This window comes from Colossoma macropomum, unplaced genomic scaffold (genome assembly GCF_904425465.1).
Source record: "Colossoma macropomum unplaced genomic scaffold, Colossoma_macropomum, whole genome shotgun sequence".
Classification (NCBI taxonomy): Eukaryota; Metazoa; Chordata; class Actinopteri; order Characiformes; family Serrasalmidae; genus Colossoma; species Colossoma macropomum.
Window position 1 is genome coordinate 45,114,906 of NW_023494785.1, and position 113,210 is coordinate 45,228,115.

Here is a 113,210-nt window from a genome sequence, read left to right on the forward strand (position 1 = left end):
ATATATATATATATATATATATATATAATGTTGCTGTCGTACATAATAATTTTATTTCTTTTATTATGAAATTTAAACGGCATGTTTATGCCAGTTGCCTCTTTTACGATTATGTAAAAGAACTTAAAACAGTAAAAATGATAAAAGTTTAAAAATACATTCAAAAAGACAGCAATGAGAAATATATATATATATGTGTGTGTGTGTGTGTGTGTGTGTGTGTGTGTGTGTGTGTGTGTATCATAAAGTTTTTGAAGTACAGTTATATTTGAAAACGAGTTACATCCTCTATAGAGAACAATATCTGATTTTCTATAAATGTAATAAGTTGTGTATACACAACTTATACTATTTGCTGAACTGAACTGAAATAATAATAATAACATGACAGATCAATGTTATACAAAGCTCATCTGTTATACAATTCTATATATTTTCTTTATTCATGATTTTTCTGTAAATGTTTCTATAAACATTGCACTTTGGCCCCACAAGACAAAATGTTTGACCCTTTTCTCTCTTTATTTGATTCCATAACTGAGATAACATTTTTTAATTAAGATACAATAAATTTGCAACAGATGCACAGAAAATTGTGCACTATCTTGTGATTTCAGTCTGAACATATTATTCTTATGTATCGTCTCACTGGTAGTTATTTGCATATGAGTTATTTGATTTGTAATGACCCATAACAATGTCATCTCTCCACAGAACTAATCTGAGAAATAGCCCTTGTTAAATGTGTTAAAAGAGCTAAATGTGTTAATGCTTTGCTAGACTTAGTAAAAAGTAAAAAATTCCAGCTTTACAATAAATCAATGTATAAATTCTAGATATGCAATTTTTTCTCCAAGTTTTTGTCCTAAAAGTAGCCAATGTACCTTAAAAAACAGAGCTCACAAAATGTTAAATAGCAACAAAAAATATTCAATTCAGGTAATTTTAAAAATTAATTCTAACTTTTAAGACTTTCTTTTTTTCAGGTGAAACATGACTGTTGCATGTATGCCTTACAATTCTGAGTTCACAAAAACATTCATATAACGTTAAGAAAACAATGATCTGTTCGGATAATAAGTTTCAATTCATTTTAAATTTTAAAATTTACTTTTAGTAAAAAACATTTTGACTTAAAAAAGTAGCCTGTATGCCTCAGAATTTTGAGTTCATAAACTGTTCAAATAGCAGCCTAACAGTCCTAATCTGTAACAACAGTTTACAAAAACGATTTCATTCTAAATTTCAAGAATTTTATAGAATTTTAGAACTTTTTAGAACTTTTAGAATTTTAGGTGTTTTAAAATGTGTTTTACAGTAGCTTTAGGACAGAGTTGCAGAATTTATCTGAGTTCAGTTCTGAGCCTCAATTCTACATTTGTGAGTTAGAATTTTACTTTATAACACACTTTATAATATCTGGACTTTTTAACAGCAAACTTTTACAAAGCTGCATCTTTTTTATTAATATATCAATTTAATTGATTAATTCATCACAGCCAGTCGATCCATAAGTGACTGTGTTCCGACTGCATTTCCAAACCGGAGAACCGAGTTAAAGGAAAGTGTTCTGTGTGTATCGAGTACAAACGTAGCTGTTAGCCGTTGTTTCCTGTGGGAGTCGGCGGCGTCTGTGCGGTAATAACAGGGTGAGAAGCTGCAATAAAACCCACAGAGGCTCATTCTGCTTACAGGGGACAGTGGGAGGGGGCTGGGGGGTGTTTGGGGGGCTTAAGGATGTTCACAAGTGGTTGTGGTTGTTAACAGTAACTGCTCAGACAGCAGGTAATTGTCTTTGGGGGCTTTATCTGACCCCCCCACCCTGCCCCCACAACTCCGGGAGCGATCAGGAGGTTCCTGCTTTAATGGACAGCAAGGTGTTAAGACCTCCCCCCATTGTCAGCCAGAGAGATCACAGGCAGAATTACCCCCACTGACCCTCCTGAAACCCACCAACCCCCCCCCCATCAAATATCACAATAACCCCCCAACCCAAACCCCCATTCCTCTTTCTCTGAGCCAAAACACTGAATACAGTATTGTGAGGAAAGTGGAGACCCCCAACCCCACCGATTATTAATCATTATCAGAATATCAGCCCTTAAAATAATGATATCTCTATTTTTTTGTCTTTATTAGGCTTATTTCACATGACATCATACAACCTTGTATAAAACATTATTATAGATGTATTCAGCTTGAAATTCATTATTTAGTTATTATATTAATCTTAACACTTATTGCTCAGTTATCAATCTTAAAATGTATTTATCAGTTGTTCTCAAAATGTATTATTCTGTTAATACATCATACGATTTAAAATTCAGTTAATATCTTAAAATTTATTTTTCAGTGACTAATCTTAAAATTTAATATTGTTATTAATCTTAAAATGTGTTATTCTGTTATTCATTTTCATTCCTGTTATTCAGTTATTAAACTTAACATTTATTGTCCAGTTATTAATCTTAAAATGTATTTTTCAGTTGTTGTTCTCAAAATTTAATTTTTTGTTCTTAATCTTAAGATTTAAAGTTCAGTTACTATCTTAAAATGTATTATTCGCTTACTAATGTTAAAACATGTTATTCAGTTACTCATTTTAATTCCAGTTATTCAGTTATTAAATTTAAATTTTAGTATGTAGTAATTAACTTTTAAATATGTTACTTAATTCTTAATTTGTTATTCAGTTACTGATCTTAAGATTAATTATTCTGTTATTTATTTCAGTTATTCATGTTAACATTTATTATTTAGTAAAAACTACTGCTGCACGGTTTATCAATTTTTCAATAATTATTGCAATATTGGCTTTTGTGAAACTGATATCATACTGCAATATGCAAATGAGCTTTTTAAGAAATTACAAAAAATGTCATCTTTGGATGCTCTAGATTCTGATTTCTGACAGTTTCTTCTTGTTTTGGTCAAATAATAACGCTGGCCTGAACTGCCGCTGGCTGAATAACGAGCTGCTTTTTTAATGACATCACAAAAGCAATCAATCAGTTTTTTCACTTTACCCTCCTAACCTGTATGTAGTGGAGCACTGTACGTCGAGCTTCGACACAATGTTTCTTAGTGCATGCCCTTTAATTGTGCCATGATATGGGCTCTTTAAACCTTATATATATCCTTATATTACATATAACCTTATATTATATATATATATATATATATATATATATATATATATATATAAAATGGAAGCATGTAGCAATATATATATCAGTTAATTTAGCTACATACTTCCATTATATATATAAAATATATATAATGGAAGTATGTAGCAATATAACTAAAATACTGACATCCTGTTCATATCGGGCAGAGTTTTCCTTTCAGTGAAGGGTGTCCATTCAAAATGCTGTCCGGGAGAACGAGCTTTTAAGGCGATTTTAAGGGTCAGTCTGACTTTCACACAAACCACTCCTCCGTTCTCTATTGTCCCCTCAGGGTGTTTATGGGCAGAGCTACAGGATGTTTGACCCTCAGCGCATCAAAGGATTCCCCCCAGCAGATAAATGCAGAGTAAACTCTGACCTTTTGACCCCCGCCAGGCCTGACGCGTCCCAACAGGAGGAGAGAGAGACGTTTCGGAGGGAGACAGTGGGTTCAGGACTCCAGTGCATCATCTGGACGAAGATCTCAGAAGCACTTCGACTCCAGTCCTGTAACTTATTAATAACTCAACATGACTTAATAACGATAACTCAGCTTCTTCTTCACCAGCATCTTATTTCAATTTCCATTCCACCTTAAATGGTATGCAATATATGTTTAGATCTATTTCTCATATATAGTTATCTTTTAGTATATTTTATTATTTATCTTACTATGAGGCTGAAGTTCATTCCATCTTACAAACCCATTTCCGAAAAAGTTGGGATGCTGTGCAGAAAGTAAATAAAAACAAAATGCAATGATGTGCAAATCATTTAAACCATATATATTCTATTGAAAATAGTACAAAGACAATATTTCAAATGTTGAAAGTGAGAAATTCTATTGTTTACTGAAAAATATATGCCAATAAAATGTTCCAAAAAAGTTGGGATGGGGCAAAAAAAAGGCTGGTAAAGTTGTGTAATGTAAAAAAACACCTGGTGGTTAATTTGCAACAGGTCAGTAACATGATTGGGTATAAAGAGCATCTCAGAGAGGCGGAGTCTTTCAGAAGTAGAGATGAGGAGGGGTTCACCACTCAAAGAACTTCTGCTTTTCATCATCTATGATACATAATAACATTAAAAGACTCAGAGAATCTGGAGAAATCTCTGTATGTAAGGGACAAAAACCAGTATTAGCTGGCTGTGATCTTTGGGCCCTCAGGCAGCACTGCATTAAAAACAGACATGATTCTGTAGTGGAAATCACTGCATGGGCTCAGAAACACTTCTGAAAAACACTGTCTGTGAACACAGTTCATCACTGCATCCATAAATGCAAGTTAAAACTCTAAAACGCAAAGAAGAAACCATAAATAAACAGGATCCAGAAATGCTGCCACCTTCTCTGGGCCTGAGCTCATTTAAAATGGACTGAGGTGAAGTGGAAAAGTGTCCTGTGGATGAATCAACATTTGAAATTCTTTTTGGAAATCATAGACACTGTGTCCTCCGGGCTAAAGACCACTCAGCTTGTTATCAGTGCACAGTTCAAAAGCCAGTATTCATGATGGTATAGGGGGCATTAATGATCTGTGAAGGCACCATTAAGGCTGAATTATATATACACATTTTGGCAACATATGCTGCCATCCAGGCGACGTCTTTTTCAGGGAAGGCCTTATTTCAGTAAGACAATGTTAAACCACATTCTGCATGTATTACAGCAGCATTGCCCCGTATTGAAAGAGTCCAAGTGCTAAACTGACCTGCCTGCAGTCCAGACCTGTCACCACTGATAACATTTGGCACATTATGAAATGAAAAATACAACAAAGGAGACCCTGAACTGTTGAGCAGCTGAAATCCTATGTTAAGAAAAAATGGGAAAACATTTCTCTTTCTAAACTACAGCAGTGTCTCCTCAGTTCACAAACACTTACAGAGTGTTGTTAAAGAAGAGGTGATGAAGCACAGTGGTAAACAGGCCCCCGTCCCAACTTTTTGTAACGTGTTGTCGGCATCAAATTCAAAATGTGCATATATTTTTCAAAAAACAACAAAATTTCTCAGTTTCAACATTTGATATGTCATCTTTGTACAATTTTCAATGAAATATAGGGTTTAAATGATTTGCATATCATTGAATTTTGTTTTTATTTACATTTTGCACAGCGTGCCAACTTTTTTGGAAATGGGTTTGTGTGTGTGTATATATATATATATACACACACATATATACTTTCACCTTTAATGGTGGAGCAGTTACATTCCAGTTCCTTTGTCGAATGGTAAGCACTGTAAATTAAAAACATAATCTACAATATAATAATAAATAACCTTATGTGATAAACAGGCCAATTTTAAAGTGGAACGGAACACTTGAATAAGAAGCTGGCCAAGGGTAAACCTTTTAACTTAAAAATGTAATATATATACACATCATAATTATAGACAACCATAACTGTAATTATACTATAATTTAACAACAGTATTAATGCAATCATTTTTGTTGTATGGAAGAAATTCGAGCCCCCCACTCCCAAAGTTTCCCCACTGAAGTATTGTTTTAATATCAAGGCCTTTAAGGTGAATTGGTACAGGCTCAGTTGTGACAGTCACAGTGTGAAACGCTGAACGTTTCCATCATTACTCACACATTTACAAGAATTAATGGGACAATGTTCTACAAATAACCTGCATTTATCTTGTATTTATTTATTTACTAATTTTCATTCCTTTGTTTCTTTCTTTAAAAAAAATTCACTTGATTGATAAATATTTTGGGTTGATATAACGCAGTCCAGCATTAAAGGGCCCATATTCTACTCTTTCCCCCATTTTTCAAGAATTTTATTCACATTTCTGTGGTTTCACATCACAAAAAGAGTCATACATCATTTCTACATGACCATTCGAATTAAACAAGGAAACAGGCTGTTTTTGTCACTGTAAGACTAATTTATGCAAATGAGCTCTGTTCTGATTGGCTGCGCTATGTGTCGTTTAAAAAGCAGTCTGGGCTGGAACACTCCTTATAACTTCAGCGTGAATGGGCAGGGATAATCAGCTGAAGCCTCAACATGTGGATATGTGTGAATGTGTTGGGTCTTGTGACATCACAAACATAAATAACGAATTAATGCAAATATTTATGTTTTTTTTTTCATTTTTGTTTATTTTATATAAGTGCACTGTATGGACTGGGGAGTCAACACTATGCGCTGAACTTTTTTGCTTTATACACTATATCAAACATGAGGAAAATGAAGTTTTCAATGGTACTGGCCCTTTAAATATGCAGTTTATTGGGTTACATTTATAAAAATGCTCCGAAAAGACAACAGGCACAGAAAAGAGGCCGAATGTATTTAATGTACAAACTCACCCGCTTAGACGCTTAGAGCTCAGACACGTACTGAAATATAAACGAACCAGAAAACAGCGACAGTGGAAGATCCTCCTGTAAAAAAGCCCCCCAGCTGCTGAAAAGACTGACTGAACCACAGGACGAATAAGATTAGGACAGATCTCCCAACACATCGTTTGTTAACCGGCTTCTGCAACACGCACATCACAACAGCCTGCAATATGCAAATGAGCCCTTTAATAACCCTCAAAATGTTACGTTGTGTCCTCAGATGCTCCACTGATGAGTCGAGTGATTCAGATCACTGAACACAGTTAATGATTTGGTCAAAATAATGAAGGCCATCTTTAAAGGGCCCATATCCTACATTTTTTGTGTATCTTATTTTTTCCCCACTTATAACATTATTATAACAAAATTATGTTATGCACCAAAAACAACCCTAACAATCAATTCCATAACATCTAGCCTCTCTTTACAACTTAGAATCAAACAAGCTGAGTTTGTCACCGTCCCTTTAAGACTGATATATGCAAATGAGCTCTGTTCTGATTGGCCGCCTTACAGTTAAAAGCAGCCCAGGGTGAAACGCTCCCTATAACTTCAGCACGAATGGGCGTGGTTAAGCTGCCATAGGCTGAATAGGCTTTTATAAAGGATATATGTAAATGCTGGTTGGTGTGACATCACAAAGACGGACTGTTTTTCATATCTGGACTGCGTATGTGGACGGTTCATTTTGAAACGATGAAAAACAGCAAAATATAGCAATAAAATTATTATTACATCCAACGGCATCCATTTCAGCCGTGTTCGAGCGCACACTATGGTGCAAACACAAAATCACTCATTCCCTCTGTCCAGCAGGGTCCACTACCATCCATTAGAAGGGGAACTCCACCGATTTTGCAAAATTTCTGAATAAATGGTTAGGATGTAACAGAGTCAGAACTGTTCACAGTGGTGGTGATAGGAACCAGACGTCCACCTCTAAAAGCTCCCTCACAGAAAGTTCCTACATGAAATGGTTATGAATTCACTGCCTGATGACTGAGACACTGTTTTATGATAGTTTGGAGAACTTAAACTCCATTCATGGTGGAGGGATACATGCAGGGCGCTGTGAGGCAAAATAGTCCCCAAAGAAAACTTATTATTTCAGATTTTCCACTATTTTCCATCATCAACATTCCATATAAACTCAGAAGACTCGTGTAGGTTCACTGGTGGTTCTGGATAGTAAATAAAATGTCTATATTTGTGTTGTAGTCATGGCGACCCCTGGACCCACTGAATCATTTTACGCTAAACCACTCAATTATGAAGAAATTCTTGAAAAATGGGTGGAATTCCCCTTTGAAAAGAACTGTATGGCTTTTTTCATCAACGGTACTGTAAATGACCCAAAAAGCGTGCGTGTGCAATCAAACAGAAACAGCATTCTCAAGCATTTTGAACACCAGCGTTGGACCCACAGTGCAGGAAAAGCGGTTCCTCGGCTCCGTCTTCAGATTAGGCAGGAAGTTGCTGCAGTTGTAGCTCAGTGGGGCTGCATTCCCATGTGTTCCGCAGACACCACTCGCACAACATGCTTCAAAGCACTCAGTGCTTCAAGGAGAGAAGGAAAAAAAACATTCCCGTGCAGACACGGTCAGCATTCTGCCCCGCGCCAAAACACACATTCATATGGGCCGCTTTAAACGCTGAACAGCAGCTGAACGGCACGCCGCAAACACGCTCTGCTCTAACGAAGGCGCAGTCGGAGGCACTTAGCAGGATTAAAGGGATACTTCAGAGCTTTTCAACCTGGTCTGTATCTGCTGCACGTGTGGCACTCGGCCGATTAGCACAGACGAGGACTTCGGCACGTTTCCCTGAACTTGGAAAAGAGCAGAAAACCTGTTCTTTGGAACACACTTACAATGGAAGTCAAAGGGCAGATGCTTCAGCATCAGCATCAGCATCAGCATCAGCATCTACCCATTGAGTCCTATTATAACTGGGCTCCTATTATCAGTGGAACTTTTGAGAAACTTTTACATTGTAATCGGGATGAAACTAGGGAGCCCTGCTGGTGACATCCTGTATAAATAAAAATAATGCACGGCCACGGCATATTAACGCGTGGGAACAAGATCCTAATGCGTGGCTAAGACTTAGTAAGGCATAGGAACGAGATAATTAAGTCGTGGCCACGTCTTAGTGAGGCATGGGAACGAGATCATGCTTTATTAAGCCTAATTATCTCATTCCCACGCCTTACTAAGTTGTGGCCACACAATAGGATTTCATTCCCACGCCTTACTAAGTCGTGGCCACAACTTATCTCTTTCCCACAACTTACTAAGTCATGGCTACGCATTAGGATCTTGTTCCCATGCATTACTAAGTTGTGGTCATGACTTAATTATCTCATTCCCACACCTTACTAAGTCGTGGGCATGCATTAGGATTTCATTCCCATGCCTTACTAAGTCGTGGCCACAACTCATCTCTTTTGCACACCTTACTAAGTTGTGGCCATGACTTAATTATGTTGTTCCCAAGCCTTACTAAGTCGTGGCCACATATTATTTATATTTTTACAGATAATTAAGTCGTTGCTACGACTTATTAAGGCAATGGAACGAGATGATACTTTATCAAGCTGTGGCCACAACTTAATTATCTCGTTCCCACACCTTACTAAGTCATGGCCATGCTTTAGGATCTTGTTCCCACATGTTAATACGGCATGGCCACGCATTATTTTTACTTATACAGGATGTTGACGGGAGGGCTCCGCATGAAACTTCTGAACTTCTGAGACTGAACTTTCTTTGAGAAACTGAAGTGAGTTTCCCAAAAAGAATAAGAAGCTGTGATAAAGATCAATAAATGATGGAAATGAAATAAACGCTTTGATTGTGGCTTTACATTAAGCATTATTACGTAACCATCTGCACTTTTGTTCCTAATTTCGATCACATGTTTATTACTAAGTGAATTTTGAAGAAAAAACATAGAACACCTTCAAAGAGGCTCAGACACAGGAGCAGAGACAGGAACAAGGAGACCTGAATGTTTTCAATGTGGATTTTCCCCGTTGGATCAGTAAAGTGGGCGGAGTCTAAAGGCACTCAGACATAATGAGCAATAAAAAAGTCCTATAGCTACCAGTGCACGGTGCAGGGAGCTACAACAGCACATAAAAGTCCAGATCACGCAAAACATACAGATCTAGAACCGTGTAACAGCGCAGTTCAATAATAAACAGACTATTCTAGAATCACTGTAAGGCACAGGGGGTGGGGGGCGGGGTTTGTGGATCAAGTTTTAAAAGCGCAAACAGCAGAATTATAATAAAAAGTCAAGCAAAAGTGAAATACGGCACTGTGCACAAGCCAGAGAGCCCCTCACTCGTCTAATTTCCATTTAGTGCGAGTTATTCGTTTCTTAGGAGGAGAGCAGAGAGAAAATGATCCACACCAGGAGGAAGGCGTGGAAGCCCTGAAGGGTCAGATGAGAAGAAAGTGTGAAAGTGCGTTCCTGAGTCCAAGCTTGCCTGTATTTATTTTTTTGCCTATTTAACAAACATAAAAACAGCTTAAAAATATTTATAGCATCAATTTTACAATTTAAGCCATCAAAAAGCTCAAAAACAAAAAGGTATGAAAAAATATTAACTAACACTTTCACCACTTTTGACCAGCAGGGGGCGTTTTATTCCTTACCCTTCAGGAAGCAGGTGAAAATAAAATCACTGTGGAGCTAAGGGGCTAACAATTAGAATGCTGTACCAGCTTTGACCAGCAGAGGTGGATGTTTTTACAGTTTTTAAAAGTTGATAAGGTACAATAAAGACTTAGCATTAGCATTCATATTGTTAGCTAGTTAGCTTACCAGTAGTTTTTTTTACCTGTGCAAGACGAAAAAAAAACATCCATCTGCCCCCTGCTGGTCAAAGCTGGAGTAGCATGCTAAGTGTTAACCTATATGTTTTTATTAATACCCGTTTGGCGCGACTCAGTAGTGGAGGTGTAACGGAGGAGTGGAACTGATATTTTATCATCTTTCCTCCTTCAGGGCTTCTGTAGGAAGAGGAGAGTGAAAGGAAATGTACAGACTTAAAAAATATGGTTCTTCAGTAAAGAAAATGGCTCTATATGGAACCATTAACATTCAAAGAACCCTTTTAAATGTTTCTCTGCATTGTGAAAGCGTTCTTCAGATTGACAGAGAATGTGCTGTAGATGGTTCTATATAGAAAGGTTCTATGTAGCACCAAAAAGGGTTCCTCTACTGTAACAAGCCTGACATTGTAACTATACAGGAACCCTTTTTTGTGCTATACAGAACCATATACAACATATTCTCCATCAATCTGAAGAACCATTTCATGAACTCCTTAATCATGTAAAGGGTTCTTTGAGTGTTTATGGTTCTATATATATACTTCCTTTACCAAAGAATCCTTGAAGAACCATAATTTTTAAGTGTGTAGAGAACTGGAGTGCAAATAAATGATGACGAGAGTCTAAAGCTGTGCTTGGGTTGTAAAAAGCAGCTTCTAAAGGCCGTTACGCACCGAACGCGACACGGAAACGAAACGGAAGTGTGAAATATCGAGATGGGATTCTTCTAATCTTCTACTGGCAGAATATTTAACAACTATATCAAAAAAGGTCCTTTGCTCTTGAAGAAATGGGCAAACGGTGACAGTGTACAGGACACTCCACTATGGAGAAGCGAGAGGAGAACGGAGAGTTTCTCCTCATGCAGAAGCTGAAACTGTATAAGAGCTTCACTCACAGCTGGGATCTCAGCTGAGTCTGAGCTCATTTTGGAGATGCAGCTCCAAACAAGACAAAGCTCAAAACAAACAGGCTGAAAGTCTTTGAGTGCAAATACGATCCAATTCAATGCTTCAAGCAGATGAACAGACGGCGACACTGTCTGTGTTTACATGCAGAGATTTTTGCCAATCTGACTGAATTCAGGTTAAGACTGAGGTGTTTATTCTCACTCTACTCAACAATCTGATGAAAATCTCTGTTTACATGCTCACTACAAGTAATCAGATCCAAAATTATGCGCATGCATTGGGAACCACTTAGTGTAGACGTTACCATGACAACCAGCCTCACGTGAGTCCAGTCAGAGTGAGATGAGCAGCAGTGAGCAGCGCTTGTGTTTTTAACTGCTTTAAAATTATGTCAGACTCAGGAAAACGTCCTTCACATGTCCTCATTAAAGAAGGCCGAGAGGAAGACGTCGTGTTCTGAGACACATAAGCTGGACGTCCGTCCCACCGCCGTCTTTTAAAGATCAGAGCAGAAACTTCGTCTCCTCTGCAGACCAGTTTCTGCTCCACCATGTTGAACGGTATAAACTCTCACTATGACGCGGCGAACATGATCAGAACGGACTTAAACTTTCCGATAGGGAATGTAATCAGATACAGGCGTTTACACGGATATTATTCTTCTATTTAACGGATTATTTACAGGATTACCCACCTCGATCAGTCTGGTAGAAACTGTATTCTGAATGGCCTCAATCGGACTAGACTATTCTACTGATGTGTTTACATGGACGCATTCTATTCCGATTGAGCTATTAGTCGGATTATTAATGGACTATTAGACTGCATGTAAACGTGGCTACTGTTCTTTCTGGAAAAGTAGTGCAACAATCTTCATCACCTCATCCAGAAGCTGAAAAGTTCTTCCACATTTAACTTGATGTTTGTAGCTCAGTTTGAGATGCTTTTGAAGATTTGGATCCTTTTAGCGTTCGTAAAAAAAATCTGTTTGGTGGAACACAGCTGCTCCGGTTGTTGTCATGCCAACAGCACAGACTGAAAATAGTGTTGCATTTTTGCCGTCAAAAAAAATGATACTGTCAGTGAAACACGAGTTTGAATTAATTTACTGTCGTCCGAATAAATCACGCTTGGTGTGTAACGGCCTTAAGAAAAATAAACCAACTTCTAAGACTGAACTTTGGAGGTGTGTCTGCAGATTCTTTGAGGAACTGAAAGTGAGTCTCCTGAACAGAATGGAAGCTGGAATAAAGGTAAAGAGTGACTCACTGAACACTGAACTCTCACACAGCTGAGAGTAGATTTAGCTGTTGAGGATTCTGTGTCATTTTCTGCTCTGATGCTAAAATAACTTCTACTGAATCAGTGGGAGTTAAATTAGTGATGGGTCCTCTCTGACTTTTGCACCGTGGACTCACCAGCGCATTAGTTATTGCTGTACATTAAGCATTAAGCATGTATCCATACGCCAGTCTCGCTCATTCACATGCACCGAGCACACAGCTAAAATATCTCGCTGTGCAGAATTCTGATACAGCAAAAAACAAAACAAAACACAAAGTCTTCAAGTTTCTGGCAGTTCCAGGAAGGCGAAGCAGGCGCTTTTCCGTGTCTGTGTTTTCAGAAGTGCTTGTAGAAGTTCTGGCTCTGAGCCGTAGTGGAGTCTCTGACGCTCCCACATCAAAGACAGCGTCCACCTGCCTCCGCGTCTCCGTCTTTGGAATGTTTCTGCTTAAAAACACGTCCAAAACGTCTCCGAGTAAATCCGTTCGGTTCCCTTTCAGAAGGAGAAGGAATAAAAAGTGCAGCTTCGGACGACCCGGCCTGGGGAAGACCACCGCGTGGACGTGATGAGGTCATCGTCTCTGGAGTGTGTGTGTGTGTGTGTGTGAAGGCACTGTGTGAATGTGGATGATGCTCATTTCCCAGCATGCTCAGCGGGGTTGTACTCCGTCTCCCCTGACGACACCTGAGAGATCCGGCGAGTGGAGCCCCACAGACGGCGGGAAAACTGACCCGAACGCACCTGAACAAACAAACAAACATAGATAATGTATATCAAATATAATATAAAAGCAGTTCTGTCACAGATTAATTAATCCAATTATTCTAATCTGCTCATTCTGAAGAAATGTTAGAAGCAAACAAATCTGTAGAAGATTTGAAAACAGCTGAGGAACCTGTAAAACATCCAGAATGAAGAAGTTCTAAAAAAATTTACATCCAAAATGAAGTTCTAATAAAATTTATAGTCTAGAATGAAGTTCTAAAAAATTAACATCCAGAATGAAGTTCTAATAAAATTAACACCATTTAATAAATTCCTGCTGTTCTCAAAATACTCAAAATATTGAATAAAACATTTTTAAATACTTCTGGGTGTCTAGCTGCAGGTTTTATGTTCTCTCTCTCTCTCTCTCTCTCTCTCTCTCTCTTTCTCTCACCTCCTCTGGTTTTCCAGCTCCCACCACGATCAGTTTTCCATCCTCCAACCCCACCAGGATGTGACTGCTCTCCTTAGTGACTGATACACTGCGGATGGGGACCTTCAGCGCCAGCGGCTTCACCGCCTGATTCAGACTGCAGACAGACAGACAGACAGACAGACAGACAGGATAGCTAGGGGGTGCACTCTCAACACAATACTTTGACACAGTTGTTAAAGTGTGCCCCCTGGTGGCTCAGGCCTGTATGTACGGCTCTGAGCGCTGCTGGTGCTGTGAGACCGACGCCAGCACTCCGGTGCTTTGTTTACCTGAACAGGTCCCGGATGTGCAGGTTGCCCTGTAGTGTGCCCAGTATGAGGTATTCAGACACCAGATACAGCGCAGACACCGACTCCTCCAGAACCACAGACGCCAGCAGGGTACCGTTCACCGAGTACACATGCAGAGCGTACTTCTCCTACAGCAGAACCAAAAAAACCATTCACACATATTCACACTCATTCATTACAGTCAGTTTGTCACACCACAGAAAAATGTGTCATCATAAAACGGATAGTTCCCGTCCTAAAATCTGATTGGCTGGGCCACACTTTTTGGTGCTATACAGAACCATATACAACACATTCTCTATCAGTCTGAAGAACCATTTCACCATGCAAATGGTTCTTTGAGTGTTCATGGTTCTTGTCTAGGGGCAGTCGTGGGCTTCAGTCGCCGGTTTGTATGTGCAGACCTGAGTTTGTGTGGACGGTTCTCTTCATTCACAAAACTAAAGAAAATTTTGATTGGTCTGCACCAAACAAGGCAGGCATGGCAAGTCTAGCCTAAAAGATGCAGATAACCAGCGCAGTTCTTTTTAAGCGAAGGCTGTCGTCACTGTTCTTTAAATAAACTAATAAATAAATAAACAAATTAATTCATCTTGCCTTCCCAGCGGTGCGCCCCTCCATGACAGTCTGAGCCACCATGTGTCCCTCCATGCCCACCTGCAGCTGGGCCACACGGGCAGAGACACAATTCTCACAGGGAGGACGCAGCGTCCGCAGGTACTGACCCCGCCGGACACTGTGCACGATCACCGTACCGTCCTGACAGAAAAAAAAACCACAGACACAAGCAGATCAATTCTGAAATCTGTGGCAAAAATATTTACTTCATATATGCCAGATGAATCTCTAAGTGTAGGTATTGTGATATAAACTGAGTCTGTTCTACAGTTTCTCATTAGGCTGAATGAATAACTGACTCTAAATGTAGGTATTGTGATATAAACTGAGTCTGTTCTACAGTTTCTCATTAGGCTGAATGAATAACCGACTCTAAATGTAGGTATTGTGATATAAACTGAGTCTGTTCTACAGTTTCTCATTAGGCAAAACTGACCTTTGACCCTGAAACAGCCATATCCAGCTCAGTGCTGATGGACACACAAGTGACCTCCTGATCGTGACCACACAGAACCTGCACTGGTCGTGGAGACAGACCGCTGGAGAAACCACCCTACAGAGCGAGAGAGGGAGTTTAAAGTGAAGTGAAATACTGAAAGTGGAGAGTGAAAAATTAAAGGTGTAAAGTGAAGTATTAAGTAAGTAAAGTATTTAAGGTGTAAAGTGATGAATTAAAAGTGTAAAGTGAACTTATTAAATGTGTAAAATGAAGTATTACAAGTGTAAAGTTAACATATTCATGGATTGAACTATTAAATGTGTAAAGTGGTGTCAAGAGGGTAAAGTGAAGTATTTGAGGCGTAAAGTGAAGCATAAAAAGTGTAAAGTGACATTGTTAAGGCTGTAAACGAAATACTGAAGGCGTAAAGTGCAGTATTAAATGTGTAAAGTGTAGCATTAAGGATGAATAGTATTAAAAGTGTAAAGTGAACTTATTCAAGGTATAAAGTGAAGTGCTAAAGTGTAAAGTGAAGTATTAAGAGGGTAAATGTGTAAAGTGAAGTAGTAAATGTGTACAGTGAACTTACTGAATGTGTAAGATGGACTATTAAAAGTGTAAAGTGAACTTATTAAAGGTGTAAAGTATTAAATGTGTAAAGTGAAGTATTAGGTGGGTAAAGTTAAGTATTTAAGGCATAGAGTGAAGCATTAAAAGTGTAAATTGACATTATTAAAGATGTAAAATGAAGTGTTAAGGCTAATAAATAAAATACTGAAGGTGTAAAGTGCAGTATTAATGGCTCACCTGCTGTAGGACCTGCCACACCATGCAGGTGGTGTCTCGAGAGCCAGAAATGAGGTAGATTCCACACAGATCCAACGCCAGACAGGTGACCACATCTACAACAGAGCAACAGAGACAAAATAACAAAGTTATAAAACAATACAGACTCTAAATGTATATCTAATAAAAGCTAAAGACAAAACAGAAAGCAACCTCTTCATTTATGGAGCCATATCGCCCCCTACACTTCCTGTAGTGTATTACAGTCTGTCAGAGTGACTGTGTGGATCATATGAACATTATAGAGCTTTTTAAATGAAACAGTAGAAGCCATATCGCCCCCTACGCTTCCTGTAGTGTATTACAGTCTGTCAGAGTGACTGTGTGGATCATATGAACATTACAGAGCATCATTACTTTTAATTGTGTTTGTAAATGGACTTTTTCCATAAAGAATATTGGCAACAGCTTATTAACTTTGCTAATTAATCATTACAGCTCCACTGTAAACTGAGCTTATGTGGATTAGTGACAGTTCCCTCTGGTTCTTCTGGTTCCTGATATTCTCTCGTTGTCTATGTTTATCTTACCTATGTGTCGGCAAATCCTGCCCACCATCTTGGCCTTTCCCAGTGTGGTGACGCGCAGGCTGCAGTCCCAGTGCCCCCCGCTGAACAGCAGCCGGCCGTCACTGGACACCACCAGCACCTGAGCTCCGATCTCCACCCCTGGAGAGAATGGGCCACTCAGGAAACGATGAGTCCTACAGACAAACACACAAACACAGGTACTTAGAGCTGAACGATTCAGGGAAAACATCTAATTGCAATTTTTTCTGACCAACAATGTGATTGTGATTCATATTTTCACATATTGCTCTCTTTAAATGACCCGAACTCCCTGTTCTCACCAGACCTTTACAACTCAGGATGGAATATCTATGAGGGAAAATCACTGACAGAAGTAGAGAAGACCGCAGACACTCACATCCCCGGTTCGTGGTTAACCTGGCTGGCTGGTTTGCTGTCTGAGATGTCACAGCTGTGCTGTGGTAGTTAATCTGGTATTACTAGATAAACGTTTACAGTTACACTGTACAGCAAACTCTCATTACGATACTACGTTAGCAGTAATCTACTCAAATAAACGTCAGCTTTACCGGTGAATGTTTGTGCTGCACAGAATATTGTTGCACTGGGAGGAGTTTTGGTTGTACTGGGAGGGCTTTCGGTTGTACTGGGAGGGGTTTCAGTTGTACTAGAAGGGGTTTCGGTTGTACTGGGAGGGGTTTCGGTTGTACTGGGAGGAGTTTTGGTTGTACTAAAAGGAGTTTTGTTGTACTGGGAGGGGTTTCGGTTGTACTGGGAGGGGTTTCAGTTGTACTAGAAGGGGTTTCAGTTGTACTGGGAGGGGTTTCAGTTGTACTAGAAGGGGTTTCAGTTGTACTAGAAGGGGTTTTAGTTGTACTAGGAGTTTCGGTTGTACTAAAAGGAGTTATGTTGTACTAGGAGGGGTTTTGGTTGTACTAAAAGGAGTTTTGTTGTACTGGGAGGGGTTTTGGTTGTACTAAAAGGAGTTTTGTTGTACTGGGAGGGGTTTTGGTTATACTGGGAGGAATTTTGTTTGTACTGGGAGGGGTTTCGGTTGTACTGGGAGGAGTTTTGGTTGTTGAATGTGTCGTAGAGAGAAGGATGTATTTACGCTGCATGTCAAGACACATGAAGTGACCAGGTGTAAGCAGGGCCAAAAATCTTACAAACATTTTTACCAAAAAGGTTAAAGAGCCCCTGTCCTAAAGAATCATAACCACGACTCGATCAGTTACAGTAACACACAGTTACTTTAACAGCCCAGAGCGTCTGTTTGTGTTCAGACTTACTTGGGGTTGCTCATGGTGGGGTCCTTGGAGAAGGTGAAGTAGTTGGCGATGTTCTTGTCGTACGGCAACCAGCTATGAGTTCCTATCTGACCATTAGCACTCACGGTCACCTGGATTAGCAAAAAAACCATGACACAGATGTTTATAATTTAATATCATCACAAGTTTCTGATTATAACAGGTGTAAACATTCAGAAGCTCTTTATTTGAAGACGACATACATAAGGACTTCACAATAGATGCATAAGCATTGAATAAAGCAAAATCAAGCAACATGAATATTAATAAACAGGTTATGCCACCAAAAAAGGTTCAGCTATTGTTACAATGTCAAGTCTGTAACAATAGAAGAACCCTTTCTGGTGCTATATAGAACGCTTTTCAAAAAGGTACTATCTAGAACCATCTACAGCACATTCTCCATCAGTCTGAAGAACCTTTTCACCATGCAAAGAACCATTTAATCAGGCAAAAGGTTCTTTGAGTGCTCATGGTTCTATATAGAACCATTTTCTTTACTAAAGAAGAACCATTTTTTAAAGATAATCTATGATTTAATAATGGTTCTATAAAGAACCAGGAACACTCGAATCCTTTTCAAAAAGATACTATCTATCTAGAAATAGGGTTCTTTGAGTGCTCATGGTTCTACATACAAACATTTTCTTTACTAACGAACCTTTGAAGAACCATATTTTTTAAGATTGTATGATTTGATACTGAATGGGATCTAGACTCTGTTCCTCAAAGGAAATCCTGAAATCTTAATTCTGTGTCTGGTGTGTTTCTCACCAGTACGTCTGAGCCCTGGATGATGAAGGACCGTGTTTGGTTCCTGGGAACCACAGCCTGCACTAGAGGAACCCCGTCACTCACCACCTACAGCACACAGAACATATAACACATCATTCTCCTGCACCAGTTCCACCCTCCTCTGTGTTCTCCAGTGCATATAGAACCTGCGCTGCGCTCTGACCTCCACAAACGGACGCAGTTTGTCGAGCTGCTCGAAGAGGTTTGGAGGCAGAGTGTCTATCCGGGCCTGCCGTCTGGACGCGTTCTCTGCAGACATTCGGGGGGGATGGGGTTCCTGCAGCACAGACACACACCGTTACACTGCAAACACACTGACATATACAGCAATCACTGCTCAAACTGTGAAGAACCTTCAGCGGGTCCTTTCGTCAATTCCTTACTCTCATAACTACATAACTATGTACTGTATATTATATACGATAACTTACACAACAGCTACGGAATAATTCATAGATGATACTCAATGATTTATAATAAATTCTAAGTAATTCACAGTATGTAATTCATACTCAGTAAGTAGTAAATTATTTGTACATAGTTACTGAATAATTCACAGCAGCTGCACACTTAAAAATGACGGTTCTTCAAAGGTTCTTTAGTAAAGAAAATGGTTTTATATATAGAACCATGGACGCTCAAGAACACTCTTCAAATTGACGGAGAATGTGTTGTATATGTTTCTACATAGCACCAAAAAGAGTTCTTCTATTGTAACAAGCTTGACATCATAACAACAGAAGAACCCTTTTTGAGGCTATAGAGAACCCTTTTCAAAAAGATTCTATATATAGAACCCTCTACAGCACAATCTCCATCAATCTCAAGAACCATTTCATGATGCAAAGAACCCTTTATTGTTCAATAATCAATTCATATTCAAAGGGTTGTTCTATTGTAACAAGCCTGACATCGTAACAATAGAAGAACCATTTTTGGTGCTGTATAGAACGCTTTTAGAAAAAGGCTCTATATAGAACCATCTACAGCACATTCTCCATCACTCTGAAGAACCCTTTCATGACGCAAAGAACCCTTCAATCATGCAAAGAATTCTTTGAGTGTTCATAGTTCAATACAGAACCATTTTCTTTACTAAAGAACCCTTGAAGAACAATTACTTTTAAGTGTGGACTAAATAATTCATAGTCAATACGGAATAAATAACAGTATTTACTAAATAATTTGAGTAACAGAGTTACTTAATCATTTATAGCAAATACTGAAAAAAAATAGTTACTAAATAATTCATAGTAGACACTAAATAAAAAGTCTTATAAGGGGTTTATACGGGATTTATAACCACAAACATGTTCTATTATGTTTTACTAAAACAGTAATGGCAGAGTTCACACTAACAATGAGGTTCATGTGTTTTTGTACCTTGAGAAGCTGACAGGGAGTTTGGCCGAAGTTACTGATGATGCCCTCCAGAGCTTTACGCTCCGTCTCATTAGCTATAGCGTCCAGATCGACAGCACCTAGAAGAGCCACACAGCACCGTACAAACACATTAACATCACATCTTATACATACAGTGATAACAGACTATAGCAATTCAAAGACAATAACAAATATAGGACCACAAATTACCATATAATGACGACTGCAGCCTCAATGTATCGCTTCCTTAATATATTAAGTACTGCTGCTGTTTATCTCTGAAACAGTAACTTCAACGGACAAGAAAAAGATGTCCATAACTGAAAATCTATAAATGTAACTTTACCTTTTTTATATTTCTTTTCGTTTGTCCTGAAATTTTCACACAATTAAGTAATTAATCTGACTGCCTTCGCTTAATAGTAAGTTAGTTTTATGACCATACGCGATGCTATTGTACTTGAATTATTAAAAGTAAAAGTATATAGTATATAAATATGCTTGTTCTGTCATTGGGTGTAGGGGGGTGAAGTTAAGGTCACTTTCTGGTGGTCCAGATTTTTATTTATTTATTTATTTATTTATTTATTATAATTTTTTGAAATATGTTAAAACTCAAAATCATTGTTGTGTTTTGTTTTTTTTTTGGTGTGAGGATGTAGGGGTGGAGATTTACCTTCATAAGTGCAGTAGTAGAAGACGTTCAGAGCCTCCACTGCCTCTGGGCCGCGCTGTTTATAACCAAATATCAGGTCAATCCACTCGTGCAGGTGAGCAGAAACATGTTCGCTCTCCTGAGAACACATACACAACTGTTAGATGAGTGGAGGACATCTACACCTACTATCTACATCTACACCTATTATCTAGATCTACACCTACTATCTGCATCTACACCTATTATCTACATCTACACCTACTATCTGCATCTATACCTATTATCTACATCTACACCTACTATCTGCATCTACACCTATTATCTACATCTACACCTACTATCTACATCTACACCTATTATCTACATCTACACCTACTATCTGCATCTACACCTATTATCTACATCTACACCTACTATCTACATCTACACCTATTATCTACATCTACACCTACTATCTGCATCTACACCTATTATCTACATCTACACCTACTATCTGCATCTACACCTATTATCTACATCTACACCTACTATCTGCATCTACACCTATTATCTACATCTACACCTACTATCTGCATCTACACCTATTATCTACATCTACACCTACTATCTGCATCTACACCTATTATCTACATCTACACCTACTATCTGCATCTACACCTACTATCTGCATCTACACCTACTATCTACATCTACACCTATTATCTACATCTACACCTACTATCTGCATCTACACCTATTATCTACATCTGCATCTACAACTACACCAATATCTATACCAATATCTACATCAACACCTACATATACACCTACATCTACATCAATATATACATCTACTTTAACACCTATATCTACACCTATATATACATCTACACCTACTGTCTACATCTACATCAACACCTACACCTATATCTACATCAACACCTATCAACATCTACATCTACTACTGCATCTACTATGCTGAAATCTACCTCCACACCTTCACCTACATCTACACCTGCATGTACATTTACACTGAAATGTGCATCTACACCTTCACCTACATCTGTACCTACATCTACACCTACTCAACAACTACATCTATACTTACTACTAACACCTACTATCAACACCTACATCTGCACCTACATCAACAACTACATCTACATACATATCTACACCTACATCAACCTCACCTATATCTGCATGTATATTTACATTGAAATGTGCATCAACATCTTCACCTATATCTACATGTACATGTACACCTACATCTGTACCTACATCTACATGTACATCTACATCTACACCTACATCTAAACCTACACCTACATCAGCACCTGCATCTACAACTACACCTACACCTATTTCTACATCTACTTAAAGGAATACTCCAGGTTTTTTCATCCTGATCTCTATCTGCTGTCAGTGTCAGTGGATTTCCTGCTGTTTTTCTAAGTTCAGGGAACACTAGAGGTCTGTTTTTTCAGTCTTGCTCCCGTCCGCTCCCGCAGAAAATCGGAATCATTTGTCCTGCTCCTGCCCGCATCCGCAACGTTTTGGCCCACTCACGCCCGTGCAGTTCCTTCACGGTGAACTGACATCCAATATTCGACACAGTCTATTCACAAATACATTATTCTTTGCTGAAATAACACAGCAGTCATGGTCATCGGACTTACTGTGTCCAGTGGGGACCTATATCGTTCACTACAGACGCAGCAGACAGAGACCAGGTTAAAAATAATGCTTTTTATAATACTCCTTTAAGCTGCCCACTCTGTGGTTACTGTGTGTGTATATGAGTGTCTGCTGCGAATCACCAGAGCTTTTCTGTGTTTTCTGATAAAATCTTCTCTAGACGAGGCCCAGCGTGGTAGAAACACCTCATTCACTGGTTCCTGATTCACCTGCAGACAGCCCAGATTAAAGCCTGCACACAGAAAGAAGGAAGGTCATCTGAAGGTCGAGGCATATGCAGTTATAAGTGCAACTCGTTAAAGCGATAGTTCAGCCAAAAATCAAATTCCCCCCATTACTGCAAATGTAGTCTCCCAGTCAAGGCATGCTCAGTGTCTGAAGTTTGCTTCTTTAGTTTTAAATGGGTTAATATTGTTTTAAGAGGATCGTGTGAGATGTTTGTGTACCGTTCATGTTCTGCAGGAATTCTGGGAAGTAGAAGAATTCGGGAATGAGCTCCTTCACATCAGCCGGACTCTCCATACGAGCCTGCCATGCAGCAGCCACTGAGGCGAACTGTCTGTCTGCACAGTCGAACCTATTTCCAAACGCAAAAGTTCAAAGAAAATCATGTGTATATAAAAACAATCTAATCACAGGTTTACACTGCCACTTACTACTTACTGCTCACGTGTTCTCCACACAAAATCATACGTGTGCGAATGTAAACACACCTGAATAGCCTGTATTAATGACCTGTGAAAATTAGCAAGTTTCTTGTGTCCAGTAGTCTACTGAGCTAATCATTTTATCGAGGAGAATTGTTTATAAAACTTTATTTATGTATTTATTTACAAAACAACACCCCTGAGATGGACTGGCGACCAGGGTGTTTCCTGCCTTACGCCCAATGACCGCTGGGATAGGCTCCAGAACTAAACTGAACTAAACTAAACTGAACTGAAATGAACTGAAATGAACTAAACTGAACTGTACTGAACTGCACTGAACTGAACTGAATTGAATCAAACTGAACTGAACTGAATGGAAATGAAACAGAACTGAACTGAACTGAATTGAATCAAATCGAACTGAACTGAATGGAAATGAAATAGAACTGAACTGAACTGAAATGAACTAAACTGAACTGAACTGAAATGAACTAAACCGAACTGAAGTGAATTGAACTGAAATGAACAAAACTGAACTGAAATTAACTAAATTGAATTAAACTGAACTGAACGAAACTGAACTGAACTAAACTGAATTGAACTGACCTGACCTGACCAGAACAGAACTAAAGTAACTGAACTGAACTAAACTGACCTGACCTGAATAAAACCATAGTGGCTACAAAAAGTAATAAATTTTGTTCATCTGATCAGCAGGACAGGCTGCAGTGATGCGTGTCCGTATGGTGCGTGTCTGTATGGTGCGTGTCCGTACTTTCCGCTCTGCAGCTGAATGTGCAGGGTGGTGAAGGGCTCCATGCGGATCATGTAGTGCATGACCCCCGCTGCGTTAGAGTAGTGTGTGCCGTAGTGGAACTTATCCACGGTTCCTGTGGGGTCCTCGAAACTTTCATACCTGAGAAAACACACGAAAAAACATCACTGCGCATCCGCTCACTGATTACCATCACTTACTGAGCATTTCACAAACACACAACAAAGCCATCGCTCTCCAGCAGCATCTCCAACACTGAAACTTCATAATGATTTATCTCAGATTTTCCACTATTTTCCATCATCAACATTCCATATAAACTCAGAAGACTCGTGTAGGTTCACTGGTGGTTCTGGATAGTAAATAAAATGTCTATATTTGTGTTGTAGTCATGGCGACCCCTGGTTCCTATCACCACCACTGTAAAGACATCAGAACCATTTCACACCAAACCACTCTGATTACATCTCACACACTGAATTATGCAAAGATTTTAAAAGTTTGGTGGAATTCTCCTTTAAGGTGTACTGTAATATGAAGGTAAAGCGTCTCACTTCTCTCGGACGACCTGGGCGTGGCGAGGGTTGACCACTCCGATGGGTTTGGACAAATCTCTGAACACAGCTGGGTCGTCCAGGTCCAATTCAGGGGATGTGTAATCACACAGCACCCACGGGAACTGAGAACACATTTAAACCAGGGTCCAGTTTAAGGGTGGTCAGCAAATATTACCACAATACACACTGTTCTTTAACTAGTTTATATATTTTGTGTATTTATTACTTGTATAAATAGGTAATATTACACTGCACTGTCTTTTATTTTGCACAGTGCTGCTGTTTTCAGTTCCCATAGATGTTTCATTGCCTTGTATATATACTAAACAATGACTATGAAGTTCTATCTGTCTATCCATCTGTCTATCTATCTATCTGTCTATCTGTCTGTCTATCTGTCTAGAGCCTAATCTATCTGTATTAGCTAGAACACACAAGCACATCTGTAAGTAAGTCGCTCCGGATAAGAGCAACTGCTAAATCCCATAAATGTAAGGCTACGTTCACATTACCAGGCTGAAGTGGCACAAATCCAATTTTTTGTCCTGATGAGACTCAGATCTGATGTTTTCAGAGCTGTGTGGACGCAAATCTGATCTTTTCAAATCCAACCTGAGTCACTTTCATATGTGGTCCTAGATTGGATATGTATCTGATTCATGGCCATGTGACCTTAATGAGACGCTAAGATCGGAATTAATGTGCTTTTTTTCCACTGCGCTGCTCCATCATTCAGCGTTACCATGGCAGCAGCGCCGAACAGAAGTTAAAGCCTGTAAACGGTGGAAAAGCAGCTCATCTCACCTTTTTCTCCTTCGTCTCGCTCTAATAATGAAGCTGAGAGCTGATCAGAGTTAATGATCTTCTCAGCGAAGCTCGTTCTGCTCGTTAGTTTGTGCTGATGATGCTCGTGATTCATTCACGTGACGTTACTGAGTAGGATGAGCTCATAAGGGTCATTTCAGGACGCCGGGTTGTTTACATTGATGACAGATTTGAGTCACTTATCTAAACGAGTGTGAACCGTCGAGTCAGAGAGATCGGATTTGAGCAAAAAATCGGATTTGAGCAACGAGTCTAGTAATGTGAACGTAACTTAAATGTAAATATGTTGTGTTCTAGAACACCATGCACCAGCATGGGTCATAATAAATTATTATTATTGGTTTATTATTTATTTATTTATTACTATTATTAAACCTATTATAGATCCTGTAAACAACAACCAGCATACAGCACCTACAAAACTGCATAGTAACAAGCAGCCGACCGTACGACAATCTGTTTTGTTGCTTCATCTAACTTTTCTCATTTATTTTTACCAACGGTTTGATGTGTTTCCTCCTGTTTCTTCCTAAAAGGTTTATTTTTGAGTGAGAAAAGTCTTGTGGTGTTATACTTTTGTTGTAGCACCCAGGTAGCAGTTAAATTGAGTGAACCGGTCGTACCACAGGATACTGGGACAGGTCGTTGTACGTGCGGCCGGCGATGGTGTTGAGCTGCATCAGATACTCGAAGTTTGAAATCTCTCTGCACACCCATTTCTGCAGGACACACACACAAACAAGTATTAAATAAAAAAAACAACACAACTACAGTGGGGAAACACCTTTATTTTCAGACTAGCTACATACAGACTTCATAACACACATGTAAGCACTCAATAAAGTATTTAAAAACCAGTACTTAAGTGTTTATAATCGGTCTATGCCAGCATACGCAACATGACATAAGGTGTTTCATGAAGTAAAAGACACTGTATTGACTTGAGGGCTCCTAAAGTAAAGTGATAGAAACTCATTTCATTTCTATCACTATTAAGCAGAATCTTTTCCAAGTCGCTGAATTTAGAAAAGGCCTCGTTAAGAACGCGGCTTATAACGTGTTGACAAGCTAATATTAACTAATGCTTTTGCTAACATTAGAAATATGAGCTAGTATGTTAATAATGGTTAGCTAATCTTAAGTAAACAAGTAACAACTGTATTAATTCATTACTCAGGCATATCTCGTTTTTTTAAAGGAGCAGACACAAAAGTATTACCATCTGAAAATTCTCAGAGTACAAAGTACAAATCCATCAGCTATTGTTTAACTTTATTTATTGAATCTTAATTTACTTATGTAGTCAATGAACTTAACATCACATAACGTCACGTTTTTTTCACAAACACTGTATCACTCCGCTGAGACGCTGTTGCTGAGCAACGACTCTGACAGCTGTAGGAGACGCTCAAGCCATTTGAACGTTTTTACTTCTTACTTTGCCACAAACAGAAAATGGACACTTATAAGATCACATTTGACCGACAGCCGATTTGGTCAGACTCTGAAGATGAGACGACACTAAATTCCCAAACTGTCATCACCACTGAGCAGCTTTTCAGTCGGCAGCTGAGACAGAAGAACAGCTGAACAACCTGGAATCAGCCAGAAATGAACCCAACACCATTCGCCAAACTAAATGGGCTGTAAGATGCTTTACAGACTGGCTGGAACAAAACAACATTAATACTGATCTGGCAAGAACTGACACAACTGAGCTGAACTTGATATTGCGGCAGTTTTATGGCTCAGTCTGATTTGGTCAGACTCTGAAGATCAGACTGCACATTTGGCGAATGGTATTCGGTTAATTTCATGAAACATGTCGGGAGTACTAACATATACTGTTGATAAATACTCAGGTATTGCTTATTCAGAGCTTATGCATGTGTTATGAAGTTCCTATGTAAGTAGCCTTCAAGTGTTACTAAAATGTTTGTAATCTTTAATTACAGTAATAATAGACAATAATATAGTGATAATAATAATCAGTAATTTTTTGCATTGCTGATGTAACTGCAGTTAGGCTGAGGGTGTTTGCACACAAACCTGAGTGAGATTGGAGGCCTTCAGGAGCTCTTGAGGGGAGCGGGAACCGAAATAAAATAGATTAGGCGGCCGCAGGCCCAGAATCCTGGAGTAGACCTTGTTCCGCACCTGTGGTGGTCAGTAAAGGTGTGGGTCAATCCACGTGAAATGACCTGATCATCTCAGATTTGCTTAATACTTTCAGGAAATAATGTGATTGTGCTCAGTAGACTGTGTGCAAAATTTTCTGGTTATATCTTCTTTCGTTTCAGAGATATAGAGGCTTTAAAAAGTGGGTGTGGCCTTATTTTTTACTTTCAAATGGAAAAGGTTTGATAACATATGAAATATTGTGGCCAGATGCATGAAATTTTCAGGGAAATGATTTAATTTAGGTCGTGTTTAACTACCAAAAACAGGAGGTGCAGATATACAGGTTTGTCAGTGTATGCTTTGCTGAAATTCCAAAAAAAAGCGCATTTGAGCAACTATGACACTGTAAATACCCACATTAAAGCACATCAGATCTTTCAAACTTTATTTATTTTATACCTTCATTACTCATATTACAGCTCATGCTTTCCAATTAAGTAGTGTTCTCAAATAGTAAAAATATTTTATTTATTAGCAATTAAATAAATTTAGATTTTTTCTTTTCTTTTGTGCAGCTTTGGCCCTCAAAACTTCCACAGTAATGTTTATCAGATCTTTCAAACTTTGACATTTATTACATGATTTTAGGCCGACTTACAGTTTGTACTTACACACATAAACAAATATTCAGAACAGAACATATTTAACCTTCATAAATAAAAACATTTTATTCTGTTGTTTTTACTCCATCACTATGGGGACACTGAGATGGTAATCTGACCTTCTTCCTGAAGTTGATGAAGTAGTGCGCCTGGTCGATGAAGAAAAGCTCGAGGGCGGAGCGCCGCAGGTTGTAGCGCCTCAGGTGGACCTCCCTCAGCTGGTACAGCGGCCGCTTAAAATCAAAGCCGATACCTGCAAAAACATACAGTGACATTTCAGCTTCAACAGGCAAAAACACAGGTCACACTTTACCTGTTAGCTGCAATGTGTCACATAACCAATGAATCAGTTCATCAAAATAGTACACAAGAGTTCATTAGAGCCATATAACACCTCTGTAAAGGCGTCCCGGCAGCAGGAAAATACATTTTTATAAATAAATAAATAATAAAAAAGGTAAAACAGTTAAACAGGTTTCAGATCATTAGTAAGAAATGTGCCCATAATGATGAACAGAGCTGCAGAATATCAAGAATGAAGTTCTGACAAAATTAATATCCATAGAATAGCTGTAACTAAATGAATCTGAAAAATGAAGTGCTGTAATGAATATCCAAATAAATTTAAATAAAAAAAATAAAATAAATATCTAGAATGTAGTGCTAATAAAATAAATATCCAGAATAATGTTCTAATAAATGTAATATCCAAAATGTAGTTCTAATAAATATCTAGATTGAAGTTCTAATAAAATAAATATCTAGAATGTAGTTCTCATAAAATAAATATCTAGAATGAAATCATAATAAAATCAATATCAAAAATGTAGTTCTAATAAAATCAATAACTAGAATGATATTCTAATAAATTTAATATCCAAAATGAAGTTCTATTAAAATAATTATCTGGAATGAAGTTCTAGTAAAGTATAATGTGTACAGTGTTCTGCTGTAGTGCTGAGTAACGATGGTGTTCGTACCTTCCTCAGTTTCCTCCTTCTCGCTGCTGCCGTCATAGAAGTAGATGTGGTGTGTTGTGACCTCCAGACGACCCGGCACTACGGCCACGATAGTGATGAGCTCACAGTCTTCAGAGAGAACCAGCTTCTCCTTCTGACTCTCCTCCTCACCCTCCTCCACCCTGAGGCACACAGACAGGAGAAACACCACAACACGCCCTCAGCTCCTTCACTCACACATCACCAGGCATTTTATAAAACAAATATTGTAAACTGGCCACGTATTCAACAGCTGAATATATATATTTATATATACTGTAAATATTCCTTTATTTGGGTTTAAATTTAAATTAAACCACATATTATGTAGGAAAATATCTGACATTAAATTTACTCATATGTTGCAAATATTCCTATATTTTAATAATCTAATTTAAACCACATACAGTAAATATTTCTGTAAATTGGACTCATATATTGAAAATATTTCTATATTTGAAATAGCTAATATATTTAAATTATTCCTACCTTTGAATTTCAATTTAAATTATTTTATGTACTGCAATAATTTTCCATTTTTTAAATTAAATTCCCAAAATATATACGTTGTCATATCAAAAGCTCAAAACTTTAACATCATTTGTAAATGCCAGCTTTTCTCTACATTATGTGAACATTTCATGATAAATGTATCAACAGAAATGAATAAAATCCAATACAGACTCACTACATTAAAACATACTCATATTCAGAATGATTTTAGGTCTCTTATAAAGTTACCATTTCCAAAATTTGAGGTTTCATTATGGCAGTGACGATATGCAGAATTCAGATATGAGTGAGAAATTTAAATCTAAATATAGGAATAATATTACCAAATTAACACATTTTCTTTTAATTTTTGCATCCCAAATCTGCTAAATGATTAATATAAATATGATAAATATGATAATGTGCACAGTTTGTTCAGGTGGGGTTGCTCACTGGCTGTCGATGTACATGAGGTCCTCTTCCTCCAGCCGGTCATCCTCCATGTCGCTCACTTTAGCTTCCTTAGCAACAGCCAATGGGAGCGGATCTGAGCTACGAGGACTCTCGGCTCCTAAAACCACAGAGAAGAGCTTGAAATTAACCTCCAGGCATGTTTTAATGTAAAGAGTATCATCTATATGAACCCATTAATGTCTGTTTTGGAAATGTAACATTTTAATCTACATGTTCCCTTAATTTTCTTATGGTGCAGTGAACCAATAGAAGCCATATCGCCCCCTCCACTTCCTGTAGTGTATTACAGTCTGTCAGAGTGACTGTGTGGATCATATGAACATTATAGAGGCTTTTTAAATGAAACAGTAGAAGACATATCGCCCCCTACACTTCCTGTAGCGTATTACAGTCCGTCAGAAAGACTATGTCAACCATATGAATGTTATAGAGCACTTTTTATGTTAGCCAATATTCCAACTACACATTCCTACTACATAAATATACAAACAGTTCTGTAAAGTCAGTAAAATATATATATCTAGTCATTGTTTGTAAGCCTACTTAACCCTCTGAGGTCATTTTCTCGATTTGTTCTTATCCTCTTAAACTCTCCTTTAAACGCTCTTCATATAACATGATCCTCATATGTTTCATATCTAAATGCTCCGTTATCTTCATCACTACTTTCCAAAACCGCTGCAGCAGCTTCAGCAGCTGTAAACTCTCTGCACGCCGTTTCACATGAGTCTCCGATGTGGACTGAATGAAGAATGAAGGGTTTCCGGCGTGATGGTCAGTCCTTAGTGATTTCCCGAGTGTCCATTGGTCAGTTTCACACAGAATGTAAACGGGCACACCAATCCACCAGTTCCACACGGTGAGAGGCAGATGACGTGTATCTCAGCCCCTCTTCATAGGCTCATAACTCCGGATGTGAGTCTCGTATGATCTCGTGATGAGATGGAATGGAAAGGGCGACTCTACAGATTCAGGAAGTGTTTGAACTGGATTTCTGAGCTGGATCGTCACAAAGATACACAAACAGATATAGAAACAGAGAACTTGACGTGACCCCAGAGGGTTAAAGTATGAAACTGAGTGGACTCTTACTGCAAAACCTCAAACCTCAGCCCATGAGTTTAACCCAAACGCATGGTTCAGTATGTTGTAAGTGAGTCTGATCTGTTGTCTCCACTGTGATACAGACCCATGTTGTCCCTGAGTGCGCTGGCCTCGCTGTGGGAGTTGAAGTTATAGTTGGGCACGAGCTTCAGACGCATTTTGGAGTACGTCTCTGCACTAGAGAGCTTCCACTTCACCTCAGGCTGATCCCTAAAACATAAACACACACATTCAGTCTGGCACTACCAGCATAAACACACTTACATTCAGTCTGGCAGCTCCAGTAAACTCTGCCACCCAGACACATCTGCTTACACACAATACACACAACCATCTTACCCACTACTTTAATAGCACTTCATTTAATAGACCTGAATCTGATACACTGTAATCTCATCATATATAGTAAAATATAAAATAATTGATGCCCTAGAGCAGCCTGGGTGCAACCTGGGGGTCCAGATTTACAGGGGGTTGCAGGATGGTTGTCAAAAAAACACACACAGCCATGCACTCTTAAAAAATGATGGTTCTTCAAGGGTTCTTTAGTAAAAACAACAATTCTGTATAGAACCATGAACATTCAAAGAATCATCTGCATGCTTAAATGGTTCTCTGCATGGTGAGATGGTTCTTCAGATTGATGGAGAATGTGTTGTATATGGTTCTATACAGAGACTTTTTGAAAATGGTTCTCGACAACTAGAACTGGAAATAGGAAACTCATTGTAAATTTAGATTTAAATTAATTCATATATTGTACAAATTCTATATTTCAATTTTAATTAATTTAAGTATTGTACATATTTCTATCCTGTATTTAAAACTAACTTCAATATTACACATTTTCTTATGTTTGAATTTGAATGAACTCATATTGTAAATATTCCTATATTTGAATCTAAATTTAATTCCTATACTGTAAATATTCCTTTGAGTTTATATTTATATTGAACCACATATTGCAAATCTGAAATAAAATTTATTCATGTTGCAAATATTCCTATATTCCTGTTGTAATTAAAATAGTAAATAAATATAAATAAAATAATATATAAATAAAATATACATAATATATTTTCATATATTGAAAATTTTCCTACATTTGAAATTAAATGAAATTACATACTGAAATTGTCATTAAATGAAAAATATATATTGAAATTAGATACAGCACATCACAATTAAAAACGAATGGAGTTATTAAAGAATGAAGTTCTAATTAAATTAATATCTGGAATACATAACATTCCAAAAGTGGAGGTCAAATCTCAAGGCAGAGTTTTTGACAAAAAAAAAAACGTACATGGATAATAACAGCGCAGCATTTATCATTTTATTCACAGAATCCTTAAAATATTGAATAGATCATCTAAAAATAGCTTTCGACAAGTAGTTTGTACTGTGTTAATTCATGTTTATGCTAACTTGCTTGTTAATATAAAACATCTGCATGTTATATTTACTCATCTGCAGAAAACAGGCTGATCGACATAAAGAACGCAGGAATAAGAACAGAAGCACCGTGCAACAGTGAACAAACTGTGGTTTGATGAAGAACAGAAGCTTTGTTTACGATTAGTTTATGACATCGATTGTAGAGGAGACACTGTTAGGCGGACAGACCTGTTAGCCCAAGCTCCTCTCTGGCTGGTCAGCAGTCTGCGCAGTGACTTCCAGTGTTTCCACACCACCCCCTGCTGGCTGTTACTCAGCTTCTGCACACTCATATAGCGACTGTTCTCACTGCGCACTCGCTTCACGAAGGGGTCCACGATCAGCTCCTGAACACAAGCACAAACACACATATAGCCATGAGTGGCAATCTGCGGGGTCCAAGCGCTCATCAGCTCAATGAGGTCTAATACTGGGGACTTTTCACAGACAGATGATAAATAATATGCTCTGGGACCTTCAAATGTCCCACTGATGAGATGAGACCTTCTTTCGAACCGAATTTTGAGGATGCACCAGTGTATCGTTCTCAGATCTGAGTTCCCATGAGCCTCTACATCACAGGCAGAGCAGAGCCAGTTTGCAAGGACAGCGGGAAAACTTCCTTTTAAATGTATGTTGAACTCGTTTGTTCATGAAAATTAGTACCAGTTTACCACTTACATGAACACTTCCTGTCATTACATGGATAACCAGCTAGATTGCTAGCATAGCTGTCAGCACTTAAGTTTTATGTGCATTAATTTAAAAATTTAAGGTAAATAGTTAATATTTTAGCAAAGCCATTGAACAGTGAGAGAGGCTGATCACATTTAATACAGATTGACATTTAGACACTGGTACACTAAGACTGGTAAACTAAGCTGCAGACTTTGATGAAATGAGTTAAATTTTGAGATGATAAGACTAAGAATTTTTGAGTTTTAGTAATTTAATTCAGTATTAATAATCAATAATTCAATAATTGCCATGGTTACAATGATTAACATTTTTTTTTGAGAATTATTTACCTAGAGATGCCAGAGATTATCGCAAGGCTAATTTTGAAATGATCAGATCAAACTCCTTAGACTGAAATTGGCTGTTTTCAGACAATTGACAATAGAAAAATCCAAAAAAATGCAAAACAAATAAAAAATATTCTGGGAGAACTGTCTTGAGTTTTGGATGAATTTTGGTTTAAAATGAGCCAATAAATCAGCAGAATTATGTCTGTAAGCTTTACAGTGTAGGAGTCAAAAACACAACACTGTAGTGCCCCCTAAAGGCCAATCAGACTCATCTCACGTAGTGGGAGGGACCAAGTTTCATATCTGTAGGCCTCATGGTTTGGACAGCACAGTTCATTTTAGCATTGAACAGTAATTTATGTGAATCTGAGCTAAGACAATAGGAATCCAACACCTTTGGAGCTTCAACCCCTAATTATCACTAACGTTTGTGGAATCACAATCAAGGCAGTGCATGAGGCTGTTTAATGAAACTAGACTTCTTTTAGCAATACTGACAAACATTTAATTGATATTTTACATAGAAACATATTACAGAACCCAATCCTTTACAATAATTGGATTTGCTATTATAAGCTAACAGGTCCCTCTGTTTAAGAGCCTTGAGACTGTAGCTTTAGCAGTAGCTAAAAACAGTGGCTAAATTAGCCTAGCTAGCTATAGCCTTAATCCATAGTTGATAGTGATAAATAAATGCAACATACTGTTTATTTTTCACTAAGGGCGAACGGTACAGCAAAGACACAGTATAACTATATTTCAAGAAACATTCACGACACACAGCATCACGATATGTAGTTTTTCTTACAACTGATTAGATTGAACAGAACAAACTGATCGATCACAAAACCGTGGGTGAAATTTGCTTTCACTCATTTTACAATCAGATTTGTACACAACTTTGATGAATAAATCAAAGCGTCCACATAATCAAATAAAACATAAATATTACAACAACACAGTCAGAGGTGACAAGAGAAGATTTAAATATAAACCTGAAACTTGGCTCTGCAGTCAGCTCGGTCCTTCTCCCTCTTCTGGGCGGTGCTCATCAGGGCATCAAAACACGAGTTCCAGAAGTTGGACATTAAGTCGTGGCTCTTTCCGAACGTGTCTAGCTCATACTGCTGCATCGTGGGTCCCACCTACAAACACAAGACACTTTATTTAAACTCACAGTGAGTGATTTTCACTATTTCCAAACCTGTCCTATCATATTATATCTTTCTTTTGTATTTTTCAGTGTTTTATTTAGATTACTTTTGAAGTGAAGTTGAAAAAATAAATTTATTTAATAAATAATAAATAAATAAATAAACAGAATAAATAATAAAGAGTTTTCATATGTAGACGGAGCATTATTGTAGCCATGCCCCATTGTTTTGAAGCAAATGTGTCCCAAAGTCTGAAAATCAGTGTGGAACATCACCAATCGTCACAAAGTCTCACCACTGAAACATTTGGTAAAGTTTGGATACTGTTATGATTGTCTTGGAATATTCAATCGTTATCTTTAATAAAATAAACATAATTAAGGTATAGGGTCACTCAAAGTTAAAGGGTTTTAGTCTAAGATCAGTTAAAATCTCAAATGTGTTTTCAGCTCTGACTTTGAACCAGTTCGGGACAATCATTCAAAACCATTTACACTGTATCATCACCTGATGTAATAGGCATGTCTAAATGTTACCAATTGCATATTTAAAAATAAAACCAAAAAAATGTAATACACCACACATCCTCTCCAGTGTACTCACACACACAAACAAATGTTTGTTTCTGTGAGCTGTGGGGACATTATTTCCATTAATTTCCTGGAAACTTACCCAAACCTTAACCATAACTACTACTAGCCAAACCTCAACTCTTACCCTAACCTTACATCATGTCTTCACCCTAAAATTTAATGATTTACATTATGGGGACCAGATTGTGGAAGAAATGTCCCCACAACGTCAGTGTGTAAACAAATTTTGGTCCCCACAATGCTGCATAAACCTGGTACCCACACACACACCCACAGGGGAATGGTGAGCTGATATAATGAGTGATTTGTTTATCCAAACAGTCCAAACAGAGCAGATTTATGGGTTTAAACTGTCGTCCAGCCATGTATAAATCCTCCGAGCAGGGTGCGCGCCAGACAGTGTGTTTAATTTCGCTCTCCAGCACAGAGATGCTGCAAATAAATCAGCACTTTTCTCTGTCTTGTTTTGGCACCGCATGGGTGGCTTTCATCTAAATACGGACTCCATCACCACAGCACAGACGAGCATGAAGAGCCAGCGTCCACTTTAAACAAACACAGCGTCCACTGCATGAATTATCTGACCAATCAAACACCGAAGAAACGTTTATAAGGGTTTGGACTGGAGCCTAGACCACTAAGAAGCTACGAAAATGAATATGAATTAAGAAAATGAAAAGAGGCTGCGACAAACGTGGCTAATTCATTTTTGTCCACAAAGCAGAAGATGAAATATATACTTATTACACTGTAAACTGTACTTACCGTCCTCACTGCACTCTGTACATACATAATCTGTATATTTAACACACAACTGAATACAACAATATTCTGTATGTTATATATTATGCTGTTGTCGAAAGAAAACCTTGTATGGTGACTTTACAGGAGAAGGAAAAAACCTACCTTACTTTTAATGTAAGTCAATGGAACCAGAATTTTGTACCATGTCATTTTGGGCCGTTTCTTTTGGTCCATTCTTCATGAAATTTACATCCAGTGTAAAGGACAGCAGGCTTTTTAAAATGATGTCAAAAAACTGAAAAACGAGGTTTTCTTCCGACAACAGCGATATATATTTTCATATGTATGTGGACAGGTTTTTATCTACATGTACATTTTTATTATTAGTGACTAGAGTAAATACTATTAGAATACACAGTGTTCTTTAACTACACTCTAAAAAAATATGGTTCTTCAAGAGTTCTTTAGTAAAGAAAATGGTTCTATACAGTAGAACCTTTTGCACGATTAATGGGTTCTTTTCATCATGAAAAGGTTCTTCCAATTGATGGAGAATGTACTGTAGATGGTTCTATACAGAACCTTTTTGAAAAGTTTTCTATATAGCACCCAAAAGGGTTATTATATTGGTACAAGCTTGACATCGTAACAATAGAAGAACTCTTTTGAGTACTATATAGAACCATTTTCAAAATGTTCTATATATAGCACAAGCTGAAGAACCCTTTCACCATGCAAAAGTTTCTTTAATTGTTCATGGTTCTATATAGAACCATTTTTTCTAGAGTTATGAAGCTATGCTGGGTCTGCTGCACATGTGGAAGCTATCCACTCCCAGTGCTGCATGTGGGGCAGCGTGATTGGTTCATTTTGTGACACGGCTGCTTCGACTTATTGTGTCACTTCTCTTTTCAAGTCTCTGGATGGAGGGAAGAGGGTTGCCATGTATCCAAAAAGAGCTGCTCTAAACCGCTTGAGTGTTTGTATCCGAGGAAAATCCGAATAACCAGTAAGCTGATGAAGCTGCTCACAGGACAGTGGTAATATTTTGGTCCAGTAATACCAACACATCCCTGTGTGTGTGTGTGTGTGTGTGTGTGTGTGTGTGTGTGTGTGTGGACTCACGTGGTTGTGGTAGAACAGCTGCCACTCAGCGGTGCTGCAGTATCTGTGCAGGTCCTGAGCGAACGTCGGACTGCCGTTTGTTGGGGGCAGGCTGGGCAGGAGCTGCTGCAGTTTGGTGGGGTCGGCGTGCTGGTCCAGCAGCGTCCGCACCACAGGCACCAGTGGCCTCAGCAAAGCCTCTGCCCCCGAGTTACTGACCCGGTCGCTGTCGGCCCCCGCGGGCCACAGCGTGGCCCCCAGACGCCCCAGCAGAAAGCAAACCTCCTCCCATGACAGACACAACACCGTCTGCAGCAGACTGTGCAGCTTTACACACGCCATCACACACACCTGCACACAGACACAGAGAGCACACACTACTGATCAATAACACACTGATCACTGATCAGAAGTTATGAATCACTGTTCAAGAGTTATGAATCACTGTTCAAGAGTTATGAATCACTGTTCAAGAGTTATGAATCATCATTCAAAAGTTACTAATCACTGATCAGAAGTTACAAATCAGTAGCCATGTTTACAAGCAGCCTGGTAATTCGTTAATAAGAGAGGGTAAAGGGTGCCGTAGTTTCCGCTCTCGGATCTCGGAGAAAGTTATGTTTGCCGTCTGTGATGAAGACCAGTCTGTCTTTGCCTGATTGGCTAAACGCAGTGCGGTGGACAGATTTATTTGCATAAAACTGAACTTTTACACAGCTGAGGTGAACAGAACGCAGCGAGGCGACGTTACGTACCGTTACACTTCCTAATAGGAGAGCAGTGGCGAAGCACGGCGAGCTGCGTACCTGCGAGTGCTGCTGCTGTATGTATCCTGTGATGATCCTCAGGCCGATCTGAGCCATCTCTTTCAGCTCAGCAGCTCCAGGTGTGGCGGGAGTGGTGTGCCACGCCTGCAGCCGGTCCAGCAGATTCACCACACCCTCAAATATCTGAAATACACACAGTCAGTCTCAGGAACAACCAGGAAACACCCCACATTCAACATAACAGGGGCAAAATGACCCCAAAATGATGCCTGGGCGATATGCTCATATTTTACCGTTTTTGTGATAAATTATGTCACAATATGTTTTTCTCAGCACATTGTGGACATCAGCAGTACTTACAGAACTCTGACTAATACATGTTTCATTAGAAAGTTTGATCATAACATTATACTGTTTAACTGGATTTAGTGCAGTTTGTAAAACACTGAATAAAATTCATCGTAGTTGTAGGTTTATCATTATTTTATATGTGGCACTACAGGTCATATAAAAAAAAAACCAAAAAAACGAAATATTGTGATGCATATAGTGTATCGCGATAATATCTTGAAGTATTGTGATATAATATTTTTTGCTATATCTGTCAGAATTGCTCACAGTGGTGGTGATAGGAACCAGACGTCCACCTCTAAAAGCTCCCTCACAGAAAGTTCCTACATGAAATGGTTATGAATTCACTGCCTGATGACTGAGACACTGTTTTATGATAGTTTGGAGAACTTAAACTCCATTCATGGTGGAGGGATACATGCAGGGCGCTGTGAGGCAAAATAGTCCCCAAAGAAAACTTATTATTTCAGATTTTCCACTATTTTCCATCATCAACATTCCATATAAACTCAGAAGACTCGTGTAGGTTCACTGGTGGTTCTGGATAGTAAATAAAATGTCTATATTTGTGTTGTAGTCATGGCGACCCCTGGTTCCTATCACCACCACTGTAAAGAGATCTGAACCATTTCACACCAAACCACTCTGAGTCTCTCTGATTACACCTCACACACTGAAGCTGAATCACTTCCTTTCCTTAGCGCAGTTTGGTATCAGTACGCATGTAATTTTGTTAAGTAATGTGGCCGATAGCACAGCTCTATTCTGAACTGAAATATGTAAATCACTTCTAATTTTACACATTTCTATTTTTAAAAATGTAGATAATGTAGCTTAATGATACTGTTTGAAGGAAGCGTATGAAAATTTGAGACTTTGGATGACTACTGACTTCTACTATATTAGCCTCGTAGCTCCAGCACAGTGCAAATTAGATTTTTTGGGCAAATCTCAGCAAATATCAGCCAGTTTTATCGGCAAAATGATATATCGGTTGATCTTTGCACTCTTGGTCCAAACAAGCCTCATCTAAAAGTGTACATTTCTATGTATTCTCTACCTTTTCACTCCAAAGAGTTTGATTGTCGGTTCCCTCAGCGAATAGGAAGTCCTGTAACAGTCTGAGGAGGCGGAGCAAAGAGGGAATATGGGGCAGAGCCAATCCCTGAGAGTCCCGCAGATCAGACAGAGACGACTCCAACATCATCTCCAAAAGGCTAAAACAAACACATACACAGAAATATATACACGGTTAGTGCATAAGTTCATATACACAGCAAATATATAGACTATACACTCCTGAATTAGCTCAAACTGCACTCCCACAGAAAAACAAAGAAGTGTTCAGGTCTTAAATATTAGAAGGATTATGTTTATCTATTAAAACACAAGGAATTAATAGAGATAGTAATAAGCTAAATATATACAAAATCATCATTTATAGGGTATTTCCTATCTGAATCAGACGTACATCATCAGCTGCATTTCATCATTTCTAGGCACTATTATAAAATATAGTGGTAATCAATAAAGTATGTTCTAATTTATGGCTAAAATATATTTTTTCAAATATAGAAACAAAAAAGCTTGGTGTATTGTTTTTATTTGATTTTATTGTTTTACTTGATTTTACTATTTTTGTCTTATTGTCATTATTTTAGATATTTTATTATTTACTTATTTGTTTTTATTTTTTTTCCCCATTTATTTATTTGTTTATTTATTATTACTCATGTTCTAAATCTTGTTTCAATTATGATTATTTTATTATTATTTCAATCATTTTAATTCATTTTTGTTTCCTTTCTGATCTTAAATTCCTTTTGTTTTATTTTTGACTTTCTTTTGATTTTATTAACTTTAAATTTCAGTTATGCTTTAATTATTGTTTATATTTTCTACTGTTTTATGTATTTTTATTATTAATTTTTAATTTTTTAATATGCTGACCTGATTTGATTCATTTTTATTATTAAATTTACTTTTATTATTTGATGTGTTCTCACACATTATCAATCATTGTAAATGAGGGTCACCCTCAATGGTCTCTGAGGTTTAATAAACGTTGATTGATTGATTGATTAACTGATTATCATATATATTTTACTACTGTCTAAATACTCCCTCCTGTTACATTGGGGTGTTTTTAGAATTTAGAAGTGATTCTTAATTGTACCGAAATTATGAAAAAGAACAAGATCAGGGTAGATTGTGAGATTTCATGACGCATGAAATCACCTCCTGAATAAGTGTTCACAAGATTAAACCCCTGGCCATAGCTTTATTCACCAGGGCTCCAACAGGAAACAGGCTGCTGTTAAACTCTGAGTGGACAATCAGGAGGTTTATCACGCCTGACTGGAGCTCTTACCCCTTTATACTCCTCATACACCAACACCCCAAAGCCAAAAACAGAAACAGAACTACAGCAGGAGAGAAGGACGAGCACTTAAAGAATCCTGGCAACACTCACAACCAGATGTTTCACATCAAACAGATGTTTATAATATAATAAGAATAACCCTATGACTGCAGAGACTTCAAACACAGGACTGCAAAGCTTAGTCAACAAAAATGATTAGCCAATGACAATCATGGAAATTTCACTTAATAACTAAAGCTCACTATAATGTTCATGCGATCCACACAGTCACTCTGACAGACTGTAATACACTACAGGAAGTGTAGGGGGCGATATGGCTTCTACTGTTTCATTTAAAAAGCTCTATAATGTTCATATGATCCACACAGTCACTCTGACAGACTGTAATACTCTACAGGAAGTGTAGGGGGCGATATGGCTTCTACTGTTTCATTTAAAAAGCTCTATAACGTTCATACGATCCACACAGTCACTCTGACAGATATTGGTGTGAAGGATGGACAGTAATGTGAAGGATCGCTGTGTTTTAGCATCTGACCTGCGCTTGATGTCGTCCGGCGGCCGCACTAGTTGGCAAGATGAGCCCAGTTTGGTTAGAACAGAGAAAACCTGTCCTCTCTCTCTCCACACTGCGTCCTCACAGCCTTCAGCGCCGCTCCACAACACTCTGAACACAATGTTAGTCAGCAGGTTGCACAACTCCTCCTCTGGAGCCTGCTGGAGGGAGAGAGCGAGAGAGAGTGATAATTCATATAACTAATAATTGGATAAGATTTCGTTGTTGAGGTTGTAGGGGATGTTTTTGTAGGCTACCTCAGAGTTGGGGTTCTTGGAGAGGCTTATGTGAGGTACCTGATGGTTGAGATTAGGGGTCGAGGCAGTTAAAGACATCTGTGTGGGTTACCTGATGGTCGAGTTTCATGTAGGTTGTTCATGTAGGTTGTTGTAGTTGTTTGTGTAGTGTATGTTAGGGCTGGGGTTGTTTGAGATATTTGTATAGGGTACCTGAGGACTGGGGTTTATGGAGATGTTTTTTATGGTGACCTGAGGATTGAGATTGTTGGAGCTGTTTGTCTGGGATACCTCAGAGTTGGGGCTGTTGGAGAGGTGGGTTCGGGGTACCTGAGGGTCAGGGATGAGGTTGGTTGAGATGTTTGTGTGGGGTACCTGAGATTGGAGGTTTTGTTGGAGATGTTCGTATTGGGTACCTCTATGTTGGAGTTGTTGAAGATGTTCTGGTGAAGCTGTCAGGTGCTCTACACAGAGAGCACCTGACAGCTGAGATTGTTGGAGATGTTTGTTTGGGTTTTCTGAGGTTTGAGGTTCTATTAAAAAAGGTTTGTCTGGAATACCTGAGGGTTGGTGTTGTTGGAGAAGTGTGTTGAAGGCAATTGCATGTTTGAGCTGTTGGAGATGTTTGGGATACTTGTATGTTGGAGTCATTGGAGATGTTTGTGTAGGATTCCTGAAGGTGGAGGTTCTTGGAGATGTTTGTGTAGGGTACCTGAGTGTCAGGGTAGTTGCAGATGTTTGGGTTATCTGACAGGTGGGTTCTTTAAAAAAATGTTTGTTTGTGGTACCTGGCGGTTGTAATTGTTAGAGATTTTGGTTTAAGGTACTTGTGTGTTGGAGTTGTTGGAGATGTTTGTTTGTGGTACCTGAGGGTTGGAATTGTTGGAGATGGTGTCTGCAGTTGGAGGCTCAGTGCTGTAGCTGGTGTCGTCCAGAACATTGGACAAGCTGGAGCTCTTTCGGGGCCTGGGGCCGGGGAAGGCTTTGCTGTGCTCCATTGGTGAGGGTGTCTCTGGCTGGCTGCTCATTGGTGTCTGGGGACCCTTCTGACCACCCAGATCCAGCTCGAAGGGCGAGGTGCCGAAGGGCGAGAGTGGCTGATACAGACCCTCCTCTTCCTCCAGCAGCCGTGAGGAGGACTGGATGTCCACTGTGTTGGACAGGGAGGACGAGCGACTGCCCTGCTCCATTGAGTCGAATGACTTGAAGTTGAGGGAGTCACTGAAGTTCTTCAGCTGGCCACCAGGAGGCGGAGATTGGGACAAGTCAGAAAAGCCCTCAGAGAAGGCCTGGATGATAAGACAGTAGAAACAATTATCATAACCAATTTAGGGGGTGCTTTGGTAAAATGATGACGCCATTTGGTTCCTCAACCTGAGCCCTACCTCGGAGATATCCTGAGCCGGTTCCTCCTCTTCTTCCTCTTCGTCTTCCTCCTCTTCCTCATGATGGGAGTTGTAGGGGATGAAGATGTTGTTCCGGGGTTCCTCCACCACGCTGTCGTCCCGGCGGAGGATGGGTCTGGATTGGCTGGCTTCTATGGAGGTCTGATGATTGGTGCTGGACTGGCTGACGGCTCGGGACTCATACGACTCTTTGACATAGAGTTTGGTGAGGATGTCCTGCCAGCCAGGCTGCCGGGCCAACTGCTTTACACTGTCCTCACTGGAGTAAATCAGGTGAAACAGCTGCACAGAGGTGCAGGGAGTTGGGAATTTTAATATTCAAATGTATATTTGCATTGTAAACACATTAAATCAGTATTAAGAAGATAAGTAGATTACACAAATGAAATATCCACAAAATATCAAGCAAACTGCATGATTTGTCAAGACTTTTCCCTCAGTCTCATTTGTAGGCAACAGAAAAATGTAACCACAGGTTGGAACAATGACATAAATCACGTCCCTGGTGGTCACTCACCTTGCGACAGATGTCCAGTCGGATGGAGAGATCAGCCCGATGCGACAAGTAAACCACCGTCAACAGATCCCTGAAGTTAGGAGTAGGATCTGCACCAAAAACAAACACCAGCACATGAACCAGAAGATCACAAGCACATCCTACTACCTGGAGAAGTGGAGGCAGGAAAAGGGGTAAAAAGAAGTGTAGCTAATATAGTTGCGTAGAAACGTTGTCAGCTAGCTCACACCGCAGCGCTAGCTTAGAAAATCAGCATATCTAGTGCTACCAAAGTGGACCCTGGGCTTCGAGCCCAACAAAGGTAATGTTAGCCAGCTAGCTTCTTATGTTATCTAGCTAACTGGCTGTGTTGATGTTAGCTAACGTCATTATTTTATTTGTGCCCATCGATTACGGCTAAATTAACTCGGTTTAATCAGTGTGTGTGCGCATGTGTTTTGGGGTGGAGGAGGGGCTATTTTTGTTTTTGGGGCAGGACTGTGGAGGGGACATTGATGGGAGGGGCTATATTGGTTTGGGGGTGGGCCTTTGGAGGGAACACTAAAAGAATTGGCTGCATTTGTTTGGGGTGGCTCTTTAGAGGTAACACTGAAGGGAGGGGCTATATTGGTTCGGGGGCGTGGCTTTGGAGGGAACACTAAAAGGATTGGCTGCATTTGTTTGGGGTGGGTCTTTGGAGGTAACACTGGATGGAGGGGCTATACTGGTTTGGACGGAGCTTTGGAGAGACCACTGAAGGTAGGGGCTGTATTGCTTGAGGTCAGGGCTTTGGAGGGAACACAGAAGAATTAAAGGGAGGAGCTGCATTTGTTTAGGGGTGGGGCTTTGGAGGAAACACTAAAGGGACTGGCTGTATGGGACTCTGGAGAGACCACAGAGGGAGCGTCTGTATTGCTTAAGGGCGGGGCTTTTGAGGAATCACTGAGGAATTAAAGAGAGGTGCTGCATTTGTTTGGGGGTGGGGCTTTGGAGGGACATTACCGTCCCTTCTTAGGAGTTTACCTGTGGCCAGCACCTGCTCACACAGGCAGCGGATGAACGTCATGGTGACGGGGATTTCCTCCAGGAAGCAGACGAGGCCGAGGTAGGTGGCCTCTCGGAGCTTGACCCGCTGCTTGTTCCGCTCCGGAACTCGTTCACTCTTCAGGACTTTATACAGAATCTGCAGCACAGCGGCATAAAGGCAGGATTCAGATCCGTACGGCACTGAGAACACACTGCTTGGTTTGTTGGAAATATGGCAAAAACTATCATGATACTACAAGATATTTTATTTATATTTAAACTGCATGTATATCATATTTATATTCATATTACATTTATATGTCTCCATATATTACATTATATATTTATAATTACAATGATTTTTATTCAACAATTGGCACTAAATCCAGTTAAACAGGACTAATTTTGCTCTCTTTATAATGAAACAAGTACTGATGAGTACTGACGATATCCACTAAATGTTCTGAAAAACATGCTGTATTGCATTGTGACATAACTTATCATGATAACAATATATATTGTCATATAGAACTACAGAAAATTCTAAAATGACTGAGAAAGCTGCAGAACATGAAGAAGTTGTAATAAAACTACCACCCAGAATAAAATTAATATCTAAAAGGAAGCTTTAATAAAAATTAATATCCAGAATGTACTGTATTTCAAATCTTGGGACAGATAAATTGACATGACATATATAACTATAATAAATAGATAATTACGGTATATTATTTAGCATTTAATAATCTTGTAGCTCTAAGCATCTAAATATGAAATTTAGTGTCTGGTTTACAAAGTTACAGTTGGAATGAAATGGCTATAATGATGAATATTGATAAGTGACAGTCAGACAGTGGAGTGACCGTAGAGCAGCGAGAGGTGCCGAGGAGGGCGATGGCGGCTCTGCTCACCCTGAAGACTTTCTCTCGCGCTTCGTCTCCAAAGTTGGGTTTGAGCAGAAGACAGTAGAGCTGCTCCACCCCCCACTCCAACAGCACGGACAGAGCCTGAGGATTAGACCTCAACACGGCATACAGCACCTCCAACACACACACAGCCTGAGAGAGAGAGAGAGAGAGAGAGAGAGAGAGGTTTTAATGTTCCTGTAACACAGACAGACAGTCAGACAGACAGACAGGCAGACTGTGAGACAGTCAGACAGTCAGACAGTGAGACAGACAGACAGACAGGCGGTGAGACAGTCAGACAGACAGGCGGTGAGACAGTCAGACAGTGAGACAGACAGACAGACAGATGGTGAGACAGGCAATGAGACAGTGCAGTACCTGCAGGTGGTCCTGTGCTACAGCAGTGAAGGCCAGGACGCTGTGCAGCTCCTCAGTGCTGGGAGACTTCAGCAGGTAATCATTCAGTAGAGTGAAGAGAGACGTCCGAACTGTCTGCTTCTCATCTGACAGAGCACTGCCGTCCCTCTCCACACTGCACACACACACACACACACACACAGACACACACACACACACACGCGCACACACACACACACACACACACACACACAGACACACACACACACACACACACACATATATATATATATATATACACAAATTACAAATTTTCTTCAAACTTCCCCTTTCCTCTTAAAAAAGATGGTGCCTCAAGCGTTCTTTAATAAAGAAAATGGCCATGAACACTCAATGGTTCTATACAGAACCTTTTTGAAAATGGTTCTCTATAGCACCAAAAAGTGTTCTCCTACTGTTAAAGTGTAACACTTGTAACAATAGAAAAACACTTTTGGGGCTCTGTAGAACCCTTTCCAAAAAGATTCTATACAGAACCATCTACAGCACATTCATACACATTTTCCACCAATCTGAAGAACGCTTTCACCATGCAAAGAACCACTTAATCATGCAAAGGGTTCTTTGAGTGGTAGAACCATTGTCTTTACTAAAGAACCTATGAAGGACCATCTTTTTAAGAGTGTAGGCAAAAGCTTACCTGGTCAAAGTCCACATTGTTGTAGAGTTTCTGAGTGTAAATAAGTGAACAGATCCACAGTTACTGCTTATTTACTGATTTTAACACACTGGGGGAAATCAGGTTTTTGGCTGTGCACAGATGCGGCTTATGCAGACCTCACGGAGAATGTTAAACTTTACATGATTCCAATATGTTACAATCAGTAAATAAACAGTAATTGTGCATTAAGATGTGCAGAAGTGTCTCCGTCACTAGCCCTGATCAGGATGCTCCTGTCTGAGTGTCTGTGACCTGCTGGTGTTCTCACCTGTAGTGTGAGCGAATGGAGTCCAGGAGGTACTGAACTCCGTACTTCCTGCGCGTCCTCAGTTTACTCTCCTTCAGCACTGAGGACAGATACTGCACATGACCTACGAACACACAGCCACACAGTGTATTTGTATTTGTATCGCACTTCTTTAGAGCTATGAATGTAACAGTACAATCAGACTGCAAATCGATTAGTGATACTGGAGTTCACGGGTCAATATTCACGAGAAGAAGAACGATGACAGTGGGTCTGTCACTGCACCTCTGAGTCATCATCATGATGATCTCCATGGACAATCTGTGTACAGTCTGTGTACAGCTGTACATATCATAGCTTTTATTTCATAACTTATATACTGTTACAAAAACTACATTGGAAAGGTGCACTAATGTGTATATTGTGTATACACCGATCAGGCATAGCATTCTGACCACCTCCTTGTTTCTACACTCATTGTCCATTTTATCAGCTCCACTTACTATATAGGTGCACTTTGTAGTTCTACAGTTACAGACTGTAGTCCATCTGTTTCTCTGATACTTTGTTAGCCCCCTTTTACCCTGTTCTTCAGTGGTCAGGACCCCTATGGACCCTCACAGAGCAGGTACTATTTGGGTGGTGGGTCATTCTCAGCACTGCAGTAACACTGACGTGGTGGTGGTGTGTTAGTGTGTGTTGTGCTGGTCTGAGTAGATCAGACACATTAACAAAATGAACAAAAAACACGGGGACAAAGGAGACTCAGGAAAAGGATTTGGGATTCGTTGTTTTACCGAGGCAGACGGCGAAGTGGCAGTGGCTCCAGATGCGGAAGTCGAAGAGCAGGTGCTGATAGAGCTGAGAGAGTAAAGCACTGTTCCCCTCACTGCACACCTGCTCGAACAGCAACTGGCACGCCATCAGCACGCTCATATCCATCATACTGCTGGGAACCTGAGAGAGAGAGAGAGAGAGAGAGAGAGAGAGAGAGAGAGAGAGAGAGAGAGAGAGAGAGATTTTACAGAACGCTACCTGCTGATTCTGTTCCAGCTGTGTTACGTCAGACTGAGTGATGGACAGAGTGAGGGGACAGTTATGGTCTCTTGGGCTCCCACTTACGGATGGATGGCATCACTGTGGTTCTTTCTTCTGTTTCCGATAGTTAACTAATAGCTTGTGTGTCTGTAGGTTTACCTTGCTGAGCATGGCTCCTATGATGGGGGGTCCATGGCAGTGAAGGAGGCTCTCCTGATTGACCTGATGGTTCCTCAGCATGTTCCTGACCATCAGCAGAAAAGCAGCCACACTGTTTCTCTCCAAACGGCTCTCTGAAAGATTGAGAAAGAGAGGGAGAGAGAGAGAGATAAAGAGAGATAGAGGGTGTGATTCATGACTTTTGCTTCTGAGCTGGGTATGTACTGACTGGATGACAGTATTAAAGGTATATACTGAGTGGACAACAGTATTGTGGGTATTTACTGACTGGACAACAGTATTAAGGGTACATACTGAGAGGATGACAGTACTGTGGATATATACTCACTGGATGACAGTATTAAGGGTATATACTGACTGGACGACAGTAGCGTGGGTGTATACTGACTGGACGACAGTATAGTGGATGGCAGTATTATGGGTATATACTGAGTGGACGACGGTATTGTAGAAGTATTATGAGTGGACGACAGTAGTGTGGGTTTGTACTGAGTGGACGACAGCAGTGCGGGTTTGTACTGAGTGGACGACAGTAGTGTGGATTTGTACTGAGTGGACGACAGTAGTGTGGGTTTGTACTGAGTGGACAACAGTAGTGTGGATTTGTACTGAGTGGACGACAGTAGTGTGGGTTTGTACTGAGTGGACGACAGCAGTGCGGGTTTGTACCGAGTGGACGACAGTATTTTGTGGATATACTGACCGGATGACCTGCCCAGCGGCAGTAGCATGCCAGTCGCTCCTCTGGAGGATGTCAGCTCCGGCCCCAGCAGGTCCGATGTTTCCTGCCCCCCAGCCTCGCTCTGCTCCAGCCCACACACCTGCTCCAGCAGGGGGAGCAGCGCCCCTATCCCACCCACAGAGTTCAGAACATCCTACACAAACACAACCACAGATGACCAGAGGGGCACAAACAGAAGAATACTTAATGGACCCTCTCGTCCACTGTCTGCTTTAAAAACCTGAGAGCCTGAGGTGGAAACCACACTGAATATAACATGCAGATGTTTTATAATGTATGTCTATGTAGAACCATGAACAGTTACAGAACCCTTTGCATGATTAAAGGGTTCTTTTGCATGGTGAAATGGTAAACTCTACTATGTGAGCATGTGAGCAGTCGGGGTTAACAAGAAAACAAACAGACCTTGATGTCCCAGTTGACCACTCTGTGACCGGTCAGTCTGCCATTGTAGAGATGGTTGGGAGACAGATCCTGACAGATTTGGTTTTTAAAGGCCTGGAACACAGAAAACACAGAACGTGGAGAACCAAAACTCCTACGTCATTACAATACACAAGGCCAGGTGCTCAAACTGTGTAGCTATTATCTGAATATTTCCCAAAGCATTCACTGTTCAAAAGCTTCGTACAGCGCTCAGTTAAGCAGCGACTGTAAGAGTCCTACCTGAGGGGTGTAGTACAGCAGGAGTTTACTGCACAGCTCGGAAAGCTCTCCATCCGTTTTGAACAAGGAGACGTTATTGGGACCTGAAACAAGGAAACACAAGAGCTCTCACGAATCTCTACCAAAGAGATCAGAGGACCAGCCACTAGTCTTCTGAGAAGGCTTTACATTGCATTGCTATGAGGATTAGACTGCATTCAGCCACATGAGCATTAGTGAGGTCAGGTACTGATGTTGGATGATCAATCTGAACCACCCCCCCCCACACACATACTCTACACACACACACACACACACCTCTTTTGATGCTCTACTTGCACTATCTGGAACATTGCTGCTAACACTGTGTTTACACTGCTTACTCTAGTACTACCTCAGTAACTGCTGTGGTTATGTATGTTATCTGACTGCGTAACTCACAGATCACAGCATGTTAAACATCTCTGCACCTTATTCCACAACCCTACCTCATGTCCAGAAGTGAGTGCTGTGTCAGTGCTGCACTGTCCTGTCTGTTTACTGTGTCTAATGTCTGTTTTATTTATCATATTTATTGTATTGTTTCTGGTTTAATTTTTTGTTTGCACACTTATGTCTGCACGTTTGCACTTTGTACTCTTTTGTTCCATGTTGCACCGTGTTGTTCCTGGACACTGTGTACTTGTACATGGATGGAATGACAATAAAAGCCTTTTGACTTGACTTCTGGATTACTCCAACTAATCCCAAAGATGAGCTGCTCCATCACTCCAGCTCACCCAATAAGCGTTCCAAATGAGCTCCATCAATCCAGCTCATTTAAAAGGTGTTCAATGATCACTTCATCTCATACCAAAGATCTTCTATGGAGCTTCTTCACTCCAAACCATCACAAAAAAGGTGTCCAATGGAGCCTCATCATTCCAACTCATCCCAATGATGTTCAGTGGAGCTTCATTACCTTAACTCAACCCAAAGACGTTCTATGGAGCGTCATTACTCCAGCTCAATCCAATTAATTCATCATTTCAATTCATCCCAAAGACGTTCAGTGGAGATTCATCACTCCAGCTCAACCCAATGATGTTCTATGGAGCTTCATCACAGAAACTCATCCTAAAGGTGTCCAATGGAGCCTCATCATTCCTACTCAACCCAATGATGTTCAGTAGAGCTTCATCACATTAACTCATCACAAAGAAGTTCAGCTTAAAGCAGCTGAAATCGCTCATTGGAAAGGCTGTCTGTACTTTTGGACACCAAGTGACCAGTCGACTCTCACCTGACAGATAGAGCGCGCGTGTCTGGGTGGGCTGCAGCGCTTCATGGCAGATGAAGGCTGTGGCCAGCAGGCCGCCTAGTGACGATGGTGACCCCCACTCTGTGTCCTGTAGCCCTGCAGGGATGGTGTGCACCGGTACATCTCTGCCTGGACCCCACCGGCCCCCGGCTGGCGCTGCAAAGGACGCTGGGAAGGACTGTGAGCGGGTGAGGGTGGGAGGGCCGGGAGCCATGGAGAAGCTCAGGTCGGACGGGGAGTGCATCGGAGGGGGCAGTGTCGGGGAGGGGGTGGTGGTGGTGGTGGTGGTCCGGTGACCCGCCGAACCAATGCAGCAGGAGGTAAAAGGCTGGAAGAGAAAGAAAACAAACACACGAGCTGAAATAAACCTGGAAGAGTCTTGAAGAACCGGCGTTAAAGAACCCATATCCCTCACTTTTCTTGTTATTTTTTTTTCTCCAAGGTCCTTATAATGTTAAGACAGTACATTTTTAAACATTAAACATTATAACTTCAGTGTAAATGGGCGGGGCTAAACTGCTATACAGATATATGGGTATGAGTTTTTGTGACATCACAAAACCAGTGAATTCAAAACAGGCTGTTTTTGTGGTTTAGTTTCGTTATATGGATTAAGTGTTTAAGTGCTTCTTGAAAATGGTTCTATTAGCACCAGAAAAGGGTTCTTCTACTGTTACAATGTCAAGCTTGTAATAACTGAGGAACCCTTTTTGGTGCTATATAGAACCACAGAATGCGTTTCAGAATTTATTGCCACATTGAACAAATATATTTTAAAATTCATTTATGTTTAATGTATGGGGAAATATTACACATAGAAATGATCCATAAAAAATATATGTAAATGTGTTTATCAGATCCATCTGAAAATGTATGAAAATATCCCAGAATCCTGTCTGATGCTCTTCACTGTCTGATACCTTTAGAAATGAATTTGTGTTCCAGTCTCTTCATTTTAAATCTGATCTAATGATCCTTTATCAGGACAGAAGCGAGTGTTGTAGTATTGATACTCTGTGAAAATGCAGTTATGATCTGATATCTTGTTCATGTGAAATACATTGTGTGTGAGAGTCTGACTGCAGACGTACATGGTTAATGTAAAGTCAGTGCTGTTCATTCAGTTCATGTATATTTAGTTCTACCTGTAACCTTTTGTTGAAACTAAATACAAATAAATGCATTTAAAATACATTTAACAAGTTACATTGCAAAAGTATATTTGATAAACACATTTGGAATGTATATTTTTCCATATGGGGAACTACAACCCAGGAGCTAAATCAGCCATAACTCTTGCGGCATAAACATTTCTGAAAAAGTTCCTGTTTTGAAACAAGTGGTTCCTCCGTACCTCGTTGAGGGAGGGGAAGCGTAGCGGGGCTGTTTTGCACTGGTTCCCGTCCACGTAGATGGTGACCAAGTTCTGCCCAAACGGCCGGCGGCCAGGGATGTGCACTATAGCTACAGAATGCTACAGAGAGAGAGATACAGAGAGAGATACAGAGAGATAGAGAGAGATAGAGAGAGAGATACAAAGAAAGAGAGAGAGAGAGAGAGAGAGAAAGACAGAAAGAGAGAGAGAGAGAGAGAGAGAGGGAGAAATAGAGAGAGGGAGAGAGATACAGAGACACAGAGAGAGAGAGAGAGAGATACATATATATATATATATATATATATATATATATATATATATATATATAGAGAGAGAGAGAGAGAGAGAGATACAGAGGTAGAGAGAGAGAGGTTAGAGATTAATTGAAGCAGTGTAATCTACACACTGTGTGTATTTCATCAATGTTGTTTAGGTGTGTGTGGGGGTGTACTGTACTGTACTGACCCATGCGCAGTCGTTCAGGGGGTTCTCAGGCAGAGAGACGGCCATGTACTCTTTCTTAGTGCAAACGGCCACTACCAGCACCCCCTCTGTGGTGAAGAATGCCTCAAAGCCCGTCCCACTCGCCGTGAAGAAGCTGAACACACAACAAGACATCAACACACCAATCAACCATATGGAAAAAACATATATTCCAAATGTATTTATCAAATGTATTTTTACAATGTTTGAAAATGGCCAAAAAAACGTATTTATCTGTATTAGTTATTGTCTGTGTTCAGTGTGTAGTGAAGGTTACAGATGTACCTAAACGTTCTGACTTCTGTGATCTGCACTGTACTTTACATTAACCATGTACGTCTGCAATCAGACTCTCACACACAATGTATTTCACATAAACAAGATATCAGATCATAACTGCATTTTCACAGAGTATCAATACCCACAACACTCGCTTCAGACAGTGAAGACCATCAGACAGGATTCTGGATATTTTCATACATTTTCAGATGGATTTGAAAAATACATTTTTGTATGGGACATTTCTATGTGTAATATTTCCAAATACATTTTATAATAAATGTATTTTAAAATATATATTTGGTTAATTAAGTGTTTGAAATGTATTTCAATTATATAAAAATATGCGTCCAAATATTTTACTTACACATGGAGAATTGTGGACTGTAAGTTCCACTTGTAATGTTTGTGTGTTTTTATTTATGAAAAACAGCCGTAGTTCATTTTACACAATTATTTTCCAGCTTCTCTTTGTTTGGGCGTCTCCCTGTTGCTAAGCGACAGTAGTGTCGTAACTTTCAACCAGTTTTATTAGCTATATAGCTAGTAAATATAAAAGATAAATCTTTATTGTGTGCACATAAATGAGCCACTATTAACTAGCAAGTGTGGTGCTAATTGTAAAAGCTGATTTTTGTTAATATGATTTGCTAATTTTTTTTTATCTGTTAAAAATCATACGGTTCAGAGTAACCTAGCAACCGCAAACATCACGGAAGGCCTGCCTTCCTTTTGATCTGATTGGTCAACACAGAAAAACTTTTAGTTCTTTAAAACATTTTAACATCCACCTAATGTTGTTACTATGACTTTAAGGCTGATATATGCAAATGAGCTCTTTATTGATTGGCTGTCCTATATCATGCCCTGTTCAAAAAGCCTGTCTGCACTAACAGCATTATCACTTTAACATGAATGGGCGGGGCTACTGTAGGTATGAATGTAAATGCATTCATGGCTCTGACGTCACAACCATGATGATTTTTACAGCAGCTTTGTTTCCACACGTATGAACTGGAGAGCGAGTGGTATGTTTTGAAACTCCACATCAAGAAAAATGAATTAAATGTAATATTTGCGCATGTGCACAGGCTAAGCCCCGCCCACCTGTAGAGCTGTTTGCGGCGCGGACCCTTGGTCATGCGGAGCGTGCTTTCGGGGGCGGAGAGCCGGGACTCGGAGTGGTGCTGCTGCTGCTGCTGAGGCGGGAATTCAGTGTTCAGGCACAGCCAGGCGTGGAAGGCAAACCCGCTGCCCGGCCAGCGCTGGATGGAGGGCACCATGATGCCCGCCATGGGGGGCGTGAGGTCAAAATACTGCAGGGCGCTGCTCCCTCTCTCCCCGCGGTACGGCTGCATAACACAAAATACCATAACGTGACTGTGGTAATATACTCTGTGACTTTAGTATGTTTGGTGAAGGTTTGATATTACAGGGCTGACCCCATTAATGTGTCTCTAATTTCAATCTGCTTTGGTCCATGAGCACAAATCATAAGAAATTTTACATAAAGACTGAATCATATGGCTACAAAGTGAGATTTTATGACTTAATTGATCAATCAATTTTGGTCACATGGGATTACTGATTTTTTAACAAAACAACAGAAAATCCAAATTCCATTGCAATTAATCCAATCAGAACAAGTTCTGTGACATCTTTTCTCATCATAGTGAATTTAGTTGTGATATAAATGGTTTATACTCTAACATAAGGGTCCAAACTTCATATAAATAAAGTGTATTATCACTAACACTACAATAATAATGATGATGATACTTTTATTTTTCCTTACTTTGCCTAAATTGTAATTTAAGGCCAAAATCTTCATAAAAGTGTTTCAGTCATCAGGCAGTGAATTCATAACCATTTCATGTAGGAACTTTCTGTGAGGGAACTTTTAGAGGTGGACGTCTGGTTCCTATCACCACCACTGTGAACAGTTCTGACTTGGTGTTTCACACCAAACCACTACAAACGACTCTGTTTACATCTTAATCACTGGATTATGCAGGAATTTTGGAAATTCTGTGACATTGGCCTTTAAAATATCACACAGTGCAGTTTTACCCCTCTGGCGGCCATGGCGGACAGCACCCTGATGGCGCGGGCGGTGTACGGGTGCGGAGGGGCACCAGGGTCCGTCCTCAGCAGTTTGAGCAGGCTCTTCAGTTCGGGGGGCCGCAGGGAGAGGGACCCCAGGTCCTGCAGAAGGCCCAGCAGGGCATCCACGCACTGCCGGTCCAACCGCTCCGGAGGCTCCGACAACACGTGCAGCAGGTGGCGCACCATGCCGGCCTCCGCGGCCACAGTGCGGCTCGACAGGCTAACCCGGCATACGGCCGCCAGCCACTGGGAGACCAGCTGCTGCAGAGAGCGAGAGGACAGCTCAGGCAGCCACTGCAGCAGGAGCAGTAACGGCTGGACATTACTGATCCCACACTGAGGAGACTGAGAGTGATCATCTTCTACTGCCTAGAGGGAGAGAGAGACAGAGAGAGAGAGAGAGAGAGAGAGAGAGAGAGACAGAGAGAGAGAGAGAGAGAGAGAGAGAGACAGATAGAGAGAGAGGGAGAGGTGAAATGAGTTCAGGCTGGGTCATCGTTAAGGCGACAGTGTAACACTCAGGTTCCCCTCACCATGTTCATCAGCTCCTGCAGGAGTCTCTTGGTGGGCTGGCCCTGACTCTTCAGAACGTCAAACAGCTGAGAGTAGCCGATTCTCTCCTTAAACACCTCCTGCAGAGCAAACACACATTAAAGGGGAACTCCACCAATTTTTCAAAATTTCTGCATAATTAAACGGTTTGGTGTGAAACGCTCCGTTCTAGATAAACTTACCGAGTCAGAACTGTTCACAGTGGTGGTGATAGGAACCAGACGTCCACCTCTAAAAGCTCCCTCACAGAAAGTTCCTACATGAAATGGTTATGAATTCACTGCCTGATGACTGAGACACTGTTTTATGGTAGTTTTGCGCTAAAGTTTAGGCCTAAAACATATTTTAATCAATTTATTTTATCTGTCCAAGGTGGAGGGATACAAAAAGGGTGTTCTAAGGCAAAGGTCTTCATTTTTCAGATTTTCCACTATTTTCCATCATCAACATTCCATATAAACTCAGAAGACTCGTGTAGGTTCACTGGTGGTTCTGGATAGTAAATAAAATGTCTATATCTGTGTTGTAGTCATGGCGACCCCTGGTTCCTATCACCACCATTGTAAAGACATCTGAACCATTTCACACCAAACCACTCTGAATCACTCTGTTTACATCTCACACACTGAATACTGTACAACAAAAGGAAAAATTAAATGGAATAAGTGAAGTTTGGGGGGAGGATCATGCCTGAAAACCCTCCTGCTTCCAATCTGTCACCCTATAAACGTCCATCTCTTCCTTCTCTTTGCCATGATGAAGTTTTCACAACTCCCACCACCACTTTATCTCCTCCCTGCTCCTCAGTGCTATTTCAGTCCTACCACAGTTAAAACAAAAAAGGGGGGTCCAGCCTTCTAGCTCCAGGCAGAACTCCAGGCCAAGTTCTCAGAGTTCTCTCCCCTCCCTCAATCAGTCTTCCCTCCCACTACCGCTATATGTGAAAGGCACGGTCTGAACTCACGTACTTCATGAGTTAGCACATATTTATGACCATTCACTGCATTTCTATGTTTATCTGGTAACGTAAGAAGAAAACTGTGACTGAATTAAGGTTAGTGTTGACAAATGTTGATTATCTATTCATCATCTTTCTTCTTTTCTACTGTTAGCTTGTGTGTAGCTTAACAATAGAAATGTGTGCAGCAAAACCACTGAAATGAGTGTTGTGTAACTAGGGGTGGGCAGTGTAGCAAAAAATATTATATCGTACATAATTTATCACGATAACGATAAAATATTGTCATATTGCCCACCCCATGTGTAACCGTGGAAATTGGTGTAGTGTAACCATGGAAATGGGTTTAGTGTAACTATGGAAATGAGTGTAACCATGGATATGGGTGTAGTGTAACCATGGAAATGGGTTTAGTGTAACTATGGAAATGAGTGTAGTGCAACCATGAAAATGGGTGTAGAGTAACCATAGAAATGGGTGAAGTGGAACCATGGAAATGGGTGTAGTGCAACCATAGAAATGGGTGTAGTGGAACCATGAAAATGGGTGTAGAGTAACCATGGAAACGGGTGAAGTGTAACCATGGAAATGGGTGTAGTGCAACCATAGAAATGGGTGTAGTGCAACCATAAAAATGGGTGTTGTGAAACCACGGAAATGGGTGAAATGTAACCATGAGCTGCCACTAGTATGAAAAGTGCTCTATAAATAAAAATGAGATAAAATTATTATTATTATAATTCTATTTTTATCATCTGGTTTACGACAGCAGGACAGTAAAAATAGACCTGCACTGTTTATAGATTTCGCATACAAATCGTGGATTTTGCAAATCTCCACCAGTACAGCCCACACATGTGCTGCCTCACGATGACTGGAGCGAGGGGTTTGTAAAAAAGCATATAACACATAAACATAAAACCCTAACGTTATCAAGTCCTTTGAGAACAGACCCCTTCTGAGATTAACATGTCCCGGTACCACCTTGTTAAAGGCTTTTTGTACTACTACTTCCAACAGTACAGATAAGATAAGCGCCAGTCACTTCTGCTCTGAATGTTTACCAAGCTTTCAGACCTTTTCAAACACCAGCGCATTAGTAACGGTAAAAGGGTCAGAGGGTCGCAGAGATACGCTACTGCAGAGGCACGTCAGAGGAGGCGGGTCTGATGGAGGGCGGGAGCAGCTGAGCTGTTTATGTATGCATACCTTTGCAGACGGCGAGTTGCTCATGATGGCGGTGAGGACTCCAATGGCGTGTACTGTGATACAGTCCGAACCTTTTTCCCACACCTACATACACAAACACAGCGTGATCAGACACACAGAGTACTGTCTAATACAGCCTCTGACCACAAATGTGTTCTTTTGTAGACAATAGCCAGGTTTCTATCCACGTATTTTGATATTTCAAACAAAAATGACTCGATAAAAACAGCAAATGTCAAATTAAATTTCCAAAATTTGCATAGAAGGTTGTACAATGTTGGTAGGTTGAATGAATAACTGACTCTAAATGTAGGTATTGTGATATAAACTGAGTCTGTTCTACAGTTTCTCATTAGGCTGAATGAATAACCGACTCTAAATGTAGGTATTGTGATATAAACTGAGTCTGTTCTACAGTTTCTCATTAGGCTGAATGAATAACCGACTCTAAATGTAGGTATTGTGATATAAACTGAGTCTGTTCTACAGTTTCTCATTAGGCTGAATGAATAACCGACTCTAAATGTAGGTATTGTGATATAAACTGAGTCTGTTCTACAGTTTCTCATTAGGCTGAATGAATAACCGACTCTAAATGTAGGTATTGTGATATAAACTGAGTCTGTTCTACAGTTTCTCATTAGGCTGAATGAATAACTGACTCTAAATGTAGGTATTGTGATATAAACTGAGTCTGTTCTACAGTTTCTCATTAGGCTGAATGAATAACTGACTCTAAATGTAGGTATTGTGATATAAACTGAGTCTGTTCTACAGTTTCTCATTAGGTTTCCACGGGATTTTGACCAACGTTCTGTAAAATCTGTCCAACCTCACAGCTATGAAAGAACACATTTGTGGGCGGAGCCTGGATAAAGTCGTATACAGCACTGTGCAAAAGTCTTAAGCAGCCAACAAATGGACATTCTTAAAAAAGATGGTTCTTTAGTAACGACAGTGGGTCTATACAGAACAATGAACACTCAAAGAACCATCTGCATTCTTAAAGGGGTCTTCACATGGTAAAATGTTTCTTCAGATTGATGGAGAATGTGTTCTATGTGGGTCTATATAGCACCAAAAAGGGTTCTGCTATTGTCAAGCTTGGCAAAATATAGAACCCTTTTTAAAAAGGTTCGATGTAAAACTATATACAACACACTCTCCATCAGTCTGAAGAACCATTTCACCATGCGAAGAACGCTTTAAGCATGCAAACAGTTCTATAGCTCTACTAAAGAACCCTTGAAGAACCATCCTTTTTAAGAGTGCATTTATCTGAGAAGTGTGTTTTTAAAGTAAAAATTGTATATAACATTAGAATAAATACAAATAACAAAATAAATACAGCATGGATTTGTTTAATTTCAGCACCTGAATTAATGTAATGAAGTACTGATTAGATTAAGCAGGTATTGGATGGTAACTGTGAACAGTGGACTTTGCTGAGAGCTTTGGAATTGATTTAGATGATCACAATGTGTTTTTTACTTACTTGTATTTATTCTAATGTTTTTTTCCAACAAATAAACACTTACTACCCAGATAAACAGCTTTAAACGATCTTTTTCTCAGACAATTAAGACTTTTGTACGGTACTGAATACTGAGAGCCGCCAATACATCAGCCGTGTGTGATATATTAGTCTGGAAATGAAGCTCAGAGTTAGATATCGTTTCAGGCAGGAGAAGAAATGCGTTTCCCCATACAGCCTGAACTCACACTGCACACGCTCCAAACATGCAGAACCCACAGCAGAACCAAAACCTGCTAACTTATTACACAACAGCACAACAACTGTTAACCCAACACACACAGCCATCACCAAAAACACCAGGGCCTGACCGATACATCGCTCACCTGGGAGAAGGTCAATATTTACATTTCCAAATCTTGCTGATGGCAATATGACAACATATATATCGTTATCATGATCGATTATGTCACAATACAATACAATACAATATGCTTTTCTGATCATATCCTGTATATCGTCAGTACTTGTGGACACTGACCAACCGCATGTTTCATTATAAAGAGAGCAAAATTAGCCCCGTTTAACTGGATTTAGTGCCAAATATTAAATAAAAATCACTGTGTTCACAGTTTTTGATAGTATTTTTAAACTGTAGTTCTCTGTTCCTGATCAGATGTCTGAAAAAACGAACATCGTGATACATTATCATATAATATCATGAATTTTTTTGAAGCATCGCAATATTATATTTTTGCCTTATTGGCAAACCTGTAATCACAATAACAACACTTAACACGTTAACGAAAAAGTATTGTCATATCGCCCATCTCTAAAACAAACACACTAAATTCTATCAGCTGATTATCGGTATTGAATGTTCGTATCAGTCGGGTCCTGCACATCCTGAGTGGCCTGTAAGAAGCACAGCCAGAAACCCATGCAGTAAAACCAGGAGCCGTTCAGATGACCCAGGGGAACATGCACAACCCAAACACACACACACACACACCAAACACACACACACACACACACACACACACACCAAACACACACACACACACACACACCAAACACTCAGACCAAATGCTCAGACCAAACGCTCAGGAGACCCGCCCTCCAAATCTGAACTGAAAGGGCGGTGGTCTCCTGTGGATGGTTCTGGGCCAGGTGGGGTGTTGTACCTGCTCCACTTCAGCTTCTGTGAGCAACTGTGTGGTGAGATCACACTCTGTTCTAAACCTGCTGCTCTGATAGAGCTGCACACACACACACACACACACACACACACAATATATATATATATGTATATAAACACAAACAGTCAGAAACGAGCTAAACACTAAACACACAAACATTTAGAGGAGAAATAGAAATGTGAGATGGTAGAAAAAAGAGAAGAGAATGAAAGAGAAGAGAACAGAAGAGATCAGAAGAGAAGAGAAAGAAGGAAACGAAAAGAGTAGAGAAGAGAAGAGAAGAGAAAGAAGGAGAAGAAAAGAGGAAAAAGGAGAAGAGAACAGAAGAGAAAAAAGGAGAAGAGAAGAGAAAGAAGGAGAACAGTAGAGAAGAGAAAGAAGGAGAAGAAAAGAAGAAAAAGGGGAAGAGAACAGAAGAGAAAAAAGGAGAAGAGAAGAGAAGAGAAGAGAAAGAAGTAGAACAGTAGAGAAGAGAAAGAGGGAGAAGAGAAGAGAAGAGGATAAAGGAGAAGAGAACAGAAGAGAACGAATGAGAAGAGAAAAGAGGAAAATGAGAAGAGAAGAGAAGAGAGGAGAAGAGAAGAGAAGAGAAGAGAAGAGAAGAGGAGAGAAGAGAAGAGAAGAGAAGAGAAGAGAAGAGGAGAGAAGAGAAGAGAAGAGAGGAGAAGAGAAGAGGAGAGAAGAGAAGAGAAGAGAAGAGAAGAGAAGAGAAGAGAAGAGAAGAGAGGAGAAGAGAAGAGAAGAGAAGAGAAGAGAAGAGAAGAGAAGAGAAGAGAAGAGAAGAGATCTTCCTACTCCTGAATGCTCCCACATTAACTGGACATGTTCCAAAACCCTGCTGTTAAAAATGCTCTCGTTTCTCCCATCAGCCTCTCAGACAGAGGAGCACTCGTAGACGTTTCGCTCTGCAGTGATCACTGAGTTCTAACAGTGGCCGTGCGGTTCTAGGTACTCGTACTGACCTTGCTGTTTTGGATGAGTCTCAGGATGTGCTCGAAGCAGTTGTTGTTGAGGAAGATGGCCTGCAGAACCGGACGGTCCGGACACTGCAGGATCTCCGGGATAGCATCTGGAGGGAAAACGGAGAGACGCAGCTGTGAGAACGTCTGCAGCGTTCTAGATACTCTTACTGTACGTAGTGCGTTCACACTGGGGAATGAAACAGGATGTATTGTGTTAACACCTCTGCATGGTAGCACAGGTAACATTAGGGGAGGAGCCAATTCACAGGATTTGATTACATCATTAAGAAGACCGAGGCTCCATGTTGGCAGGTGAGCTGTGACTCTGACTGAGCTCTCATCACTGTTACTGCAGTTGCAGCCCTGCAGGTGGAGAAACACCAACTAAACAGACCAGAATGACCACGAAAAAGACAAAGAGATATGTAGACGCTTTAGATAAGGTCAGGCTGTATTTGAATGCTGCTGATAGCCTGGTTATGAGTGTCGTATTTAAAATACAGTGCTCTGCAACACTTTACAGTAAAGAGGAAAAACCGTGAGTGGTGTCACAGGGGAAGAGATCAGATGCAAAATCAGATAAACGGCCATCTGTTTAAAATACACTTCTCTATTTACTGAGCTCCACTTCAAGGAACTGTCTGACATTACCCCGAACCTCTGTCACCGCGTCAGCGGGTTGTGATCTGGGTGTATTATGGGTGAGTTTCTCACGCACAGTCTGCTGGGCTGGACCGGGGCAAGTTACAAAAAAAAGATCATAAACGCTTCAAATAAAAGTATAAATCAGTTAAAAGTGATTAAAATACTAAAGTAGTTTGTTTTTGTAAGATTAATGGGTAACGCTTAAACGACTGCACTGAGAGCTTTCACCATCAGGAAGCATCTCTCAGAACTGTGATGTATACCAAAAATGAATATATAGTAAAATTAGTGTATAGTGTACACAGTGATGTATAGTGTACGTCAATAGTGACTTTGTAGCCATATATAGTAACTACTGTATATTGTGATGTGTAGTGTGTACCAAAAATGAATTTATAGTAAAAATAATGTATACAGTGATGCATAGTGACTAGGTATCGATATATACTATATACGATACATACATAGTAACTATATAGTAAAAATAGTGTATAGTGTATACAGTGATGTGTAGCGCATCTCAATTGGGACTACGTAGCGATATATAGTATATACTGTACATAGTGATGTATACCATATGTCCGTAATGATTATACAGCGATATGTATTGTATAAGTATATAGTGATATATAGTGTATATCAGTAATGACTATGCACTGACATAGTATATAGAGTGATATGTAGTATATATCAATAATGATTACATAGGTGATATATAGTGTATCTTGTGATGTATAGTGTATATCGATAATGATTACATAGTGATATATAGTGTATATTGTGATGTATAGTGTATATCGATAATGATTACATAGTGATATACAGTGTATATTGTGATGTATAGTGTATATCAATAATGATTGCAGCAGTATTGATGGCGGATTGCCTGGTGATTGATTAGGTCCAGGCTGTGATAGAAGCCTCTTACTGAGCATGTGGGTCTGCAGGGTGATGATGCTGTCCTCCCAGGCCGAGCCGTCCTGCCCGCTGTCCGGTGGTCTGTTCCAGTTCAGCAGCCTGAAGTAGCTGTTTAAAACGCTGCCGAGCTCCAGCTGCCTCTCTGCAGGGCTGCTGCCGTGCAGCAGGTGGATCATGGCCGTGAGGCAGCGCAGCGTCAGCCGCAGAACCAGGGGGTCCCGGGGGGCTTGGGAGGAGGGGTGGAGGCACCAGGAACGCAGAACACACATCAGGTCCTCCACAGCGTGAGGGGTGATGCAGAGCAGGCCGTTCTTCTGAAACAGAGACACTGAAGTTCAAAAGAGCTCAGACGTCCGTGTGAAATGGAGAGTTCAGGACGTTCTCCACAGTATGTTCTTCTGCAGAACACAGTCATGTATTATGTTCAAAAGTTCCCAATAATATTTTAATCTGGTGGCAGACTGATGCCTAAAATTATTACAATCTGCTTGCCTTTTGAATTTCTTATAAAATTAATATCCAGAATGAAGTTCTAATAAAATGAACATTTAGAATGAAGTTCTAATAACATTAACATCCATTTAGTATTCTAGGTACTTTCTCTCGACTTTGCATTATCTGTACCTGAGTACAGAGATGGCCACAAGGTGTTCTGAGATTTTAAATATTCTCCTGTATTCCTCGTATTGATATATATAAACACGTTTTTAAAAAATCAAGAAAATCAACAAACCGTTTGTCGTAATTTGACCGCTGCTCTTTAGACTTCTTTATACGGCTGTGTGATACAGTCAAGTCACGCTATTCCAAACTCACAGTGTAGCATTAATGTTTTTAGCCAGTGGTGCAGCTAACAGAAGTGCATTGTGGGAGAGGAGGTTACCTTGCAGCCGCTGATGACGGCTCCCTGCAGGTGCAGCAGCCGCAACAGCAGCGGTTCAGGAATCAGCTCACACTCCTGCAGACAGTCTGTACACAGACAGGAACAAATGAGCCACGTTCAAGAAGGGCTCGAGGCTGAAATTTGGAGCAGACTGTTAAGCTGAATGGGCGGAGCTAAACTGCTGTAGACTGAATGGGCGGAGCTAAACTGCTGTAGACTGAATGGGTGGGGCTAAACTGCTGTAGGCTGAATGGGCGGGGCTAAACTGCTGTAGGCTGAATGGTGGGGCTAAACTGCTGTAGCTGAATGGTGGGGCTAAACTGCTGTAGGCTGAATGGGCGGGGCTAAACTGCTGTAGGCTGAATGGGCGGGGCTAAACTGCTGTAGGCTGAATGGGTGGGGCTAAACTGCTGTAGGCTGAGTGGGCGGGCCTAAACTGATGTAAGCTGGTCATAAATGAGTTGTGACATCACAAGCACAATGAATTAAAAACTGTAAATGGACAGATTTCAAACAGTGCTTACATCTTACATCAAACTCCTACGTCAGAAAAGCACGGACAGCTCAGATGGCACGGGCCCTTTAAAGGTCAGTCCTTTTTGCTTTAGTTGTTTGTCTGACAACAGAAAAAAGCAACCGAGAGGACATACGATCAAAATAACTGCCCTCAGACGCTTCTTCTGCATTTATACTTCTTCTGGTTTGTGAAGCCACACATATAAATACCTGCCACGACTCACAGCGGCGTTCCTGTTTGTGTGGCCTATTCATGTTCTATGACGCGCCTTTGGGTGTTTCATCATACTTCCTTTGTTTGTAGAGGAGGGGCTGGTGGAGAGGCAGAGGAGTTCTCTCACAAACATAGACACAGTGCAGACGGGGGGGTTGGGGGGTGTGGCTGGGCCTTCATGCACTCAGTGACAGACAGCTTGACTCACCTTGCTGCCTCACCAGGGAACCAGCGAGGAAAAGCTAAACCTTTATCCAGTCTAAAGGGCAAAGGTAAACAAACTGCCTCCGTCATTAAAGCGACAGACCAAAAAAATCTAATTTCACCCAAATGTAGCCAATCAGCAAAGACTTGTTTGCCGTCTGAAGTCTCCTTCTTTAGTTTTAATGTAGCTAACAAGTCACGCAAGCTGACAGCCCACCAGTTAGCATGGTGCTAACTGCATGCCTAAATCATACGCTCGCATCAAACTGTGTTTATATACATGCTTATGCACAACAGGGTGATTTACAGTGTCAGAAACCACATAATCAGGTCTTTTTGAGAGAGAGCTTAAAAGGGAACTCCACCAAATTTTCATAATTCCTTTATAATTAAATGGTCAGGATGGGTGGTTTGGTGTGAAACGCTCAGTTCTAGAGAAATTTACTGAGACAGAATTGTTCACAGTGCTGGTGACAGGAACCAGACGTCCACCTCCAAAAGCTCCCTCACATTGTTTAATGATAGTTTTGAGAAGATTCTGGCCTTTAAATCTATTTATGGTGCTAAAATAATCAAGTGCTTTAAAGAGCCCATATCCTCTATTTTTATTAGGTATTTTTTATTATATTTTATTATCACTTATGATATTTGTGCCATTTTATATACTAAAAAGAGTCAAAATTGATTTCTACATGACTATTTTCTAAATTGTTTTAACCCTTACAATTAGACATGCTGTGCCTTTAAGACTGATATATGTAAATGAGCTCTGTTCTGATTGCACTGTATTGTGCCTCATTCGAAAAGCAGCGCAGGCTGAAACACTCCTTATAACTTCGGCACGAGTGGGCGGGGCCAAACTGCTGTAGGCTGAGTAGGTCCGGTGTATGTAAATGTGTTGGTTTTTGTGACATCACAAAAACACTGAATTCAAAACAGGTAGTTTTTTTGCAGTTTAGGCTCCATATGTGGACGGTATGAACCGGAGAGCGAACTTTAACTGTGTTTACACACCACATCAAACTCTTTTATTTCAAAAGAGCGAGGACATTTTCACCGACATGGTCCCTTTAATGCCCACAAGGCCCTGAACTGCATGTCCAGGCTGAGCGCGCTCCTCTGAGGCGGGACAGCTCCTCAGCAGGACCGCAGCGTGTGCAGAGATGAGTTTAAACAAGCCGATTACTAAGAGCTCTAATCACAAACCACAGAGACAGAAAACATCTGCTCAGCGTGACACAACCAGGCCTCCGTGGACGAAGCGCAGAGGCTGCTGTAGAAGTTCAGGTGTGCCTGTTTTATTGTGCAGTAACATGTAATTATAAATGAACAGGAAGGGGGGTGGAGCTCTGGGTTATTAATAAAATGTGATGTCAGAAGGGCTGAGTGAGAGTGGATAAAGGTTAAAGCGTACCGTGAAAGAACGCAGGCAGCTCCTCTGGCAGGCTGAGAGGCGAGAACTTATACTTGCTCCTTTCCAGCATGCTGACCTCCTCACTGGGACACACACACATTCAGGAGTCATTTAAACACAGTTATGCCAACCGTACATTAAAAGACTTCAAAAAGACTTCAAAAAGACTGACACCCTCTCACACATAAAGACAATCACAGAGGATTTAGTCACAGACTATGATTTTGCAAAGACTGGGAATCTTGCAGTGTCACTATTTACAAGACTGCAACTAGATTTTTGAGATTATTTCCCATCATGCACCTGGTGGAAATTTACAAGCAGATAAACACTTTTCCTTCCACTCTGTAGTGGGGTTCAGCCCAGTTCACCATAGAACTGTTTACTCTGTCAGATCATCACCCAGAATCTTTTTAATTAACCTGTAAAATGTGCAGCTACTTTTTAATTTGACAGAAAGCAAAAAAAAAGTGAATCTGAAATATTAGAACAGCCAGTTCACATCTTAAATTAATATGATTATTGTATTAAAGCAGATTTGCCTTTTTTACGTGCATGCATTTTCTCCCTTGCGCTCTCTCTCTCTCTCTCTCTCTCTCTCTCTCTCTCTCTCTCGCCCCTGGCACGTCACTCTTTGCATGAGCCAAGACTTAAAACACGGTTGATTTTGTCGGAGCATCAAGATAAGAAAAACACTGATTTAAGACGGCCGTCCTGACCACCTCACACTAAAGGGTCGAGATGACCCGAGCACGACGCGACTCCAGCAAGACTCATGATTTTATTCCGACATTGGAAATTTGTCTGCGACAGTGAAATCACTTGAAAAGTCGTTTGGTGTGAGGCCGGCATAAAGACAACCACAGAGTTTTTAGTCATAGACTATGATTTTGCAAAGACTGGGAATCTTGCAGTGTCACTATTTACAAGACTGCAACTAGATTTTTGAGATAATTTCCCATCATGCACCTGGTGGACATTTACAAGCAGATAAACCCTTTTCCTTCCACTCTGTAGTGGTACAGATGGGAAGATAAGTTGGCTGAGCATGTAAAGATTTGGGGCCCAGTTCGCTGTAGAGCTGTTTACTCTGTCAGATCATCACCCAGTGTTTTTTAATTAACCTGTAAAATGTGCAGCTACTGTTTTAATTTGACAGAAAGCAAAGCATTTTCTCCCTTGCGCTCTCGCTCTCTCTCTCTCTCTATCGCGCCACGCATGCGCTCGCCCGCACGCCCTCTCGCGCCCCTGGCACGTCACTATTTGCACGAGCCAAGACTTAAAACTTGTGATCACACTAAACAATCGAGATGACGCGAGAGCGACGCGACTCCAGCAAGACTCATGATTTTATGCCGACATTGGAAATTTGTCTGCGACAGTGAAATCGCTTGAAAAGCCGTTTGGCGTGAGGCCGGCATTTAACCTTGAACTGACCACAGAGCTGCTTTACACAGCTTATCAGTGCAGCTTTTACAGCGCGGCTGATTATTCAACACAGTCAATTACAGAAAACAGTCCACACAGTTTACACCAGCGCAGGAGACGTCCACCTCCTCCACCTCTGGGCTCACCTACTCCCCACTACACGCTTACAAATGGTTCTTTAAGGGTTCTTTAGTAAAGAAAACGGTTCTATATAGGAACCATGACCGTTCAAAGAGCCACTTGCATGCTGGAATGGTTCCCTGCATGGTGGAATGGTTATGCAGACTGATGGAGAACGTGTTGTTTATGATTCGATACAGCACCAAAAAGGGTTCTGCTATTGTTATGATGTCAAGCTTGTTACAATCAAAGAGCTCTTTTTGGTGCTACACAGAACCCTTTTCAAAATGTTCAATACAGAACCATCTACAGCGCATTCTCCATCAATCTGAAGAACGCTTTCATAATGCAAAGAACCCTTTAGAAGTAGTTCTGTTTAGAACCATGAACACTCAAAGAATTATTCCATGATTACAAGGTTCTTTAGCGACATGAAAGGGTTCTTCAGATTGATGGAGAATATATTTTATATGGTTCTATATAGAATCTTTCTGAAAAGGGTCCTTCTACTCTTACAGGCTTGACATCAGAACAATAGAAGAACCCTTTTGGTGCTATACAGAACCCTTTTCAAAAAGGTTCTATATGGAACTATGTATAGCACATTGTCCTTCAATCTTAAGAACCGTTTCACGATGCAAAGAACCCTTTTGAAATGGTTTTATATAGAACCATGAACACTCAAAGTTTATTACTGCATGATTAAAGGGTTCTTTTGCATCGTGAAAGGGTTCTTCAGATTGACGTATGTGTTTTAATGTGTTTTATATGGTTCTATTCAGAATCTTTCTGAAAACGGTTCTACATAGCACCAAAAAGGCTTCTTCTATTTTTACAGACTTGACATCACAACGACAAAAGAACCGTTTTGGGTGCTGTATAGAACCCTTTTCAAAAAGGTTCGGTATAGAACCGTCTATAGCACATTGTCCATCAATCTGAAGAACGTTTTCATGATGCAAAGAACCCTTTAATCATGCAAAGGGTTCTCTGAGTGTTCATGGTTCTATATAGAACCATTTCTAAAGGGTTCTTTGAGTGTATTATTAGGCATTATTATAAATATGCTTATAAAACATTGTTACCAGGTAACAAACAGCTATAAGCACATTTATGTGCTCGGCTGGCGGGCAGTTAAGGAACGGTGCTGAGTGTGTTCAGTGTTCGTTATCAGCAGTGTGAGGGTCCGCTCATCTCCCACACATTCCTGCTGTGGGTTGACCACCCCTGCCCCCCCGACACACACACACACACACACTCCCACACACACACACTCCCACACACACACACACACACACACACACACACACACACACTCACCCTGCCTGCCGTCTCCTCCAGGTCTGATAGGGGTCAAACAGATTTTCACACAGCAGCAGGCCATGCTGGATCACACACTGCAGAGTGCTGGACTCCTCGCTCTGCTTCTTCAGCTGAAACATCCAAACACACCCACATTCCACAGCTTCAGACACACTTCTCTCAAAGAGCGGCGTAAACTTCCTCTATTCTCTCTTTACTCTTTATCTCATAGCGAAGCTCTGTGCCAGTGAAGCCACATTCCTGCACGCAAAAGCTGAACATCACCGACTCCTGTTTCTCCGCTCACAAATCAGAAACACCGCAACATCCCCAGGTTAACCTGAGCGGGCAACTCCACCAATATTCCAAAATGTTCTGCATAACTCAGTGTGTGAGATGTAAACAAAGTGATTCAGAGTGGTTTGGTGTGAAATGGTTCAGATGTCTTTACAGTGGTGGTGATAGGAACCAGGGGTCGCCATGACTACAACACAAATATAGACATTTTATTTACTATCCAGAACCACCAGTGAACCTACACGAGTCTTCTGAGTTTATATGGAATGTTGATGATGGAAAATAGTGGAAAATCTGAAATAATAAGTTTTCTTTGGGGACTATTTTGCCTCACAGCGCCCTGCATGTATCCCTCCACCATGAGTGGAGTTTAAGTTCTCTAAACTACCATAAAACAGTGTCTCAGTCATCAGGCAGTGAATTCATAACCATTTCATGTAGGAACTTTCTGTGAGGGAGCTTTTAGAGGTGGATGTCTGGTTCCTATCACCACCACTGTGAACAGTTCTGACTCTAGAACCGAGCGTTTCACACTAAACCACTCTGAACCACTCTGTTTATACCTTAACCACTTAATTACACAGAAGTTTCTAAAAATTGGTGAAATTCCCCTTTAATGCTGGGTCACTATGGAAGATTTAAACAGTTTGGAGAAAAATCCAATTCCCCCCAGTTTTCCCCCAAACTTACACTAAATGTAGTCAATCAGCCAAGACGTGTTTGGTGTCTGATGTTTGCTTCTTTAGTTTTAGCGCTGGAGCTATGAGGCTAATGTAGCTAACACATAATGGAAGTTTATGACCCACCGATTAGCATTGTAGCTAAATTATCATGAAAATGTAACCCCTGTAAACAGGCCCACATCAGTAGTGCCGCCGTCTCCAGGGTGAGATTTTTTGGTTTAAAGGCTGAAAACTCCCTTCTGATGATGTACCTTGAAGGTGGGAGGAGCTTTTGAAAAGCTAAGTGAATATTTGAGGGAGCGCTTTTAAAATATTTTTTTGTTTTTTATCCAAAAACAGCTGGATAGTGCAGAAGGAAAGTGGGTAGCAGTACTGCTAAAAAAGACTATATGTCTTAGCACCATCAGTAGGGTTGCCAGATTGCCAAAAATATTTTAAACCTGCAAAAATGCATGAAATAACACATCAAAAAGGTCATTTTAACCATAATACCAACTGATACAGCGTTTAACATGACATCACTAATAAGCTTCTTACTTTCCGTTATCTGCTGATGTCTCGCCTTCGAAAATTTCACTAGATGGCGCTGTCAGTATTTCGTGCTTACTATCGCCACTATTTAATTTTTAGTATCTCTGCCAAACATCTAAGAAACTAAAAAAAATGTCAATTAAATAATCAAATGATATTATCTGTATGTGTATCTAATTTACATACAAACTCATTGTTTTCATAGTATTAATATTTTTTAATGGATTGTATATGATACGACTCGTACATACTAATCAGCAATGATATTGCAAGTATAACTATTTCTCACACACATTTTTAAAGCTGTAGGCTGAACAGATCACATTCCAGCCTCCTCCTGTAGCAGAGCTCTGTACACTCAGTAATGCAGATAAACTGGATGATCTGTTCACCTTATATCAGTGATACACTGGGTATGTTAAAGGTGCAGCATGTTCATCAGTGTATAATCAGCTGTAACTATGAATCGTTGTGTTTCCGTTGTCTTAGAATGACCGTTCATATCTATATAGCGAGCAGCTCCTCTTCAACAGAGGCCGCCATGTTGCGCCGCCATGTTTCTACAGTAGCCCAGAACGGACAAACCAAACACTGGCTCTAGAGGGCGCCTTTCGCGTTCCTACGCTGAAGCAGCAGCTGAATTTGGTGGCGCTGTAGTTCCAGTTGGAAGACGTAGAAAGAAGAAGATTCAGTTGTTGCTCCGGTGCTGCTGACCATTTTGTGTTATGAGAAATTCGAGAACCCAAATTTTGACAAATGGAGGATCAAACTTATTATTTAACACAAGAAAACGTGAGAGAGGGTGAATCCTCACCGTCAAAGAGAAAAGAGGAAGACGCAAAACAAAATCAGAACAGATGATGACAGAAAACCTGACGGCCACCGTAGGTTCTACTACACGCTTGGAAAGGAAGGGGTGAGGGATTCAGCTGGGTGCAACCTGCAACCTCACCACTAGAGGCCATTAAATCTTACACACTGCACCTTTAACTGCTTTTGTCTGTTGTGAATGATACATATGGCCTCCTCTGAATAGGAGTGACTAATGTACGTCAATAACTGATCAGATGTTTATGCCTAGTTAAATTTAAACTGCGTATTTAAGCAATGCAGTTTATTCATTTAATATAGTTTTTGAAGGACAAATTTTGTGCAAAGGTCAAATGACTTTCCCTCCCACCATTTAACCAAAGTTTGCCCAACTTGGTGGGAAAATATCCAATCTGGCAACAATGCTTTTCAGTAGATTTCTTACAGGCTAGAATTGTGTGCCTAATGCATGCTGGGTATTGTAGTGAAACTGAGAGATGAAATGCAGCACTACAGAATCTTACAACACGGCAAAATAACACTGAACACCAGTTTTATGGTTGAGAACCTTTTTAAGTATCTCTAATAAACTTAATTATGAGGCTTCTGACACCATTTGACTCAGTGTTTTCTATAAGCATGTATAAAAACACGTGCAGTTAGCAACATGCTAATCGCTGTGGTATAGGCTTCCATTACTTGTTAGCTACATTAGCCTTGTAGCTCTAAAGAGGCAGACTTCAGACACCAAACTTGTCTTGGCTGACTGACTACATTCGGGCCAAAAAGGCAAAACAGTGGAAATTAGAATTTTTCCACTTTTCCTTCAAAGCTACTCTCAAAAAACACTACAAAGGCAAAGGAAAAAAGCCAGAAGGTGAACGAGAGAACCACGTTCTTTACCTGATTCATAGAGAAGTTCAGCAGTTTGATGGTCTCGAGCACAAAGCCAGGAGTTTTTTCAGGGTCAATGTTCTCCATGTTCCTGCAAGTTTATTCACAGTCAGTCAAAAGCACTAGAACCCTGAATCCACCCATAGTGCCACCGGGCTGGACAAACCAGTCCTGAACACAAAGCCCATGTGGGTGAGGACAGCACAAGAGCAGCCAGCAGCACGTTAGAGTGGAACCTACTACTCTGAGTTTTTACTATCCAGCATCCGTTAATTTTGTGCCAAAAGTTTCAAATAAAATAATAAAATCCACAAGCAGAATATTATATAAGTATCAAAATGTCCAAAATATGTTACAAATATAAATAATGAGAGGTAAATCAGACTCAACTCTTCAAAAAGATTACTAGTCATTTTCACTCAATCTGATATAAATGTATTATTACAAAAATGATTACAAAAATGTGACATGGCAAAATATGGATTTCAAATATATGATATATGTATATTATCATATATGGATTTCTCTTATATATCCAACTATATTTGTCTCATATAGATATGTGACATACGCTGTATGGCCCAAGGTATTTGGACACCTGACCATCATGTTTTGAAAAAATTTGTACAAAAATGCTCAGATCACCGTGAGATTTATGGGACTTTAGGATGGATCGTCTTCTAAAGGACTGAACTGTAACTGAAAGGTTGTGAGGTCAGAGATTTTACGGTAGGTGGTCCGTATGAGCTCTGACGGCTCCTTGCCTGCAGATTATGATGAAGAATTTGATGAGCAGCAGTGGGTGTGGGGCGGTGTTGTTCTGGTTCTGGCCGGACAGATGGAGGACGCTGTGCCAGAGCTGAGTGCTGAGGAACACCAGCGTTTCCCGGGGCAGCAGGGGCACCTCTGCATTATACTCCTCCAGACTGGAGAGACAGAGAGAGACAGACAGAGAGATATTAGAGAGGCCATATCAACATATATACATACATACATACACACACACACACACACACACATATATATATATATATATACATACACATATATACATATATACATGTATATATATGCATATGTGTGTGTGTATATATATATGTATGTATGTATATATATATATATATATATATATATATATATATATATATATATATAGCTGCTTATCTGGCCAGTAAAAGTTTATTTGCTCTATATTAGAATAAATACAAATAACACAAATACAGTAAGTAGTGATTTTATATATGGCACTGGCGTTCACTGTAGTTTATTATCTAATTCCTGCTTTATCTAATCAACAACTGCTGATGGAGTTTAATAAATTCATGTGAATTCATGTGATGCTGGACGAGAAAACTGGAAATAAATATTCTTCTAAAATATTCTTGTTTACTTTTTACTGCATTTTGTTTATTTGAACTTCTAATGTTATATGGTCTTTATAACAGCAAAATAACTATATATATATAAGATTTTATATACATATATATAAGTTTTTTTTATATGTGGGTGCTGTCCAAAGAAAAAAAATGCATCTCCAAACTAGGTAAACCAGGTAAAAACATTCTAAAATTCTAATGTAATTTAAAGTAAAGAGGTTTAATTTTAATTGATTTTGGAGCTTTTCTATTGGTCAATTTATCATGAAATTGTCACACACAGTGAAGAACTCAAATGAACTCAAATTACGTAGAAAAAAATTGACCAAAACAGAGGTTAATTTATTTTTGGACAGTGATGATAGACAGACAGACAGACAGACAGACAGACAGACAGATAGATAGATAGACAGACATATATAATGTCTGTCTGTCTGCCTCTCTGTCTATCTATCTATATATATCTATCTATATATCCATCCATCTCTCTCTCTCTCTCTCTCTATATATATATATATATATATATATATAGAGAGAGAGAGATGGATAGATAGACAGATATCAGTGTTAGCTGGTTAAATCCTCTGTGTACTTGTGGGTTCACGTATTGCAATCAGTGACGGACTGAAGTTGGTCTGATGTGGCTTTTGAAATTTGAACTAGATCTAGTGGTTAATAGTGGCTGAGCTGTTGGTCTGTTCTTACAGTAGTGGCTTAAAGGTCACTGAAATACTGACCTCTCATTGTTCAAACAGACAGCAGAGTCATTAAACACTGTATAATAATAATAATAATAATAATAATAATAATAATATACAAGATACAGGTTTTACATTTGTATTCAGCAGGAGTGCATCAACAGGATTAAAACATTCTCAGACCACTTCAATGTTAATTTACAGCCAGATATACAGCCAGATACATAACTACACAGATAGATAGATAGCTATGTATTAATATAGGTATATAGGTCCATAAATCCATACCTAACTAAGACGATAATCAGACAGATAAATTCAAAGACAGAGAGACATTGAACGAGCTAGCGAGACACTCTATTGACCCCTGACAGTGCAAAGACATGAAAATATCAGAAATCAGTCCCTTTAATAAGAGCCACACAGAGACGCTGGACGCTACAGTGCAACACTGCAGGCAGCAGAGGCTCAATTAATAACACAGACATGATACAGTACCAGAAGAAAACACAAACTGGAATGTAGAAGCAACTCACTGAACACTGGAGACAGTAAAATAGTTTACAGTATTTACTGAATAATACATAATAGAAATGGATTTATCCATAGCAATTACTAAATAATGAACAGTAGTTGCTGAACACCTCATACTAGTTATTGAATAATTAATATTGGATACTGAATACTTCTTAGTGGTTACCGAATGATACAAAATAAATATCAAATAAGTCATATAAATTACAGACTAATTCATAGTAGCTGCTGAATAATCTATAGTAGTTATTTAATAATTTATAGTGGTTGCTAAATATTTTTAGTAGATACTGAATAATACATAGTAGTTATTGAATAATTAATAGTAGCTGGGTAATAATTCATAATATTTACTAAATATTTCACAGTGGTTGCTAAATAAATCATAGTAGATACTTAATAATTCATAGTGGGTGCAAAACATTCATAGTATATACTGAATAATACTGAATAATTCATAGTAGTTGCCCAATGATTCATAGCAGAAACTAATTTATTCATAGAAAATACTTAATAATTCATAGTAGTTGCTGAATAATTCATAGTGGTGACTGAATATGAAGTGGCAGTAGTCCGAGCTGTGGGTTGGCATGCGGCTGTTAGGATGGGTGAAGTGTTAGCGGCCCTGAGTGAGTGCAGTAGCACCGTGCTATGATTTAGCTGGGTGACGCTGTAGGGGTGTTATGGTCTGCGGGTAACAACATTTAATTCTGAGTTCCTTTACGCCCAGAACCCAACACTGAGTTCACACCCTCTCCAGCGCCTCAGACTGCCTCAATAATGAGGAAACTACAGAGTAACTGTAAATACTGCACCAACCTGCAGCTCATGACTCCATCACTCTGAACGGAGGGTCACTGTATACATGAAAGTGAAAGCAAAAGGAGTAACAGGTATAGACAGGGCCTCACAGACTCGAGACTCGACTCGGACACGCACCTCACAGACTCGAGACTCGACTCGGACTCACGCCTCAGAGACTCAAGACTCAGCTCAGACTCGCACCTCAAAGACTCGAGACTCAGCTCGAGACTGCACCTCAGAGACAGACTCAGACTCACACCTCAGAGACTCAACACTCAGCTTGGACTCGCACCTTAGAGTCTCGAGGCTTGGACTCAGAGACTCAGACTCAGAGACTCAGACTAACACCTCAGAGACTCCACTCAGACTCACCCCAGAGACACCACTCAGACTAACACCCCAGAGACTCCACTCAGACTCACCCCAGAGGCCCGACTCAGACTCATTGCATAGATTCCACTCAGACTCACCCCAGAGACACCCCTCAGACTAACACCTCAGACACTTGACTCAGACTCACCCCAGACACTTGACTCAGACTCACCGCATAGATTCGACTCAGACTCACATTTCAGACTTGACACCTCAGGGACTCAGAGTCACATCTCAGAGACTCATAATCACACCTCAGAGATTTAGACTCACACCTCAGACTCGACACACACCTCACAGACTCAGACTCGACTCTTGAGTAATGTTCTGGTAAATCACAGTAGTTACAACCTTCAGTCAAACGAATCAGTTTAAAACATCTGCACAGCATCAAACAGGATCTCTACCGTAATTCATCAGCACTGATTCAGTTTCCAGCCCCAAATCACATGAACCAATAATGAGGTGACTCACCGGCGCGGCTCGAGGGAGTGCACATCGATGACTTTCTCAAAGGACGCCACAAACGCTTCCAACCACTGCTGCAGGTAGGCCACATCTTTCTGCAGGAGGAGAGAGAGAGAGAGAGAGAGAGAGAGAGGTGGGTGAGTGAGTAATTCAGAGTGTAGGTCAAAGTTTACAGGATGTCCTTATGGTTAAAAACATACACAAGCTCAGCATAAACACTTCACCACCCTGACCCGCTCCGCTGGAGCTCAGTCGCTGGTTATGTAAACAGTGAGGATGTGCAATATATCGTTTGTCAATTATTATCGTCATTTGGCCTTCGTAATCCTGAAATCACAGGAAGCTGCAACAGGCAAATTCTTCTTATGCTGTGATAGATGAAGCCATTTCATATGAAATAGTCAAACAAAACAGAAATAATCAAAATAAATAATCCTACTGAACAGTTAACCAGCTCACAGTCTATATTTAAAAAGCTGGTTCTTTAAGGGTTCTTCAGCAATAAGCAATGATTATGTGCAGAACTGTGACAACTCACAGGACCAGTGAATGCTTAAATGGTTCCTGGAGTGGTTAAATGGTTCTTCTTTACACTCTTAGCAAAAAGTATCAAGTGAAGGCTCCATGATTTAATGCAGGTGATAGCAGAACCCATTTCGGTGACATTTTGAAAAATGTTCTCTAAAAATCGCATACAGCATCTTCCATCATGGAGAAGAACCAAATAACCATGAAAAGAACCATCTAAAAGTTTGTTTGAGTGTTCACTGTTCTATACGTTACTATTGTCTTTACTTACTTTGAACCCTCGAAGAACCATTTTGATGGGTCTTTAGTAGAGAAATGGTTTACATATCCATATATTGATGGAACTAGACCCCCATGGACCCTCACAGAGCAGGTACTGTTTGGGTGGTGGATCATTCAGCACTGCAGTAACACTGACGTGGTGGTGGTGTGTTAGTGTGTGTTGCGCTGGTCTGAGTGGATCAGACACAGTAGTGCTGCTGGAGTTTTTAAACACTGTGTCCACTCACTGTCCACTCTAGACACTCCCACCTTGTCAGTCCACCTTGTAGATGTAAAGTCAGAGATGATAGCTCATCTGCTGCTGCACAGTTTGTGTTGGTCATCCTCTAGTCCTTCATCAGTGGTCACAGGACGCTGCCCACAGGACGCTGTTGGCTGGATATTTTTGGTTGGTGGACTATTCTCAGTCCAGCAGCGACACTGAGGTGTTTAAAAACTCCAGCAGCACTGCTGTGTCTGATCTACTCAGACCAGCACAACACACACTAACACACCACCACCACGTCAGTGTTACTGCAGTGCTGAGAATGACCCACCACCCAAATAGTACCTGCTCTGTGAGGGTCCATGGGGGTCCTGACCACTGAAGAACAGGGTAACAAAGTATGCAGAGAAACAAATGGACTACAGTCTGTAACTGTAGATCTACAGAGAGAAACTATACGGTCAGTGGAGCTGATAAAGTGGACAGTGAGAGTAGATATAATGAAAAATATACGATTACATGAACTCTGATGTATAACTGAAGTGCCGTGCCATTTTGTCCATATCAGCGCTAGTAGTGAGTGAGTGAGACCGCAGTGTACGACTCATATCTCCACAATCAGAGCACGCTCGGCCTGCAGTCAGCGCAACAGGAAGTTGCAGAAGGCGCTCCAGTGTGATGTCACACAGAGGATATTGCAAGACAAAAAAAAGAGTTAGCAGAAAAACTTGTGTTGACTGTGAGCTAAACGTAACGGGCCAAAACGTTCACATGGATTCGAGCAGGGATTTCAACACCGCTCGGTTACGTAATCCTGAAGCTGGTTGAGCAAAGAGGAGGAAGTATAGAGCGACGGATGGAGGAGGAGAGGAAGATGCGGTGAAGAAGTGACAGAGCTCAGAGTTCATCAGCGCGCTCGCCATGTAGAGCCGCTAATTAACATAGGGAACTGAGAGAGCTGTCTGTTTTAGAACTACAGCCTCATCTAGCCCAATAAAGGTTCCTGAACGGCTCTCGGCTTGGCTGTGTGGTTCCTCTCACTGGTGTACTGCCCTCACTTTATTAGGAGGTTCAAAGGTTACCCACAATTGCATCTCATTTACAAAACCGACAGAACCCAACAGCGGTTCTCCTATGGCAGACCCACACTATCACCTAGCACACCTAGCACAGCTCATTAACCAATTATCAAGCTCCGTGTGCCAGCTCAGATGTTCTAGAGCAGAGAAAACACAAACATGGTACACTTAGGGAACCTGTGTTCTATGTCATCGCTTCAAAGAACCCCCTATTGTTATCTCTTCTGCTAATCTATGTTATCTCCTACACACTTCAAAGGTTCCTTCTGAACCATGATAAGATAAAATCATGTTTAAAGGGTTCTTTGCATGGCAAAATGGTTCTTCAAACTGATGGAGAATGTGTTGTATGTGCTTCTATATAGAACCTTTTTGAATATATATATATATATATATATATATATATATATATATATATATATATATATATATAGCACCAAGAAGGGTTGCAAGCCTGGCATCGTAACAATAACAGAATCCTTTTTGGTGCTATAAGGAACCATTTAAGCATAAAATGGTTCTATATAGAACTCATGATTCTAAATAGAACCATGGCCATTGCTAAAGAACCCTTGAAGAACCTTTTAAGTGTGCATACTACATCAACTCAGCGTGCATAACATGCATCTACAGTTACAGAGCCAAACAAATCTTACATTTTTCTGTTATGACTGAAAATGTGAGCAAAAAGCACCTAAAATTAACGTTAAAATTAGCATTAGCTATCCTGGCTATCAAATGAACAAGCAAACAATCCCCCTAAATGTGTTTTAGCACCCAGTTAGTAGTTAAAAGTTTAAGTCAGAACTAGAAAAGTTATAAGAAAGTACAGATTTCTTGTATTTTTATTTATTTATTTAACCTACGAAAACTCACAAAGCTCACAATGTGCTTGATGTTATACAATATGATCAGATATGACTGAAATCAGATTAAATAATTGTGATAATCTCCAAGAATTGTGATCAGACGATTATATAACTTCAGAACCACTTTAAAATAAGACGACTCATAAAAAGCTTAAAATTAGTTTGTTAATGGTTATTATAGATCATAAACACTTTAGAAATGATTAATAAGCAGGTATAACACATTAATAAAAAGAGCAATAGTGAGCTGTTTTTTCTGATGAATATGAATATGTGATGAAGCTGACAGGTTTAATGCTGACTAATGATGAAGTCAGATCAGTAAACATCAAAATCTGAGCTCTAACAGTATAAATGAATGAGGGTTCACTATTAGGCAAACAACAGGTCACTGCTGTCCATTTTATTTATGTGCCGTAACTGCTTAATAATGATTCATGGTCTTTATAAGCTAATTAATAACCATTAATAAACTCATATAATATCAAATAACAAATACAATGATTGTTATTGTTGTTATTAGATTCTGCAACTGTTGTAGTGATTTTCTTATTTCATTGTTGGAGACAAAAGGCTTAAATTCTTGAAATGCCAAGCAGAAAATCGTCCAATCAGGATTCTTCTCTCTGTGGTATCTAGGTAGATTCAGCTGAGCTGCTCTCCCATTGGTTAGGACTTCAGGAGCTGGACTGAAGGCCTTACATGTTAGATTAACTACATCACAAGGTGATTTACAATGTTTAGAGAGAAAGAACAACACTCTAGTCCTTGTGGAGGTTCTAGATATGTCACTGAGTGTAAATACGAGTTGTAGTGTAAGCAGTGTTCTGGTAAGTTGTTAGGAATGTTAAACAGTGGCGGCAGCTCTGAGTCAGAACTCTTTACTGAAAGAGTGACTGCAACACTGATACACACAAGATCAGATATATGATAATGTCTGATACAAACTTCAAATAAAACTATTACAAGCTTCAAGTTTAATCTAGAATGGCCAAAAACGTTCAGAATTAGCTTAGCGCTAACACAGTATTAGAAATCCCATAGAGGCGCTAGGAGAAAATAGCTTTAGGTTGGTGTTTTTTCTATTTTTTTTTGGCATTTCCATCCTGAACTGAAGGCTCAGCTCTAACAGACATGATTCGTCACCTCTCAGCCAATGAGAACCTCATCTTCAGCTTCACCCAGTGACAGATAAGGCTCACGCAAATGCTTTCACATTTTGCATTCGCTCCTTTTGCACACCGTGCCAAACCCCAGAAAGTCATGAGGACATTCTGAGTTAGGTTTCATCTCCTCGATACAATCAGAATGATGATTTGTTGTGGTGCCGCACAGCCGAACGTACAAATGTCATCGCAGACGTCATTTTCATCTTCGCTTTTGTTCCACTACAAAGAGTTTTTCACCTGCGGAGATGGCAAGATGGCAGCGGCCTACGCTCCAGCCGTTGAGTCACAGAAAACAACGAAAAGCCCTCAGCGACATGTGACGATCACTCAGAAGCTGGAAAACATCAGAGACGCAGCAATGCTGCACTTAAGACAACAAGATACGGCCAACGCGCCTCTAGAGGAAGTTGAGCCATCACCACAAAACAGTCACAGGGTTGAGATACGCACTGCACCAGCAAAACAAGGAGCCTGAAGATCAACAACAACAACGACGACAGCAACAACAACATGATAGGACCGTGATAAACTTCAGACGTCCACAGGATCAGCTTATTTTACATTAACTACATAGACAACAATGCAAAATGAGGGAGACAGTACAAAGTTATAGGTCATGAGGAATGAAAGGAAGAAGATCTGAAAAGGTCAACAGGTCAAAAAACAACCATAAACAGACCAAAACCAAACAATTAGCAATCTGCATCCTGTCGCAGTGAACATTACCAGTCGGCGATCAGTTGGGATCCAGTCCATGTCTCATGGCAGGTGAGATAAGGTGGGGGTTTCTCCCACTTCACTCGTCTGGGACAAAATAACGTCCACTCCAGGAACTCCCAGGACCATCTACGGTCCACCGTCTCGTCCACTGGTGCACATTCTACCTCTAACAGAACTCTCTCTCTCTCTGTTTCTGTTTTGCTCTCTCTCTCTCTCGTTCTGCTTCTGTCAAACAACCAGGAAATGCCAAGTCACTTTAAGCGCAGCACATTTCCTCTCCTCATCATTACTTCCTTTTCTGCCACTGTTGGTGTCTCATTGGTGGAGGTCCAGGGGCTCGAACGCCCCGCGGTCAGGAGCGCACTTCTGATTATATATGTGGCACCAAAAAACAGAACACGCGTCCTCTTACAGTAACGCAACGCGGAGAACATCAGAGGAACGTTCTGACTCACTTTACCATCCTGCAGCTGAAGAGGATGAATAAGAACAGCGTGTACTGTGTGGAGGCCTCTTTACAGCCCTTCACGACACACGCCAGGCAGCGTCTCTCCATTATGACTTATCATCTCATAATAATGACAAACCGTCTCGTAATTATGATTCACTCTCTAACAATAATGATATATCGTCTTATAATTATGACTTGGTATCTCATAATAATGACGCATTGTCTCATAATAATGACTTACTATCTCATAATCATGATATATCGTCTCATAATTATGATTTAGTATCTCATAATAATGACTTTTGTCTCATGATTATTACTTAAGATCTCATAATAATGACATACTGTCTCATAACTATGACTTGGTATGTCATAAGAATGATATATTGTCTCATAATTAAGACTGAGTATCTCATAATAATGATATTGTCTCAATTGATTTAGTATCTCATAATAATGACTTTTGTCTCATAATTATTACTTAATATCTCAAAATATTGACATATTGCCTCAATATTATGACTTAATATCTCATAATCATAACATTGTCTCATAATTATGACTTAAGATCTCGAAATAATGATGTATTGTCTCATAACTATGACTTACTATCTTATAATAATGATATATTGTCTCATAATTATGACTTAGTATCTCATAATAATGAGAAAATGTTTTCATAATTATGAGTTGCTAAGACATAATTATGAGATATTAACAGACCGGTATGAAAAGGTATTATAATGTAAATTATAATAAACTACAACACGTGTGTGTAACTCAGTGAACTCAGTGAGCTGTTGTTTAAATGAAATACAGTCACATTTGTTTTGTTAACATGTCTTGTTGGGTTAAACTTACTTCTTTCCCATTGGCTCCTGGCTGCATCTATTTGCATACTGGGTGCTTTTTCTGTTTGTTTTACTCACCAGTGTGTTTTCATTCCACCCAGGCTGCCTTTCCTCAGGTATGTGCTTTTTATATATGCTTTACTCAGCTGCCTGACCTGGTGCTGTCGGCTAAAAGGGTAGGTTCAGTTATCGTTCTCTCTGCTGCTGAGCGGGGGTCAGTGCTGGCGATTGACCACGTTCACACTAAGTGAATGCTGATGTTGCTTCCAGAGGCAGTTTGGAGCTCTTTAGTGAGTGATTCAACAGAGGATCGGCACTGTGAGCTTCAGCACTCACTCTGTGAGTTTGGGTGGTCTACCGCTTCACTGGCTGAGCTGTTGTTGCTCCTAGTTGCGTCCATTTCACAATTATAGCACTTACAGTTGTCCAGGGCAGCTCTAGCAGGACGGGAATTTCACAAACTGGCTTGTGGCAGAGGTAGCATCCTATGAGAGTGTTTAAAGTCACTGAGCTCATTAGTATGACTCAATAATTAGGGGGGGTGTCCCAATACTTTTGTCCGTATATATAGCAAAACCACTGACTCCTCCCTCCACAGGCAGACAGGACGGATTTAATAATACAGGCCGGGTGGGAATTGCAGAATGAATGAAAGGAGTAAATGAGTGTGGAGTAAATGGGCATGTTCTGACCCGCTCAGAGGAACAATGCTAAAGTTAGCGCCTGTGAGAACAGCTGTACAGCTGTCAGTCAGTATCGAGTCCGGCTGGATTGATCTGTTAAGTGACTGAATGCTGGGACAGGCTAATGGCTAACGGCTTTAGTGCTGGCTGCCAGTGATAAAACCAACTCTAATGAATTTTCCATTTTAACAAAGCTGCTCTAAACATCAATCGACTAGTTTAAACCCTGCAGTCTGCACACACACACACACACACACGCACACACACACACACACACACACACACACACACACACACACACGCACACACGCACACACATACACACACACACACACACACACACACTCACTGGCACTACAGCTAATCTGCAAATATTAAAGGGCCCATATCATGGAAAACTTCATTTAGTTCACTCATTTTTAATAAAAGTGTTTGATAATATGTAAATATTGTTAAACCTTTAAAATGTACACACTTAAAAATGGTTCTTCAAGGGTTCTTTAGTAAAGAAATTGGTCCTATATAGAACCTTGAACACTTAAAGAACCCTTTGCATGATTAAATAATTCTCTGCATGGTAAAATGGTTCTTCAGAATGTGATGTATATGATTCTATATAGCACCAAAAAAGGTTCTGCTATTGTAACGATGTCAAGTTTGTAACAATAGAAGAACCATTCTGGTGCTATATAGAACCCTTTCCAAAAAGGTACTATATGGAGCAATCTACAGCACATTCTCCATCAATCTGAAGAACCATTTCACCATGCAGAGAACCACTGAACCATGTAAAGAGTTCTCTGAGTGACTACAACACAGATATAGACATTTTATTTACTATCCAGAACCACCAGTGAACCTACATGAGTCTTCTGAGTTTATATGGAATGTTGATGATGGAAAATAGTGGAAAATCTGGAATAATACGTTTTCTTTGGGGACTATTTTGCCTCACAGCGCCCTGCATGTATCCCTCCACCATGAATGGAGTTTAAGTTCTCTAAACTATCATAAAACAGTGTCTCAGTCATCAGGCAGTGAATTCATAACCATTTCATGTAGGAACTTTCTGTGAGGGAGCTTTTAGAGGTGGACGTCTGGTTCCTATCACCACCACTGTGAACAGTTCTGACTCGGTAAGTTTGTCTGTTCACATCTTAAACATTTAGTTATGCAAAAATGTTGAAAAATGGGTGGAGTTTCCCTTTAATGATGGTGTATTTTAAAAGGCTTGCAGGGTAAAGCTCACAGCACAGTTGTATATACGCTACCCGTTGATGATTTATCTAGAAGTGATAAAAAACAACACCCACTTCCCCAAATCCGTCCTTCACAGCAGCGGTGACAGCCTCTGTGTAACGGGGTCAATTTCACCAGCAGACAACAGGAAATGAAAATGTCATATTCAGATATCAGAAGTGAAACACAGAGGACCTTGTGGTACCTTCCACCGGGCGGGGCAGCTTCATATTTTCATACTGACACCTGCAAACAGGGGAACTAATGTGTTCCCTCTAAATCTTCTGCATTTATACACAACAGGGCTGCACTATGTGTTGTTTGTTAAGGGCAATCAGGGTATCTTTACAATACTGGTATTACAGACTGCTGTGATATGCAAATGAGCCTCTAACCAATCACAGTGTTGGTTTAACGTGTGCAATGAGCATCATGACCAATCATAGCTTGAGATGAGCTTCTATGGTTTTGACGAATCAACCACATCACATTATTGATTCACTAAAGGCAGCGATATGATCACAATACTGATATTCAATATCGTTCAGCCCTAATATACCAAACTGAACTGTCGGGATCAAAATGAAAGCAGTGACATTAGAAAATCAACTGATTTTGGGATGCTGTAATTAATCATAATTCATTATAATTATATTCAATGAAGTTCTTATAAAACCAATATCCACAATGAAGCTCTAGAGAAAAAAAAAATCAAAAAATGTTAATTTAATTCAGTCATTTCATAAGAGTCTTTTAGAATTACTCACAGCCTTTCAGAATCATTCAGTCGTTCAGAATCATTCAGTCGTTCAGAATCATGTAGTCATTCAGAATCATTTAGAATCATTCAGAATCATTTAGTTGTTGAGAATCATTTAGAGTAGTTCAGAATCATTCAAAGTGAATCAGAACTATTCAGAGCTGTTCAAAATCAAAGTCGTTTAGAATTACTCAGACAGAGCCATTCAGAATTATTCAGTTGTTCAGAATCATTTAGAGTCGCTCAAAATTATTCAGTCGTTCAGAATCATTCAGTCTTTCAGAATCATTTAGAGTAGTTCAGAATCATTCAAAGTGAATCAGAACCAGTCAGAGTTGTTCAAAATCAGAGTCGTTTAGAATTACTCAGACAGAGCCATTCAGAATTATTCAGTTGTTCAGAATCATTTAGAGTTGTTCAGAATTATTCAGTCGTTCAGAATCATTCAGGCGTTCAGAATCATTTAGAGTTGTTCAGCATCATTCATCCATTCAGAATCATGTAGAGTCGTTCAGAACCATTTGGAGTAAGGAGTAAATCATTAACCCCTTTCAAAAAGGTTCTATACAAAACCATCTACAGCACATTCTTCATCAATCTGAAGAACCCTTTCATGATGCAAAGAACCCTTTAATCATGTAAATAGTTCATTGAGTGTTCATTATTCTATGTAGATCCACTATCTTTACTAAAAAATCCCTTGAAGAAACACCTTTTCCAAGAGGGGGGTTTATGGAGGCATTTGAACTATCGCTTTAAGAGATGAGCCATCTTGCTTGTTCAGTTTCTCCAAACAGGAGCTTCTATATCATCAGCCTGATTATCCATCACAGAGCTAATTATATGGGCTGATTACAGCAGCTTCCTCAGCTGCAGCTACACTGCTCAGCTCTGCTTTCCTTCACTGTGACCGTTTACAGCAGACAGCAACAGCTCCACCCACCACAAAACACACACACAACACACACAGCGCAGAGGATCAGCACAAACAGAACAGCTTCATCACCACACACAACACACACAGTACAGAGGATCAGCACAAACAGAACAGCTTCATCACCACACAACACACACAGTACAGAGGATCAGCCCAAACAGAACAGCTTCATCACCACACAAACACACACAGCGCAGAGGATCAGCACAAACAGAACAGCTTCATCACCACACACAAACACACACAGCGCAGAGGATCAGCCCAAACAGAACAGCTTCATCACCACACAAACACACACAGCGCAGAGGATCAGCACAAACAGAACAGCTTCATCACCACACACACACACAGCGCAGAGGATCAGCACAAACAGAACAGCTTCATCACCACACAACACACACAGCGCAGAGGATCAGCACAAACAGAACAGCTTCATCACCACACAACACACACAGCGCAGAGGATCAGCACAAACAGAACAGCTTCATCACCACACACAAACACACACAGCGCTGAGGATCAGCACAAACAGAACAGCTTCATCACCACACAACACACACAGCGCAGAGGATCAGCACACACAGAACAGCTTCATCACCACAGAACACACACACAGCGCAGAGGATCAGCACAAACAGAACAGCTTCATCACCACACACACACACAGCGCAGAGGATCAGCCCAAACAGAACAGCTTCATCACCACACAAACACACACAGCGCAGAGGATCAGCCCAAACAGAACAGCTTCATCACCACACACACACACACAGCGCAGAGGATCAGCCCAAACAGAACAGCTTCATCACCACACACACACACAGTGCAGAGGATCAGCACAAACAGAACAGCTTCATCACCACACAACACACACAGTACAGAGGATCAGCACAAACAGAACAGCTTCATCACAACACACACAGCACAGAGGATCAGCACAAACAGAACAGCTTCATCACCACAGAACACACACAGCGCAGAGGATCAGCACAAACAGAACAGCTTCATCACCACACAACACACACAGCGCAGAGGATCAGCACAAACAGAACAGCTTCATCACCACACAACACACACAGCGCAGAGGATCAGCACAAACAGAACAGCTTCATCACCACACACAACACAGAGGATCAGCACAAACAGAACAGCTTCATCACCACACAAACACACACAGTACAGAGGATCAGCACAAACAGAACAGCTTCATCACCACACAAACACACACAGCGCTGAGGATCAGCACAAACAGAACAGCTTCATCACCACACAAACACACACAGCGCTGAGGATCAGCACAAACAGAACAGCTTCATCACCACACAACACACACAGCGCAGAGGATCAGCACAAACAGAACAGCTTCATCACCACACACACACAGCGCAGAGGATCAGCACAAACAGAACAGCTTCATCACCACACAAACACACACAGCACAGAGGATCAGCACAAACAGAACAGCTTCATCACCACACAACACACACAGCGCAGAGGATCAGCACAAACAGAACAGCTTCATCACCACACAAACACACACAGCGCAGAGGATCAGCACAAACAGAACAGCTTCATCACCACACAAACACACACAGCGCAGAGGATCAGCACAAACAGAACAGCTTCATCACCACACAACACACACAGCGCAGAGGATCAGCACAAACAGAACAGCTTCATCACCACACAAACACACACAGCGCAGAGGATCAGCACAAACAGAACAGCTTCATCACCACACAACACACACAGCGCAGAGGATCAGCACAAACAGAACAGCTTCATCACCACACAACACACACAGCGCAGAGGATCAGCACAAACAGAACAGCTTCATCACCACACAAACACACACAGCGCAGAGGATCAGCACAAACAGAACAGCTTCATCACCACACACAACACACACAGCGCAGAGGATCAGCACAAACAGAACAGCTTCATCACCACACAAACACACACAGCGCAGAGGATCAGCACAAACAGAACAGCTTCATCACCACACAAACACACACAGCGCAGAGGATCAGCACAAACAGAACAGCTTCATCACCACACAACACACACAGCGCAGAGGATCAGCACAAACAGAACAGCTTCATCACCACACAAACACACACAGCGCAGAGGATCAGCACAAACAGAACAGCTTCATCACCACACAAACACACACAGCGCAGAGGATCAGCACAAACAGAACAGCTTCATCACCACACAACACACACAGCGCAGAGGATCAGCACAAACAGAACAGCTTCATCACCACACACAACACACACAGCGCAGAGGATCAGCACAAACAGAACAGCTTCATCACCACACAAACACACACAGCACAGAGGATCAGCACAAACAGAACAGCTTCATCACCACACAAACACACACAGCGCAGAGGATCAGCACAAACAGAACAGCTTCATCACCACACAACACACACAGCGCAGAGGATCAGCACAAACAGAACAGCTTCATCACCACACAACACACACAGCGCAGAGGATCAGCACAAACAGAACAGCTTCATCACCACACACACACAAACAGCGCAGAGGATCAGCACAAACAGAACAGCTTCATCACCACACACACACAAACAGCGCAGAGGATCAGCACAAACAGAACAGCTTCATCACCACACACACACACAGCGCAGAGGATCAGCACAAACAGAACAGCTTCATCACCACACAACATACACACAGCGCAGAGGATCAGCACAAACAGAACAGCTTCATCACCACACAAACACACACAGCGCAGAGGATCAGCACAAACAGAACAGCTTCATCACCACACACAACACACACAGCGCAGAGGATCAGCACAAACAGAACAGCTTCATCACCACACAACACACACAGCGCAGAGGATCAGCACAAACAGAACAGCTTCATCACCACACACACACACAGCGCAGAGGATCAGCACAAACAGAACAGCTTCATCACCACACAACACACACAGCGCAGAGGATCAGCACAAACAGAACAGCTTCATCACCACACACACACACAGCGCAGAGGATCAGCACAAACAGAACAGCTTCATCACCACACACACACACAGCGCAGAGGATCAGCACAAACAGAACAGCTTCATCACCACACAACACACACAGCGCAGAGGATCAGCACAAACAGAACAGCTTCATCACCACACAAACACACACAGCGCAGAGGATCAGCACAAACAGAACAGCTTCATCACCACACAACACACACAGCGCAGAGGATCAGCACAAACAGAACAGCTTCAGCACAAACAGAACAGCTTCATCACCACACAACACACACAGCGCAGAGGATCAGCACAAACAGAACAGCTTCATCACCACACAAACACACACAGCGCAGAGGATCAGCACAAACAGAACAGCTTCATCACCACACAACACACACAGCGCAGAGGATCAGCACAAACAGAACAGCTTCAGCACAAACAGAACAGCTTCATCACCACACAACACACACAGCGCAGAGGATCAGCACAAACAGAACAACTTCATCACCACACAACACACACAGCGCAGAGGATCAGCACAAACAGAACAACTTCATCACCACACAACACACACAGCGCAGAGGATCAGCACAAACAGAACAGCTTCATCACCACACAAACACACACAGCGCAGAGGATCAGCACAAACAGAACAGCTTCATCACCACACAAACACACAGCGCAGAGGATCAGCACAAACAGAACAGCTTCATCACCACACAAACACACACAGCGCAGAGGATCAGCACAAACAGAACAGCTTCATCACCACACAAACACACACAGCGCAGAGGATCAGCACAAGCAGAACAGCTTCATCACCACACAAACACACACAGCGCAGAGGATCAGCACAAACAGAACAGCTTCATCACCACACACAAACACACAGCGCAGAGGATCAGCACAAACAGAACAGCTTCATCACCACACAACACACACAGCGCAGAGGATCAGCACAAACAGAACAGCTTCATCACCACACAACACACACAGCGCAGAGGATCAGCACAAACAGAACAGCTTCATCACCACACAAACACACACAGCGCAGAGGATCAGCACAAGCAGAACAGCTTCATCACCACACAAACACACACAGCGCAGAGGATCAGCACAAACAGAACAGCTTCATCACCAGCACAAACACACACAGCGCAGAGGATCAGCACAAACAGAACAGCTTCATCACCACACAACACACACAGCGCAGAGGATCAGCACAAACAGAACAGCTTCATCACCACACAAACACACACAGCGCAGAGGATCAGCACAAACAGAACAGCTTCATCACCACACAAACACACACAGCGCAGAGGATCAGCACAAACAGAACAGCTTCATCACCACACAAACACACACAGCGCAGAGGATCAGCACAAACAGAACAGCTTCATCACCACACAAACACACACAGCGCAGAGGATCAGCACAAACAGAACAGCTTCATCACCACACAAACACACACAGCGCAGAGGATCAGCACAAACAGAACAGCTTCATCACCACACAACACACACAGCGCAGAGGATCAGCACAAACAGAACAGCTTCATCACCACACAACACACACAGCGCAGAGGATCAGCACAAACAGAACAGCTTCATCACCACACAAACACACACAGCGCAGAGGATCAGCACAAGCAGAACAGCTTCATCACCACACAAACACACACAGCGCAGAGGATCAGCACAAACAGAACAGCTTCATCACCGCACAACACACACAGCGCAGAGGATCAGCACAAACAGAACAGCTTCATCACCACACAACACACACAGCGCAGAGGATCAGCACAAACAGAACAGCTTCATCACCACACAAACACACACAGCGCAGAGGATCAGCACAAACAGAACAGCTTCATCACCACACAAACACACACAGCGCAGAGGATCAGCACAAACAGAACAGCAGCTGCTTCTTCAAAACCTTTTAAAAGAGCTCAAAAATTTAAATATGGGTTTCAGTGAGAAGTTTTCATTTTTACGTTACTGACTTCAATGTGGACGAAACTGCTTTAGTGAAGAAAGTGAAGATTTTAGATCTCTGAGTCTAAGGTAACAGACACTACACGCTTAAAAAGATGGTTCTTTAGTTAAGAGAATGGTTCTATATAGAACCATGAACACTCAAAGAACTCTTTGCATGATTAAAGGTTTCTTTGAATAGTGAAAATGTTCTTCAGATTGATGGAGAATGTGCTGAAAAAGGTTCTGTATAGAACCTTCTTGAAAAGGGTTCTTCTATTGTTACAAGCTTGACATATAGTGTTATATAGAACTCATCAAAAAGGTTGTATATAGAACCACCCACAGCACATTCTGAAGAACGCTTTCATGATGCAAAGTGCACTCTTCTTCTTAATAGAACCATGAATACTCAAAGAACCCTTTGCATTATTAAAGGGTTCTGTCCATGGTGAAGGGGTTCTTCGGTTTGATGGAGAATGTGCTGCACATGGTTCTATATAGAACCGTTCTTCTATTGTTGAAAGCTTGACATTGTAACAGCAGCAGAACACTTTTTGCTGCTATACAGAACCATATTCAACAAATTCTCCATCAAGCTAAATAACCTATTCACCATGAAAAGCACCATTTAATCATGCTAAGGGTTCTCTAAGTGTTCAGGGATCTGTTTTAAGAGTGTAGGGCTGGGCGATATGACAATATTTATCGTTACTGTGATAAATTACATCTCAGTATGCCACAATATGTTTTTCTGAGCATGTTGTGAAAATCATAAAACATTTCCCAACTGCATGTTCAATTATTAATAGAGCTTAATTAGTCATGTTTTATTGAAATTAGTGCAGCAAATTGGGTGAAATATTGAATTTACATCACTGTATTCGTAGTTTTTGATGGTATTTTTTAAAAATGGTACTATTTAGTCTTTTCCAATTTATTGTCAGAAAATGACATATCGTGCATTGTGAAAATTTCTTCAAGTATCGTGATATTAAATTTTTTCCAAATCGCCCACCTCTAACAGGCACTGCACAATATAACACTGTTTAATCGTTACTAGCCTTTCCAATACTGACATCACAGAAGTCTGAGGCCTCCAACCAATCACAGTGTCTGTTACTGTTCCAGATGAGTTTCTGTGGGTGTTTTGATGAAAGTGACTGATAAAGGAAAGTCTCATTATTGGAGTGTAATAAGCAGAGGGTAATATTATCACAATGCACAGCAGTACAATCACAATGCTGGTATTCCATCTGTATAGCGCAGCCCTGCTGGGTTCAGCCGTCCTTCAGAAGACAAAGACCAAAGACAGCAAATGAGGCAAAGAAGGCTAAATATAGCTGAATAGTCGTCTCAGGGGAGCTGTGGAAAGTCCTGGAGCTGTTCTCCAGCAGCAGGCCTGGACTGGCCCCTCTGAGAGAACTCTAACAGCCCTGAAGTGGAAGTGTCCCTGAAGAGCGGGTGGATTTCCCTCCTGCTGAAAAATACCAGCACTGACAAAAAGTACCCTGCAGCTTCAGTCATAACTGTAGTTTACTCCACTTTCAGAGTGATTTACTCCAATTCAGAGTGATTTACTCCACTTCAGAGTGATTTACTCCAATTCAGAGTTATTTACTCCAATTCAGAGTGATTTACTCTACTTTCAGAGTGATTTACTCCACTTCAGAGTGATTTACTCCAATTCAGAGTGATTTACTCCACTTTCAGAGTGATTTACTCCACTTCAGAGTGATTTACTCCAATTCAGAGTGATTTACTCTACTTTTAGAGTGATTTACTCCAATTCAGAGTGATTTACTCCACTTCAGAGTGATTTACTCCAATTCAGAGTGATTTACTCCAATTCAGAGTGATTTACTCCACTTCAGAGTGATTTACTCCACTTTCAGAGTGATTTACTCCAATTCAGAGTGATTTACTCTACTTTTAGAGTGATTTACTCCAATTCAGAGTGATTTACTCCACTTTCAGAGTGATTTACTCCAATTCAGAGTGATTTACTCCAATTCAGAGTGATTTACTCTACTTTTAGAGTGATTTACTCCAATTCAGAGTGATTTACTCCACTTTCAGAGTGATTTACTCCAATTCAGAGTGATTTACTCTAATTCAGAGCGATTTACTCCAATTCAGAGTGACTTACTCCACTTTCAGAGTGATTTATTCCACTTTCAGAGTGATTTACTCCACTTCAGAGTGATTTACTCCACTTTCAGAGTGATGTACTTCACTTTCAGAGTGATTTATTCCAATTCAGAGTGATTTACTCCAATTCAGAGTGATTTACTCCACTTTCAGAGTGATTTATTCCAATTCAGAGTGATTTCTCCATTTCAGAGTGATTTATTCCACTTCAGAGTGATTTACTCTAATTCAGAGTGATTTACTCCAATTCAGAGTGATTTACCCCACTTTCAGAGTGATTTACTCCACTTTAGAGTGATTTACTCCACTTTCAGAGTGATTTACTCCACTTCAGAGTGATTTACTCTACTTTTAGAGTGATTTACTCCACTTTCAGAGTGATTTACTCCACTTCAGAGTGATTTACTCTACTTTTAGAGTGATTTACTCCAATTCAGAGTGATGTACTCCAATTCAGTGATTTACTCAACTTTTAGAGTGATTTACTCCAATTCAGTGATTTACTCTACTTTTAGAGTGATTTACTCCAATTCAGAGTGATTTACTCCACTTTCAGAGTGATTTACTCCAATTCAGAGTGATTTACTCCACTTTCAGAGTGATTTACTCCAATTCAGAGTGATTTACTCCAATTCAGAGTGATTTACTCTACTTTTAGAGTGATTTACTCCAATTCAGAGTGATTTACTCTACTTTTAGAGTGATTTACTCCAATTCAGAGTGATTTACTCCACTTCAGAGTGATTTACTCTACTTTCAGAGTGATTTACTCCACTTCAGAGTGATTTACTCCACTTTCAGAGTGATTTACTCCAATTCAGAGTGATTTACTCCACTTTCAGAGTGATTTACTCCAATTCAGAGTGATTTACTCCACTTTCAGAGTGATTTACTCCAATTCAGAGTGATTTACTCCACTTTCAGAGTGATTTACTCCACTTTCAGAGTGATTTACTCTACTTTCAGAGTGATTTACTCCAATTCAGAGTGATTTACTCCAATTCAGAGTGATTTACTCTACTTTTAGAGTGATTTACTCCAATTCAGAGTGATTTACTCCACTTCAGAGTGATTTACTCTACTTTCAGAGTGATTTACTCCAATTCAGAGTGATTTACTCCAATTCAGAGTGATTTACTCTACTTTTAGAGTGATTTACTCCAATTCAGAGTGATTTACTCCACTTCAGAGTGATTTACTCCACTTTCAGAGTGATTTACTCCAATTCAACATGTGTGGAAATCTGTAAATAGTGCAGGTCGACTCCTACAGCCCAGCTCTCACAGACCAAATGACAGAAACAGAATTAGTACATGGGCTGATTGATAAACACCCATCTAAAGTACAACTACAGCGCTGATATATGGATCGGTGGGCTACACCCGTTTCCATGGTTGCGGTAACACTATCCCCAATTCCAAAGTGTTTTACACTAAAAATATTACCATGTTTAAGCTGCACCTAAACCTCTGTATCAGAATTCAATGTTTTACAGCACCAAACATATTATTAATAAAGTTACTCTGTATCCATTTCCATGGTTACACTACATCCATTTCCATGGTTACACTACATCCATTTCAGAGATTATGCCACACTCATTTCTATGGTTACACTTAAAGGCCGTTATGGCAAAATGTAATATGATACTTCAGGAAGTTTTTTACGATATTTACGTGTCACGATATTTATTTTTTCTGGCACCTGACAAGTTAGAACAGACAAAGTAAAGGCCACATTTTAAAAATATCATTAAAAAAGTAAATCCAGTCACTTGTATCATCATACATCTCATACAGTGAGCTACACCAAAAACTAATTAAGCTCTCTTTGTAATCAAACATGCAGTTAGGAAGCGTTTTAGTACTGATGACATCCACGTTATGATCAGAAGAGTATATTGTGATGTAATCTATCACGATAATGATACATTTGGTCATATCGCCCAGCTCTAGCTACTCTATACCCATTTCCATGGTTAAAATATGCCCACTTCCACAGTTACACTACACCCATTTCCGTGGTTACGCTACACCCATTTCCGTGGTTACGCTACACCCATTTCCATGGCTACACTATGGCCATTTCTATCGTTACGCTACACCCATTTCCATGGTTACACTATGGTCATTTCCATCGTTACGCTACACCCATTTCCGTGGTTACGCTACACCCATTTCCATGGCTACACTATGGCCATTTCCATCGTTACACTACACCCATTTCCATAGTTATCCTACCCTTATTTCCGCGGTTACACTGAATCCATTACATGCTGAATTGAAGAAATTGAAGAAATTAGTTTGAAATATTCAACACTGGTTCAGAGAGCTGATGTAAATAGTGTGATGAGAGGGTAAATCATTCTGTCAGCACAAACTTCAATAACTTTCCACTTTTCAAACTCCTTATTACCAGATTAATAACGAAATGGGGTGAATCTACAATACGCAGAGCCTTTCTCTGGCGGACTTATCAGCAAATGTATCATCTCCAAACCCAGATAAAGGTGATTTCCTCCTATTTTAATTTGTCTGGAGTGGTTTCATTCGGCATTATGATGTGGTGTAATGGCTTTTAGTTAATGGGCTGTGAACACAGCGCAGCAGCAGTGCCTGACGTCGGACACTGAAAGACTTTGAGTGGAATCTTCTATAAGCTTGTTCAGCAGACAGGTGCAGACATGCGGAGCGACTGCCCCGATGTGTTTCACAATCGGAGACACAGACACACGTCAGAGCTGCCTAACGCAGACTGAGGCTCAGAGAGAGGGCGTGTACCCGCGTGTGCTCTACGCGCGTGAGCCTGCTGCAGAAACAAAGCGCTCGACAACAGGAGCGCAGATTCACTGTGTGAACACAACAGAAACGCCGCATCAGAGAAAAGGCTTTACTGAGACAACTCAGAACTGAGGCTCAATATGACTGTCAATACTCATAACCCCCCTCTGTGTTTACGTGTGTGTGTGTGTTTGTTTTTGTATATTTCAAGGACAAAAACATCCTGACTCAGAAGCATTGCATACATGTACTAAAATCTACATAAGAAGTTTAGGACAAATCACTACATACCGGTATTTATAGCTACATAGGGCATGTTACTATCACATGTCGCTGCTGTCAGAAGAAAACCTTGCATATCCATTTCTGACAGTTTGAAAATGCCTGTTGCTCTTTATATTGTGTGTAAATTTCATGATGAATGGACCAAAAGAAACGACTCAAAATGACTTGGAAAAAAAGTCTGGTTCCATTGACTTACATTAAAAGTAAAGTATGTTTTTTCCTTCTCCTGTAAAGTTACCGTTTTGGAGATACGAGGTTTTCTTCTGACAACCCCATTTCCAAAAAAGTTGGGACGCTGAGCAAAATGTAAATAAAAACAAAATTCAATTATGTGCAAATTATTTAAAGCCTATATTTAATTGAAAATAGTACAAAGACAACATATCAAATGTTAAATCTGAGAAAATTTATTGTTTTTTAATATATATATATTACACTGATAAGAACAGATACTACACTTGATCTTGATCTTCCACTCATCTTGTGCTTGTGTCGAGCATGTAGAACTAAGCTGAAAATACATATTACTGCATATAATATATATTGCATAACGCTGTTCTCGGAACAAAACCTCGTATCTTCGAAATGGTAACTTTACAGAAGAGGAAAAAACCTACTTTACTTTTAATGTAAGTCAATGGAACCAGACTTTTTTCCAAGTAATTTTGGGTCATTTCTTTTAGTCCATTCATCATAAAATTTACATACAACGTAAAGGGTAACAGGCATTTTCAAATTATGTCAAAAACTGAAAAATAGAGATACGAGGTTTTCTTCCGACAGCAGCGATATACATACTCAGCTAACAGAACCACTGGAAGCATCACCTGTGTTTTGTTTCTGCAGCCTCTTTATGCGCTGTGAGTAATTTTACCCTGATTTTATACAGCAGATGTAAAGCCGAGGGGCGCTATGCTATACAGACTGAGCTGAGGCTGCAGACTCTGCTGCAGTGCTGAAGTGTTTCTCAGGCTGGGTCTGCAGGCTGTAGTGAGCAGTCATTATGTGATCACTCGCTGAGTCACTGAGCTGCTACATGATTATGGCTAAAAGCAGAACAGAGGAGATCTCTGCACTCTGAACTAGAGCGGCTGATTTACTGTCCTGATCGCTAGATCACGTGTACCGTCACAGAACAATACTGAGTTTTAGTTTTAGCACTGCGTCAGGTAACACACAACGGCAGTTAAACACATAACTGTCTTTAAAGTATAAAGATATAAAGGTATATCTTAATATAAGACAATTATCTTGCACATCTGGACACTCCACACCTGGACACTTCATCTCCGTACCAGTATATGCACATATTTACTCAGTACTGTGATTATATGCTGTTACCTGCCTTTATCTCAGGATAGATCTTCCTGCAGATTTTTGTACATTTGTATTTGTATACATGCCTGTAGATGGTTTTTCTGTACATATCTTTCTTTTTATGTTGTTTCACCCTTATTATTATAACTGTGCTGTGTTGTGTGACTCACACTGGCTGCTGAATTTCCCTTGGGATCAATAACGTATCTGTCTGTCTGTCTGTCTGTCTAATCTAAATAAACAGTGGGTTTCCTTTCTGTAAATGTGTCAGGTTAATGTAACACCTAGGTCCACATCCATGTTTCTCCAAAACAGTAACTTTATAGGAGAAGAAAAATAGCTTTTGACTTTAAATGTAAGTTAATGAACAATTTCTTTTTACCGTTCATTTTGAAGCCTTTCTAATCATTCCTTCATGATGAGGTTCTAACACACTGTAAAGGGCAGGTGGACAAAAAGAGAGAAGCCAAGTTTTGTCATGACAGTGAGAGTTTATATAATACAGGCCACTAAAAACCACCATTAACTACTAAGTTATTATTTTTTCAGGATATATTTGTAAGATTAGATATGAGATAATCTACTTTCATAAGGAAGGAGAAAATCAAAGTGAAAATGAGTGAACGTTGGAGCTCAAAACATGACCACCTGGAAGACCTGGTCGACCGCAAAACTGCCCCCATCAGATAAACAGCACTTAAAGCTTTCATCTCTGAGAGAGAGGAGAAAATCAAGCTGCTTCAGATCTGAAAACATCCACAGGTGTTTCTGTCCATCCTTCCACTGTGAGAAGACGACTCAGCGCTGTGGGTCTGAAAGGATGTGTAGCTGATCAAGAAGAACCTCACTGAGAAAAGGAGACGGACACATCAAACAAAGAAGCTGAACGATGGACTGACCACCCCAGAGTCCAGAGCTCAACACCACTGAATGTGTTTGATTACTTCAGAAAATCATCAACCAGCTTCTAAGACTGAACTTTGGAGGTGTGTCTGCAGATTCTTTGAGAAACTGAAAGTGAGTCTCCTGAAAAGAATGTGGCCTCTAGTGGTGAGGCTGCAGACTGCACCCAGCTGAACCCCCCTCCTTCCTCTTTCTGCGTCTTCCAACTGGAGCTACAGTGCCACCAAATTCAAGCTGCCACTTTCATTTTAAAAATTTAAAAGGCGCCCTCTAGAGTCAGTGCTTGGTTTGTCCGTTCTGGGCTGCTGTAGAAACATGGCGGCACAACATGGCGGCCTCTGTTGAGGAGGAGCCGCTACCTATGTAGATATGATGGGCTCATTCTAAGATAACGACAACACAACGATTCGTAGTTACAGGTTATTATACATTAATAAAAAAATGGTTTCGTTCACTCTATTCCATTTCTGCTTATAGATCCCCAAAAATCTTACACACTGCAATTTTAACGGCTGTTTTGACTGGAAAATAAATAAATAAAAGGGAGTCTCAGACTTCTGCACAGTGCTCCTCAAAGGACCCGTTCAGAATGAAACTGTCTAATATTGCTGACAATGAATGAAAGTGTCGTTAGCCACAGCATGTTTGCCCGATTTCACATGCACAAAAAGATACAACACACTAAAAAAGGGAAAAGCATAATAAAGGTCCTCTTTAAGGAATAGCTCAGTTCCTTAAAGGGGACATTTATTATGCTTTTCCCTTTTTTAGTGTGTTGTATCTTTTTGTGCATGTAAATGTTCTGCAGAGTCCCAAAGCTCAGTGTTCCCTCCAGAGGGAGAAACTCTCTCCCACAGAACCCACTTTTCTCAGCTGCCTGAAATTCCAGCCCTTTTCCTTTGTTACAGGATGACATCATCTCGTAACACAGTCCTTACTGCCCGCCTACCAGTGAGCTCGGCCCCCTCACACAGCGCACAGCGGCTACTGGAGGAGGAAGAGTGTGTTTTCACTCTGGATCAAACTGATCCGGCAGAACCGACGCCGCTGGAGAAAAAGCCACAGCAGAGTTTACAGCTGCTCAGGAGAGAAGGGTCTGTCTGTAGACTGCAGGACAGGGGCGGAACTTGGAGGGGCGGAACCGCTATGGAAGCCGACCGATCAGAACGGAGTGCACGAGCCGACCAATCAGAGCACACTGGGCTCATCGGGAGGCGGGGCTTAAAGACACAGGAGCTCTAACAGAGCGTTTTAGACAGAGGGTGAATAGAGATAAACAGGAAGAGGAAAACAATGTGTTTTTGGAACACTGAAGCTGTAAATCTGTTCTAGTAGAGCAAAAATACAATTATGAACATCAAAAATGAGCATGATAAACTCAGGCTTTGGGCTGAGCCGCACGATAATCCCGAAAACCTGACTTGATGCGTGAGAAAAGGCTCACAATAAAGACGCCCACTCAGAAATTCTACAAAGCACAGAATCCATTGAGACGGGCAGGTTTATTGTTTGTTCTGACAACAGAAAACGCTCATCAAAATCAGCTTTCAGCTCGCAGGAATGATCAGCATCCAGCCATCAGCAGGACAAGCAGAGTGAGGCTGATTATATAGGGTGTAGATCTGACTTCACTACAGCTGTAATTATCAATTACACTAAAATATGATTCTGCTGAACTGGTTCAAAATCAGAGCTTGAACACATTTCAGATTTTTACTGATCAGACTTTAGACTAAAACCCTTTAGCTTTGAGTGAATCTTTACATTATATATTTTATTTTTATTTTTTTTTATAAATTTTAAAATTAATGACTGAACATTCCAAAACAATTGTTTTTTATATCTAAAAAAATCAAACTTTTTCACAAATATTTTTATTTCATATATATGTATAATGTTTTATTATATTTTTATTATATAAATTATATCACTATATATACATAATGTATATATGTATCGAGTTCATATATATATATATATATATATATATATATATATATAATGAATATGTATAATATATAATAAAAAACAAATGTGTGGTACATGTTTATATGTAATAAAGTAACATTAGAACATTATAACATCAAAGATGGTTCTTCAAGGGTTCTTTAGTAAAAACAATGGCTCTATTTAGAACCATGACTTCTATACAGAGCCATTTGCATGCTTAAAGGGTTCTTTGCATGGTGAAATGGTTCGTGTTGGTTCCATATAGCACCAAAAAAGCTCTGCAATTGTCACAAGCTCAACATCAAAACTATAGCAGAACCCTTTTTGGTGCCATACAGAACCATATATAACATTCTCCATCAGTCTGAGGAACCATTTCACCATGCAGTGAACCATTTAAGCATGCAAATGCAGCATTCAAACTTTGAGTGTGCATGGTTCTGTACGGAACCTTTTTCTTTACTAGAACCCTTGAAGAACCTTTTTTTTAAAGAGTGCATTATATTACACAGTAAATGAGACACAGCTTTTGTGTCACGGGAGAGTCATGAAAATGTGAGGCAGCATTTTTTAATTTAAAATTTAAACACATGATAAATCCAAATCTTTAAACTTTTAAAAATACAAAATAAATGTAAGTATTATTTTTGCGAGTGCAAATTTAGGGGTTAGAGTTTGGGACAGACACCTCCTGCAGAAAGTACCCTATATTTTATATATATGTTGTATGAGTGTGTATATATATTTAGCTTATTACTGTCTCTATTAATGTCTTGGGTTTAAATAGATCAGAACAGAATCACTGTAAATGTCTAAGATCTGATTACTGCATTGTTTATTTTTAATAGTTTGATTTAACTAGATGAATACAGACATTTATAAAGAGCGTAACACTTGGCAAAATGGACAAAAGCAGCCTTTATGAAAGCTGACGCCTGTTGGAAAACGTCAAAGCTTATGTAGGTTTATGTCAGTTGAAAGGCCTGTGTAGGTGTCATGTAGCGTTATGAATGCTGCCCTTCAGCCTCTTATCTGCGTCTAAATGCTGCTATAATACAGACACCAAGAGGAGGTTAAAATAATATAGGAGAGAATTCACTCATCAGAAACACTCGTGGTGAAAAAGTCACTGTTATGGTATAAAACAGCCCACAGGATCCTGTTTGACTACGTAAAGAACCCGTTTTTCGCTTCACCCGCGTTAGTGTTAACAGCCTCAGATTGAACATCAGCCACAGGCGACACATTTCTCTGCCACACAAGACCTTCAGAAATAATTCAGTAAAACGGAAACCCGTTTGGGCGACTTTAGGAGGAAGGTGTTTGCAGAAATAGCAGCCAGATCAGTGGAACCCTCCAGATTACTCACATCACACACACACACCCAAACCCTGACATTCAGCTGCCTGAAAAACTCACAGAATGACAAGACAACCCTGCAACTGACTCTGCAACACAGGCGCAACTGTGTGCATCTCAGCATTCCCTCCCTCACAGAAAGTTACTACATGAAATGGTTATGAATTCCCTGCCTGATGACTGAGACACTGTTTTATGATAGTTTAGAGAACTTAAACTCCATTCATGGTGGAGGGATACATGCAGGGCGCTGTGAGGCAAAATAGTCCCCAAAGAAAACTTATTATTTCATATTTTCCACTATTTTCCATCATCAACATTCCATATAAGCTCAGAAGACTCGTGTAGGTTCACTGGTGGTTCTGGATAGTAAATAAAATGTCTATATCTGTGTTGTAGTCATGGCGACCCCTGGTTCCTATCACCACCACTGTAAAGACATCTGAACCATTTCACACCAAACCACTCTGAATCTCTCTGATTACAGCTCACACACATAAACTTTAATTAGCATGATAATAAAGAGCCAAATCGCAAACGTCACACAAATTTAAACCGCGATAGTAAACCAGTGACGTTCCAGTTCCGGCCCACACTATCTACCCTCATCAGACCCACATAAATCCATGGAATGACAGCGGTGATTTCTTCTGAATCCGGATGCTGGAATGTTAACTTTCTGTCCAGTGTGCAGGGAACATGAAATTTTAAGTCAGCCACGAATCATTTCACACCAAACTTGAATTCAACTGCAAACTAGGAAATTTACTTTCTAGTAGTGCTGGGCGATATGACCTCAAATCAGTATCATGATTAACTGAATATTTTACCTCGATTATGATTAATCAACGATTATTTTGTTTTTAGTTTTTTTGTTTGTTTGTTTTTTTGCCCTCATAGTTCACTGACAAGGTTTGTACTGTAAATATCTGCATATCTTAATGTAAATCGTCTCAGCAGCCAGATCGGAAGTCATACGGCTTTTACGTCAATCCAACTCGACATTCGTCATAATTTTGCGCTGCTGAGACTCAGAAACATTTGGTCTGATGTTTCTGTACTAAAATTAAGAGATTTATCCAGAACCCTCCGTGTTTGAAGAGGTTTCTAAAGAAGTATCCGAACGCGGCCGCAGGAGAACGAGGCTGCAGCGTCAAAGAACAGTTAAAAGTCTGAACGCAAAGTTTAAAGAATCCGAGGACGCGAACCAAAGAAGTGACCGCGCCCTTTTTACAGCTCGAACACATTCTGGGTGATGAGCCCAGCTGTCAGTCAGTGAAGCTTCATGATGGCTCCTGTGATGCTGGTGAAGATGAAGCTGATCCTCCGGGAGCGACTGGCGCTCGTTGGTGGTCGTGATTGTTTACCTCTGGATGAGCCGTGAAGCAGCGTGACGCTCTGTTCTTTAGCGCATGTGGGTCAGTTTAGGAGCTGATCTGTTCAGACTGATGATACAGATCACATTTAAGATCTGAACAGACAAACAAAAAAATCAGATTTGGTGAGAAAATCAGATTTGGGCCACTTTTACATGCTGTGTGAACGTAGCCTTAGCTCCCACGTTGCAGACTGGACGTGGTGGAGTCACATGATGAAATTTTGTTAATTTATTTATTTACTTATTTCTGTCTAGTTATTATATATGTGTGTTGTGACAGTAGCCGCTACTGCCTCACACACTTAAAACACACACACTGAGCGCGAGACAGAAATATGAGTAATTTTGGGGGTTGTAAGTTTGAACCCAAGTGATGCCACAGCCATCCGTAAGTGGGTAACCAAGAGCAGGAACCAAGAGGGAAAACGTCCAGCTGGGGGAGAAACTCAGTAAAAAACTCATGTTCTATATTGTTTACATAACTGAGATGCTGAACAGGAGATGTAGAAGTTTGAGTTGGATGACCTCTGGTGTCCTTAAGGTCAGTTAACTCAAGAAAAGCAGTGTAATCAGTTACTTTAACATTTTAAGTTCAGCTGAACTTCACTTTTATCAGTGCAAGCAAAATTTTTCATACATTTTCAAATGTATTTGACAAACCGACTTCACATGCAAAACTCTGTATCTCAAGAGAAGGAAAAGTCTTGTAACTTCAAAAGGAACTTTTAAACAATTTTGAAGCATTTTTGAAGCACTGCTATTGGTCCATTCATCATAAAATTGCAACAGATAAAAAATAAAACGCAACAAAAATGGAGTTACAAGGTTTTCTTCTGAGGGCGACAGCTTTTCTTTTCTGTTCGGTCCTAAAAACGAAAGTAAAATGATTGCTGTCTCCAAAATGCACCGTATGGTGGCCTACAAACCGCAGCACAGACCATTCTGTGAAATTTGCGTGTCACTCCGCCTGTACGCAGGGACTAGCTCAGATTAGTGGCAGGCCTCAGCAAGCTGATGGCCCGTCCTCCTCTCAGTGAGCCCTGTTCAAACGGGCTCTTCTGAGAGGTAACCAGTGACAGCAGCCGCGACAGGAAGTGGTTTTATCACATCACTGCTGTCCTCCCAGCAGCACCGGCAGGAGGAAGCGGTCCAGCTCTGATACATCTGCGCTCAGACAGAGGTCAAACACAGCCTGGTAAACAGCTGAGAGACAAAAACAACAACATCGGTGAGCGATACAGCGATACAGCGATATCTTTATCAGATCAGTTCTATCACGATGCGCTTTTCTGGGTATCATCGGTGCTTCCAGAGCACTGATCACTGTCTTCAGCTGTTTGAAGAGCCTGTTTCACCGAAAAAACGAATCTGGGACATCGAAAAAAAAAACCATGCAAGAGCTGGTAGACCACCAGACCTGCCCCCATCAGATAAACAGCACTTTTATCTTTGAGAGAGAGGAGAAAATCAAGCTCCACTCTTGCTTCTTGCTTGGTTTTGATCTGACAATGATAACATTTACAGCACAGTATAAAAGTCAGAGCACCTTTTATTTATTTACAACCCCATTTCCAAAAAAGTTGGGATGCTGTGCAAATTGTAAATAAAAACAAAATGGAATGATGTGCAAATCATTTAAACCCTGTATTTCATTGAAAATAGAACAAAGACAACATATGAAACGTTGAAACTGAGAAATATGCGGCCATCCAGACGACATCTTTTTCAGGGAAGGCCTTGATTATTTCAGCAAGACAATGTTAAACCACATTCTGCATGTATTACAGCAGCATTGCTCCGTATTAAAAGAGTCCGGCACTAAACTGACCTGTCTGCAGTCCAGACCTGTCATCACTGATAACATTTGGTGCATTATGAAATGAATAATACGACAAATGTGATGAGCAGCTGAAATCCTGTATCAAACAAGAACAGGAAAACATTTCACTTTCTAAACTACAGCAGTGTCTCCTCAGTTCCCAAACGCTTACAGAGTGTAGTTAAAGAAGAGGTGATGAAACACAGTGGTAAATAGGCCCCCGTCCAAATTTTTTTGGAAGGTGTTGCTGGCATCAAATTCAAAATGTGCAAATATTTTTCAAAAAACAATAAAATTTCTCAGTTTCAACATTTCATATGTTGTCTTTTTCAATGAAATACAGGGTTTAAATGATTTGCACATCATTTCATTCTGTTTTTATTTACATTCGGCACAGCGTCCCAACTTTTTTGGAAATGATGTCGTAATTTCCAGTAAAAACCACCATTGAACAAATCTTTAGGAGATATTTATGAGATAAGATAATCCACTTGCATAAGGAGGGAGAAAGTCAAATGCAGTGAAAACTGGAATATTTTAGACATAATTTGAAAACTTCAGATGCCTTGACCAATTGAAAATAGTCTAAAAATCTTTTTACAATAACTTCCACTCAAAGTTAAGAATGTTTTGTCGTCTTCCTGAAAAGCAACCTTGTATTTGTACTGGAGCTACGAGGCTAATGCAGCTAACAAGTAAGAGAAACTTATGACCCATAATGAGCACCATGCAAACTGCATGTCCTCACAACTGTGAAAGTCATTGATTTCCAGTCAAGTACAAGGTCACAGATCTTTCTGATGAGATTAGATATAAAATAATTCACTTGCATAAAGAAATAGAAAGGCACAGGAAAATAAGTGAAGCCTGATTAAAAGCTCCAGAGAAAATGGGCCTCCTAACAACCACCTGGTAGACACTAAAACTGCCCCCATCAGATTAACAGCACTTATTATCTGATAATTATGATTTGCAATCTAACATGACGTAGTATCTGCTAATTATTTAGTATCTCACATATATGACTTCAATATTCATGTTTCAATACTTTGTTGCCGTATCAGTCAGTACAGGAGTTTCTTTCAGTGCTGCTCAAACACACAAACAATATACACTCTTACACAAAACATCCATAATCTCAATCAAAAATACAAACACTGACATAAATAAACAAGGTTAAGATTGTGGCGACTGCAGAAGGATAGGAACTGTTACTAAACCCAGATGTTCTACATGAGATGCTTTGAAACCTTTTGTCAGAAAGGAGCTTTTTAAAAAGGAGCTGTGCTGGTGTGAGATATGCGCATAGATTATTAATGTTTCCTTATCTCATAATTATAATCTCACAATCACTTAATTACAATCTCATAATTACATCTTAGTATCTCATAGTTACAACTTTGTATCGCATAATTACGATTTATAATCTCATAATTACGACATACAATTTCATAATTACAACTCAGAATCTCATAATTATGATTTACAATCTCATAATTACAACTTAGAATCTCATAGTTATGACTTAAAATCTCAAAATTACAACTTAGAATCTCATAATTATGACTTACAATCTCATAATTACAACTTAGAATCTCATAATTATGACTTACAATCTCATAATTACAACTTAGAATCTCATAGTTATGACTTAAAATCTCAGAATTACAATTTAGAATCTCATAATTATGATTTACAATCTTATAATTAGAATTTATAATCTCAAAATTATGATTTATAATCTCATAATTATAACTTATTATCTCATAATCAGGACTTCCAATGTCATAATTACAACTTAGTATCTCATAATTATGACTTGCTATCTCATAATAATGGCATCCTTGCTCTTTATGACTTCTCATGAATGTGCCACAGTAGGAACTATGAGAATAAATTATTTATTATGAGATCTTAAGTCATAATTATGAGACACGTTCTCATTATTATGAGATACTATATGGCCTTTTTTTCGAAGTGAGGGAACCGGCTTGAACAGAACCCACAAAATAGGACTTGTTGAGAATGAAATGGTAGAAAATGCTGCTAACTTAGCTTTTTCAGAATAAGCAGTCAGTGCTGCTGAATGAGGAGGCGTGCGGGAGCTGGAGGAGCAGGTTCTCATTGGTGATCTGAGCTGATTGATCTGACTCAGTGAAGATAGTCGAGCGCTTCTTCATTTCAAACAGCTCTGACGCCTCGATCTTCAGCACACCTACAAACTACACTGAACACACTTCCTCCTAGTGTAACTGCTCAGTGCAGTCAACTTCATCGGTCCACTCAGGAGGTTCCTCCGTCTGAGTGTGTGAGGTCGCTGTTCGTTCTATAAAAGCCTTTAGCTGCTGATTGATTTTGTTTAGTCATCGTTTTGGTATTGCATTTAAATACAGCACACAAAATCGACATACTTGGCTTTAATTTGATCCGTATTACCTGCAAATACGGAACAGAGCTCGGTTTCTGTTTTGGTTTCTATGATGATGCTGCACTGCACAGTGTATAAACCTCCCGGCATTCGCGTCCAGTTTGTTCTCACTCTGGTGCTCCTAAATCTAAATTCTGTTCACATTTTTAAAAACAATACTGAGCGTTTTGCCTTGCTCAATGACGTCAGGTGAACTAAGGGCTCATTCCTCAGCTCCACTGTCAAGTGACTCGTGTTAAGGGTGTGGAAGAAGAAGGCTTTGAATGAAGCCACAGCAAAAACACAGTCCAAATTAGCTCCTTTATCAGGTTAGCATCTCAGAACATGAAATACCAGAAACAAACATCACAATGGGAGCTCCAAACAGCATTCAGAGCACTTGGAATGCATTGAACCGTCAAAGAAAGCATAATTCAAAACAAAAGCAACAATAAAAATGATGACAGGGTGACGGCATCAACGAGCGCAGCTCTGCTGATCACCACACCACCGAGCTCCAAGCTATCTGTGGACAATACAACTGGCAGAATTATCCACGTCAACCACTCAGTCATGCTTTACTGCCTCAGCTGAGCAGCAGAACAGGAAAATCTGGGTTTGCTGTTAGTGTAAACTGAGGGTTGTGGTGAAAACGTGTTGCTCACACGTAGGGCCAGGTAGCAGTGGGCGGAGTGGGCAAACATTTATATCGCTGTATATATATGAGTCATTGACATGACATGCGTGTCCAAGTCCATATTTTACCAAAAAAAAAATTTATAAAAACATAGCATATCAAATTATTCTACAATGCCTCTTTTATGTGGAACAATTTTCATTGCATCCATGTAAAATTAATTTTAGTTTCTTTTTGCCTTCAAAGGTCTAAAAATGTCAGGTGGTGCAACCGTCCAACCATATATGTTGATTAAGTAAACTATCGAAAAAGGTAATTTAGTTATAAAATTGTAAATAAAATAGTTTGGCATGATTTTATGTTTGAAAACTTTCAAATAAAAGTCATTTTGCAAAATAAGACAACTTTAAAAGTGCTGAACTCACTGAAAAACTTTTTTCTGCAAATTCTTACTTCCTCAAATGTCAGGCCGCACAATCAAAAACAAATTATTTTTACATGACGGTCCAGGGTATTGCATCATAATGACCCCAAGTGGCCTTCATGGTGCAATGCCAAGGTCACAGATTTAGTAAAAGCGTGATGTTTGAGTCGCAGTTAGAATGGTAGAATGCGGTTAGAATGGGGGTCTGACCTCAGGAGAACCATGAAAATGTGGAATTATTATAATAATGTTTATTTATTTGAAAAAAAGTAAGTTGAAGGACAAAGGTTTCTACAGGTGTCTAAGTAGATGCCTGTTTAGTCTCAAATTAGTCTGAAAAGTCAGGAGGCGCAACCAGTCAGTCAGATGGAGCAACCAGACCAGCACAGTTTAATAACTGAAACAGACAATTAGAAGATTTTATAACACTTACAATATTTAAGATGCGCAGAGATAAGATACATAGAGTTTTGGTTATTTTATTTTTCAATAAAACCAGATCATTAAAGCTCTGTGGACCTTAATCTGTGTTTAATCTTGCTTTATGTCCTGTGAAAAATTTTCCACTAAATTTCCACTAGACAAGACCCAACCACCATGCACAAGCTAACCATCGAAAAGCTAAGCATGAAGCGAAAGCGCTAACCACCAAGAAAAGCCAACCATCCAGTGAAAGCTAACCATCATGCAAAAGCTAACCACCAAGTGAAAGCTAACCATCAAGCCCAAACAGTAAAGCCTTCTTGAGTTGGTGTTGATCTGGTGAAGCAGAGCATCCAATCTTGTCCACAAAGGGCCGGTGAGGCTGCAGGTTATCCTTCAAAACCAGCTGGAGCTCACCTGATTCTACTTGTTTAATCAGCTGGTCTCAGTCTTAAACTGCCGATCAGGTGAGCTCCTGCTTTGTTGGCGTGAAAACCTGCAGCCACACTGGTCCTTTGCGGATAAGACCGGACACCCCTGTGGTACAGTGTTTTTACTGAGATACTCAAGCTGATGCGCTGTTACAGTTCGTGTTTCTACACACTATAAACAGCAGGGGGCGCTCTCACAGCATTCACAACTTACAGTTTATCACACTTTAGTTCTGTTTGACCTTTTTAGCATCAGTAACAGCAGCTGTCTGGCTAACTAACTTAATCATTTTGATTACATGTTTACGTTTCAGCTGTGTGCCTATGGTCAGTTCCTGGGCAACAGACATGACAGTTGATTGTCGACTTCGATCGAACAGGTTAAAATCTCCTAAGTGGAGATAAGATAAGGTAAAATTCCTAAATTAAGCTCAGATTTGCTTCTGTAATGAATACAAAAGGTTATGAACGTTCTGGAACAGTTTTAATGATAAAAGTTTTATTTAAAAACATTTGAATGTTTTTTTTTCTCTTATACATGACATCGACTATTGGAACGTCTCTAAAACCTTAATGTGAATATCACAATACACTGATACTGATGATACATCGTTCAGCCCCGCTGATACAAACCTCAGTAAGTCGGCCCCCCTTTGTGAAAAATCAGCCCAGCATGTTCTCGCGGCTGTCTGAGGGGGTCTCACCGACGGCGAGAGCAGATTGAGGGGCTGCTGCATAATTCAGAAGATGGTTAATCATCCAATCTGCTCTGTGTACTATGACTTCCACTCTGCATATGCTGTGTCAGTGCTGTCGTTTAGGCCGGAGCGCGACACAGCAGCAGCAGCAGGCCCCGTCGCTCCTCCGCGGCCGGACCGTCCCCACACCTGCTGGATCCGTTTCCACGGTAACCATTCATAAAAGCCCACTGGCTGTAGGCGAGCGAGACCGACCCCGTGCGTGCCTTTCAGCATATACATCACGTTGTGCTTATGACTCCTAAAATAGGCATCGATCGCATGTGCTTTGTTGCTAAGCCCTCGAGCCGCGAGCATGGACCACTAGAGGGTGTGAAGTGGAGGCGAGAGACCACCCCGGCACATTTGCCCTGCATAATCTATCAGTCTGCTTATTCATTCACCAACACTGTGAATGAAGAAAGAGTCCGAGCAGTACAGTAAAACTGGACACTGCATATGTTCTGACGTCATATTCTAATGCATTGGCACATATACACGCATACATATGTGTGGCACCACATATATAAAATGTATGACATATAGTGTTCACGTGAGCAGTGAGTCATTTCTGCTTGAAATATCTCAAAAACATAAGTTCAGAAAGGTGTGTATAGGCTAACAGACCACTATTGTTGTGCTAGTGCAAAAACCCAAAGAGGTTTGAGTGTGTTTCTTTTTCGAATTCTCCGTTCCACCTTAAAAGGTACAGCAGTTGCCTTCTGGTGCCACCGTTCTCTACAATGAACCAATTCAGACTGAACCACTCTAAATGACTGTTTTCACCTCAGAGACAGTACGATGTAGAAATTTTGAAAAATGGGTGGAATTGCCCTTTAATGAATAGCATAATGCTGCCTTAGTTGCCTTCTTATTCGAATTTTATGTTCCACCTTAAGTAGAGCAACAGTTTCATTCTGGCGCCGCAGGCCAACAAGAGGCACGACGGACAGGGAGCTGACTTCACAACAGAAAACAACTGGAGATTCAGTTATTCATTTAAGGTGGAACGGAGAATTTAAGGTGGAATGGACAGTTCCAACAAGAGGCATGGGGAATAGGGAGCTAACTTCATAACCCCTTAGACAACAACTGCAGATTAATGAGGTTATTTAAGGTGGAACGGAGAATTCCAACAAGAGGCATGGGGAATAGGGAGCTAACTTCATAACTTAGAAAACAACTGTATATTAATGTTATTCATTTAAGGTGGAATGGACAGTTCCATCAAGAGGCATAATGAAATGGGAGCTAACTTAATAACTTGTAAGAATCCAACTGTAGATTAATGAGGATATTCATTTAAGGTGGAACAGATAATTTAAGGTGGAATAGACACTTCCAACAAGAGGCACAGAGAATAGAGATTTAACTTCATAACTTCTTACAAAACAACTGTAGATTAATGAGCTTATTTATTTAAGGTGGAACAGAGAATTTAAGCGGACAATTCCAACTAGAGGCATAGTGAATAGGGAGCTAACTTCATAACTTGTAAGATAACAACTGTAGATTAATGAGGTTATTCATTTAAGGTGGAACGGAGAATTTAAGGTGAAACAGAGAATTTAAGGTGGAACGGAGAATTCCAACAAGAGACATGGCGAATAGAGAGCTAACTTAATAACTTAGAAACAAATGTATTTTAGTGTTATTCATTAAAGGCGGAACAGATAATTTAAGGTGGAATTCCAATAAGGCGCATTGCAAATAGGGAGCTAACTTCATAACTTAGAAAACAACTATAGATTAATAAGGTTATTTATTTAAGGTGGAACAGAGAATTCCAACAAGTGGCATGGCGAATAGGCAGCTGACTTCAAAACCTCTTACAAAACAACTGCAGACTGATAAGGTTATTTATTAAGAAGGTTAATAAAGTTATTCATTTAAGGTGGAACTGATCATTTAAGGTGGAATGGACAATTACAACAAGGTGGCATTGTGACTTCATGACTTCTTAAAAAACAACTGCAGATTAATGAAGTTATTTATTTAAGATGGAAGTGAGAATTTAAGGTGGAACGGACAATTCCAACAAAGAGGCATGGCGAAAAGCACTTAATTCATTAATAAGGTTAATAGGGTTATTCATTTAAGGTGGAACGGGTCATTTAAGGTGAAATGGACAATTTCAACAAGAGGCACGGCGAATAGGGAGCTAACTTCATAACAACCGTAGATTAACAATGCATGCATAATATAGTACAATCATATATTATGTGGGTCGTTAAAACAATATGGGTTTGCAGGGAAAACAATAAGGAAGTGTACAATCAGACCACAGCCTACCTGCCTACCTGCCTACCTGGCTCACAGGTACGTAATACTGAATAACTGAAAAACAACAATAAAACTGGCCACAATACCGTAAACGGCGAATAGATTTATACCACAGTTATCCAGTTATCGCGTTTAGCACGTGCTTCGGCATTCAGGGCGAGATATGGTCAAATGTTTTCGCCCCCCTCCTCGTACTTCCTGAAAGTGTCGTTTTGTTTGGCTGTTTGTTTTCTTTTTCAACTACCATCTAAAAACAGCGTGCACACGATGATGAAGACCGGTGATTTATGCGCGAGCCCGCTAAACTGAACTCCCCAAACCAACAACAGGTGTCAACAGGTGTTGTCCGCGCGTGCGGCCAGCCATGCACTCACCTTGGTGTAGAATAACATCCACAGCTCGTACAGCCGCTCCTTGGAGGCCATTCTCCGGCTCCCTTTCTCGAGCTCAGCGCCCAAATCACCCAATTTAGACCATCTAAGTTTATATTTTCAAGCTCACGCGGCGTCTTTTCCGCTCCAGCGCGCGCTCGGAAGGGAACGCGTCCGCGTGCATGCTCCTCTTCAGCGGCGGCAGACTCGAGCTCCCAGCTTTCCTGAAGAAGTCAAAGTTGTCCGTGTCTCGCGACGCATGGCTCAGTCGCGGCGAACCCGCGCGCAGATCTCAGAGAGCAAAGCGAGCGACGTGTGGAAAAAGAAAACACACCCTAGAACGGTACGGGCGCGAGCGCGCATCCCCCAGATCGCGAGAGTCTCGGACCAACTTCAAAAACGCTCTGTTTTCTGCACTACGCACGCACAGGCAGGCAGGCACGCTCACTTTCCGCCCTGAGACTTCCCAACCGCGTCCGCGCGGGGCGCCGGAGAGCGCGCGGAACTTTAAAGGGCTCATACCCTACAACCACCTCCTTGTTTCTACACTCACTGTCCACTGTATCAGCTTCACTGACCACCTAGTTTCACTCTGTAGTTCTACAGTTACAGACTGTAGTCCGTCTGTTTCTCTGCATACTTTGTTAGCCCCCTTGGACCCCCATGGACCCTCACAGAGCAGGTACTATTTGGGTGGTGGATCATTCT

General features: G+C 40.3%; 1 protein-coding gene across 1 annotated transcript; it reads right to left on the reverse strand.

The window, feature by feature from the left end:
• Window positions 1-12,019: 12,019 nt before the first annotated feature.
• nbeal2 (neurobeachin-like 2) lies at window positions 12,020-112,964 on the reverse strand. Its single transcript, XM_036596554.1, has 57 exons — window positions 112,506-112,964; window positions 76,105-76,193; window positions 72,611-72,772; window positions 71,856-71,937; window positions 68,650-68,762; window positions 65,782-65,864; window positions 63,434-63,519; window positions 62,561-62,864; window positions 60,988-61,094; window positions 60,011-60,085; window positions 57,353-57,436; window positions 55,167-55,265; window positions 54,598-55,002; window positions 53,635-53,864; window positions 52,231-52,363; window positions 51,745-51,864; window positions 50,373-50,718; window positions 49,112-49,194; window positions 48,851-48,943; window positions 48,407-48,578; window positions 47,683-47,816; window positions 47,283-47,442; window positions 46,507-46,609; window positions 45,539-45,692; window positions 45,164-45,310; window positions 44,250-44,409; window positions 43,248-43,336; window positions 42,710-43,012; window positions 42,191-42,613; window positions 41,071-41,249; window positions 39,210-39,366; window positions 37,838-37,981; window positions 37,053-37,382; window positions 34,432-34,581; window positions 32,598-32,755; window positions 31,057-31,181; window positions 29,847-29,964; window positions 28,884-29,044; window positions 28,023-28,156; window positions 27,170-27,277; window positions 25,744-25,839; window positions 24,293-24,417; window positions 23,739-23,879; window positions 22,760-22,890; window positions 22,436-22,545; window positions 20,655-20,772; window positions 19,979-20,076; window positions 18,759-18,872; window positions 18,575-18,661; window positions 17,783-17,892; window positions 16,494-16,666; window positions 15,925-16,019; window positions 15,115-15,231; window positions 14,658-14,819; window positions 14,040-14,188; window positions 13,729-13,864; window positions 12,020-13,310 (listed from the first exon to the last, which is right to left on the reverse strand). The coding sequence occupies exons 1-57, from the start codon at window positions 112,554-112,556 to the stop codon at window positions 13,203-13,205; spliced, it is 8,424 nt and encodes a 2,807-aa protein (XP_036452447.1). The 5' UTR covers window positions 112,557-112,964; the 3' UTR covers window positions 12,020-13,202.
• Between the last annotated feature and the right edge of the window lie 246 nt (window positions 112,965-113,210).

Excerpts from the sequence above, each read along its gene's own strand:
- nbeal2 (XM_036596554.1), bottom strand. The coding sequence starts at position 112,556 with ATGGCCTCCAAGGAGCGGCTGTACGAGCTGTGGATGTTATTCTACACC. Across the intron at positions 55,003-55,166 it reads TGCAGGAGCTGATGAACATG|GCAGTAGAAGATGATCACTC; the intron begins GTGAGGGGAACC and ends CTCTCCCTCTAG. Across the intron at positions 45,311-45,538 it reads TAGCACAGGACCACCTGCAG|GCTGTGTGTGTGTTGGAGGT; the intron begins GTACTGCACTGT and ends TCTCTCTCTCAG.